Genomic DNA, 144,179 nt, shown 5'->3' with positions numbered 1-144,179 from the left:
GAATAATGAGGTTCTGGGTGTTCAGAGGTAAACGAAAATAAGAAATATCTCTGTCTTTATGAAACTTAATGTGGTGCAGATGTCTGTTTAGTTTTTGGCTCGTGTTCCCTAGCTTCTGAATCCTAGACCAGTAGTTTCACTTTCTTGATATAAACAGATTCCAAATCACCGCCTGGGGAGCTGGTTAACCTCCATCCTTTAGAGTTAAAGTAATTGGAGAAGCAGGACAGTTTCTGAAATAATAAGTTTGAATTGGGAATGATTATGGCTTCCCTGGTTACTCAGCAGTAAAGAATCCACCTGCAATGTAGGAGACTTGCTGAAGACAGGGGTTCAATCCCTGAGTTGGGAAGATCTGCTGGAGAAGGAAATGGCAACTCACTCCAGTATTCTTGCCTGGAAGTCCCCATGGACAGAGGAGCCTGGCAGGCTACAGTCCATGGGGTCACAAAGAGAGGGACGTGAATGACTGAATGACAACAGTGATTGAAGCAACTCTTGGTCCATCCTGGTTAACTTTAGCAATCTGCCTCCAGATTACCCTGGAATTCCCTTTACTGTAACTGCTGGGTCCAATGGCCTTTGGCAACGAAAGTGAGGTGCTGCTGTGGCTACCGGAAAATTGTGAAGAAATCCTGTTAAGACCATTTCAGTTAAGCACTGAACTCAAAGGACCATGATTTCAATGCCCAAAGAATACCTAAAAACAGGTGAACAAAGCATCCCCCGATCTTTTTTATTTAGCTCATTCACAAAGAGACCTCTGCTGAGACTTTTAGAAAAAGTGGGTGAGGACAGTAGTTGTACAGATAGTTTTGAGAAGAGTTGGTTTGATTTTTTTGCAATTAAAATTTTCATTTATCATGGAACTACTAAGGAAAACTCAGAAAAGTCAGCTCCTCAATTACCTGATGGAATCTTACTAACCCCAACCCACCACCTTTTCTGTTGCTGCTGCTTAAATGGTGACTTTCATTTATTTGCCTCTTCAGTGAAAGAAAAAAACAGCAAAAGCAATTTTGCTTTTTTAATTACTGAAAATGTAAACAGGAAACTTAATACTATTAATTTCTCAAAAAAAAGCACAATAAAAATTTCCTTTGTTCTTACCTAATTCAATGTTATCAACAGCTTTGAAGGATGAGAAAAATAAATGATAAAAAGGATACTTTTTCCATTATTTCCAAAAACTTCTCAGTAGATGTGCTAACTTCAACTAAATAAAATCAGAGTTCTAGCCAATTCTGTTGGATTGGCATCCTTACCACCCTATCCTTACTACTCACTGTATTTAGTCTTTCAGGGCTCTCTGGCCACCAATCCACTACACCAGCAAAACTGAAAACTGAAAATACTGGGAAGTTAATAGCCCTGGAAGCAGCCTTTAATGACTCAACAGTTCAGTTCAGTTCAGCTCAGTCACTCAGTCATGTCCGACTCTTTGCTATCCATGAACTATAGCACGTCAGGCCTCCCTGTCCATCACCAACTCCCAGAGTCCACCCAAACCCATGTCCATTGTGTCGGTGATGCCATCCAACCATCTCATCCTCTGTCGTCCCTTTCTCCTCCTGCCCTCAATCTTTCCCAGCATCAGGGTCTTTTCAAATGAGTCAGCCCTTCGCATCAGATGGCCAAAGTTTTGGAGTTTCAGCTTCAACATCAGTCCCTCCAATGAACACACAGGACTGATCTCCTTTAGGATGGACTTGTTGGATCTCCTTGTCATCCAAGGGACTCTCAAGAGTCTTCTCCAACACCACAATTCAAAAGCATCAATTCTTTGTAACTCAGCTTTTGTTATAGTCCAACACTCATATCCATCATGACTACTGGAAAAACCATAGCCTTGACTAGATGGACCTTTGTTGGCAAAGTAATGTCTCTGCTTTTTAATATGCTATCTAGGTTGGTCATAACTTTCCTTCCAAGGAGCAAGCATCTTTTAATTTCATGGCTGCAATCACCATCTGCAGTGATTTTGGAGCCCAAAAAAATAAAGTCTGACACTGTTTCCACTGTTTCCCCATCTATTTGCCATGAAGTGATGGGATCAGATGCCATGATCTTTGTTTTCTGAATGTTGAGCTTTAAGCCAACTTTTTCACTCTCCTCTTTCACTTTCATCAAGAGGCTCTTTAGTTCTGCTTCACTTTGTGCCATAAGGGTGGTGTCGTCTGCATATCTGAGGTTATAGATATTTCTCCTGGCAGTCTTGATTCCAGCTTGTGCTTCCTCCAGTCAAGCATTTCTCATGATGTACTCTGCATATAAGTTAAATAAGCAGGGTGACAATATACAGCCTTGATGTACTCCCTTCCTGATTTGGAACCAGTCTGTTGTTCCATGTCCAGTTCTAACTGTTGCTTCCTGACCTGCATACAGGTTTCTCAAGAGGCAGGTCAGGTGGTCTGGTAATGACTCACCAGAGTAGCATGTAAATAGCTCAGCTTCCTTGCCCCTCAGGTGGATAACTCCAAAACATGATTTCCAGTGAAGCTCTGGGCTTCCCAGGTGGCTCAGTGGTAAAGAATCTGCCTGCCAGTGCAGGAGACACAGGAGACTCAGGTTCAATCCCTGGGTTCAGAAGATCCCTTGGAGGAGGGCATGGCAAACCACACTTGCCTGGAAAATCCCATGGACAGAGGAGTCTGGTGGGCTGCAGTTCATGGGGTCACAAACAGTTGGACTGAAGTGATTTAGCACACACGCAGGCAGTGAAGCTCCAATTAACCCATAACTATAAATTATACTTCATTGATTGCCTTTTTTTTAATTCACTGTTGTCTCCACCTCACCCACTTTGTTCACTAGGATCACTTCCAAAATAAACTATTGAAACTTGAATTCACAACTGAGTGATAGCTTTTGGGACAACCAGTCCTAGACAGTAGCTTTGAATGCTATGCAAGGCTGGAAACTAACCATTGTGTTTAGTTTCTTCTTAATTTCTAAAGTGGGTAAAATTATGCCATTTCCTATCACCAAGAGAATTGAAGGACATGGAAAATTGCGATAACTTCTAGAAGAGTCAAATAAAATAATATTTTCAAAATTGATCTAGTTCAAATATAATAAAACATATGTACATAGATAGATTAACCAAATGTTAACACAAATTATAAAGTAAAAATATTAAGAGAATAATATAATGGCCTGTGCATGCTAAGTCACTTCAGTCGTGTCTGCCTCTGTGAGACCCCATGGACTAGAGCCTGCTATGCTCCTTTCTCCATGAGATTCTCCAGACAAGAACACTGGAATGGGTTGCCATTCCCTTCCCCAGGGGATCTTTCCAATGCAGGGATTGAACTCTGGCCTAGCAAAACATTTATATTTATTTTAGATTCTTAGTGATGTTCCATTAGAGAGCATTTGATGCTGCCACTCTCATCTTTTCTCTGCTGGCAGCACCCTGCTTATATTGCTTTCATGTTTACTCATTATGCTTGAAACATGAGACTTGTGTTAGAGCAAAATTGCTACAATTTCATTATATTGAACAACAAAATAGCAAGGATTTACCTGACATTACATTCAGTGTTATTGTTTATTGGTCAGAATGATTTACTTTGTACCATAGGTTGTCATTGTACAGAAGGCTGGGATCAAGACCATCCCCAAGAAAAAGAAATGCAAAAAAGCAAAACAGTTGCCTGAGGAGGCCTTACAAATAGCTGTGAGAAGAAGAGAAGGGAAAAGCAAAAGAGAAAAGGAAAGATATACCCATTTGAATGCAGAGTACCAAAGAATAGCAGGAGAGATAAGAAAGCCTTCCTCAGTGATCAATGCAAAGAAATAGAGAAAAACAATAGAATGGGGAAGACTAGGGATTTCTTCAAGAAAATTAGAGACACCAAGGGAACTTTTCATGTAAAGATGGGCCGAAAGGACAAAAAAAAACTAAAATGGTATGGGCCTAACAGAAGCAGAAGATATTAAGAAGTGGCAAGAATACACAGGAGAACTGTACAAAAAGATCTTCATGACCCAGATAATCATGATGGTATGATCACTCACTTAGAGCCAGACATCCTGGAATGTGAAGTCAAGTGGGCCTTAGGAAGCATCACTACGAACAAAGCTAGAGGAGGTGATGGAATTCCAGTTGAGCTATTTCAAATCCTGAAAGATGATCCTGTGAAAATGCTGCACTCAATATGCCAGCAAATTTGGAAAACTCAGCAATGACCACAGGACTGGAAAAGGTAAGTTTTCATTCCAATCCCAAAGAAAGGAAATGCCAAAGAATTCTTCAACTATTGCACATTTGCACTCATCTCATACGCTGGTAAAGTAGTGCTCAAAATTCTCTAAGCCAGGCTTCAGCGATACATGAACCATGAACTTCCAGAAACTCAAGCTGGATTTAGAAAAGGCAGAGGAACCAGAGATCAAATTGCCAACATCCGCTGGATCATCGAAAAAGCAAGAGAGTTCCAGAAAAACATCTATTTCTGCTTTATTGACTATGCCAAAGTCTTTTTCTGTGTGGATCATAATAAACTGTGGAAAATTCTTCAAGAGATGGGAATATCAGACCACCTGACCTGCCTCTTGAGAAACCTGTATGCAGGTCAGGAAGCAACAGTTAGAACTGGACATGGAACAACAGACTGGTTCCAAATCAGGAAGGGAGTATGTCAAGGCTGTATATTGTCACCCTGCTATTTAACTTATATGCAGAGTACATCATGAGAAACGCTTGACTGGAGGAAGCACAAGCTGGAATCAAGACTGCCGGGAGAAATATCAATAACCTCAAATATGCAGATGACACCACCCTTACGGCAGAAAGTGAAGAACTAAAGAGCCTCTTGATGAAAGTGAAAGAGGAGAGTGAAAAAGTTGGCTTAAAGCTCAACATTCAGAAAACTAAGATCATGGCATCCGGTCCTATCACTTCATGGGAAATAGATGGGGAAACAGTGGAAACAGTGTCAGACTTTATTTTTTTGGGCTCCAAAATCACTACAGATGGTGATTGCAGCCATAATTTAAAGGATGCTTACTTCTTGGATAGAAAGTCATGACCAACCTAGACAGCATATTAAAAAGCAGAGACATTACTTTGCCAACAAAGGTCCATCTAGTCAAGGCTATGGTTTTTCCAGTGGTCATGTTTGGATGTGAGAGTTGAATTATAAAGAAAGCTGAGTGACAAAGAATTAATGTTTTTGAACTGTGGTGTTGAAGAAGACTCTTGAGAGTCCCTTGGACTGCAAGGAGATCCAATCAGTCCATCCTAAAGATCAGTCCTGGGTGTTCATTGGAGGGACTGATGTTGAAGCTGAAACTCCAATACTTTGGCCACCTGATACGAAGGGCTGACTCATTTGAAAAGACCCTGATGCTGGGAAAGATTGAAGGCAGGAGGAGAAGTGGACGACAGAGGATGAGATGGCTGGATGGCATCACCAAATCGGTGGAAATGAGTTTGAGTAAATTCTAGGGATCGGTGATGGACAGGGAGGTCTGGCATGCTGTGGTCAATGGGGTCATGAAGAGTCGGACATGACTGAGTGACTGAATTGAACTGAACTGATAGGTTGTCATTATTTTATTCAAATAAATGTTTTTGTCATTACTATTTATTAAGCTTTAAAAAATATGTTTGTTCATATGCTCCCTCAAAGTTTCTTTTATTCCCACCATTTTGGTAGTTGGTAAGCCTCTTGATGAAAGTGAAAGAGGAGAGTGAAAAGGTTGGTTTGAAGTTCAACATTCAGAAAACAAAGATCATGGCATCTGGTCCCATCACTTCATGGGAAATAGATGGAAAAACAGTGGACACAGTGTCAGACTTTGTTTTTTTGGGCTCCAAAATCACTGCAGATGCTGATTGCAGCCATGAAATTAAAAGACGCTTACTCCTTGGAAGGAAAGTTATGACCAACCTTGATAGTATATTAAAAAGCAGAGACATTACTTTGCCAACCAAGGTCCGTCTAGTCAAGGCAATGGTTTTTCCCGTGGTCATGTATGGATGTGAGAGTTGGACTGTGAAGAAGGCTGATCGCCGAAGAATCAATGCTTTTGAACTGTGGTGTTGGAGAAGACTCTTGAGAGTCCCTTATACTGCAAGGAGATCCAACCAGTCCATTCTAAAGGAGATCAATCCTGGATGTTCATTGGAGGGACTGATGCTAAGGCTGAAACTGCAATACTTTGGCCACCTCATGCGACGAGTTGACTCACTGGAAAAGACTCTGATGCTGGGAAAGGTTGGGGGCGGGAGGAGAAGAGGACGACGGAGAATGAGATGGCTGGATGGCATCACCGACTCTGTGGACATGAGTTTGAGTGTACTCCGGGAGTTGGTGATGGACAGGGAGGCCTGGCGTGCTGTGATTCATGGGGTCGAGGAGAGTCGGACACGACTGAGCGACTGAACTGAACTGAATATACAAGTTTATCCATTCTCTCTACTTCTTTCTTTTCTTTTTTCCCCCTCTCCCCTCTTTCCTTTTTTCTTCCCTCCTTTCTTTCTTTGTAAATGTAAAATTTTTAGAAAGTTTTTGTTTATTTTATGAATCACATTTTGACTTAGAAATTTAAAATCTCTTTTGGAAATTGTTATACTTTTATTTTCAAAATGTAGAGCTAGTTCCACAGAGAATTTATACACTTGAATCTCTTAGTTTGGGATTTTTGTCTTAAGTCCTCATTTGGAGTTATTTGAAAAAATCCTTAGAGTTTAGATACTTGTTCCCAAGGCTGACTTCAGACTATCCGTCAACCAATGACTACACTTAGCAAGGCACTACACTTCTTAGGCTTTCAGTGGAAGGGGAGAGGAAATAGAATTGATGATGAGATTATCAGTCAGCTCAGGAAATAAAATTTGCACATATGAAGAAAAAAATATCCCTCTGAGTATATGATCCTGGGCATAAATTTACTAGCTTTTACTGTGTATCTAGTTTGTGCCATATTGTTGTTTTTCAGTCACCAAATCATGTCTGATTCTCTATTACCCCATGAACTGCAGCATGCCAGGCTTCCCTGTCCTTCACTATTTCTCTAAGTTTGCTCATCACAAACTCATGTCCATTGAGTTAGTGGTGCCATCCAGTCATCTTTTCCTCTGTCACCCACTTCTCCTCTTGCCCTCAATCTTTTTCAACTTCAGGGTCTTTTCCAGTCAATCAGCTATTTGAATCAGGTAGCCAAAGTATTGGAGCTTCAGCTTCAGTCCTTCCAGTGAATATTCAGGGTTGACATCCTTTAAGATTGACTGGTTTGATCTTATTAACTGTCCACAATAATTCCATGAAGTGGATGAACTCTCTCTTAATGAGAAAACCGAGGCTCAAAGAGGTTTAATAGCTTGTAGAATTTATCTAAGTAGCAACAGGATAATAAAGCCAGGTAGATGCTCAAATGAAAGATAACCTGGTTGTGTCTAGTCAGGATGTTTAGTTCCAATGTAGACATTTTAAGGTTTGGATTAGCCAGGGTATTGATTGTGTTAGAAGTTCTAATTATCTTGGATACACAGCACTTGAAGAGTTTGTTTTCACCTTTGCTGATTCTTGCTGTTGTTTGTTTCAAGACAGCTTTGTAAAATTACATCTATAGTTAACTGAGGTTTGAAAATATAACCATGTAACTTCTGCTAAGAACTGGGCTTCAAACAAATGGCTTCTTCGTCCTTAGGTCCAGGTTCTGTTAATTTTGAATCTACAGTGCATCCAAAGCTAACTGTACTGTCCAATTGGAGTGATGATTAGCATTAGGAGAGGGTCTGATTATTATCCATTTTCTCCCAGATAAAAAGACTGGCTTGACAAGTGAGTTGGCAGTAGACAATAAGAGGAGTATCTATTTTAATAATTGCTTTCAGAAGTCCAAATGCTTTTCTTCATAAACACTTTCCATATCCTGATGAGAAATGAACTTTTTCAAGGGTTATAAGAGTGAAAAAAGTCATACTGTGAGGAAATAAGGCACACGACTATGGGCTTGAAACATAAATCTATAGACTTCTGTTTCCATCAAATGGAGTAGGTAGCTAGATTGACTCCTAAAGATAATTTTCAAAGCTGTATTAAATATTGTTTTAAACCGCCTTTGAATCTGTCAATAAACTGCTAAAAGCATAAGGCAAACAAGCAAGAGAATTGGTAGAAGTTGGAACGCTTTGTGTGCTATGTACTTTTGTCTAATTTTCACTGTTCTATATCTTGTCTGCATATGTGCAATCCTCATAATAACTCAAAATAGGTAGTGTCATTTTTAAATTTAACAGATGAGGGAACCAAGGCACAGAGAAGTTAAGTGATCATATGCTTGTGGTTACATATCTAGGAGGCTCAAGGCTGGATAAAAATTTAGGTATTCTTATATGTCTACAGACTTACAGGCACATTAGAGTTGATGAAAGTAGTCTGGTGCAATAGTTAGGAGAAAGTTTGAAAACTCTGAATAAAGGTGGAGCAGACAATGGCAAGCCACTCCAGTACTCTTGCCTAAAAAATCCCATGGCTGGAGGAGCCTGGTAGGCTGCAGTCCGTGGGGTCGCTATGGGTCGGACACGACTGAGCGACTTCACTTTCACTTTTCACTTTCACACATTGGAGAAGGAAATGGCAACCCACTCCAGTGTTCTTGCCTGGAGAATCCCAGGGACGGGGGAGCCTGGGCTTCCACCTATGGGGTCACACAGAGTCGGACACGACTGAAGTGACTTAGCAGTAGCAGTAGCAGATTGAAAATTATTCCTTATTAAGACCTAGTTCAGTTCAGTTCAGTCGCTCAGTCGTGTCCGACTCTTTGCGACTCCATGAATCACAGCACGCCAGGCCTCCCTGTCCATCACCAACTCCTGGAGTTCACTCAAACTCATGTCCATCGAGTCGGTGATGTCATCCAGCCATCTCATTCTCTGTCGTCCCCGTCTCCTCCCGCCCCTAATCCCTCCCAGCATCAGAGTCTTTTCCAGTGAGTCAACTTGTCGCATGAGGTGGCCAAAGTATTGGAGTTTCAGCTTTAGCATCAGTCCTTCCAATGAACACCCAGAACCTAGTAAAGTCAGAGAAAATTTAGGTGCATCTGAAATGTGTCACCAATATCAATTTAAAACATGACAAAAATTTCATTTTTCCACAATGAGTTTTCAGCTTATTCAATTAATTAAAGCAAGAAGAAAAAGACCATCTATTACAAAATGTGGGAGAATAAATTTAAGTGAGAAGATGCTAATTCTTTCTGCCTAACAGAAATGCAAATTAAACTACAATGAGGTACTAAGAAACAATATATCAAACAACTCTGAGCATTAGTATATAAAAAAAGGCGAACACATACATTGCCCAAAGAGAAATGCAAATTCATATAACTACTCTGCAGATGATTAAGTAGGTTTCTAAATTACTTTCTACCAGCAACAAATCATCTGGATACATAGACAAGACATATTTGACAGAGAATGAGGGGTACTGGGCTTCATAGGTACTGTCTGAGATGTTAAGAAGTTGGCATCTATGAATGCTTACTTTCAAAGTACTTTTAAAAAGATTGTATTATCCTGAATCTAGAAGCTAGAATTTGCAACTGTGTGATAATGTACATGTTATAACTTTTGAGGTCCCCAAAACAAGGTGTATTATTGAGAAGATAAAATTCCTTGAATAGTCTATAGAATTAAAGAAAGAGATCTGGTGACTCTGGTCATACAGATCTAAAATTTATAGTAGAAGAAGGTACATTGACAAGACTATTTTTACTGTCTTTAAAGAACAGGTATATTAGGGCCACAGCATGCTAATGAAAGCTATCTCAATAGAAGGGAGAGATGGGGAAAAATAAAGCATACTCCTTTTCTCTCCTGGGCATCATTATAGAAAACCCCATGATTTGGATCTAAAAAGCTTTTATTTAAGGGAAGCTCAAGTAATCAGCAAATAGAAGGATATACTAGAGGGGAAGATTTGTGCTGGGCTTTAGGTATACTCTGTAGATGAAAAGTATACTGGATATCTGAAAGGGAAGCAAGTAATGGTAATGTTAAGCAACTGAAGTCTATTAAACAATTTTGGATAATTATTTTTGGCAGAAGATATTAAGAAGAGGTGGCAAGAATACACAGAAGAACTGTACAAAAAAGATATTCATGACCAAGATAATCACAATGGTGTGATCACTCACCTAGAGCCAGATATCTTGGAATGTGAAGTTAAGTGGGCCTTAGAAGAATCACTATGAACAAAGCTAGTGGAGGTGATAGAATTCCAGTTGAGCTATTTCAAATCCTGAAAGATGATGCTGTGAAAGCGCTGCACTCAATATGCCAGCAAATTTGGAAAACTCAGCAGTGGCCACAGGACTGGAAAAGATCAGTCTTCATTCCAATCCCAAAGAAAGGCAATGCCAAAGAATGCTCAAACTACCGCACAATTGCACTCATCTCACACGCTAGTAAAGTCATGCTCAGAATTCTCCAAGCCAGGCTTCAGTAATATGTGAACCGTGAACTTCCAGATGTTCAAGCAGGTTTTAGAAAAGGCAGAGGCACCAGAGATCAAATTGCCAACATCCGCTGGATCATGGAGAAAGCAAGAGAGTTCCAGAAAAACATCTATTTCTGCTTCATTGACTATGCCAAAGCCTTTGACTGTATGGATCATAATAACCTGTGGAAAATTCTGAAAGAGATGGGAATACCAGACTACCTGACCTGCCTCTTGAGAAAACAGTATGCAGGTTAGGAAGCAACAGTTAGAACTGGACATGGACCAACAGACTGGTTCCAAATAGAAAAAGGAGTACGTCAAGGTTGTATATTGTCACCTTGCTTATTTAACTTCTATGCAGAGTACATCATGAGGAACGCTGGGCTGGAAGAAGCACAAGCTGGAATCAAGATTGCTGGGAGAAATATCAATAACCTCAGATATGCAGATGACACCACCCTTATGGCAGGAAGTGAAGAGGAACTAAAAAAGCCTCTTGGTGAAAGAGGAGAGTGAAAAGGTTGGCTTGAAGCTCAACATTCAGAAAACAAAGATCATGGCATCTGGTCCCATCACTTCATGGGAAATAGATGGGGAAACAGTGACAGACTGTTTTTTTGGGCTCCAAAATCACTGCAGATGCTGACTGCAGCCATGAAATTAAAAGACGCTTACTCCTTGGAAGGAAAGTTATGACCAACCTAGATAGTATATTAAAAAGCAGAGATATTACTTTGCCAACAAAGGTTCGTCTAGTCAAAGCTATGGTTTTTCCAGTGGTCGTGTATGGATGTGAGAGTTGGACTGTGAAGAAAGCTGATCGCCGAAGAATTATGCTTTTGAACTGTGGTGCTGAAGAAGACTCTTGAGAGTCCCTTGGACTGCAAGGAGATCCAGCCAGTCCATTCTAAAGGAGATCAGTCCTGGGTGTTCATTGGAAGGACTGATGCTAAAGCTGAAGCTCCAATACTTTGGCCACCTCATGCGACGAGTTGACTCACTGGAAAAGAGTCTGATGCTGGGAGGGATTGGGGGCGGGAGGAGAAGGGGACGACAGAGAATGAGATGGCTGGATGGCATCACCGACTCGATGGACATGAGTTTGAATGAACTCCGGGAGTTGGTGATGGACAGGGAGGCCTGGCATGCTGTGATTCATGGGGTTGCAAAGAGTCGGACACGACTGAGAGACTGAACTTAACTCAATGGTCTAAGAACCTCTATTACAGAAAAGTTGACCAACACAATTACTTTGAAATCTCATCATATATACATTTTGAGTTGTCATAGTGAAAAAGAGTCCCAGGAAAAACTTGACTGACAGTGGGTTTACATACTTCTATTGGTCAACAAAGGTTGGCTGTTAAGTATTTATTTGCCAAACCTGTTACGAACTGTTAAGCTTGTTGTGAAGCCCTGGTTTCACAGTGAGATTATGAGATGGCAATACCAGGAACCAAAACCTTTTGAAAGGAAGAAGAAAACCACATTTTCCTCCTCAAAATGATTTTTAATGAATTTTAATAGATACCCTTGGGCTGATCTGAGTACTCCCAATAGGATTTAGTACCTAAGAAGATGATCTGTGTTGAAACTCACCCAGAAGAGCTAGTGTAACTCTGGCAATGGGTGATAGCAGAAGAAGCAGGTGCCTCTCTTTTCAGATGCATCACCAGAAACAAACACTTTCATTAGAGCAATCATTTTTTTAGGAGTTCAGGGGATCAGTGATGCAATCTGTGGTGTTCCTATCCAGGGAGGAATAGCTATGTTGCCTTTGCCAGCTTCATTCTATTGTGAAATCCAGTTGACTTTTTTTTCCAGTTATGAGTCCTCTGGGCCAGACTTTCTGGCACCTGAGGAATTTATTTGAGATAACCAATTTCCATCTCTCTTTGCTTTTCCTACAAAAACTGTACATATTTAAAATGAACAACTTTATGGTCTTTGGTATACATATATGTTTAAGAATCATCACCAGATTGTTCCATCATCAAAAACATTCACCTTAGTAATTAAAATATCCATCATCCTTAAAAGTTTCCTCATTCCCTTTTGTCATCTATCCCTCTAACCCTACCTCTCAAGTCCTGAGGAAAACACTACTCTGCTCAGAGACTCCTAAGAAGAGTGGCCCTACGGGTTAAAGTGAAGCTGCAAGATCTAGTTCAAAAATCATGCCATATCACTTGTGTCACATCCTATTTGTCAAGGAAGTCACTGATGTTAACTCAGATTCAGAGGAGGGTAATTAGATTCTGCCTCTCAATGGAAGAAGTAGCAAAAAAATTCTTAGCCATCTTTAAATTACTGCAACAGGACTGAAAACCACTACAATAGGCTAACCTATTGTAGTGTTACCAAAGTACATTGGTACTTTGGTAGAGTTACCAAAGTACAAAGTTTTGATGTGACATCAACTTTGAGTAAACACAATTAACTCTAAAATCCCAAATAGGATGCTCAGGACTGAAAACTTTGAGTCGAAAACTTTGAGTCACAAACTTTGTTAGATACTTGACATGTTGCTTTGGCCTCTCAATAAAAATAATTGCCTTTCACTGTCTTCTTAAAACTTCCAAGGAGAAAGTCTTCCAATTTTTATCTACTTCTTATGCAGGCTAGAAAAAGGAAAAACATAATCTTCAAGGTGCATGGGAAACATTCACAGACCCCATTTTAAAAAGGGATGTGATCATTGCAGATACTCTGCCTTATGTGTTTTCTGCCATCTTTCAGTCTCACAATTTCATATTGCAAACCTGTTCAGGATATTACCAAGAAAGAAGAACTGCACTTCAAAACATCCTGAAAAGATTTAGATCATTACAGAAAGTGTGGTCACAGATTGACTTTTCAGGAAGCAGATATTTATGAAAAAGTTCCTGATATCTATTGAACAACAAAGTGCATGTAGTTAACACTATTGTACTGTACACTTAAGCATGGTTAAGGGAGTAAAATTGATGTCATGTGCTGTTTATCACAATTTCAAGAAACAGAAGGCAAATTCCAAGATGATTTTGGAGTCTAAGACATACATTAAGGATCAAAACCTAAGAAAAAAGGGGGAAGGAGCAGAATTGGACAGAAGAAAATAGTTGAATTGTTCTGCAAGCCCTACATAGACTTAGCCCAGAGAACAAGCCCCAGAGCAAATAATGTCACCCCACCTGGAGCTGAGATGACTCACCTTTGTACTCTCACTGAGCCACTGAATGCAGGCTGACCCAGGAAGGCCATGACCTTGGTCAAAGCAGCTCCCTGATCCCAGATAGCAAAGTTCTTCCATGAAGTAGGGATCGGGCTATGGAACCCCATGTCTACGCCAACACTGGAGATAGGAAATTCAAACAACATAGGGAGAAAATAGTGTTTCTACTTTTGAGGATGTTGTCTGTGATTCCTGAAGGAAAAAAAAAATAGGATGCATAATTCAGTGAAAATTCCAGCACACTGTAAATAGAATTCAAGAGTATTTAGCACTAATTTTAGCTTGAAAAATATGTGCTCCTTAGTTTCACACACACACAGACACACACAAATTATCTTTTAGCATGACTGAAAGGTCAAAAATAGATCATAGGGGAATAAGTACCAGGCATGTCATTATTTATGTTTTGTAATTTCTATACTGTTGAGTTTGTTCATACGATTATCAGTTCTTTGGTTTTCTTCCAGGATTATTGCCTTTTTATGTTATTTTGTGCATTTATAAATACAGAGTCTCTAATCCAAAATATGCTAATAACATACAATTTGAAGCTTTAAAATGTTCCTAAATGGTGATACATTGATTTACTTCATGTTATTTTTCACTTTCACATAGAACAGCTTTTTTTCATATCTTCAACCAGAATACCTCACTTGCTTTCTGCAGGAACTTAGACAAATTATTTATTCCTTCTAAACCTCGGCTACCTCGTCTGTAAAGTGGCGATGTGATGGTATTTACTTCATAGGATTCTTGTGAGCATAAAATGATTTACTATATTAATATATAGATGTTTATGGCAGTGGCTGGGACATAAAAACAAGTCAACTTAGTGTAACACTGGTAATCATTCTTTCATTAGTAAAAATCGGCCATTGCCATATGGAACCACTTTGAAAAATATATTTGTTGAAAGGTAACAATTTAGTAGTTGAAATAAAATTTCTGACCCCAGGGTTCAGCCTCCAGGACTTTTCTAAATCCGTCACAAGGTGGCCCCAAATCCATATCCCTTCAGGGTTTTGTATTCATGGGAAACGAATCAAACAGTAAGAATTTACTACAGCAAAAATTTATGGTAATAATAATAATTGAAAGTGTAGGTGGTCTCCTTAATAATCAATTGCCCACTGGTTGGAAGAAGATAGAAAAGCAAGCCTTATATGTTTGAAATGGTCAAGAAGGCTGTTAAATGTGTCTATATATTTTTCTTCAAGGCTAATCTCAATGAAAGTGGTTAATGAATTATACTTAACATTGAAAACTTCAAATAGTGCATTGCCTAGCCTGCTTGGATGAGAAAATCTCTAATCTTTACTTTTTTCCTCTTTTATAAGTTGGTTAGTTAGCAATTACTTATTTTTTGGATTTTACCAAAAATAATTGCAAAGCAGTTTCAGAACTCTTTCCTCTTTATTTTCTTCTACCCGGAACACAGAGAAAAGCTATCAATTATAAATCATGTAAGATCCTGTCAGGAAACCCACAGATTAAAGGTTTTATAACATCATGACTAATTCATTATTTCTTCCTCTTATTTCCTTAAGGTCTTAAGATGGAGCCTCAAAGACTTCCTTCAAGACAGTGACAAATGCTTTCTAGGCTAGATAATGTAATTCTAGGAAAAATGCTTGGCAATTGATTGCAACTGGTAATTTGAATAAATCATAAAATAATTAATACAGTGACCATTTAAGAACTACCTTGGGCTTCCATGGTGGCTCAGACAGTAAAGCATCTGCCTGCAATGAGGGAGACCTAGGTTTGATCCCTGGAGAAGGAAATGGCAACCCACTCCAGTATTCTTGCCTGGAAAATTCCATGGATAGAGGAGCCTGGTAGGTTACAGTCCATGGGATCACAAAGAGTTGAACACAACTAAGCAACTTCACTGGTTCACTGGTTACTGTGGTATAGAGGTTAAAAATATCCATCACAATCAAAAGTTATAGATAAGAATCAGAAGTTTGGGATTCTAGTTTAATTCAATAGTGGCATAGCTTGAATAAGTCACTTCAAGATAATCAAACTTTCTTCGTGGAGGTTTTTATGAGATTTGAAGTAGGTCACATGTGCTTGTAAAGTGCTGAACATTTTGCCTGGAATATGAAAGAAAAAGTGAAAATGTTAGTCAGTCAGTCATGTCCAACTCTTTGTGACCCCATGAACTGTGGCCCACCCGGCTCCTCTGTCCATGGCATTCTCCAGGCAAGAATACTGGAATGGGTTGCCATTTCCTTCTCCAGGGGATCTTCCTGACCCAGGGATTGAAACCGGGTCCCGTGTACTGCAGGCAGATTCTTTACTGTCTGAGCCACTAGAGAAGTCCTGCCTGGAACATGGTAAGGACATAATAGTACTTCTGGTTACCATCACTGCTTTCACTCGTGATACCATGGGATAATGGAAAGAATTAATTTAATCTTCAATGGAAAGATCCAAACACATCTCCGATGGTATTTCTCAACTGATTCTGAATTCAGCTTCAAAAGCCAGCTCTAAATGGTACACCATCTTCTGTGTTGGCTGGTTTGGTTTTGCAGGGCGAGAAAGGGTCATCAGTGTAGACAGCCCAGCATTGCTAGGGAGTGTGCAGCCCGGAATTTAGCAAGGTGGTCTAAGTACACACTTTAGACAAAAATATAGAAAACTATATTTTCTTGAGTGAGCTTTAAGACTTTTCAGAATAATTGAGAAAGACTTGATGTGCGTGCTCTACTATGTATTTGATTTTTGTCTGAGGAAAATAAGCAGAAATAAGATGAAACTGTTGAACTTACTTATCTACAGAAGTTTTTTCCTTTATTCTGTAAGAAAGTAATTTAGACAGTCTAGTTGTAGTGTAGATAAATAACAATTAATAATTAAATGTGACTCACCGTATGCCCAGGATTTCCAGCTAAATATTTTATGTGAGTTGTTAAACTTTTATTCTTAATTGCTTTATGGCTAGTGCTTGCAGGCAGTCCTCAAGACAAAGACATTAAACAGCAACTGCAATACTAGATGGAGAACACATGTTTCATATTCTCTCTACACTTTAGAGAAAACTGTTCAGTTAAGACATGGTCACTTTCATCAAAAATGTACACCTAAAGCATTTCAAGATGAACTCAAATGCAATATTCATACATAATCTTTTGAAACTTACCAAAACTAAAGTGCACTTTCAAAGACCAATTTTAAAATTGGATCAAAGATTAGCATAAATGGTTATATATGTTGCACACATATACCAGGCATTCTGTTGCATATTTCATCTAACTGAAATGATAATTTTGTAAGTATTGAGGTAACCAAGAGCTTGATATACTAGATTAGTAGTTTCCAAAATGTTGACTATACGCTATTTTATTATGCAACAATTGATAAATAAAAATAGATATTTACAAAAGATGAAAAATATAAAGCATTATAGAAAACATAACAAAAACACTCACGAATACACACTGTGAGCAGCAAAGCTAGAACCTTGTCACTACTATTAAATCTATGTGCTTCTTCACTGATCTGTTCCTCTGTTTCCCATCAAAATCAATTATAATCCTAAAATTTTATTCATTCCTACCGCTAGAAGTGTAACTATTTTCTGAAACTAATCTAGGTATTAATTTATTTATAGATTCTTTTGGTTTGCGTAAAACTGCAGCAATGTTCAGGCAGTTATAAATTTATTGTAAACTTGGTAACCATAATTTTCAGATTTTGTACTTTCCACTTAGGATTCATCTGTTGGTTTTCTGGTTTCAATTTAGTTACACATACTTTCTGGACAATCACTTACTTTACAATGATTTGATCAGAAAACTCAATTTACCATTGTCCTTTAAAATAGCTTTCTTAAAGCTGTCCAAAATTTGAGGCTGAACAAGAATAGCAACAAATGCACATTTTCGTAATTTCTTTTACTTGTTTATTGTGTTTTCAAAGGGAATGTTGAGAATGTGGTAAACCAAAATAATTATTTTTTGTTGTTTATGTGCCAGAACCATCAGATTACACAAATAGCTCAGCTTTTACTTTGGTTACTCTCATAGTATACCTTCTATTTGCCAGGCATTGGCTACAGGCCTTATGCATAATACAGAGTTTAATATTTCTATCTGAATTGTTAATAATATTGATAAGATGGACCTTCCTTCCTTCCTCTGATCAAATATTTATTAAAAATCTACCAAGTGGTGAAAGATATACTGAAATGTAGAGATTCAAATATGAAAGGATATGCTTGAGGATGTAAGAGATTACACAATACTAAGAGGAAATGAATATTTATTTTTAAATTCATTTAATACACCATTTACAAAAACCAATGGAATCTGGAATATAATGGAGTCCTAAAGAAATGTACTCAGGCACTATGGGTGTGTGGAATTCTGGATTGTGACCCTTGGTGGTAGGCAGCTGCTGCTTTGAGCAAATGTCAGCGGAAGGGGAGGATGGTGGACACCTCCTCTGTCCCATGTCATCACCAGCAATACCCACACACTGAATTATAAGGGGGTATTTGCAGAGCACTTTAACGAAGACTTGAGAGCAACCAAAGGGAAAGTATGAGGTAAGCCTGAAATAACCTCTTAAACTAGACAATAAGGAGATGTTCAGAAACTGAGAGGGATATTTCACAAGAATCATTTCTTCATGTACTGTATGATAATTATAAAGGATCAATATTTTAGGATTTGAATCCTAATATTTTTATTATACTGGTAATTAAATATGGAGAGGGGGATGTGTTCAAACAGTCGTGTGTGTGTTTGAGTATGTAGTAATATAGAGAGGTTTTCCTTTTTACAGCTTTTTAAATTAACCTTTTTCTCTCCTTTTTTAGGCGGGGACCAGACTCTACTGGGAAAACTGGGATGAGCTGATGGGAGGAATTTTGTCATTTTTGTGCTAACCTAGACATATCATTGTGAGTTCATCAGGGAAAATTGCAAAGTCATGATTGTTAAGCAGTTTTTCTTTTTGGTTCCATCCCACCTTCATTCCTAAGCTTCTTTGCTTCTCCCTTGTTCTTGCATCTTGGCACCTATAGTTTTATCAATGCTCTCTGGCAAACCAGAGCCTGCTCTCCAGAGCCTCCTGTCTCTCCTTCCAAATAAAAATTATCTCCACTCCTCCACCATATCCACCCCTACTTCGGTGTTGCAGACAAAATAGTCATTGATCTGGTTATAATGTTTGATGATAAGATAAATGAATGGGCCATAGCTTTTATCAATGAACATTAAAGAGAATTTGCAAACTATAAGCCATCTCTATTTGAAAAATGTGCTCAATTATTGTCATGTCTGACTCTTGTGACCCCATGGACTGTAGCCCACCAGGCTCCTCTGTCCATGGGATTCTCCAGGCAAAAATACTGGAGTAGGTTGCCATTTCTTCCTCTAGGGGATCTCCCCACCCACTCCTCCCCCAGCCACCAGGGATGGAACCCATGTCTCCCCACCCTCCACACATACACTCCCATGCTGAAAGTAAAATGAAAGAAAGGAGCTTTTCCATCACATAGAATTCCTTGCTTCCACTCATCTCCCTTCCCCAACCTATATTTTCACACACAGAGTTTTAGTGTGGGAGAGGTTTGTGTGTATGTTCTAACAGATTACTCTTAAATGCCAAGCTCCACTTCCCAGAAGCGTCCTGTAGATTGATGCATTGTTTTATGCAAAGGAATGAAACCTTGCAATTAGAAGGGAATATGATATTGACTTGGCCTGGATGAGGTTTAGAAAATGATGTAAAGAACTAATATGTTATTCAGTATTTTAAATGATTTTTTTTCTCTCAGTTATAAATAATTTAATCACCCTGCATCAGAATTCTACTATTAAACAGAAGGATTAAACATCACTCTTACTTCTTTTGTAGTCAAAGCATATTTCCAACCACATCAAAATAAAACAACTCACAGAAATACTTTCGATTTTAAACACAGGACGGTGCAGTGGAGTTAGCTTAATTCTAACTTAAACTTCTAAAAGGTTCCTAGAACTAACTCAGTCACTCTTAGTCTGGCATACAGTTGGGTGGCTCCATTACAGATGGAAAAACTGCCCAGAGAGGGTAAGAGGTTACTCAGCATAGTAAGTAGAATCATAAAAAGGAACCAAGGGTCTCTGACTCACAGTCCAGTGTTTTCTAAAGGCAGACCACACTTAGGTCTTTAGATTCATTGCCAACAAACACGACTAACCATAGGGACTGAGATCAGGCCACTTGGGACAAGTTACAAGAGCTGTAACCTCTTGAGCAAGTGTAAAGCATATCCCAGAAATATGGTGACTCACTTTGTTTGGCTTCCCAGGTGGCTCAGTGGTAAGCAATCTGCCTACCAATGCAGAAGATGCAGGAGAATCCGCCTGCCAATGCAGGAGATACAGGAGACGTGGGTTTGATCCCTGGATCAAGAAGATTCCCTGGAGTAAGAAATGGCAACCCACTCCTGTGTTTTTGCCTGGGAAATCCCATGGACGGAGGGGACTGGTGGGCTATAGTCCATGGATCACAAAAGAGTCAGACACTATTGAGTAACTAAGCATGTACACACACAGATTTGTTCACTGCAACATACCACTAAGGGGAAGCGAGAGGCAGAGCATCAGCGGTTGCATTATCACCATCCTGCAACCAAACTAGGATGCACGATGTTGATGGTTGTGTCCAGAAAGAGAAAACAACATAAGACCAAAGGAATGCAAACCAAGGAATGTGGACAACTGGGTTATGGAAAGATAAATAGTTTTACAATCTATAGAACTCCCAGAGTGTTTCTTTTCTTTATGTGTTTTTTTTAAACTTTTTATTTAATATTGGAGGATAGTCAATTTGCAAAGTTGTGATAGTTTCAAGTGCAGAGAAGATCAGGTGAACTGTATGTGTATTCATTCTGCCCCAAACTCTCTTCCCATCCAGGTTGCCACATAACACTGGGCAGGGTTCCACGTGCTATACAGTAGGTCCTTGTTGGTTATCCATTGTAAGTATAACAGTGTGTACATGTGGATGAAAGAGATGTAATTTTGTAGACAAAATAATTGAAAAAACATTTTTTTCTCTCTCTTTTTAAAAGAATTGCCATAATTTTTGCTTTCCTAAGATCAGAATCTAAACCAGGCTTTGGGTCCTGGTAGTTCATCTGTGAAGAGATGCAGGACACCAGAGAAAAGAAACAGAGAAATGGAACAGGGAAGTGTGTAAAGTCAGTGTAAGCAAGCATTCCTCACTGAGTTGCTGCTGTGGACAACAGGGTCTCCATTTCCCTGGAGCTTCCAGGAAGCAGGCAATGTTGGGGAATTGAGAATATTCTCCTTTAAGGGTCTGGAGTCTGGAGTAAATAACCATCAGTTCTCCTCATCCAGCCAGTGGTTGAGGATGGCTCCCAGGGGCACAGGGGCATTAATCCTCCCTTCCTCCCCCCCTCCACCACCCGCCGGCTCCAGGCCAGCTTTTCCTGCACTCTAGTCAGGCACACTCCTACTACCTTAGTGAAAGCTGTGAGAGTGGAATGCAGAAAGATGTCTGCTCTTGATGTGGGAAGTTCTCAGTGCAAGGTGCTGCTGAGATTATTGTCTGGAGCTCTTCCCCACTGTAGTGACGGAAATCAGGAATACTGAGGGGCATGTGACATAGAAAACAATAGCGGTATACACCTCCCAGCTCTCAACCTAAGATGTTTTCTTTGGGCGCTAGCTGGAATGATAGGGTTGTAAACAAGATCAGGAGAATGAGACAGAGACTAACTTGATCTCAAAGAAGCATCTAGCGATTTGAACTAAATTATTTTTGAGTGGCTATTCTCTGTTATTTTGAGTTGCTATTCTCTGTTTTATCAGAACATTAGCAAATTTTCACTATGAATAAGTCAAAGCTCATTATCCTAATTCTCTCTGAACATTTGTTACTTTGAAAACTTCTACTGCCAATAGCCAGATCCAAAGCATTGACTATTAGAGTAGCTCTATAGGTCATCAGGGTGTCCCTGATAGCTCAGTTGGTAAAGAATCCACTTGCAATGCAGGAGATCCCAGTTCGATTCCTGGGTCAGGAAGATATGCTGGAGAAGCGACAGTATTCTTGGGTTTCCCTTGTGGCTCAGCTGGTAAAGAATTCACCTGCAATGTGGGAGACCTGGGTTCCATCCCTGGGTTGAGAAGATCCCCTGGAGAAGGGAAAGGCTACTTACTCCAGTATTCTAGCCTGGAGAAGTCCATGGACTCTATAGTCCATGGGGTTACAAAGCATTCTGAAACACTTTCACTTACTTACTGACTTTATAGGTCATGATGGTTGCCCAACAGAGAGAACTTTCAGGTGATTCTGCACATTTCATCATCAAATTAAAAATTGGGGCAACTCCTAGAGATGCATTCAAGGAGCATCTATAGGGACTTCAACTGTGGTATAATTTTTTATTTCCTAAAGCAGAACAACTATTTACCAGATTATTAGACACCATTCTTAACTTCTAAAATATAATACTTTTTAAGCTAGTCAATTGAAAAGAAAGAAAGGATTATACACTTCTTTGTGATTATTTACCTGTCAAGACTGTGAATGTCTTATTAGCTCTACAGCCACCTATAAATGGTAATCAGTTAAACAGTAGAATAGATTATACAGAGATTTCATACAAGTTCTTTTGTTCATTTACTTAACAGGAAAGAATAATTACATGATTGAGAAGCAATGACAAATATTCTTCCAAAAGAAGTTTTTGCAGAGTATATAACCTCTCTTTAAACTTCTGCCTGGCTGAGACCCTACACCATACTTTTCTTCCCAAAGTAGATGCACACATCTCTCCTTCCAGAGTAGGTCATCAACCTACCTTTGGCTTTCCCTTGGTATTTTCCTTTATCCTTCTCCTTATTTACTAATCAGTTCAATTAAGTTGCTCAGTCATGTCTGATACTTGTGACTCCATGGACTGCAGCACATCAGGCTTCCCTGTCCATCACTATTTGCTAATAGTGGAACCCTTTTTTTCTTTTTAACATATTTTCAAATTTATTTTATTTTTGGCTGTGCTGGGTCTTCAGTGGTGTGTAGGCTTTGCTCTAGCTGCAGTGAGCAGGGGTTACTCTGGTTGCAGTGCGTTGGCTCTTCAATGGGGTGGCTTCTCTTGTTTCAGAGCACTGGCTGTAGGTGCATGGGCTTCAGTAGTTGCAGTGCACGGACCCAATTGCTCTGCAGCATGTGGAATCCTCCCAGACCAGAGTTTGAACCTCTGTCCCCTGCATTGGCAGGTGGGTTCTTATCCACTGTACCACCAGGGCATTCTGAACTTGTATTTTTAGATTGCCAGGAGATGGATGCTTATACGCAATATGATATTGTCTTTGTTAATATACTCATAACCTTACCAGTCAACTTGACTTGCCTCCAGTTATGTCCTGTAAATCATAATCTTTTGCTTACATATTCAGCACTGTCTAATTTCTGAGCATTCACTAATCCACTAATCTCTGAGAACTCACTTTAGAAGGTGGAATTGATGCTCTAGAATTTGCAATACTACTGCTTACATAGCTTCTTTTGAAATTTTCAGGAGGGTGATGCATTAATTTTGAAGCATTCTAACATGACGTAGATATTTTATATCATAGATGTAATTAGATATAAATAAATATTATAGATATTTTATATCATCTCACTTACTGCATTCTCAACATTTCTATTATAGTGTTGGAATCAATATTTACCTAATATTTATTTCAAAGTTATGTGAGACTCTTGAAACAACTTTGCAGGAAGAAAGAGATAAAAACGTTAATAGGTCCTGTAAATAGCAATCAATATTGCTCTTAAAAAAAATTGCATACTTTATTTCCAAGGAGATGGCAACCATTAGTGCAGGTAGTTGCATCTTTAAATAAGTATCATCTTGTATTACTGGTGAGCAAAATTTTAAAGGAAATTATGGGCTTTTCAAACTCCTCCATGTCCCTATTGGAATATAAAAACACATTCCTGAACAACCGTAGGATTTCCATAAACCGATTAAAAGATTACTCAGAAGGTGAAATACTCTAGACCACAAACTACTTACATATGACTGCCTCAAAAATATGTAAATGTCAAAAGAAAAATATGTAAGTGTCCTATTTTAAAAGCACTCATATCATCAAGGAAATAAACTTTTTGTGCAAAAGTCATTTAATCCCTGACTCTTCTCAGCCCATCAGGCTCTGCCGTCCCTGAGATTCTCCAGGCAAGAACACTGGAGTGGGTTGCCATTTCCTTCTCCAATGTGTGAAAGTGAAAAGGGAAAGTGAAGTCGCTCAGTCATGTTGGACTCGTAGCGACCCCATGGACTGCAGCCTACCAGGCTCCTCCGTCCATGGGATTTTCTAGGCAAGAGTACTGGAGTGGCTTGCCATTGCCTTAGAATACTATAAACCAGGAAAAAACTGGGAATTCAAAGATCTAGCTTTTGTCATTGACGAGTTCATAACCTAGAGCAAGAAAGATACTTTATAATATAGATGTTAATAGAGTTGCAAGGGGCTTCAAAGTGCATTTCATGCTCACCGTCTAAAAACAGAGAAAAGTTAATATTATATAAATTAATATTGGATAAATTGATAATATTATCCGACTCTAAAGGTTGTTATGAGGACTAACTTCAGAGGACTGTAATAGGAAGAGTGTTCAAAATAATTCTTGGTACATGTTAAACATTAGCAATTATTTGCACTTGTTATCATTATGAAAATTCCACACTTCCTTGTGTTTAGTTCCTGTATGGTAGTAGCTACCATTCAATGGATGCCTACTACATATCATATATCTTATTCCAAATAATAATTGTTAATCCTTTTAATAACTCTCTGAAGTATCTGTTATAGATCCTGGTTTATAAATGGAAAATTCAACATTCTGAAATTAAATAATTTTCCCAATTTTAGCTGCAGTAAATCTAGATTGAAAATTCAGTCTATACTTTTCTACTAAACTACACAGTCCCATGGATAGAGATCACTAATGGAGAATTGGGATTAAACTGCTTAGTTCTCCAGCAGTTCTGTTCTCTGAGGGATTGGCTTTCTTTAAACATTATTTATTTACTGTATTTGCTTTTGGCCATGCTGGGTCTTCGTTGCTGCACACCAGCTTTCTCTAGTTGTATTGAGCAGGGGCAACACTCTATTGTGGAGCACTGGCTTCTCATTGCTGTGGTTTCTCTCGTTATGGAGCATAGGGAAGCTCTGGGTACATGGGCTTCAGTAATTGCAGCGTGCAGGCTCAGTAGTTGCAACTTGTGGGTTTCGTTACTCTGCAGCATGTGGGAACTTCCAGGGCTATGGATCAAAACCGTGTCCATTGCATTGGCAGATGGATTCTTAACTGCTGAACCACTGGGAAGTCTGGGATTGGCTCTTTCAATCCACCCTTTGTTCCTTTTTGAAGCAAAGACAGACACTTGAGATAGAGAACTATTGTAACTTACAGGGAATTGGAAAATATATACAAAGTAAATTCAGTACATTTTTCTAACACTTCCTCTCTTTTTACAGCTGGCCTGTAAAGAGATAGAGTCTATAATCCTCCATGAGTGGAGAAAAAGCATTTGAACATTACCTTTCCACATCCAACTGTTTGTAGAAAAATCTGTATTCCTAGGTGTATCATGTCATATTGCTAAGACATTATTAATAATCTCAATTCATCCCAAAGCACTGAGCAATCAGGAGAGAACTGGCTAAACATGATCCATGAGGAACAGGGCTGAATGAAGCGGGAAGAGGCATGCTTTGCTTGGGCAGGACTTGCACTGGTGACCTGACCAGGCTACTCTTTGTCTGTTTCCTTGCTATGTCCTTCTCAAAGTAAACTAAGTAGGCAAAATAAACTGTGATCAAACTGAGTTTTTAACAATACTCAACTGTCTTTTAGAATGGGCAGCTGTGTTTATTTTCAAGTTTTAAAACTTACATATGTGTGTGTGTGCATATGCACATTTTCCTTTTTTCAAGGTAATAAATGGTTAAAATTTATTAAAATGGTAACTGTGTGTCAGGATTGTCTGTCGCTTTACATTATTTAATCTTTTCAACAGCTCTATGAGTTAGGTATTATTATCCCATTTTCACAGATGAGTAAACTGAGACCCAAAATAACAAGGACTGGTAGTGTATATGAGATCATAAAGCTAGTAAAAATGACAAACTAGACAGCCAAATGCAGTCCTTGAGTTTTTATGTGTGATGTTAGACCACTTTCTATGTTCCTTAGAATATTTGAAAAATAATTAAGAAATAAATGTCACATAATTGCATTGCTAAGAAATAGTCTATATTTTGAAACTTTTGTGTTCATAGCAAATACTTTGCCAATGCAAAGTTTTCACATTTTTCACTTGATGTATCATAATGCACAATTTAAGATATTTTAAATTGTTTGAACATGATTACTTCATTTTCCACGAACAAAACCATTTATTTAACAACTTCCATGTTTTTAAGAATTTATGGTACCTTCATTTTTATCATAAAAATCTTACATTGATATCTTTGTGTTTAAAGTTTCTAATGCAGTTATGTAAGATTAATTTTTAGGATATATTCTTAGAAGTCTCATACCTATCCCAAAGACATGATTTGGTTTTAATGCTCAAGATTTTTTTAATAAAAAATAATTTAGAACTTCCCATGAGACTGCCTGTCTATTCTTTTTGTTAACCCCTTATTTGCACTTTTGCAATGGCTTTACCTCCCAAAGAATTTCAAACTTCTAATCATTCAGAGTTAGAAGACAAGTTCATTTCAAAACAAAGGCCACTGTTTACTTTAGCTGATATTAATTTAACAAGTTAGTGTTTGCAATTCTTGAAATGTATTTTCTCCCAAGTCATTTTACTCATTAAATGCAGGCTTTGTTTTCTTGAACACTTCTGGATCGAGTGCTGACTATGCTGTCACTTACCCCAGAAAGTCTGGCTTTCCAGTCTCTCCCAGGCTTTCACATTCTGTCTCACAATATTACTCAACCGTGACTTCTATCTCTTGGTTCAAGCTAAATCTACTGCTTTCTTAGGTTTTCTGGTGGCTGAAGGCTTGCTTTTGGTGGGGACAGAGGTCTGGACAAATAGTCTTTGCATTTGAGGATGCCTGCTTGTCCTCCCAAGTCCTCTGACTTCCCCTGGGGGCTGGGCTGTATGGTCAGACTTTTACTTGGAGTTGTTGTGTAACATATCATGTCTAGGCGGGTGGGAAAGGAAAAATCTTCCAACCCACAAAATGTCTCATAGGTATGACCAGAGCATAATTCAAAAGCCTGGAGATATGTAGAACTATGATTATTCTCAATACCATAATTCAGCACTTAACAAATTCACTGTGAAGAGACAAGCTCCACTCAAACCCTGGTCTCTGCATTGCAGGCAGATTCTTTACTATCTCAGCCACCAGGGAAGCCCTCTCAATTGCACTGCTGCAGCTGCTGCTGCTGCTAAGTCCTTCAGTCGTGTCCGACTCTGTGCGACCCCATAGATGGCAGCCCACCAGGCTCCCCCTTCCCTGGGATTCTCCAGGCAAGAACACTGGAGTGGGTTGCCATTTCCTTCTCCAATGCATGAAAGTGAAAGTGAAGTCGCTCATTTGTGTCCGACTCTTAGCGACCCCATGGACTGCAGCCTACCAGGCTCCTCCATCCATGGGATTTTCCAGGCAAGAGTACTGGAGTGGGGTGCCATTGCCTTCTCCTTCAATTGCACACTTAGTGCTAAATCCACATTGCCAACAAAAGATAGAATAACACAAGTTAACTGGCAAATTAGTCTAAACCTTTTAATGAAAGGACCGGGAAGAGCTCAAAAAGTTGCAAAGACAATGTCCATGGGAGCTTGCAGAAGATCATTAGAGACTAACTGTACTGTCCATGAAAGCTTCCTGTTTAGATATTGGTATCAGCCTTATAGAAATAGAGATCGGAAGGAGTAGAATCCTGTGAATCAAGCTCAGGACTAGGAGATAAGAATCAGGAAGTTCAGTTCAGTTCAGTTCAGTCGCTCAGTCATGTCCGACTCTTTGCAACCCCATGAATCACAGCACGCCAGGCCTCCCTGTCCATCACCAACTCCCAGAGTTCACTCAAACGCATGTCCATCGAGTCAGTGATGCCATCCAGCCATCTCATTCTCTGTCATCCCCTTCTCCTCCTGCCCCCAATCCCTCCCAGCATCAGAGTCTTTTCCAATGAGTCAGCTCTTCGCGTAAGGTGGCCAAAGTATTGGAGTTTCTCCCTGGGGTCTAATCTTAGCCTTGACAATTGTTATTTATATTTGAACAAATTATTTAACTTTTGTTTCTCAATAGCAAGCACTAACTATGAGAGAAATTACATTACAATAACAAGTACTAACTACAAGAAAAATGACAAAGCAATCCTTTCAGGTAAAATTCTTCATCTGAAGAAGATGTAGGAATAGAAGTTACTATTCAACTTTCAGTCCATATCATCTTTTAAATATGTGTATGTGTTTTAATGTCAATATTGACAAAGTTTTATGAAAAAATGGAAGTGGTTGCCACATTCCAGCATTTAATAGTTTAAATCATTCTAAACTGTTGGCCAACTGGTGGAGGCATTAGCAGAGATCAAAGCCTCATGAAGATACTGAGCATCACATGTATTTGATTATTCACCTCCCAAAAGAAGGAAAATACAGACTCATTTTGTTAAACATATGTTGACAGATTTTTGAAACCATAGAAAAAGGATTAGACAATCTTTTTCAAAACACTTTTAGACATTTATCTCTAATTCTTGGTGAAAATTCTTAGCCAAAAAAATATCCTAGCTGAGGCGTGGAAGGTCAGGGAACATAGTAGAGAGGTAATGGGATAATCTAGGGATGGACAGCCAAGAGCTTGGAAGACTTACGAATTCACTGAAACAAATATGGTTTGAGTGTCTCTGACCAAAATCTTGATCTTAGATAGGAAAAACCAGAAAACAAAATGGAATATGGTGTGGAATACATTTTCATTTAAAGCCAAACAGTTTAAGTAAAATATAAACTCCATTTTGTAGTGGGATATGTAGTGAAAAGTTCCTTGGAAACTACTACATTATACAACTTACTAAAGAAGCATGTTATTATTCTTTTGTTGTTGTTTTGTTTTGTTTTTTGGCCACATGGTGCAGCCATGGCCCACATGGTATCCTAGTTCCCCAATCAGGGTTTGAACCATGCCCCCTGAAGTGGAAATGCAGAGTCTTAACGAATAGACCTCCAGGAAAGTCTCAGAAGTCTGTTATTATTGATAAAGGGGATCCTTTCATTTCTAGCACGATTATTCTAATGTGAGAGAGAAAAATATACCTATATTAGTAGGTCTCCAAGGATCTAGTCAATCAGTACTTCGAAAACTATGCTGAAAAGGAAATCCACATCTTTTTGCTTGACAGAAAAATAAGATAGTAAAATGCTAACCAGGAGGCCCACATTTATATTCTCCATCATCAGTTTGCAATTTATAAGTGGGTTATTTTTTTTTTTAACTTGTTACTCAAAATAGCTTTAATTCTTTAAGATGCCCAGCATTCCAAAGCAACCAAATCCCAGTTTCCATCTCACCGCTACTGTCCTCAGAGCCCCTGGACAGGCAGCATCAGGGCCACCGTGGGGGACACAGCGAGGGGAGGCCAGAGGATGCTGGGCCACCCTGAGGTGTTCTGGCCCCTCCAGAGGCTCTGTCAGCTGGGATCCAGGTCCAGGGCTTGGCATCCAGGAGAGGCTGCAGGGACTTTCAGCCCAGGAAAGGCAGATCCAAGGCCCAAGGCAAAGCGCCCTAGGATCCAGGGGGAGCAGAGGCAAGGTTCCCAAGGCAACCAGCTCCCACACTCCTGGCTGGGAGAGGCGGGGGCGGTGAAGGCCGCCTCTGTCCCCCAGGGGACATGCTGGGAGAGAAACGGGCAGTTAGTCGTGTGACCTGTGACTGTTCGTCACAGAAACTGGGCACAACCAGGCCGTAACTGGGGCTGCCTCTAGGGAGGGAAGTGGTGTGGCGCGCTCACAGGAGTGGGATGAACACCATTGCCTGGCCCCTCGATGCCAGCTGTCTGTCCGCAGGCAGCTACTGTACCAGCCGGTAGGTGATGTACCTGCCCGCAGTATCGCTCGACCGGATGATCTTCACCACCTGTCCGCGCTTTATCCCAAAGTACCGCGCCACAGGGTCTCCTATCTGGATCCTGGGCAGCTGGTTCTCTCGGAGTTTACAGCAGGCCAGCAGCTCCGTTACCTCTTCCTTGGTCGTGATCACATGCTCCGGGACCAGCTCGTGCTCTGTGATGTTGATGAGCAGCTCCTGCTGCAGAAACTGCTCCAAGATGGACTTGGGTGCCATGTCAACTGCTTGGCAGAAGGCGTCATGCCCTGCTGCACCACAATGAGGGCACGCGTGATGTTCTCCTCCTGCATGTGCTGACAGTACACCTTGATGGTCTTGATGCCCACCTTGGGCTCCTCTGGGAAGAAGACGGACATCTGGGTGGTGGGGTGGTCTTTGTGGGCCATCGGCACCGTGGGGTCCAGGCGCCTCGGCCGCCCTTCACTGGGCTTGTCCTCAGATTGGGCCTTGAACTCCTCCAGAGTCTGGTCCAGCTCGTCCTGGGTCACCAGGTAGCCACGGTCGTGGCACAGCTGCATGATGGTCTTGCGAATCTTCCACAGCCGGTGTGTCTCCTCCTCGACGTCCATGATTGCTGCCGCTCTCACACACTGAGCCTGCGCCCGGCATGACCCCTGTAAGTGGGTTATATTCTAAAATTTTGAATCTAAGTTGGGTTGTTAGTATTTGACATGTTTTCCCTCTAGAAATAATGTGCTGAATGCTGGATTGCTTCACAGAATAGTCCCTTTTCTGATAGCGTCAACACACACACACACACATGCATATACACATAAATCCGTAACCTTTCTAATCTCAAATATGAGGCAGTGTGATATAGCACAGATTTTAGTGGTGGAACACGATAATACCCACCAGTAATCATTTGGGCCTAACTTAGTGGCCTTAAAAAATATGTTTAATTTCTGTCAATTCTATTTTACTTATTTTGAAAATGGAAATCATAACTTCCTCATAGAGTGGTTAGTTGTCAGCCTTGAGTAAGGCAAGGTAAGCAAAAGTTCTTTTTACATTGCAATATCCTCCAAAATGTTATTAATGTTCTCTAGTACTCTACGGTTTAGCTCCTCTTTGGATTAAATCACCCTTTGTAAACAAAGTTGATAACTAAGCGCTATTTATAATGTCTCCATAGAGAAAAGTACACTGTGTGCCTAGAAGAGGCCGTAGCAGGTTAAGAATTATGGTGTCCCCGGCTGTGGTGCTGCCAATTAGCCGTCTGGCCTGTAGAAATATTTTTTTCACTGAACCCTCTCCTTTTCCTGGCTCTAATGATCGCTGTTTCCCAGAAAGCAATGCATATCTATTCTCATCCCTTTGGTGGGCCCATGTCCTGTGTTTACCATATTATCCATTTTTTTTTTTTTTCATAACTGCCTTGGCTCTATTCTCTAGCTGTCCCATGCATCACAAATTTATTTCTTTTATTAGATTCTAAGCTGTTAGGAGGCAAGACCCATATTTTGCACCTGTACACTCAGAGTACCTAGCACAACTTTAGGAACAAAATTGGCACTTGACCAATGCTAGGTAGAGACCAGGAGGGCACTTTCTAGATAAAGTTAATACTATCATAGAGCGAGAAGGTGGAAATAGCCCTGTTGTCTCCAAGAAGTATTGGGTTGGCCAAAAATTTGTTTGGGTTTTTCTGTAAGATGGTATGGAAAAACCCAAATGAAAATTTTGGCCAACCCAATATTATACAGATTGAAGGAAAGGCAATAAATCCAAACCACATGGCAGAGTGGTAGTGACACATAAAAGATTTATGAGCCATGGACAAGCCTGAAGATATTTGAGAAGCAAATTACTTGATAAAAATGCTTAGTAAGAGTATTTACTCAAGCAACAGAGAAGTTCCTCAGATCCAGAAGTTTAGAAAGATAATTTTTTAATGGGAAAAGAAAAAGGAATTTATTAGGAAGTCATTTTCAGGGGAATCAATTTAGGTTCATTCTATACTGACTAAATCTAAGAAATTTTATCATTCAGGCTGCAAAGTAGATATCCAGCTCTGACTTGTCATCTGCACCACCTACAACAGATCGATAATTACCTCTCCTTTACGTATTTTGAGCTGTGTTGACTTAACTAAAAGCTTAAATTGTAAATATAATAGTTAATATTTTAAACACATGCTGCTTTGTGCCAAGACTACTTCACCTGCTTTGCATGGATTATGATATTTAATCATTGCACTAGTGTAATGATTTAGGCACCACTGAGGAAATTGTTGCAGGTTTGATCCCTGGGTCAGGAAGATCTCCTGGAGAAGGAAATGGCCACCCACTCCAATATTCTTGCCTGGAGAATCCCATGGACAGAGGAGCCTGGTGGGCTACAGTCCACGGGCTCACAAGGAGTCGGACACAACTGAAGTGACTTACCACGGCATGAGGAAACTGTAGCTGAGAAATTTTAAATAACTTTCCAAGGCTGAACAAGTGGTGAAGCCAGGGTTGAACTCAACGATCTGTATTTCCAAACCACCTTTCTCAACCACTATGACATAACACCATCCAAATATGAGGAACACTTCTTTACTTAGCTGTGCTAATTCTGTGTTTTGATGGGGAAAAAGTCTCACCTCCCTCTATGTTAATGCATATGTTGTCCTTTGCTCCAGATAAGTTACAATCATCCTTTGTATTGGGTTGGCCTGTAAGTTTGTTCAGATTTTTCCATAAGATGTAACTGAAAAACCCAAACGAACTTTTTGGCCAACCCAATACTTTCAACTCCCAACTGCCCTGTCTGTTGTTCTTTCCTTCTTGCCTCATTTTCCACACTTTATCCAGTTGAAAGCATTGCATAAGGGCTCATCTGCCCATTGGTGGTCTGTGGCTTATCCGGGTTACATGTTAGTGGGAGACAGAGAGCAAGTGGTCTGGCAAGTAAAGGAGTTGGTTTAGTTTCATTCTGCTCTTGTCCCTATCTAAAACCCTTAAGTCATGATCCAAAACAGGCCCTAATCTTCTGCCTGGCTTCTCACCAGGACTGTCTTTGAGGCTAGACATACCGAGGCTGAGGTCAGGGTGTGTGACTTTTCATCTTTCACAGCAGATGTAAGGAGGAGCTCAAAACTGATGGGGAGGCAACTTCTACTGTGTGCTCACTTTGTACCGGTCTAGCTACTCTATATGAGCCTGATGGGCTGCCGTCTATGGGGTCACACAGAGTCGGACACGACTGAAGTGACTTAGCAGCAGCAGCTACTCTATATAAACCGTTTCCTGTGACCTTTACAACAGCCTCTGGAAGTGGGAAGCACTCTAATTATCTCAGGGAAAGGAGGTGGTCCTAGTTCTAGAAAAATGTCCACATTCACACCACTTGTTTAAATATTTATTTATCAGCCGCACTGGGTCTTCATTGCAGCATACAGGCTTTCTCTACTTGTGGCTCATGGGAGCTTCTCTCTAGTTGCAGCAGGTGGGCTTCTTGTTATGTGTGCAGGCTTCCTTTGTTGCAGAGCATGATCTCTTTAGTTGTGGTGTATGTGGGTTTAGTTGTTTCCCGGCACGTGGGATCTTAATTCCCCAACCAGGGATCGAACCCAGATCCCTTGTGTTAGAAATCAGATTCTCAGCCACTGGACCACCAGGGAAGTCCCTCACACCACTTTAAATGGCAGAACAAGCATCAAGTTTACTTGATTCCAAAGCCTGTGCCCTTTTTTGCTGTCAGTTACATCCCCAGGGCTGGGAGTTATCCAAGGGTAAAGAGTTATAGGATTACAAGCTCTCTGCATGAGTACCTTTTGATAATAAGGTACTATCCTTTTGTGAGCAATTGCTAAATGCATGCATGCTCAGGCACTTCAGTCATGTCCAACTCTTTTGTGACCTCATGGACTGTGGCCTGCCAGGCTCCTCTGTCCATGGGATTATCCTGGCAAGAATATCAGAGTGGGTTGCCATTTCCTCCTCCAGCATCTTCCTGATCCAGGGATCGAATGCAGTCTCCTGGATTGGCAGGCAGATTCTTTACAACTGAGCCATCTGGGAAGCCTGCAATTGCTAAGTACCAGGCTGTTTGCTGAGAGCTTGGCATGTGTCTGCTTAACTTAATACCTCACAACCCTATGAAATAGGTACTGTCATCCTTATTAAGTATCAGGCACTCTTCTAAAATCTTGACAGGAGTTACTTCATTTAATCTTCATAACAATCTATAAAGTAGCCATCATTATCCTGTTTTACAGATGAGGAAAATAAGGCACTGAGTGGGTGAATCATTTGCTCAGTATCACACATGATCAAAGGGCAGGATGCACGGCGGAGACCATACACCATACTTCTGTGCTCACTGAGCTCAGCTGCCTCTTACCATTTGTGTTATCACCAGAGCCCTCTTCCTAAAATGTGGATCGTCATATCTTTCCTCCTCCTAAAGATCTGCAATAATTTCCCATTATTTCTGAAATAAATTTCAAAAATATTTGCTCAGCATTCAAGGCTCTTAACACTTTGACTTGCTATATTCTATTCTATTTCTCCTACTTTTGATTAGCTGCTCCATCTACTCTAGACTAATAACTGCCACGCCTAAACTAGCCAGCCATACTCAGAAGTTTGTGTGTTTTATTTTTTCAAAGACTGGAAGACTCTTCTTCAGGTTTCAGAATCCAAATCAATGTTCAAGCTTCTCACAATGCCTTCCTTGTTTCTTTTCACAGAGCAACCCTCACCTTCTTCTGCACTTACGTATACCTACAAAATATCATGTGTTTGACCCTGCTCTGCATTATATTGTAATGTTTGTTCCTCCCCAGTTCTTATGAGATCCTGTATCTCTTGAGGTCAAGGACTGTGTCTTATTCACATCCCAGTGTCTAGCATTTATATAGATTGTTGACATTCATGAACATTCTTGAATGAACAAGTGTATGAGCAAGTGAATGAAGGTCTGAATATGTTTTTAACTTTGAGAGAAAAACAGAAGTTCTAAGTGTCATTGAAGTAAAATTCAGAGTAAGTAAACAAAAATTACTTCTATATTGTGTGTGTGTTACTGATAAGACTGCAGCAATATTTTATCTTTTTGATAAAATTGGCACATCAGAAGTATTCACTTGTTCAACAACATTTTGATGCAAAGGAGTTTTTCCTTAGTTGGAGAGATGAATAAAGGAGGCCCTATGATGTTAGAGTCTTCTCTTGTGTTGTTGAAAGAGGGTGTTTGCTATGACCAGTGCATTCTCTTGGCAAAACTCTATTAGCCTTTGCCCTGCTTCATTCTGTGCTCCAAGGCCAAATTTGCCTGTTACTCCAGGTGTTTCCTGACTTCCTACTTTTGCATTCCAGTCCCCTATAATGAAAAGGACATCTTTTTTGGGTGTTAGTTCTAAAAGGTCTTGTAGGTCTTCATAGAACCGTTCAACTTCGGCTTCTTCAGCGTTACTGGTTGGGGTATCATAGGCTTGGATTACTGTAATATTGAATGGTTTGCCTTGGAAATGAACAGAGATCATTCTGTCATTTTTGAGATTGCATCCAAGTACTGCATTTCAGACTCTTTTGTTGACCATGATGGCTACTCCATTTCTTCTAAGGGATTCCTGCCCACAGTAGTAGATATAATGGTCATCTGAGTTAAATTCACCCATTCCAGTCCATTTTAGTTCACTGATTCCTAGAATGTCGACGTTCACTCTTGCCATCTCCTGTTTGACCACTTCCAATTTGCCTTGATTCATGGACCTAACATTCCAGGTTCCTATGCAATATTGCTCTTTACAGCAACGGACCTTGCTTCTGTCACCAGTCATATTCACAACTGGGTATTGTTTTTGCTTTGGCTCCATCCCTTCATTCTTTCTGGAGTTATTTCTCCACTGATCTCCAGTAGCATACTGGGCACCTACCGACCTGGGGAATTCCTCATTCAGTATCCTATCATTTTCCCTTTTCATACTGTTCATGGGGTTCTCAAGGCAAGAATACTGAAGTGGTTTGCCATTCCCTTCTCCAGTGGACCACTTTCTGTCAGACCTCTCCACCATGACCCGCCTGTCTTGGGTGGCTCCACGTGGCATGGCAGAGACATTACTTTGCCAACAAAGGTTCGTCTAGTCAAAGCTATGGTTTTTCCAGTGGTCATTTATGGATGTGAGAGTTGGACTGTGAAGAAAGCTGAGTGCCGAAGAATTGATGCTTTTGAACTGTGATGTTGGAGAAGACTCTTGAGAGTCCCTTGTACTGCAAGGAGATCCAACCAGTCCATTCTAAAGGTCAGTCCTGGGTGTTCACTGGAAGGACTGATGCTAAAGCTGAAACTGCAATACTTTGGCCACCTCATGAGACGAGTTGACTCACTGGAAAAGACCCTGATACTGGGAGGGATTGGGGGCAGGAGGAGAAGGGGATGACAGAGAATGAGATGGCTGGATGGCATCACCGACTCGATGGACATGAGTTTGGGTGAACTCTGGGAGTTGGTGATGGACAGGGAGGCCTGGCATGCTGTGATTCATGGGATCGCAAAGAGTCAGACACGACTTGAGCGACTGCACTTAAGATATTAGATGAAGACAGAGAGCACTGTTCTCAAACATTTTTGAACATAACTCAGTAAACTGATATTACATCTTGACTCCATGATTTGTTGTTGTTGTTGTTATAATACTACCTATCTGTATTACTGGGCTTCCCTGGTGACTCAGATGGTGAAGAATCTGCCTGTGATGCAGGAGACCTGGGTTTGATCCCTGGGTTGGAACGATTCCCTGGAGGAGGAAATGGCAGCCCACTCTGGTCTTCTTTCCTGGAGAATTCCCATCGACAGAGGAGCCTGGTGGGCTACAGTCCATACAGTCACAAAGAGTCTGACGTGACTGAGCAACTAAGCACAACACACAGCTGTAATAATGGTGCAAAATTTCTCCTTAGGGGCTAGGCAAATTCTCTTTCTGACCATGTTTTAAACCACAGTCCTTGCACTCTCAGAATTTACCCTGAAATTTCCTGGCTTCTTGCCTTTGCTTTTGTTCTGTACAAATGCCCATCTTCCTTCCCATGACTCCACCTATCACCTCGCATCCAAATTCTTAGCCACAGAGGTTCATCTACAATGTCCCAGTCTCCACAAACTCCTGAGGAAAAACAGTGTCCTCATTCTCTGCTACCAATGCATGGTGTTTATTTGTGTTTATAATAGCATTAATCATGTTTGCTGATTTTTGTCTCTCCTGAAAGAAAATGAAAGTCGCTCAATCGTCCCTGACTCTTTTTGACCCCATGGACTGTGGCCCGCCAGGCTCTTCTGCCCATGGAATTCTCCCAGTAAAATACTAGAATGGATAGCATTCCCTTCTCCAGGGGATCTTCTCGACCCAGATCAAACCTGGGTCTCCTTCATTGCGGGCGAAATTTTTTCCTGCCTGAGCCACCAGGGAAGTCATAGTTTGTGCCACCTAGTGGATTATAAATTGACTTCAGAAGAGGATTCTGGCATTTAGCCTCATGTTCCCACCACTTTCCCTAATCCACCCTAGTCTCCACTTGGTTCCTTTAGTATGCCAAGCTCTTTCCAATATTACAGCTTTTGGTTTCCTCTGCCTGTGTGGTAGACATAAATTGTAGAAACCACAATCCATTTTCCCTTTTACTCAGAACATGACTGTCTTGTGAGAGACGACATTTCCTAGTTGCCCTTTCATCTAGCTGTAGCCTTATAACAAGGCATCTCACATCAGTAGCATATGAGTGCAAGGGATTATCTCATTTAACTTTCTCAACAACATATAGACAAGGCAGTAATATTATCATTATGTGACTTCACAAGGAAGAGATAGGCTTAGAAAGTTTCAGTCACTCAGTCAATTAAAAACTTACACTTCTAAGGATGCTCTTGTATGCTCATATATCTCTTGTGAGTTTGGTTTGCAAGAATCGGGTTCACAAAATCCACACTGTTCCAGAATTTCTCTAATTGGGATCCAGGTCCTAGTGAATGACAATGATCATACTGAGGCAGGTTAGTTCAGTAATAGTCTATCTGAACATCCAGGTGACCTTTCCTTTAAGTGCAATGTTCAGGTCATTTGTTTAAAGTTCTTCCTATATATCCATCTCCCTTCCCTTCCCACTGGCTGGCAATGATAATGGGGAGCAACTCTGAACATCACAGTGAGAAGACAGAGTTGTCTTTCTAACCTGGATCCCCAGGTTAGTTTACAGAGCAGAGCCTGATGACCCATCCTGTACTAAAATGTGAAGGAGAAATGAGCTTCTGTCTTGTTTAGTCATTGAATTTAAGCCTATTTATTAACCATTATTCTGAACTGACACGCCTTGAAACATCTTTCAACCAGTAAATCCTACTGCTATTTCAGATCGCAGTTTAAATATAGCTTACGTCAAGAGGTCTTTCTGGGACTCTCTATCTAAATGGTTTCTCTTGTACATCCTATTGAAGACTCAGTTACTCTCTTAGAAAGTTCAGCACCGGCTAGAACTCCTCTTTATTTGTGTAATTATTCATCCCTCTCCCTTACTAGAAGTAAACTCCATGACACTGACATACTGTCCAGCACATCACTGGTTCTCAATGAAGATGTGCTATGTAAATACAGCTAATAGCCATAATTTGGGCAACAACAGCCACTTGTTGAATATTTACTATTTTTAGGAGTTGTACGAAGTGTTTTATATACATTATCTCATTTAATTCTCTCAATTAATATCATTAGCCAATGTTTCTTGGGAAAAAATAGGTTTAGAGAGACTTAGTAACTCATCAGTTCAGTTCAGTTCAGTTCAGTCACTCAGTCATGTCCGACTCTTTGCGACCCCATGAATCACAGCACGCCAGGCCTCCCTGTCCATCACCAACTCCCGGAGTTCACTCAAACTCATGTCCATCGAGTCGGTGATGCCATCCAGCCATCTCATTCTCTGTCGTCCCCTTCTCCTCCCGCCCCCAATCCCTCCCAGCATCAGATTCTTTTCCAGTGAGTCAACTCGTCGCATGAGATGGCCAAAGTATTGGAGTTTCAGCTTTAGCATCAGTCCTTCCAATGAACACCCAGGATTGATCTCCTTTAGAATGGACTGGTTGGATCTCCTTGCAGTCCAAGGGACTCTCAAGAGTCTTCTCCAGCACCACAGTTCAAAAGCATCAATTCTTCGGCGATCGGCTTTCTTCACAGTCCAACTCTCACATCCATACATGACCACGGGAAAAACCATAGCCTTGACTAGATGGACCTCGGTTGGCAAAGTAATGTCTCTGCTTTTTAATATACTATCTAGGTTGGTCATAACTTTCCTTCCAAGGAGTAAGTGTCTTTTAATTTCATGGCTGCAATCAGCATCTGCAGTGATTTTGGAGCCCAAAAAAATCAAGTCTGACACTTTTTCCACTGTTTATCCATCTATTTCCCATGAAGTGATGGGACCAGATGCCATGATCTTTGTTTTCTGAATGTTGAGCTTCAAGCCAACCTTTTCACTCTCCTCTTTCACTTTCATCAAGAGGCTTTTGAGTTCCTCTTCACTTTCTGCCATAAGGGTGGTGTCATCTGCATATCTGAGATTATTGATATTTCTCCCAGAAATCTTGATTCCAGCTTGTGCTTCTTCCAGCCCAGCGTTCCTCATGATGTACTCTGCATATAAGTTAAATAAGCAGGGTGACAATATACAACCTTGACGTACACCATTTCCTATTTGGAAACAGTCTGTTGTTCCATGTCCAGTTCTGACTGTTGCTTCCTGACCTGCATACAGGTTTCTCAAGAGGCAGGTCAGGTGGTCTGGTATTCCCATCTCTTTCAGAATGTTCCACAGTTTATTGTAATCCACACAGTCAAAGGCTTTGGCATAGTCAATGAAGCAGAAATAGATGTTTTTCTGGAACTCTTTTGCTTTCTCCATGATCCAGCGGATGTTGGCAATTTGATCTCTGGTGCCTCTGCCTTTTCTAAAACCTGCATGAACATCTGGGAGTTCACGGTTCACGTATTGCTGAAGTCTGGCTTGGAGAATTTTGAGCATGACTTCACTAGCATGTGAGATGAGTGCAATTGTGCGGTCCACAATTGTTTCTTATTATGTCCAATCAATGGGCAGGGTTGTGCCAAATGTTAAGCGTTTGGCTGACAAAGGTCTGTATAGTCAAAGCTATGGTTTTTCCAGTAGTCATGTATGGATGTGGGAGTTGGACCATAAACAAGGCTGAAGGTCAAAGAATTGATGCTTTCGAATTGTGGTGCTGGAGAAGACTCTTAAGAGTCCCTTGGACTGCAACGAGATCAAACCAGTCAATCTTAAAGGAAATCAACCCTGAATATTCATTGGAAGCACTGATGTTGAACCTGAAACTAATACTTTTGCCACCTGATGCAAAAAAACAACTCATTGGAAAAGACCCTGATGTTGGGAAAGATTGAGGGCAAGAGGAGCAGGGGGTGACAGAGGTTGAGATGGTTGGATAGCATCATAGATTCAATGGACATGAATTTGAGCAAACTCCAGGAGATAGTGAAGGACAGGGAAGCCTGGTGTACTGCAGTCGGTGGGGTTGCAAGCAGTCAGACATGACTGAGTGACTGAACAATAACAAAAAAGTAAAATAAAACTAACCTGAATTTTTTGTCAAGCTAGGCTTTTTCGAGAGGAAGGAAATGAAGACACTCTCACCCAGAGACTATTTCTGGCTGAATCGAGGCCTAACTGCCTCTCTGATGAGTACATTAGGGTTTGAAGTGACTTTTCTGCTTTGCTTCCAGTAGGTTTTCCATTGTGGTAAGAAATCACAGTGGTTCAGGTTGCACAGCCTCAGTCACGACTTGATATTTACACTTCCAATTCTCCCAATACCTTTTGTGTGCATCGTAGTGTCACCACATTAGAAAGGATCTCTTAAAAGATCATTATAATGTTGCAAATGAATACAATTATGGAATTATTATGCTGAACACCTGAAACAATATAATGTTATATGTCAGTTATTCAATTTAAAAAGATCAGCATGCAGTACAAATGATAAGTTCAAAAAATATCAAAGTCCTGAATCTGACCTGAGCACTATTGAAATTATTTGAGTATTTTGTTTTAGACTAAGCAATCATGGGTCCTTCCCACCCTGTCCTCAAGTGTGAAAATGTTCCAAAATGCTATTCCACATCTTGAGCTTCAGAGCTGATACTTTCTCTGCAAAGGCACTATTTCTAAAAGTAAAAATTGATTTGCTGATAAAACACATTGTAGTTGCTTAACCATAATAGAATTTTCAAAAATGCATCTAGTTAAAACACGGCTCTTTGCTGGGAATTCACAAATGTCCTGTCTGGTAATTATATGAATTGGAATGGTTTTAATGACAAAAACTCAAGAAAGATTCCATAGATTTTATTACTATCAAGATCCAATTTACCTCTTTCTAGAGTGTCCTTTTAAAAGGCACATGATGTTTGAGTTACATAGTGAATGACACAGGAATGGAAGAATTCCCACTGCAGTAGACCCAACTTGGTGAAACACTTCATCAAAAGAAATTGTTGCCTCTTCTCTTCTGAAGATTCTTTGCTAGTCATTGGCAACAGAAGTAACTCACAAATAATCTCTTTATTCTGTGAGTGACAAAGTCTTATTTCTTCTTTCTCTGTCATATTATCTCATCCTTCAAAGTTTCCAAAAAATTTAAAAAAAGTTTTTTTTTTCTTCAGTGAATTCAGTGTATACCTTAAGCAAGTGTGACCCCTGAGGCCACCAAAGTAAAGATTCTGAGTGATTCTACTTGGCTGGGATACTAGACTGATCTGCTTTCATTCCAGCTTCTTTCAGTATTTGAACCAGGTCTACAACTGAAGGCAGTGATTGATATAAGGAGGATCTTTGACATATATACCCCAAAGAAAAAGAACTTACCTCTGCAGATTCATAACAGCCTGACTCCTTCTCCACTGTAAGCCTGAACTTAGAAAGAAAGAGAAAACAAAAAACAAAAACAGGAATGGGCACAATTCCATTGTTGTCCTTGTTCTGTACTCAGTGAGTTGCTTCTCCAACTTTGCTTTGGAAATGTCTCACTTATAAATATCTGACAAATACATAATCTGCAATTGTGTAGGAAACACATTGGGCTTGGCATCATGTGCTAGTTTGATCATCTTGACTTGAAGAGCAGAGGCTTTGTAAAATAAGTTCTCTCTCTAGTCACTAAGTCCTGTCCAACACTTGTGACCCCATGGACTATAGCCTGCCAGGCTCCTCTGTCCATGGGATTCTCCAGGCAAGAATACTGGAGTGGGTTGCCATTTCCTTCTCCAGAGGATCTTCCCGACCCAGGAACCCAGCTCTCCTGCATTGCAGGCAGATTCTTTACCAACTGAGCTATGAGGGAAGCCCAAGTTACCTACATTTAATAATGGTATCACTGAAAATTGTAATGTCTATATAGCATGTTGTAAAGGATTAGATCTATCCAAAATACTGTCTTTCAAAGAACTCTAAAATAGTATTTTTTAAAATCATTATGAGTAGCATTGGCCTTAAGGTTAAAATCTGTATTCACTGAGCACCGAGTCTCACTTTTGCTTCTTGACTTCATTCTTGCTCTCTTTCTAATGGGTGATCATAACCTCTCTTTCTGTTAAGAGAGCATTATCAATTTCTTCCTTTAGGGCCAGTGCCTTTCTCTTGCAAGGGTGTAAGGTCAAGGTGTGGTACAAACTTGTTTGGCCATTGCCCTCTGCATTGCTCCAAACTCACTAGCTCAAAATTATCCTTTTGAGGAAGTTCATGTTGTATCGTACATCTCATCTTTAGAGATGGAAACTCTACAATTCACTCCAGGTTCAGAGACAGTGATCATACCCAAAGTAGATGTACCTCAGTATTATCTGCCTTAGGGAAAGAAGGGGAGAGAGTCTATCCTCCAGTGTTGCCCAACATCCACCAAGAGGGTTAACTGCCTTTCACTTCTAGATGCTCCTGTATCAAAGAAGTTCCAGTATACAAACTGAGAGAGCCAAGTGCTAACAGGTTATATCTGCGTAGAGCTGTCTGCTGCATAAATGTCTGGGTAGAGGGTGGGCCGGGGAAATTAGGCAGGACACAATTGACTAAAATAATTACAAATTGTTATAAGTAACATGAAAGTCTGTGGAATGTATGGGGATGGTTTCCTTTGATGCAAAAACCAAACACAAACATTGTGGCTGAATTTTCCTGGAAAAAGTTGCAATTTATTTGCTTGGTACAGAATCTATATAAGGAAATAAGATGAGAATAGAGCTGGGCAACATTATGCCAATCCAATGTCCTGGCTACCCTCAGATCTCAACTTCTTGATATTCCTGCATAGCTACATTTAGTCCTAGCTTGTTGGGCTCTGAGAATGTGACCAAGCAAAGTAGGTTGTGGTTTTATTGGTAGAGTTCCTTATGCTCCTAATGTGATGGCTCACAGTGAGTCAATATGTGGTCTTTGCTGTCAGTTCAATAGACTGCAGCTGCCTGCCCTTTAGTTGGTTTGGATCAGCGCCTGGTTTGCTTCTGTTGGCTAATGGCAAAGAGAGGACAGCCAAGTTCATCACAGGCCAGAGATAAAGCTTTAGATAGCGCTGATGATGGGAGGAGGCTAAGCGAAGCCAGAGAAGAGGGAGAAGAAAGGAGTGGGCCCCCCTCTGCAGCAGATAAGAAGTAGCGCACTCAGATGTGGGCTGGGGTTGTATTCATGACTACATCGACAGGGTGAAGAACGGAAGCCTACATAATGAACTGAATCTCCCAATGCCATCTTTTTTTTGAGTATTTATTTGTCTTATTTTTTTTTAATTTTAAACTTCTTTCCAGCTTTATTGAGACATAATTAACATATTGTTTTAGGTGTACAACATACTGTTGAGTATTTATTTTTATTTGTTGGGCTTCACCAGTTCTTAGTTGCTGCACATGAGATCTTTAGTTGCAGCACGTGGGGTCTAGTTTTCCTGACCAGGGATCAGACCCAAGCCCTGCATTGGGATCACTGAGTCTTAGCCACTGGACCAACAGGGAATCCCTCCCAATGACATCTTGAACAGGCAGCCTTTATCATCATTTCTGAATTCTGATACAGAGGCATGCCTGCTCATCAGAGCCAAGAGCATGTATGATAGTTCTTTTAGGGGACTTACAAATAGTACCTCATTAAAACTTCCTGAATTATGAGTCTTGATCCAACTAAGAAAATGGACGTTAGATAAGAGACCAAAATATCAACTTTACTAATAATAAAACTGGTATTAGAGATAATGGGTAGGTGAACTGGTCCCCAGAACTAGGCAGATGTACCTACCCAGTCACAAACTGGGCTGGTAAATCTCAGCCATCCCCCGTGGGGTGACGTTCACCCATGGCAGAGACAGGGCAGATCCTTTCCTGTAGGTGGCTCCCCTGAGAAAGGTGAGAGGGAGATGTTATGTCATATAAACCCTGTTAATTTATTATGAACGCACCTATTTAAATAAGTCAGTTTTCCTCTCGGAAGCAGAGAGGTCAGATTGGCTAGCTTTCCAATACCCCTTCTTCTCCACAGGTAGACACATGATGAGAGGGGTAACTGAGTTTACAGGTAAAATGCCTGCTTTTCCTGAGCTGTACAACCCACAGCTCAACTGGCAAACCTCCGGTGATCTGTTCTTTGTGGATAGGTTTAGTGCCAGATTCTTTATCTTTATACTATGACTCATCCTGTTGCTATAGATTTTGACTCCCCTGGGTCAGTATTGAGATTAATAAAGAACACATAACAAGGAAAGTAGTATTTACATAGAAAATAATTTTTAGAATATTATATAAACTTGGTTGATAAAATGGCCAAGGATTTTTTATTTGGAGTATAGTTGATTTGAAGAAAGTATTTTTATACCTATTTGCTTACTGAATTAAAAAAATGGAGCTTTAAAGATGTTAAGATCTGTGTGTGTGTGTGTGCGCACACTCAGTTGTGTCCAGCTCTTTGTGGTCCCATGGACTGTAGCCCACCAGACTCCTTTGTCTATGGGATTTTCCAGGCAAGAATATTCGCCTGGGTTGCCATGCCCTCCTCCAGGGGATCTTCCTGACCCAGGGATTGAACCTGTGTCTCTTGCATCTCCTGCATTGTCAGGTGTGTTCTTTATCACTAGCACCACCTGGTAAGCCACTTTAAGATCTATACTATACTCCAGTGATTCTAAGACACCTCTTTTACCATCCCTGAAATCACAATATGCTTACCACTAATGGGAAGCATAGATTATTATTTGACTGATTTTTCCCTTTCTAAATGATTTCTATATAATGATTTCTTGTTGTTTCATGGTATTTCAGATTCAGCAAGTAACAAATAAATGACAAACCTAGAATTTGTCCCCTGGGTTGTATGATTTCAAATTTTATTTTCTGGCAACAAGTTTTCTCCTGAAATATACAAACAAGTAAGATAACACATGTTTCATGTTCTTGCCCCACATAATTTCATGTATTGTCATGCAGTTTGGCACTCAGTCTTACTTGACCCCATCTGTATAGAATTATGCTCTTTGGGAGTCAAATTCCTTCTTTCTCTGTGAACTCAGGCTACTTAGTAAGTTCTGTGAAGTGGACTGATGAAACATGTTTGTTATCACAAGTTCAACTAATAGTGGTTGAATGTTCTAGCAGCTGGGTCTTGTTAGAAGATGAATAAATTTCAGCTGTCACATTACTTTATGTAAACTCTGCTTAAGTGGAATGTGAGGGAAAAGACTTGGGAACTTTTTTTATTGCTCAAGACTATTCCTCGTTGCAATTGAGAAATGTGGGAAATAACTGAAGTGATTGTATTATGGTTGCTTTTCTCAAGCAATTCTTTGCAATCAGTTTCAATTAAATAAATCTAAGTGTCTGCTTTGTGCAAAGCATGAACTAGTGGCTTCAGGAGATAAGATATGCCACCTGCCATTAAGAATGTGCATGAAATGCAAAGGGAACTGCTGGATGCACTTATGACTAAGAGATAAGGAGAGTAAGAGAAGGTCGGAGATCTGATATGTGGCTTTGAAGGAGGAAGAAATCACACGTGTATGAAACAATCAAGAAGAGCATTGCAGAAGCAATGGAAGAGCTTTGAAAACTTGGGTCAAATTTGCTCAAGTAGATATGGGAGTGGGAGAAGGCAATGGCAAGCCACTCCAGTACTCTTGCCTAGAAAATCCCATGGACGGAGGAGCCTTGTGGGCTGCAGTCCATGGGGTCGCTAAGGGTTGGACACGACCGAGCGACTTCACTTTCACACATTGGAGAAGGAAATGGCAACCCACTCCAGTGTTCTTGCCTGGAGAATCCCAGGAACGGGGGAGCCTGGTGGGCTTCCGACTATGGGGTCACACAGAGTCGGACACGACTGAAGTGACTTAGCAGTAGCAGCAGTAGCAGTAGCAGCAGACATGGGAGTGAGACTTCTGGTTTCCAAGAAGAGCAGGCTAGGTTATTTAGAGGACAAGCCCCAATGGCTCAGCAGGTAAAGAATCCAGCTGCCAATGCAGGAGACACAGGAGATGCTGGTTCAATCCCTGGGTTGGAAAAATAACCTGGAGAAGGAAATGGCAACCTGTTCCAGTATTTTTGCCTGAGAAATCCCATGGACAGAGGAGCCTGGCAGGCTACAGCTGAAAGGCTTGCAAAAAGTTGGATATAACTGACAGACTAAGCAAGCACACACCCACAGAAAAAGCAAATAAAAATAGTAGATAAAGCATTTGAAAAAAACCTTTTAAAAGTTGAATAGTCAAAAAAAGAAAAGAATTAATAGACCAAAATTTGAAGAGCATTAGGAACTCAAATAAATAAATAGAGTATGAAAGACCTCTTTGTCCCTAAGGAGATTTGTTAATTTCCCTATATCTGAACTTAATTTTATGTACCTACCAGTATAATAAAAGACTGCCTTTAGTAAGTTCATAACCTAGGAGACTGCATAGATAGGATAAAGAAGAACCAGATGTAAACTAGCCTTTGACCATATTTCATATTGGATGTTGAAGCCTAGGTGATATTAAACCTCAAACTTTAAGGTGGTCCTGGACAGGTAGCAACTTGGAGCACAAATCAATTTTCAGAAAGGCAATGAGCAGCATATGGGCATGCACCATCAAGTTCAGTACTTTATTTGCTGCTGGTAAGAATAAGACCACATCAATGCAAAAACTGAGAGCATGTAAGGGTGTGCATGTGAGTGTGTGTGTGCATGTCTGTGTGTGTCTGTTTGTGACACTGTAGACTGACCCTTTACTTGTAGCTATTACTTCTTTCTTTTTCCAAACTGGTGCCTTTAATGATGAGGAATCTGCCTGCATTTGTAATTTTCTCAAACTAAGATACTGTGTGAATATTTAAATAAAAATACCTAGTTTAACAGTTTATCGGCATCACACATCTTTCTTGACACAAATAGTTTCTCTAATAGTGGGGCTTCCCTGATAGCTCAGTTGGTAAAGAATCCACCTGCAATGCAGGAGACCCTGGTTTGATTTCTGGGTTGGGAAGATCCACTGGAGAAGAGATAGGCTACCCACTCCAGTATTCTTGGGTTTCCCTTGTGGCTTAGCTGGTAAAGAATCTGCCTGAAATGTGGAAGACCTGGGTTCGATCCCTGGGTTGGGAAGATTCCCTGGAGAAGGGAAAAGCTACCCACTCCACTATTCTGGCCTGGAGAACTCCAGGGACTGTGCAGTCCATGGGATCGAAAAGAGTCGGACAGGACTGAGCAACTTTCACTTTCATTCTAATAGTGGGCTTTCTTGGTGGCTCCTATTGAGGCATTTCAAAGAATTTTTGTGTTCAAAATATACTAATCGTGGATCAATATCTTTTGAGAATTTGAAATCAAAGCAATTTTTCTTAGCGTGCATGGCAGACATTTTCTCTCAATTATTTGGACTATTGCTGCTGCGACGAATTCAGTGCATTCATGGTGGGGAGCAGGATTATTAGTTATTTGAAATACAAGTATAAACATTTGTTTTCCTTTCAGTCTCCACTGTTGGATCATCTTCAGTTTTCTTTCTTTCTTTGGCTGCACTGCACATAGGATCTTAGTTCTCTGACCAGGGACTGAACCAAAGCCCACACCAGTGAAAGCGCTGTCTTGACCTCTGCACCGCAAGGGAATTCCCAATCTTCAATTTTTAGACCCCTAAAAGCTGTCATATACCCAGGTCCATCCTATGCGGCCTTTTTCTCAATTTTATCTACAATCATGACCTACGTCAACTGATCTCCTTCCATGACTTTAATTACCACTTACATGCACAATGTGCTTGTCCAAAAAGGAACTTGCATTACTCTGCGAGATGAACTTACTTATTCTTTATCCTTATTTCACAAATAGCACTACTATTCACTCAATCACTCGGACCAAAACTGTGTTGCCTGTTTGGATTCTTCACTTTTTTTTTTTTTAACTCTGCATCGAATCCATCAGCAAATCCTCTCTCTCTTCATAATATACCATTAATTCAACATGCTCACTTCCCCTCCTGTTACCTCCTGGGTCCAAGCCACCATTCACTGTCTTGGATGAACTGCTGAAACAGCCGCCAAGCTTGTCTTCTCGCCTGCCCTCTTGCTCCCCATCCTCACTGTTCTCTACACCGTAGCCGGGGTGATATTTTACAAAGAAACAAAACATTTCGCTCTCTTGTTCTTAGGCCTTCAGTGGCTTTTCACCTGTACCACATGGAAAGTCTAAAATATTCTCCATGGCTTCAAAGTCTTTTATTTTAGTTCCTGGCTACTGCTTCATTTACTCTATGATTTCAACTCTTTTTTTCAACTTGCCACTCAGGTTTCATTTCACGAATTTTGCTCTTTCACCTGCCAGAAATGTTCCTCCACCAGAAATTCACATGACCTTTTCCTTCAGCTTTCTGTTCCAATGTCGCCTCCTCAGAAAAGCCTTTCTGGAGCATGCTAGCAATTTCCTTGACTGTTTATTTCTCTTCCTTGCCCTATCTCATTTTTTTCTGATGTAAATATCAGAATAATTCTAATATAACCTACCTGATATTATGTGATGTATTTGTTTATTTGCTGTGGTCTTATCTCCCCCAATATGGTATAAGCTCCATGAAGACAGAGTTTGTATCTTATGCAATTATTCATGGTTGTGCTGTGCAGTACTGTGCTAAGTTGCTTCAGTTGTGTCCGACTCTTTGTCACCCAATAGACTGTAGCCTACTAGGCTCTTCAGTCTATGGGATTCTCCAGGCAAGAACACTGGAGTGGGTTGCCATGCCCTCCTTTAAGAGATTTTCCTGACCCAAGGATTGAAACCAAGATTCTTATGTCTCCTGCATTTGTAGGTGGGTTCCTTACCATTAACACCACCTGGGAAGCCCTATTCATGGTTACTATAACTGGAATTGGACCCTTTTGAGGGATTGGCATTATTGGGTTGACTAAAAATTTCATTCAGCTTTTTCTGTAAGATCTTATAAAAAGCTTGAATGAGCTTTTTGGCCAACCCAGTATATAATTAAACTATACTAACTGACCACTGCACCACCAAGGAAATCCCAGAAATGGCTTCTTTTGACATACAATTCTGATAAACAATGCAATAACTAGTATTTGACTAAAATGCTGGCAGTCTTTGTTGTGTATGCTTCCTGTTTCCACTGAGATTTGTGCATATTGAAACGGGAAGCATGCACAGCAAAGACTGCCAGTATTTTAGTCAAATACTAGTTATTGCATTGTTTATCGGAATTGTATGTCGGAAGAAGCCATTTCTGGGATTTCCTTGGTGGTGCAGTGATCAGTTAGTAGAGTTTAATTATATACTGAGTTGGCCAAAAAGCTCATTCAAGCTTTTTATTCAGTTCAGTTCAGTTCAGTTCAGTCACTCAGTCGTGTCCAACACTTCGCGACCCCATGAATCACAGCACGCCAGGCCTCCCTGTCCATCACCGACTCCCGGAGTTCACTCAAACCCACCTCCATCGAGTTGGTGATGTCAATCAACCATCTCATTCTCTGTCGTCCCCTTCTCCTCCTGCCCCCAATCCCTCCCAGCATCAGTCTTTTCCAGTGAGTCAATTCTTCGCATGAGGTGGCCAAAGTATTGGAGTTTCCGCTTTAGCACCAGTCCTTCCAGTGAACACCCAGGACCGATCTCCTTTAAAATGGACTGGTTGGATCTCCTTGCAGTCCAAGGGACTAGATCATACTCAATGAAGTAAGTAAGACACATAAGGAGAAATATCATATTACATCATTTATATGCAGAATGTAAAATATGATGCAAAGGAACCCATTTACAGAACAGAAACAGATTCACAAAGAAAACAAACTTATGGCTACCAAACAGGAAGTGGTAGGGATAAATTCAGAGTTTGGGATTAGTAGATACAAGCTATCAATACTATATATAACATGGGTATTATAAATTGATTATTGATTCTGCATCATTTAAAGCAGTGTTTCTCAATGTTGTTGCTATGATGGTGGTGATGGTTATTGCCCTCTCTCCTGCAGAGAGACTTTCTTAACATGATTTTCCTAATCAACTTCTACTCCTTCATGAAATTTTAAAACCAGAGATACATCTGTTCATCTACTGTGACTCTTTAGAAAGTCATGAGGCAATGTATTATCTAAGACCATTCTACTCTCCACACATCAATTTTCTGTCTTTTTAAGGGCACTATAACCCTCATTGAGATTGCATACCTTAATGCAACTCTAAATTATTGGCTCAGTGGTAAAGAATCTGCCAATGCAGGAGATGCGGGACACTCAGGAGATGTGTGTTCGATCCCTGGGTCAGGAAAATCCCCTGGAGAAGGAAATGTCAACCCACTCCAGGATTCTTGCCTGAAAAGTCCAATGGAGAGAGGTATCTGGCAGGCTACATGCAAGAGTGACTGAGCATACACATACACAAGTTATTATATTCAGTTCCCATTAGAAACATCTATACATTTTAAGCCATATAAAGGAGTGTTGACTTAAAAAAATGTTCACAACCTAAAAGTTAAGAGTTGTATTTTATTTGGTCGGAATTTTTAAGACTTCAAGTCTGGGAAGCAGCATCTCAAATAACACTGAGATAACTGCTCTGAGGAGGTATGCAAGGGGAGCTAGGATATATAGGAGTTTTGCAATAAAGAGCAGGTAGTCGGAACATCAAAAGATGATTATTAATGAAAGAAAACCAAACAACCCAAATTAAGGAATTTAGTACCTTCTTATGTATGAGAAGATTCAAATCTGAGCTCACTGATTTCATTCCTTTGATATGCACCTCAGCTATTTGGGGCCAGTATTTGGTGTTTTCACGCTCTGAGTTTCCTCAGGGCCCACCGTATGGAGTGACTGTAGGGAGTAGTTGCAGTCTGATGGCTGCTAGATGGCAGGTTTTCTTTTCCGTCCTGAGTTCCTTTAGGATTCACCAGCTCACCAGCAGTGAGCTACAGTTGCTGCAGACTGTGATATACTTTGCTTACTGATATAGCAAGAAATATGACTTCCTAGGTGTTGCAGTGGTAAAGAATCCACCTGCCAATGCAAGAGACACTTGGTTTGCTTCTGGGTTGGAAGGATCCCCTGGAAAGGAAATGGCAACCTACTCCAGTATAGTTGCCTGGAAAATTCCATGGACAGAGGAGCTCTACCACCTGGTACCAGGCTACTGTCCATGGGTTGGCAAAGAGTTGGCCACGACTGAGCATGCATACACATGGCAAGAAATATTCCTTCTCTCAGGAGAGAAGTTGACAATAGCATAGTCAGATGAGAGTGACACTGTATTATTTAAGCAAACAGGCTGGGAACACAACTTCTTGAAATAGTCCAGAGTCAGAACCCTATCTGCTCAGTAGAAAAGGATCCACCTTCCCCCTATTTGTCCACCTTCCTTCAGATTTCTTCCCATTGTCTTATCATAATGCCTGTGATTTGATTCTGTTGTTGTATTCATTCTGGGGGGCTCTGTTGTTGTATTCATTCTGGGGGGCTCAGCTCTTGTATGGTCTCGTCTCTGAAGCACTCTTCCCCAACCCCATCCCTGCCCTGCTCTCTGGGTCAGTTGCAGCCATTCTCATCAGGCTCTTGTTACCCTTCCCTATCTGTTTGAGTCTCCACTGTATGTCCAGCTCCTTGTAAAGTATCTTAGAAGCTTGTGTTGAACAGAAGAGAGAACAAGATAAGCAGACCAAGGGTTCTGGTGAGGGTTGGTAGCAATTGTAAATAGGCTGAAAGGTAGACTTAATTGAGAAGCTGGCATTTGAACAAAGACATAAAGAGTGAGGGAGTTTTCCATGGAGCTAGCTAAAGGCAATATACTCCAAGGAGAGGAAGAATCTTGTGCAAAGACTCTAAAGCAGGCATGTGTCTGGATTGTTCAAGGTCATCAACCAGTCAATGAGGATGGAGAGAGTAAGCAAGGGGCACTTAGCAGGAGATAAGATGGTCAACACCGAAATCAGATTGACTATATTCTTTGCAGCCAAAGATGGAGAAGCTCTATACAGTTAGCAAAAACAAGACCAGGAGCTGACTGTGGCTCAGATCATGAACTCTTTATTGCCAAATTCAGACTCATTATAATGTGGTTAAATATCTTTTCCAGTTAAAAACTATATGTATATAGCATTTTGTATATAAATATGCATACATGCATATATATATATATATATAGTATTTTTGTCTTAAATGTATGTATATAGGCATAGCGTTACAGTTGTGACTGGCTCTTTGTGACCCTGTGGACTGGAATCCACCAGGCTTTTCTGTCTATGGAATTCTCCAGGAAAGAATTCTGGAGCGGGTTACCATTTTCTTCTCCAGGGAATCTTCCCAACCCAGGGATCGAAGCCAGGTCTCGCACATTGTGGGCATATTCTTTACTGTCTGAGCCACCAGGGAATACAGATATATAAATATGTATAAATATGTAAAAGTAGATATTTATATTTATGAATATCTACATATATAGTTTTTACTACATATGTAGACAAAATACTACATATATAGTTTTTACTGAATATATATACATACAGAAAGATACACACAGACTCTACTAAGGGAACATTTAATGAATTAGCCATACTAAAATAATAGTTTCTCCATACGGAAAATTGAAATAAAATAGAAATACAAATGAAAATTACAAAATAAATATTTTGCAATTTATTTGCAGAAAAATGGTATTTTCTCAATGTATAAACATCTCTTTAAAAAATTTACAAGGCCTATAACCAACAGAATAAAAAATCCCAGATAGTAAAATACAAACAGCTGGGAGGAAAAGGAAAGAAAGAAATGTGAAGAACCCCAATACCACTCAGAATTAAAGAAATATAGACTCAATAAAATGGCAATTTTCACTTATCAATCTGGTAAAGGTCAAAAAGTTTGATATGAGCATGATTATCAGATTGTTGTGACATAGCATTTTCTTAGTTTAAGACGGAGTTTACTACTGCAAATTCTTTGGAAGTGTTTTGGCACTGCTTTTCAAAATGTAAAATGCACAGATCCTTTGACTCAGAAATTCCTGTCCTATGAATTTATCCTACAGATAAACTTGCATAACCCATATGCACACACGGTACATAAATGTTCACTATAATATGATTTGCTATATTAAAAAAATTCTGGAAACACTTGAATGTCCATCAGAATGGATTGGTAAAATAACAATGAAACAATGCTTCCAGTTTTGTCATCAAATATGATGATTCATGCAGAGAACATTTCTGAGAATATATACCCACCAAATTGCTAAAAATCAATACTTCTAGGGATGGAAACCAGGCAATACAGAAAAATTAATATCTTCCCTTTAAAAAAGACTAATTCCTTACCCTACTTGAATTTTTACCACGTACATGTTTCTTTCAGTAAATGTAACACATGTCCCTATTTGTTGATGTAAGTTTGGCCCATGGATTGGAAATAGCAACTTGAATAAGATGATACTGCAGTAGAAGTATGGTATAGGGTAGAGTTATCATGAGTTACCCAGTTACCGAGAGTTATCATGATTTGAATAACTCCAAGAGAACTGGGTCAGAACTGTGTCCATTTAGTGTGTTTTGAGATGAAAATTAAGGATGATAGATAACTTTCATAAAGAATCTGGTTAACGGTCTTTCCTGCCATTATTGACCTGCCTTACAGATGAGGAATCTATCCCATTCACTTTTCACTTTCACACATTGGAGAAGGAAATGGCAACGCACTCCAGTGTTCTTGCCTGGAGAATCCCAGGGACGGGGGAGCCTGGTGCGCTGCCATCTATAGGGTCACACAGAGTCGGACACGACTGAAGTGACTTAGCAGCAGCAGCAACAGGTTAAAACAATCTCTTTGCAGGGAATAAGAGTGACTGGAACAGGGACATCCTGGAGTCATGGAGACCAGTTTGGAGGGTACTTTTAGGGTTACTGGTGAAAATATGAGATATCCAGGACTAAGGCGGTCACAGAAGGAAGAGAAAAGAGGGCTACATGAAGGCTAGAAAGGGTGTAGAAATGGCAGCACCTAGAGCCTGGCTGGATGTGAGGCAGAGAGAGAAGATCAGTAAATGATGACCCTCAGTCCAGACTTGTGTGCATGTGTGCTCAGTCACTCAGTCGTGTCCAACTCTTTGTGACCCCATGTGCTGTAGCCCTCCAGGATCCTCTGACCATGGGATTCTCCAGGTAAGAATACTGGAGTGGGTTGCCATGCCCTCCTCCAGGGGATCTTCCTGACCAAGGAATAGAACTTGAGCCTCTTACATCTCCTGCATTGGCAGGTGGGTTCCTTACCACCAGCACCTCCTGGGAAGCCCCAGTCTTAGCTTAGGCAGCTGGATAAACCGTGGTATAATAAAACAGAAAACAGGAAGACAGCAGATTTGAGGATGATAATAAATGCACCTTCTTCTTGAGCTCCCTCATCTATGGGATTAGGCACTGCCATACGTAAATGTGTTTTTCAGGGTGCAGGCTGTTGGTGAGAGACAGAGCATGATTTGTTTCAGCAGTGGGAATGATTGAGTCTCAAGTGGAGAGAAAAAGCCGTGTGTGAATGATGAGTTCTGGAAGGAGATTTGGCTAAATTAAAATGATAGCATATTTTTGTTGGCGCTAAGAAGAAAATGAAGAAAGACAGGCATCGGTCCAGACCAAGATTATAGTATCTGATTAAAGGGGACTGGTAGAGTTGGCAAGGAGTAGAAGTCAGGATGTCTTGGATGGCCTGATGAGCGACCATGTCATGGGGAAGAAATGCACCTCACCCAGAAATATATAGAGGGTCTCTATCTGGAGGTTTTATGTCTCAGCATCCCACAGAATCTGGGTGTAACCAGGGTGGAGCCGGCCCTGCTAGCTTAAACGGAATCAGTGGTGGTAATTGGGGATAAAAATCAGGATTCCTGGCTGCATGCCTGGGCTCTGCCACTAGCTGGTTTTGTCATCCTTGGCAAGTCATTTAAGTTTGTGCTGATTTAAAAGCTTCCTCTGTGAAATGAGGTAAAATATGAAGCAACTGCAATTTTAACAGCTTATATAGACAAAGAGCACCCAGCCTTGAAGAGTTTGAGGAGGCCTCCTGGAGGAAGTTTTATGCTAACCAAGATCATTCTTCAGATTTTAGTTCCTTTAAATGTTAGGTCAGGGGAAGGGTAAGGAGGCATGGCCCAAACAGAGGAAACAGTATGAATAAAAGTTTTAAGCCAAAAAATGAAATATAATCTTCAGAAATACTTTGAGTAATTTGATACTACCTCTAGATTATAATAAAATAAGCAAAAGGCATTCACTTATTTCGTCCTTTTAATCACCCCCTAAAGTAGATACTAATGCTGACATTTTATGGAATGAGAAACTGAAATTTAGAATAGTTTCTTGCCTAAAATCTCATAACCTCATAAATGATAGAGATAGTGAGTCTGCTGCAAATCCTGTTTGAACTACTCTGACCACTTCTCTGTGCATGCATGCTCAGTCAATAAGTCGCGTCTGACTCTTTGAGACCCCATGGACTATAGCCCACAAGGCTTCTACAAGGCAAGGTAGTGTTTGAACCATGGAATTTCCCAGGCAAGAATACTAAAGTGGGTTGCCATTTCCTTCTCCAGTGGATCTTCTCAACCCAGGGATTAAACCCTCATCTCCTGCATGGGCAGGCAGGTTCTTTACCACTGAGCCACCAGGGAAGCCCACCACTTCTCCACATTAACATATTAAGATGGGTGGGATTGGGGCAAGCAGTAATGAAGGCATACTTTTCTCAGTCCAACAGGTTATAGTTTGAAAGACTCTTTGAATCTAAAGAAAAAAGCAATAGTGGAAAAGATGTAAAATGTGTGAGTCATGAGGTAGTGGGTGAATCACAAGCATAAGGAAGTGAAAAACTTCTATTAGAATTAGTCAAATAAATACGTGAATCACTAACCCTGTGTCCTTCTCGCTAGTTCACTATATCCTGTAGAAACCATCTTACCTTTAGGCATAATGAACACAAGCCAAATTTGGTGACCTTGATTCCTGACAACAAATGTAAAGAAAAAAGCCACAGTAAATTAATACTCTTCTACAACTAATTCATCCAGAGCAATTCCATTTTAGAAAACCATGTATTTCCAGCGACCTATCATAGATTTGAGCCTCCTAGAGTCCTCCTTCAAGACCACTTGGGACACAGTGGGTCATGCTTACTTATCCTAAGGTCTTTTCTGTGTGTTCTGGATCTTGCAGGTTCACTGCAATGTAGTTGGATGTGATTTTTGCTCTTCTATCTTGCTCAGAATCTACTGGGCTCCTTGATTATGGTGGCTTAGTCTATCCTAGAAAATTTCAGTTATTGTCCTTTCAAATATTACTTTTTATGCATTCTCCCACTTCTCATAGTCTGCAGTTCCTTTCAGAAATAAGTTACATATTCTCATACTATGATTAAAGTCTAACTTCCTTTTAGTATATTCTATATTTTTATCTCTCTGTTGTGTCCTAGATGAATAAAAAATAATTGTCCCTCTGGTTTAAGCTCATCTATTGTTTAAGTTGTCCAATGAGATTTTACTTTATATAATCATATTTTTATTCCTTGAATGTTTTTAACATTGCTGCTCCTTTCCCTATTATCTGTCTCTGTCTCCCCCCTCCACTCTTGAATCTGTTTAGTTTCCTAATATTATAATATTTTCGTAAGTTCCAAAGCCTTCTTTAATGTCTAATGATCTGAAACATGCTTATTCATTATGGTCTCTCGTTGATTTTAACAGTTTCAAGTTTAGAGATGTTCCATATTGTGGGTCTTGACTCCTGTTTAGTGTTGATGGTTCCTCCAGAGTTTTATAAATTTGGACTTAGACTCACCAGCTGCATGAGACTCTATCTCTGAGAGTCCTTTGGGGTCCATGTTGAAGACATATCTTAGTAGGACATTTTGAGTTTCATTGCCAGATATTGATCTGGGCCTCCTTCTATGCTACCTGGAAGTTTCCAGACCATACAAGGGCTATAATGAAACCCCAGACTTACCTGAGGGCAGACTATTGGTACAGAGTTTTAGGGGCCGAAAAAAAAAATTTTTTTCCACCCATTGTCCATGTTGAGGCAGACATGCTTCCTTATTACAAACTTATGTTTTTTAGTGGATTTATTTCCAGTGAAAGTTTTGATTTTATACAAAAATCTTTGTCACAACTCTCTTCCTTATAAGGATACAAAATCATGTCATCAGTCTTAATGAGAGATTAAAATGTTAGCATTCAAATCTTGATAGAGCAACCAGCTTTAAGCCTCACTCAGAACAATCCACAGTATATACCTAGGAAATTTCCTTTCCTAGTTTCTGTTTTCTTTTTTGAGAGGAAGATCTTTGGGTTTTTCTCTGGCCAACTGAGCTATTCATTTGGAAGGAGTCTTTCAAATCTTCAGGATTTCCGAGTAGTTTGTAGAATAAGAATTTTAGGCTTTGTAAAAACAAACAAATAAAAAACCAGAGCAAAACAGAAAACCTTTACTCTTCCCTTTTTTTTGAGAAGAGTGTTCTTTGCGTTGTAGAGAGACTCTACTGAGTCATGTGCCAGCTACTCTGGAAATGAACTGTGTCACCCTGGGGCAGCTCCTGGAAGCCTTGCCTCTGTGATGTGTTCTCACACTCCTGTCTACGGGTGGCTGGACAACGATTTGTTGTTGTGTAGTCACTCGGTAGTGCCTGACTCTTTTGCGACCCCGTGGACTGTAGCCCGCCAGGCTCCTCTGTACATAGGATTTCCCAGGCAAGAATACTGGAGTGGGTTGCCATTTCCTTCTCCAGGGGATCTTCCCAATCCCTGGATCAAACTGTGTCTCCTGCACTGCAGGCAGATTCTTCTACCACTGAGCCACCAGGGAAGCCTGGAGTGTGAGTGGTTGTACTCAAACTGTGAAGACTAGATTCCTTTCTCTTGAAATTTTGAATTTTGTATTCCAAACTACTGTTAGTCTTGCCCACATGGTCCTGAGATCTTTTAACAAGCTCAGTCTCAGAGCTAGTTGTTAGTATACAGCTTAATAATATGATTATTATTTTTGCCAAGATCTGCAGCCGTAAACAGTTTGGAGACCTCGTGTATAATTGTGCCTAAAACAATGTGAATAGGTACCATAAAACTAGCTTTATTTAATACTAACTGGGAAGTGATTTTACAATTTTAATAAGGATAGCACTGTGATTCTTCGTGCTTATTTTCAAAGCAACTTTAATTTTATTATTTCCTCTCAACTATTTTGCAAGTGATAGAGATACTTCGCCTTGTTTTTTCCAGGTTTTCGCATTTACAAGAGTATACAGAAGTTCAGACACTTGCTCAGAACGTGGTGCCCTGGCCCCTGTACTTTTGGCCTAGGGCATTTTCAAGATGTGTAAATCACCTCACTAAAAAGCAGGTTCCCCCTGAGGAAGTTTTTTTTTTTTTTTCCTGTCTGTGGCAGGGGACATCATGGAGAAGGTAGGATCTGTTAAGAGGTGTTGAGCTCAATGGGGAAATCTCTCACTTGCTTTATGAGTTCAGGATTATCCTTCCTACATACTGAAAATTGGATTACCTCTCCTCCCATTACTTCTCCAACAAGTAGCCAATCACTGGCCTGAAATTAATGTTTAAATCAACAGAATGAGTAGAGAAAGCAGTTCAACCTAGTCCTAAATTAGCATGCTGCTGCTGCTGCTAAGTCACTTCAGTCGTGTCCGACTCTGTGTGACCCCATAGACGGAAGCCCACCAGGCTCCCCCATCCCTGGGATTCTCCAGGCAAGAACACTGGAGTGGGTTGCCATTTTCTTCTCCAATGTGTGAAAGTGAAAGTGAAGGCGCTCAGTCGTGTCCGACCCTTAGCGACCCCACGGACTGCAGCCTACCAGGCTCCTCCATCCATGGGATTTTCTAGGCAAGAGTACTGGAGTGGCTTGCCATTAAATTGTTCTATTTTCAAAGAAAACTCTGGACGATGTCCAAATTCATGATGATACAAAGGACTCTTGAGATGCATAGAATGTTATGCTTTTTGTGTGGTCATCAGTTAAGGGTTCTACAATACAAGAAGAGTGACATGCAATTACACACATACACAGGATTATCCATTTGTAGTTTCTTGTGAGGGGAAAAAAAAACACCTCTAAAGATAAAAGTATTTAGTAAGTTAAAAATTATTAATGGTCACAATGAAACACTTTACATGTATTATCTACTTCTCCAATTATAAAGTAAGAGCAAATGAAAGCATGTCAATCCTCAATGTTAAGTAAATTATCCAAAATGACATCACTTATAGCTAGATGGTTTGGGAACATTATATCATATCTGTAGGATTTTAAAAAACTCCAATTCTTCCCACCACATTACACCTCTCAACAGCCAAGGTGACCCTCAGGTCACTACATTCAAATTTCTCTATTTTATTTTCATTTTTTAATTAAAAGTCCGCAAATTTAGTTTTTCCATTGTAAGTGGTTACCATTATAAATTTTTCCTTGATAAGTGGTCTTAGCTGCTGCTATGACTTCGACAAACCAAATCAAAACAAAAGAAAACAAAACCAAAATACCCTCAAAAGCTAGTCTGAGTTTTTCTTTTTTTCAGAAGTTAATCCAAATACACTCCCATTATCACCTGCCTGTATCTTCTCCAGCCACCAGTTTACAAACTCTATTTGGAGTTTAGTTTCTAGAAATGCTGTGCCTCAACTAATTTTTTTTTTTTCAAAGAGGGAGAAATTTTTTTCTTAAAATTTCTCATCAAATAGTTCTGTTGCTTCTGATTGATTTCTGTAAGAGAGCTTCTAGCAATTTTAATCACTTTTATATTCAGTGGAGATATTTATAAATAGGTCAACTTGGATATCATGTTAAATCTGTTTGAAACCATGGTTCTCAAACTTGGGTGGTTTAGTCGCGAAGTCATGTCCAACTCTTTGTGACCTCATGGACTGTAGCCTGCCAGGCTCCTCTGTCCATGCCATTTTCCAGGCAAGAATACTGGAATGGGTTGCCACTTCCTTCTCCAAGGGATCTTCCCGACCCAGGGATTGAAACTGGGTCTCCCGTATTGCAGTCAGATTCTTTACCAGCTGAGCTACCAGGGAAGCCCATAATCACCTGGGAAGCTCAAAATCACCTGGAGGGCTTGTTAGACATGGCCTCGGGCTCATCCCCAGAACTTCTGAAATGAGACTAAGAACTGGGATTTTCATAAAATTGCCAGGTGATGATAATTCTGCTGGTCTTGGAACCATATTTTTGGGTTTTCTGATATAGACTTATTTTAGTCTTATTGTAATTTTATTCTGAAATGTAGCAGAATCTGTATGCATTTCTAAATATATCTTTAATTAAAAGAAGTGGGAGAGAATATTAATATGAGAGTTATTGAAATTAATTATAGCTATGCAATCTTTTTGATAATATTCATCACCCATTCAGCCTCAGGATCCAAACAAATTAATTTTCCATCTTTCAATGTGACTCTGAAAAAAAAGAGTATTTTGGTTAAATTATAACTGCATATAATTTAATAAGACTTGAAATTTATTATTACAATTTCTGTAACATGAAATTCATATGCTTAAAATGAACACACAGATATTTTAAACTAGTTGTATTATTAGAATGTAACTATTAATCATATCAGTATCAGTTCAGTTCAGTCGTTCAGTCATGTCTGACTCTTTGCGACACCATGAATCACAGCATGCCAGGCCTCCCTGTCCATCACCAACTCCTGGAGTTCACTCAAACTCATGTCCATCGAGTCGGTGATGCCATCCAGCCATTTCATTCTCTGTCGTCCCTTCTCCTCCTGCCCCAAATCCTTCCCAGCATCAGAGTGTTTTCCAGTGAGTCAACTCTTCGCATGAGGTGGCCAAAGTATTGGAGTTTCAGCTTTAGCATCAGTCCTTCCAATGAACACCCAGGATTGATCTCCTTTAGAATGGACTGGGTGGAACTCCTTGCAGTCCAAGGGACTCTCAGGAGTCTTTTCAGTTCAAAAGCATCAATTCTTCGGCGATCAGCCTTCTTCGCAGTCCAACTCTCACATCCATACATGACCACGGGAAAAACCATAGCCTTGACTAGACGGACCTTGGTTGGCAAAGTAATGTCTCTGCTTTTTAATATACTATCTAGGTTGGTCATAACTTTCCTTCCAAGGAGTAAGCGTCTTTTAATTTCATGGCTGCAATCAGCATCCACAGTGATTTTGGAGCCCAAAAAAATAATTTAAAAAAAATCAACTAGAAGATAAATTTCCTAGAGTCTTTTGAGATATTAGCTGATAATCAGTGAACATTTACTAGATTTAAAATGCACAGGGTATAGTGTCAGACTCTGGAAAATCTGCCTACAGAGGGTATCTTCCAGGCTGCCAGTTATCAACCACTTACTATGTACTCTTTATCACTACACCTCTGCTAATTTGGTTAGATTTTAAGACTTCATTAAAACCTCATTTATTATCGGGAGACAGGAGGATACCATAAACTGCTGCTGCTGCTAAGTCACTTCAGTCGTGTCCGACTCTGTGTGACCCCATAGACGGAAGCCCACCAGGCTCCCCCTTCCTTGGGATTCTCCAGGCAAGAACACTGGAGTGGGTTGCCATTTCCTTCTCCAATGTGTGAAAGTGAAAAGTGAAAGTGAAGTCGCTCAGTCGTGTCTGACCCTTAGCGACCCCAGGGACTGCAGCCTACCAGGCTCCTCCATCCATGGGATTTTTTAGGCAAGAGTACTGGAGTGGCTTGCCATTGCCTTCTCCAACCATAAACTAGTTATTTAAATTTATTCTGTAGTTTCCAACTGCACTTAACAGAATAGCAAAGCTCCGTCCCTTTGAGGTTCATTACATGGGGACCAGTTAAACCAGTCAGTTCTAAAGGAAATCAACCCCGAATATTCATTGGAGGGACTGATGCTAAAGTTGAGGCTTCAATACTTTGGCCACCTGATGCAAAGAGCCGAGTCATTGGAAAAGACCCAGATGGTAGGAAATATTGAAAGCAAAAGGAGAAATGGGCAGCAGAGGATGAAGTGGTTAGATAGCATCACTGACTTGATGGACATGAATTTGAGCAAACTCTGGGAGACAGTGGAAGAAAACAGAGCATGGCCTGTTGTAACCCATGAGGTCACAGAGTTGGACATAACTTAGGGACTGAACAACAACAGCAACATGAAGACCAGATCATAATAATTATAATGATAATAACATGATAATAACATAATAATAACTCTTCAGTAAATTACCAATAAAAAGATAGCCACAAAACACTGCACACAATAGTGAAAACTTGAAAGTATTATATTACCAAGACCAGAGAAAGTGTTAGTCATTCAGTCTTGTCCAGCTCTTTGAGACTCCATGGATTGTAGCCAGTCAGGCTACTCAGTCCATGGAATTCTCCAGGCAAGAATACTGGAGTGGTTTGCCATACCCTTCTCCAGGACAAGGGTGCCTGCCATCACCACAGCCATCTCAACAAAACTAGAAAGATTCATAAGATCTCCAAAAGGGAAACTTCAGTTCAGTTCAGTCTCTCAGTCGTGTCCGACTCTCCACGACCCCATGAATCACAGCACGCCAGGCCTCCCTGTCCATCACCAACTCCCGGAGTTCACTCAAACTCATGTCCACAGAGTCGGTGATGCCATTCCATATGACAATGACAGACTTTATTTTCTTGGGCTCCAAAATCATAGTAGATGGTAACTGCAGCCATGAAATTAAAAGATGCTGGCTCCTTGGAAGAAAAGCTATGGCAAACCTAGACAGCATATTAAAGAGCAGAGACATTACTTTGCCAACAAAGATATGTATAGTTAAAGCTATGATTTTTCTAGTAGTCATGTATGGATGTGAGAGTTGGACCATAAAGAAGGCTGAACACTGAAGAATTGATGCTTTTGAGCTGTGGTGTTGGAGAAGACTCTTGAGAGTCCCTTGGACTGCAAGGAGATCAAACCAGTCAATTCTAAAGGAAATCAGTCCTGAATATTCATTGGCAGGATTGATGCTGAAGCTGAAACTCCAATACTTTGGCCACCTGATGCAAAGAGCCGACTCCTTAGAAAAGATCCTGATGATAGGAAAGATTGAAGTCAGGAGGAGAAGTGGACAAGGTGGTTGGATGGCATCACTGACAAAATACACATGAGTTTCAGCAAGCTCTGGGAGATGGTGATGGACAGGGAAGCCTAGTGTGCTGCAGTCCATAGAGTTGCAAAGAGTCAGACACAACTGAGCAACTGAACAACAGCAACAAGAGTAAAGTGTTAATGGTTGCAAAGTCAATACAATATTTTATGTCTAAATGCAAATAACAGCTAAACTGTGAAATTTTATAAAACTATCCTTTACAATAGGATCAAAAAGAAATAACATTGCAGATCAGTGGGAAAATAATGATAATTTTAAGTACTGCTGGACAGTTGATAAACCGTAAAAATAAAAATGGATAATTCCCTCACACCATATGCAAAAATCAATTCCAGGTGGATTAAAGTTTCTTTTTATTAATTAATTAATTAATTTATTTTTTGGAGGTTAATTACTTTACAATATTGTATTGGTTTTGCCATACATTGACATGAATTGCCCCGGGTGTACATGTGTTCCCCATCCTGAACCCCCCTCCCTCCTCCCTCCCCATCCCATCCCTCTGGGTCATCCCAGTGCACCAGCCCCAAGCACCCTGTATCATGGATCGAACCTGGACTGGAGATCCGTTTCACATATGATAATACACATTTCAATGCCATTCTCCCAAATCATCCCACCCTCACCTCTCCCACAGAGTCCAAAAGACTGTTCTATACACCTGTGTCTCTTTTGCTGTCTTGTATAGAGGATTATCGTTATCATCTCTCTAAATTCCATATATATGAGTTAGTATACTGTATTGGTGTTTTTCTTTCTGGCTTACTTCACTCTGTATAATAGGCTCCAGTTTCATCCACCTCATTAGAACTGATTCAAATGTATTCTTTTTAATGGCTGGATAATATTCCACTGTGTATATGTACCACAGCTTTCTTATCCATTCATCTGCAGATGGACATCTAGGTTGCTTCCATGTCCTGGCTATTATAAACAGTGCTGTGATGAACATTGGGGTACATGTGTCTCTTTCAATTCTGGTTTCCCCAGTGTGTATGCCCAGCAGTGGGATTGCTGGGTCATATGGCAGTTCTATTTCCAGTTTTTTAAAGAATCTCCATACTGTTCTCCATAGTGGCTGTACTAGTTTGCATTCCCACCAACAGTGTAAGAGGGTTCCCTTTTCTCTACACCCTCTCCAGCATTTATTGTTTGTAGACTTTTGAATAGCAGCCATTCTGACTGGTGTGAAATGGTACCTCACTGTGGTTTTGATTTGCATTTCTCTGATGATGAGGGATGTTGAGCATCTTTTTATGTGTTTGTTAGCCATCTGAATGTCTTCTTTGGAGAAATGTCTGTTTAGTTCTTTGGTCCATTTTTTGATTGGGTCATTTATTTTTCTGGAATTGAGGTGCAGGAGTTGCTTGTATATTTTTGAGATTAATTCTTTGTCAGTTGCTTCATTTGCTATTATTTTCTCCAATTCTGAAGGCTGTCTTTTCACCTTGCTTATAGTTTCCTTTGTTGTTCAGAAGCTTTTAATTTTAATTAGGTCCCATTTATTTATTTTTACTTTTATTTCCAATATTCTGGGAGGTGGGTCATAGAGAATCTTGCTGTGATTTATGTCAGAGAGTGTTTTGCCTATGTCTTCCACTAGGAGTTTTATAGTTTCTGGCCTTACATTTAGATCTTTAATCCATTTTGAGTTTATTTTTGTGTATGGTATTAGAAAGTGTTCTAGTTTCATTCTTTTACAAGTGGTTGACCAGTTTTCCCAGCACCACTTGTTAAAGAGATTGTCTTTTCTCCATTGTATATTTTTGCCTCCTTTGTTGAAGATAAAGTGTCTGTAGGTGCGTGGATTTATCTCTGGGCTTTCTATTTTGCTCCATTGATCTATATTTCTGTCTTTGTGCCAGTACCATACTTTTTTGATGACTGTGGCTTTGTAGTAGAGCCTGAAGTCAGGCAGGTTGATTCCTCCAGTTCCATTCTTCTTTCTCAAGATTGCTTTGCCTATTCAAGGTTTTTTGTATTTCCATACAAATTGTGAAATTATTGGATCTAGTTCTGTGAAAAGTACCATTGGTAGCTTGATAGGGATTGCATTGAATCTATAGATTGCTTTAGATAGTATACTCATTTTCACTATATTGATTCTTCCAATCCATGAACATGGTATATTTCTCCATCTATTTGTGTCCTCTTACATTTCTTTCACCAGTGTTTTATAGTTTTCTATATACAGGTCTTTTGTTTGTTTAGAAAGATACCTTCCTAAGTATTTTATTCTTTTCGTTGCAATGGTGAACGGAATTGTTTCCTTAATTTCTCTGTTTTCTCATTGTTAGTGTATAGGAATGCAAGGGATTTTGGTGTGTTGATTTTATATCCTGCAACTTTACTATATTCATTAATTAGCTCTAGTAATTTTCTGGTGTAGTCTTTAGGGTTGTCTATGTAGAGGATCATGTTATCTGCAAACAGTAGGAGTTTTACTTCTTTTCCAATCTGGGTTCCTTTTATGTCTTTTTCTGCTCTGATTGCTGTGGCCAAAATTTCCCAAACTATGTTGAATAGTAGTGGTGAGAGTGGGCACCCTTGTCTTATTCCTGACTTTAGGGGAAATGCTTTCAATTTTTAACCATTGAGAATAATGTTTCCTGTGGGTTTGGCATATATAGCTTTCATTATGTTGAGGTATGTTCCTTCTATTCCTGCTTTCTGGAGGGTTTTTATCATAAATGGATGTTGAATTTTGTCACAGGCTTTCTCTGCATCTATTGAGATAATCATATGGTTTTTATTTTTCAGTTTGTAATGTGGTGTATTACATTGATTGATTTGTGGATATTAAAGAATCCTTGCATCCCTGGGATAAAGACCACTTGGTCATGATGTATGATCTTTTTAATATGTTGTTGGATTCTGTCTGCTAGAATATTGTAAAGTTTTAAATACATAGGAAAAGACTGTAAAAAAATTTAGCAGACAATGCAGAAGAATATTTTTATGAACTCTGTGAAGGAAAGTTTTTTTGAACTAAAACATTAAAAGTGCTAACCAGAAAAGAGAACATTGCTAATCTCAAGCATATTAAAAATAAATTTATACTGATTGAAAGGACACCACAGAAAGAATAAAAACATGAACCACAAATTGGAAAATGAGCTTTTCTATCCATAATTCTGATGAGGGTTTAATATCCAGAATGTGTAAAGAACACCTGTGAGGCAATAAAGAAAAGGTTATTAATTAAGTTATTAAGAGAGTAGATCTGGAGAGATCTCATCACAAAGAAAAACCTATTTTTGATTTATCTATGAGATGATGGAGGCTAACTAAGCTTATTGTAGTAATCTTTTCACAATATATATAATTCAAGTCATCATGCAGTACACCTTAAATTTATAGTGATGTATGCTAATTATGTTTCAGTAAAACTTGGGAAACAGTCAAAAAACAAAAAAAGACTTCTCCCTCTACATCTTCACTACTTACATGATTTCTTTTCTGTTGCAGTGAGCACCTTCAGGGATTATCTGGACTTTTGCAATGAATTTGGGAGGAATAAAGTCAGATTGTGTGTGAATACACAGGCATCGCAGCTCTTGACTCTCACAGGGATCAGCTGTGTGAGAAAATAATAGTGAAACACTAAGAACAAAGACAGCCATGATGCTTAATTCTTTACTTATGAAATCTGAGATCAATGCAGTAAGATACTCAACTCACCAAATACTATCAGAAATCTTTAGGGAGACAATCACATAAATATAATCATTTGCTATTGTTATGGTCAATGAAACTATTGAATATCTCCTATATTTGAGAAATGGGTAAGTGTACTAGACCAATAATTTATTGCTTGAAGGCATATATGGTCAATAAAAATGCTTAGTGGTAAAAATCAACTTCATTGCCTTCTATAAAATAGTTTAAATACCAAAATTTTATGTGAATTCTATCAGTTGAAGGTGGCAATTTCCACCATTACAATAAATGCCCTAAACCTTTTTGCAGTGTGCTGCTGCTTCTTGTTGTTCAGTCTTTAGTCCTGACTGACTGTTTGTAATGCCATGGACTGTAGCTGGCCAGCCACCTCTGTCCGTGGGGTTTTCCCAGCAAGAATATTGGAGTGGGTAGCCATTCCCTTCTTCAGGGGATCTTCCTGACCCAGGAATTGAACCTGTGTCTCCTGCATTGGCAGGTGGATTCTTTATCACTGAGCCACCAGGGAAGCCCATGCTGCTGCTACCATCTTTAATAAGAAAAGCACAGACCCTTACGGTGTACCCGTTTGCCAATGCAGGAGACATGAGAGACATGCATTCGATCCCTGGGTCGGGAAAGTCCCCTGGAGAAGGAAATGGCAACCCACTCCCCCATTCTTGCCTGGAGAATCTTATGGACAGAGGAGGCTGGTGGGCTACAGTCCATAGTGTTGCAAAGAATCAGACACAACTGAAGCGATGACTCAGCATGCACACATGTGTGTATGGGTATTCATAACGTTCTCAATATTAATTAATTAATTAAACAGATTTAAAAAATTTAACTCAACAGGAACTTCTTTGATATTCCACAATCTAAGTGTATGTGCTGCTTAGGTTTTAATTTTATAGTTTCTACATTTTGCCCTAACACCAGATTCAATCTCATTTGATCTGGAAACATTTGGGCTTTGAATTTTTCCAAAGCCAAGAAGCAAAAGATGAAAGCGACAGCTCCTTACCAAAGATGCCCAGGACAAGGACACCCAACAGGAGGAGCATCTGTGAGTTCTCAGTAGCCATGTCTGTGCTTGATCTTGATCCTTGTCTGAATGGTAGTGTCAGTACTGCAGCCTCTTTTATGTGCTCTCTGTAACCATGGAAGTTTTTTGTTGTTCTTGCACTCTCTTTCCACGAAGAATAGAAGGAGCAGTTTATTCAAGTGGCATGTTTGTTACTTACAAGTCAATGAGGAAGCTGGGTTTGTTTTTCAAACTTTGCTTTAACTGAGGGGTTTCAGGCATGAGGAGATGAATTTATTGAATAGAAAAATGAACCTATTATTCCCTGGGAGGGAAACTGCATGATTGTGAAGGGTTCAGTGCCAGTTACAATTAGTAACTTACAAAATGGAATAATAAAAGATGTCTATATATCTTTTCAAAAGTCATGTTTGTACAGTGTAGAAAATGAAGAGGCTTTTCCTCCTCAAGTATTTACTTTTGGCTTTTGTGGCTATTTGCGTAAATCTATTCAAGGTTATAATAGACTCTTTCAAGCTCTAACTGTACTCATAATGTGTGCACACATGTGTGCTAAGTCGCCTCAGTCTTGTCCAACTCTGATCCTATGGACTATAGCCCACCAGGCTCCTCTGTCCATTGTATTCTTCAGGCAAGAATCCTGGAGTGGGTTGCCATTTCCTTCTCCAGGGGATCTTTTTGACCTAGGGATAGATCCCGTGTCGCTTATGTCTCCTGCATTGGCAGGTGGATTCTTAACCACTAGCGCCACCTGAGAAGCCCCATACTTAAAGTATGGGTAACCTCTAAAGATACTGAGGGCTCCCCTTGTGGCTCAAGTGGTAAAGAATCTACCTGCAGTGTGGGAGACCTGGGTTCAACCCCTGGTTGGGAAGATCCACTGGAGAAGGGAGCAGCTACCCACTCCAGTACTCTACCCTGGAGAATTCCATAGAGAGAGGAGCCTGGCAGGCTACAGTCCATGGGGTCGTAAAGAGTCAGACATGATGGAGTGACTTGAACTTTCACAAAGATACTGAATAAAGTTCAGATTACAGCAACCCTTGTCCTGTCAAGAACAGCAAATTATGATTTACTTACGGTTTAAAGGCAGCAGTTTCAAAAGGCTTGAAGCTGAATTAGCTCAGTGGATTATGAACTTCATTTTTTTTTCTTAAGCAGTTTTATAAATAACCTTCATTACCCTATCCAGCTTATTTATTTATTTATGCATATATATATGTATGCTGCTGCTGCTGCTTCTGCTGCTAAGTCACTTCAGTCGTGTCCGACTCTCTGCGACCCCATAGATGGCAGCCCACCAGGCTCCATCCCTGGGATTCTCCAGGCAAGAACACTGGAGTGGGTTGCCATTTCCTTCTCCAATGCATGAAAGTGAAAAGTGAAAGTGAAGTTGCTCAGTCGTATCCGACTCTTAGCAACCCCATGGACTGCAGCCTGCCAGGCTCCTCTGTTCATGGGATTTTCCTGGCAAGAGTGCTAGAGTGGGTTGCCATTGCCTTCTCTGATATATATGTATATATACATATATACATATCTATCTATCTATCTATCTATATATGTATTAACAAACCCAACACCAAAGCATTTGCTTCAGTTTCCTGGGGCTGCCATAAGAAAAGTACCACATACTATGTTGCTTAGACAATATAAATCTTTATCTCACCATTTTGGAGCCTAGAGGTCGAAAATCATGGTGTTGGATAAGTTGGTTCTTTCCTAGATCTGGGAGGGAAAAAGCCGTTTCAAGTGTCTTTCCTTGGCTTGGTGATGATCATCTTCTTCTTCACATGCTGTTCTCTTTGTGTGCACGTCCAACTCTAAGTTCTCCCTTTTTGTGAGGACACCAGTCACATTGGATAACCCACCCCAGTGACCTGACTTTAGTTTGATTATTTCTGTAAAAACTTTATCTCCAAGTGGGTATTGGGGGTTAGAATCTTAATCTATGAATTTGGAAGGTGGGAGTAGGGGATGCAATTCAACCTGTAGCAACACTGAAGTGAAGAATCAGTGATTACTGAGGGTTAATATCAGTTCAGTTCAGTTCAGTTCAGTCGCTCAGTCGTGTCCGACTCTTTGCGACCCCATGAACCACAGCACGCCAGGCCTCCCTGTCCATCACCAACTCCCGGAATTCACTCAAACTCATGTCCATCGAGTCGGTGATGCCATCCAGCCATCTCATTCTCTGTCGTCCCCGTCTCCTCCTATCCTCAATTGCTCCCAGCATCAGAGTCCTTTCCAGTGAGTCAACTCGTCACATGAGGTGGCCAAAGTATTGGAGTTTCAGCTTTAGCATAAGTCCTTCCAATGAACACCCAGGATTGATCTCCTTTAGAATGGACTGGTTGGATCTCCTTGCAGTCCAAGGGACTCTCAAGAGTCTTCTCCAGCACCACAGTTCAAAAGCATCAATTCTTTGGCGATCAGCTTTCTTCACAGTCCAACTCTCACATCCATACATGACCATGGGAAAAACCATAGCCTTAACTAGACGGACCTTGGTTGGCAAAGTAATGTCTCTGCTTTCAATATGCTATCTAGGCTGGTCATAACTTTCCTTCCAAGGAGTAAGCATCTTTTAATTTCATGGCTGCAATCAGCATCTGCAGTGATTTTGGAGCCCCAAAAAATAAAGTCTGACACTTTTTCCACTGTTTTTCCATCTATTTCCCATGAAGTGATGGGACCAGATGCCATGATCTTTGTTTTCTGAATGTTGAGCTTCAAGCCAACCTTTTCACTCTCCTCTTTCACTTTCATCAAGAGGCCTTTGAGTTCCTCTTCACTTTCTGCATAAGGGTGGTGTCATCTGCTTCTCTGAGGTTATTGATATTTATCCCAGCAATCTTGATGCCAGCTTGTGCTTCTTCCAGCCCAGCGTTCCTCATGATGTACTCTGCATATAAGTTAAATAAGCAAGGTGACAATATACAACTTTGACGTACTCCTTTTCCTATTTGGAACCTGTCTGTTGTTCCACGTCCAGTTCTAACTGTTGCTTCCTGACCTGCATACAGGTTTCTCAAGAGGCAGGTCAGGTGGTCTGGTATTCCCATCTCTTTCAGAATGTTCCACAGTTTATTGTGATCCCCACAGTCAAAGGCCTTGGCATAGTCAATGAAGCAGAAATAGATGTTTTTCTGGAACTCTCTTGCTTTCTCCATGATCCAGCGGATGTTGGCAATTTGATCTCTGGTGCCTCTGCCTTTTCTAAAACCTGCTTGGACATCAGGAAGTTCATGATTCACATATTGCTGAAGCCTAGCTTGGAGAACTTTGAGCATGACTTTACTAGCGTGTGAGATGAGTGCAATTGTGCGGTAGTTTGAGCATTCTTTGGCATTCCCTTTCTTTGGGATTGGAATGAAGACTGACCTTTTCCAGTACTGTGGCCATTGCTGAGTTTTCCAAATTTGCTGGCATATTGAGTGCAGCACTTTCACAGCATCATCTTTCAGGATTTGAAATAGCTCAATTGGAATTCCATCACCTCCACTAGCTTTGTTCGTCATGATGCTCTCTAAGGCCCACTTGACTTCACATTCCAAGATGTCTAGTTCCAGGTGAGTGATCGAGGGTTAATATAGCCTGAAGATAAATATAGTCTAATAAGAATGCTTGGTTTTTTTGGCTAATTCTCATTGAACAACCATTACCTGAAGGACTTTTGCTGGACACTAAGTACTTAAAGAGTAAAACTTGAGTTTTTGCTCTTGAGAAGTTCATGGACTATAAGGAGAGGCAGACATGTAAACAGATGAAAGATGGTGATCTGTGTTATTATATATAGGTACCCTGCAGGCAGTGGAGGAAGGACCTCTCCCTCAGAGCCAAAGGCTTTACAGTAGAGGCAACACTGGAGTTATTACAGATGAAAGGAAGCTCATATTAACATATATTTGTGAAGGGTTGCTGTGGTCTGAATGCTTGTGTCTTCCCAACAGTTCACATGCTGGAATCCTAACCCCTAATGTGATGGTGTTTGGAGGTGGAAGTTTTTGAGAGGTGATTAGGTTATAAGTGTGGGGCCCTCATGAATGAGATTAGTACCCTCATAAAAGTGACCCCAGAGGGTTCTGTCATCCCTTATGTCATGTGAGGATACAATCCAGAAGAGGTACTTCACCCAGCTATGCTGGCTTGGACTTCCTGACCTTGGACTTCCAACCTCAAGAACTGTGTGAAATAACTATCTTTTGTTTAGAAACCACCCAGTACATGATATTTTGTTACAGCTGCCCAAATGGACTATGACAACAGTCTTGGCATGTTGAGAAAGTTGAGAAAAAATGCTATTTCAATATTAAAATAAGTTACAATAACTTGACAAAATGATCAGACCTTGGCCTTTTTACAAACCAAGAAGTTAAAAATAAGTTAGAAACACTACTCAGACATAACCTTAATTTCTTTGAGTCTCATTTTTCTTCTACACTAAAATCAGAAAATACTGTTATAAGGTGTTTAGATATTATGATGATAATAGGAAAGGATACAAAATAAGACAACCAAGTGTTCAAAGACTCAAAGTAACTTAGTTTTTCAAGGCTTAAAAAATAGGCTCAGAAAAAAAAGAAGGCTCAAGACATCATGATAGTTATTAAGTGGTTGGCTAAAGAAAATAGAACTCTAGAAATTGGCCTTGAACTTCCATTGGTTCTCTTTGATCAATACTAAGTCACAAATGCATAGGGTGAAACTCCATAAGTTCAGGGAAAGGATATCCATAGCTGTTCAGGCTGAGCAGTTCTCAGACCTCTTATGGAGTGGGGAGACACTTGAGGTCTGACTTGTTAGAGAGCTTGCGAACACTCAGGGCATTCAGTAGAGACACAAAAGAGATGTGACTCGGCAGTACAATTAAATGAACTCCAAAGCAAAGAACTCTCTCTAGACCACCCTAACTAAGCTGAAAAACAAGTCTCAAAAAGATCTAGTTGATGCTCCAGTAACTTAGCTGCCCACCAGAACAGAGGCTAAGACTCCAAAAGAAGAAAACAAAATCTTGATGCTCCACAACATAATATATAATTTTTCCTGCATCCAATCAAAAATTACTACACATGCCAGGAAGTAGAAAATCATAACCCATACCAGGAGGAAAATTCAAGCAATAGAAATAGACTCAGGACAGAATTATAGAATTAATATATAAGGATATTAAAATACCTATTATAAATATGCTAAAAAGTTTAAAATAAAATGTGAACATGATGAAGAGAGAAGTAGAAAATATATATATGTAGTGCAACTTCTAGACATGTCCAACTATAAAATAGAATACATATCCACTAACTCCTGACCCTCAGTGACAGTCATCTCATGACAGACCATCCCACCTGTGAGGTGAGCAGACTCCTCTGCCATTCCCCCTTTCCATACTCCCAAGCAGAGAAAGAAGCAGGAGAGAGGAGCTTGAGTTGGGAAACCACCAGAAAAGTATAGATGTTGCCCATTGTGACTTCAGAATTCATCAGAAACAGCGGGGAGACAAGTGGGGCATCAACAGTAAAGAAAGGACAAGCTCTTCCCGTTGTTATTTGTATGAGAAGTCCCAGAAAGGAGAAATAGCATCATCTGTGATTCTGAATGGCCCCCATTGTGCTATCACAGGTCTGCCACCTCTGCCATCTCCCAGTGTTTCTCCAGTTACTTCTGGAAGTCCTGAGAGGACATCTATTGATACAATTCACAAAGGGTCACAAGAACAAAATGGGATACGCCATACTTTCTCCTCTCTAGCTCTAGTTCATTTAGTAACATTGCTCAGGAAATCTCAGTCACTGCTGCCATTGCTATTTCCGGCTAATGATCCCTCAACGTTGTGACATAACGCATAATATTCCTTTTCTACTTTCTTCATGCTGTGACCATGACCTCACATGCTTTGTGCTTCACTTCCAGCTGTGACACTTTCAGCAGGAACCGCCCGGGAAATTCGATGTCAAAACTACACGGCATATCCACTTGATCCAGCACTGAAGCTGACATGATGCCCATGGAGTTGGTCTTGAGGACCAATGGCAGATTCCTGGAGACACTGATCACGTTTAAATCCCTGTACAACTTCAGAAAGAGTGTTCTGTCATTACCTTTACTGGGTAGAAGGGAAATTAAGGTTAGGTCAGGAACTTACCCTACAACTGTCTATCAGTTCACAACTGATAGAGCTAGAATTTACTCTGAAGTAAATATGATTCTTTGAAATGGTTGTATTTAATCACCATATGAACAGCAACATCCTTTTGCTTTTCAGGGGCTGTGTTCTGTATTGACAAGTGATAAGTGGCCAGTATAGCAAGTTCCATGTTTGAGGGTAAGGACTGGTCTTAAGGGTGAGGGCTTAATTGAACTTTCTCTCAAGTGGGTCACACTTGTAAACATTTTCCCATGTCCTCTGGCTTGGGATTAGGGAGCAAATGCTAGCATTTAGGGAGCATCTAGACAATTGGCTTTAATTTATTCTGTAGTTCACAGTTTCTTTCTTCTCATCTCATAATCAGTACATTGGAATAATGAAGAGATGATCACTTTTTCAGCTTTTGTAAGTGTGAAACAAACCTCACAGAGGTTGTTTCTTGCTACCTGTGTGTGTGTGTGCTGTGCTCAGTCATGTGGGACTCTTTGCGATCCCATGGACTGTAGCCTGCCAGGCTCCTCTGTCCATGGACTTCTCCAGGCAAGGATACTGGAGTTGGTTGCCATTTCTTACTCCAGAGGATCTTCGACCCAGGGATTGAACCCACATCTCTTCTGTCTCTTGCATTGGCAGGTGAATTCTTTACCACTGAGCCACTGTGGAAGCTCTAGAGGCATGAAGATAGCTAAATGGAGATACACTGACATAAAAACCTGTTCTCTTGACTGACTGGAGATCCTACTCTAGTATAAGGAAAACATGCTGAAGGGTGGTAACTAACACATTCAAATCTTAAAACCATTTTACTGTATATGATAAACTGATGTAAAGGGTTGGGATAACCTTAAACTCTTTGGTGAGATTCTTTACCATCTGAGCCACAAGGAAACCCAAACTCAGAGATAGTTACTTATAAATGAAAGTTAGAAAACTGAACTCAAATGTCAGTTAGATCTTTTATAGATTAATCAGCCACTCACTTTTTGTGCTTCTATTGATGACACAAAGTATTTTGAGTCTTGAAAAAAATCCTCTTTATTATCATTTCACTGCCAGTTTCATTAAATTGTTAATAGTTGTTTGAAAAATCCCTTAGCCAAAGCAATGAAATGAGGGTTGTTGTTACCATAGCTACAAGAGAAACTTCCTTGGTGGTCCAGTGGCTAAGACTCCACACTCCAGGTGAAAGGGACCAGGGTTCCATCCCTGGTCAGGAAACTAGAGCCCACATGCCTCAATGAAGACAGAAGATCCCACGTGCTGAATCTAAGACCCAGGACAGCCAAATAAATAATTATTTTAAAAAATATAAAAAACAGATAAAATTTTTAAAAAAGATAGCTACAAGAATAAAAAAAAGAAATTTTTAAAAAGGTATACTTGAGTAGCAAGGTAACAAGAAGCTCCTTATAAAAAACAGCAATATATTATTATTGCTTTCATAATATTATAGTGACTCTCACACTAAGGGGAAGGGGCCAGTGCACAGTTTGGAAAAGCACATTCTTGGGTTGGTGAGAGCCAAGGGGAGTGACAGCTATCAGCAGATGAAATTAAGTATAACTTATCGTTTGATTTATCTGTGTAGCAAATGAATGTCCAAGAGGAGAAAAAGAAGCTAAGAAACGTTGATGTAAATCATCAGATTTATCCAGTAAAGGTAGAAATTTTTCCTCAGAAAAAAATGAAATAAACAGTGTTTAGTTTGAAATGTTTTATTTTCATGTTCTTTGTAAAAACATCAATAAATATTTAAACTTCTCTTTTCTCAGACATAGAAAAGCACTGCATAATTAACATGAAACAAGGCATTGTGCCTTACAAGAAAGACATAAAATGTCCAGAGGGTATTTAGAACATTGTTGCTCTTAAAGTTTCAACATGAGAATGCTGACCACATACTGTGAAATCATTTCAATAAATAACTAACATTCTTTTAAACATTTACAAACACATGCATTTACAAAAACATGCATCTCCCCACCCGAGAGTTCACTACCTGTTTCCAACCTCCAGCTTCTGCCACAAGGGCTGGCATAATGTGGGCTCCTCAGAAATATTAATTTAATGACTGGCAAACATTTGCAAACCTTCTACTTCAAACTCAGTAATAATCAGGACTAAATAAACTTTTTTTTTCATAAAATAAATAATACCAATAATGATAGGATGCGCAAGTAGATTTGATCACATCCTTAATCATGTCACATGTAAATATTAACAGAATCTTTGAAACCCAAGCAACACATAAATAAATAAATAAATAGGTAAATAAATAAGTGGAAGAAGCCTCCTAAGAGATGTTCAAACATGTTAAGCCTGATCCAGGTGGCCTTAGGAGCTGGTGATTCCTCTTTTCCCGCTTTGATTTCTGTAGGGGCAAGGCCTACTTCTGGAATAGCCATCATAGAACTTCTGTTTTCCACCTGGTCAGTTGGTGCTGGCCCTGCAAGAAGAAAAAGTCTTCCTTAGTAGCTGCTCCAGAAGACTGAAGCAGCACTCTTCTCCCTTCCCTCTCCCTGGGTTCCAGAAATTTCTGAGTCTAGTCTTCCCAGTCTGGCATCAAGTGGTTACTACCTACCACCTGCTATACTGTGTGGCAGATGCCTCTAGGCTCTCTGATACTCTTATTTAGGAATGGAGGTGGGGCTTGCAGTATTCACTGTATTATTGGCTGCTAAGTCACTTCAGTCGTGTCCGACTCTGTGCGACCCCATAGATGGTAGCCCACCAGGCTCCGCTGTCTCTGGGATTCTCCAGGCAAGAACACTGGAGTGGGCTGCCATTTCCTTTTCCATATTATTGGCTACAAATAGCCAATTCTATTTGATGCTGAAGCTGAAGCGCCAATACTTTGGCCACCTGATGGGAAGAGCTGACTCATTTGAAAATACCCTGATGCTGGGAAAGATTGAAGGCAAAAGAAGGGGACAACAGAGAATGAGATGGCTGGATGGCGTCACCGACTCTGTGGATATGACTTTAAGTGAACTCCGGGAGTTGGTGATGGACAGGGAGGCCTGGTGTGCTGCAGTCCATGGGGTCACAAAGAGTTGGACACCACTGAGTGACTGAACTGAACTGTTCAACACCAGTGAGAATTTTAATGAAAGCAGTTAAACCCACATTCATTTGAATGGGGAAAGTCAGGGGCCATGATGGAGAAAGCATTGGCAATATCCTTCTGGCATCAGAGCAGATTAATGACCTTAATGGCAAATTTAATTCTGAAATAGTGATTTTTCATTCCTTCAGCTAAATCCTAGGTTTCTCTGACATAACTTTCAGCAGGCAGAATGACTATAGTCACACGATGAATAAAAACCACAACTCACTTGTTTAGCATCTTATCGATGATTTTCTTAACCATGGGGGCGGTGGGGTTAAGACACACTTCCTGACCAGTCTTGAGAGTGGCTCTGCAGAGAGAAGGAAGAATATTCGTGAGGTGGGGGGTCAATTTGAAGGACGGGGTGGGGGCATCGGCACGGTGGGTGGTGATGACATGGACAGCAACAGAAGTAACACTTACACGACTTCGGTTTGGTCGCAGTGAGGGCCGGGGGGCGTCACTTTCACGCTCTGGATGTTCTTGAGGTGAATCCCCTGCAAGGTCTGCAGGCACTGGCAGCGTAGTTCGTTGACCACGGGCGCCCCTGCGGGAAGGACAGAGTGGGTTAGGGGCTGTCCTCACGGGCGCCCACCCAGCCCCGTCCCGCCCTGGGGATCCGGGTCTCACCTGCCGCGCGCCGGCCGGCGGCCACGAGGAGCAGGAGCAGCATCGCGGCGCGGAGGAGCCGGGGGGCGGCGGGGGTCGCGGCTCGGGCCATGGGGCTCAGCGGGGAGGGTCTGTGTCTGCGGCGGGAAGGCTGGCGGGCGCGCTGGCTGAGCGGGCTCTGTGGCTCCCCGAGCCGGGTGAACCCCTTTTATCCTGATCAGAAGGGAGTTGCTAGCCCCGGGGTCAGGGAAACTCCCGGTCCGGAAGGAAGGCGGCCCCGCCCGTCTCACGCGTAATCAGCGGATTCGGGGTGTCATCCCCGCGCCCAAATCCCCACGCGACGGTGAGTCGCCGCCACGCTGGGGCTCCAGCTCAGATAGGGGCTGTGAGTCTCAGGCCACCCTGGTCGCGGGGCAGGAAAGCTCTGGGAACACTGGGGAGAGATCCCCACAGTGTTGGGGAGATGGTCTTAGAGAGAGACTTAGTTTTCTTTAGTTATCAGACCGGGGGAATTAAAGAGAAGTAATCAAGTAGATTTTGTTTAGTTATCTATCCTCTGCCTCTATATATTTCTGCCTCTCTACATTCAATTTTGCTTATTTCATACATGAAAACTGGGATCAGTGTCAAAAGCTGATTGCTGGGTTAATTTCAGTGAAAGCTGAGGGCTGTGAAAGGACCTAGTGTTTTGTGTCCTGCTCAATATTCTCTTAGCAACGCTGGAACTTTCAAAATTCGAGGCAGATCTCCTTTTCCACCTAAGAAGGGTTTAGAGTTGCTTTGAGAATATGGGATTGGTGGTCACTCTGAAGCTGTGGGCGAGCTGGTCCGGGTCTCCTCTTCTGGTCTGTCTTTGGACAAAACAGCACATGGACACTAAAGAGTGCTTTCTGCAGCACAGCACCCTTACACAGATGTGTACTGATGAAATAAAGATGAAAACACACATAAAATCCTGTTCCATTCACCGATGGGGGACCGTCAGTGTTGGTTCTCCTTTTTCTTGAAATATTGATGTCTCTCTTTTCTGACCAGAAATTTCAGCTTTTTCACCTGATGCCTTTACTATTTTTTCATCAGATGTTTTAGAGCTCTTGCATTGACTCAGCATGAAGTCTAGAGCTTTAAGTGTAATTATCCAGGTTGGCTGAAGATGCTTTCAAACTAGAGTGTTGGAGAAGACTCTTGAGAGTCCCTTGCACAGCAAGGAGATCAAACCAGTCAATTCTAAGGGAAATCAATCCTGAATATTCACTGGAAGGACTGATGCTGAAGCTGAACCTCCAATATTTTGGTCACCTGATGTAGAAAGCCAACTCATTGGAAAAGACTGATGCTGGGAAAGATTTAGGGCAGGAGGAGAAGCAGCACTGAGGATGAGATGGTTGGTTGGTGTCAGAGATTCAATGGACATGAGTTTGAGCAAACTCCAGGAGATGGTCAAGGACAGGGAAGCCTGCAGTGCTGCAGTCCATGGGATTGCAAAGAGTTAGACACAACTTAGCAACTGAACAAAAGCTCCAGGTTGGATTCAGACCTCCTGGAGATGTGGAATATTATGGGAGCAGGAAAAGAAGAAAAAAGTAGCCTCTGGCCTAGGGACAGGCATCTAGGGACAGGGCTCTGGGCAGCCCAGTTCAGTGTGTGATAACTCACATCCCACAGCCAGCCAGCCTACAGCGATGCCACTTTCATTGCTCTTACCTACACACAAGGCTGTATATTGTACTTATTTAACTTATATGCAGAGTATATCAAGTGAAATGCCAGGCTGGATGAAGCACAAGCTGGAATCAAGATTGCCAGGAGAAATATCAATAACCTCCGATACGCAGATGACACCACCCTTATGGCAGAAAGCAAAGAGGAACTAAAGAGGCTCTTGATGAAAGTGAAAGAGGAGAGGGAAAGAGTTAGCTTAAAGCTCAACATTCAGAAAACTAAGATCATAACATTCGGGACTGTCACTTCATGGCAAATATATGGGGGAACAATGGGAACAATGACAAACTTTATTTTGGGGGGCTCCAAAATCACTGCAGATGGTGACTGGAGCCATGAAATTAAAAGACACTTACTCCTTGGAAGAAAAGCTATGACCAACCTAGACAGCATATTAAAAAGCAGAGACATTACTTTGTCAACAAACATTTGTATAGTCAAAGCTATGTTTTTTCCAGTAGTCATGTTTGGATGTGAGAGTTGGACTGTAAAGAAAGCTGAGCACAGAAGAATTGATGCTTTTGAACTGTGGTATTGGAGCAAACTCTGGGAGATGGTGATGGACAGGGAAACCATGCGTGCTGCAGTCCATGGGGTCACAAAGAATCGGACACGACTGAGCGACTGAACTGAACTGAACCTACACACTGTTAAAGGTTTCCTTGCTCACCTCACAGTGGTTATGAGAAGTGAGTTAACATGTGTGAGAGTTGACTGGGAATAAATGCCTTATAAATGTTTGTTAAACAGATAAAATAGAAATAGCTTTTTTCAGTATAACCTAAACACAAACTCTATCTGTTATGAATCTTATGATAAAGAAAAAAAAAAGTAATGGAAATGTTCACCTCTCAATTTTTCTTTTTATATTTAAAAATTTTCTGTATTAGTTTTTTTGAGAAGAATTCACAGTTACACTCTACTAGGAGATGCACTTACATGGGATTTGGGTGGTTTTGCTTGTTTGCTTTTTTTGTTACTTTTCAGACCTATCATTGATTTATTTTGTAGTCTTACTTTCAATCACCTCATCTGTTAGAAAGGAGTTTGAATTCAAGACTCTACCTTATTTATTAGAAGAGTCTTATTAAAATGAACAACTGTCTTTAAAAATATTCTAGTATTTTTCAGTATGATCCTGAAAGAAAAACCTGGGACATTAAAGGAGTATTAACATTTGTATTGAAAGTGAAAGTTGTTCAGTCTGTCCAACTCTTTATGACCCCATGGGCTGTACCCTTCCAGGCTCCTCTGCCTATGGAATTCTCCAGGCAAGAATACTGGAGTGGGTAGCCATGCCCTCCTCCAGGGGATCTTCCCAGCACAGGGACTGAACCCAGGTCTCCCGCATTTGGGGCAGATTCTTTACTGTATGAGTCATAATATTTGTATTAAGCAATAGAAATGAAAAACAACATAAAGACTGTAAAATATGGTGACAAGCTCAAGAATAATTGAGAATTTGTGTTATTTCTTCCCTTGTTATCAATTATTTTGGGGGATTTCATGGGAAACAGGCCAGGTATACAAAAGTTAGTCTTTAAAAGTTGTAAAATGTGTGGTTTTGTTTTCTAATTATAAGTAATGCAGGTTCAGTTTCTAAAGTTTATAAAAGCCAGAAAGGCATGAAGAGATTATTTTTCCTCTAATCTCTCTTAATTTTTGTCTACAGCACAAATTTAACAAGTCACTGAAAATTTGCTTTTTTTCTTCAACAAACATGATAGCTGACAAGTTATTAGAGTACACAGGGTTCTGGGTGAATACAAAAGAGGCTGTTTAATTTATTTAGTTGTCACGTACTATTGCCAAGTTACTAAGCCTCTGTACCCACCCCAAGAGGCAGCACAATGATTTGGTGCCAAATTCCAGGCTCTCTTCTAAGAGTTATACAAATATTGACTCATTCAATCTTTCAAACATCTCTGTGAACGTATTTGTTATTATCTTTGTGGTACTTTTTAAGGTTACAAATAAGGAAACAAGTGCAAAGAGATTAAGGAACTTCCCAAAGTTCACCAGATATTGAAACTTGGGACTCTAACCCAGAGGAAATGACTTTTAACCGTTGTATTATTATAACAATGCTCTGTGACATAAGATTTAAAATTTTCAGGGGATTTCCCTGGTGGTTCAGTGGTGAAAATGCCTCACTTCCAATGCAGGGGACATGGGTTCCATCCCTGATTGGGGAACTAAGATCCTGCATGCTGAGTGGTGTGGCCAAAAAAAAAGTTATTTAATTAATTAACTAAATAATTTTTTGGACTTCCTTGGTGATCGAGTGGTTAAGAATATGCCTGCCAATGCAGGGGGCATGGCTTCGACCTCTGCTTCTGGAGGATTCCACATGCTATGGGGTAACTAAGCCTGTACTCCACAACAAAAGAAGCCACCGAAATGAGAAGCCCACACACCGCAAACTAGAGAGCAGCCCCTGTTGCTGCAACTTGAGAAAGCCTGTGTGCAGCAAGAAAGAATCAGCGCAACCAAAAGAAAATAAAATTCCAGAGAGGAGTGATTTTTAAAAATCTGTTTATGATTCCACTAGCTGAACGTTTCAAATTTACTTATTCTAAAAGGAAAACACAGTATATGACAAGATACCTCCACAGTTTGGTTTCACTAACAGCATAACTGTCTCCTGTGGCATTGATCGAGCCTGAAATATTTTCTTAAAGTGTCCAATTCTGGTAAAAATACTAACTTTACCATAGAGAAATCTGGCAAACATTTTCTTATCTAAACAATTATGTTGAAGGTTCATAGCATCATTGTGATGCCAGGTGGATATCATGTACTCCCTGATATGATGTGATGAGAAAGGCACTTCACCTCTTTGGTGTTCCTTCCAAAGGTTCACATGGTTTTCAATCATAAGGAAAACAGTTTTCAAACCTAAATCGAGGATTCTTAAATAGCAGACTAGCATTCTCCATAAATTTCAAGATCGTGAACCTTGGGAAAGACTGAGAAACTGTCACAGGCCAGAAGAAAATATAGAGACATGACAACTAAATGCAGTGTGGTAACCTGAATTGACTCCTGGGACAAAAAGAGGACAATAGGTGAGAAAACTGTTAAAATGCAAATACATTAGTAGTAGTGTGCCAATGTTGGTTTCTTAGCTTTGACCAACGTACCACAAGGATGTAAAATGGTACAACAGGGGAAAATGAATGAAGGGTACCCCAAAGCTGTATTATCTTAGCAACTTTTATAATTCAAAATTACTTCAAAATAAAAAGGTTATTTTTCAAAAAAAAAGTATCTTTCTAAATCAAGTTAGAATACTACTACAATGAAATCAGTAGATAAGCATACTTTACCTGATAGCTTCCTAGAAAGGGGATTAAACTTTTTGCTGAGTTCATATTTGCTTAAAAGTGGAAATCCAGAATAACTGCTGTCCCATTTTTGACACTACATCATGTTTCATTGACTTAAAAAGTTTGTCTTCAGCATTAATCATGTTGTCCAAATCTCTTGTCTATTTCTTGTAACTGATGAAAAACAGCATTTGCTGTAATGGTCTCAGGACCCAACCCAGAACTGACGTAAATGAATGTGCTCAGGGAAAGTGGGACTCCTGTTTATTTATAGAAGCTGCCAAAAAAAAAAAAGAAAAAAGGGTAAAGTAAATGAAGCGTGTCAAGAGGTAGCCAGCATTTATAAATCATATAGAATTTGACTTCTGGGAATGATAATCAAAATCACTTGTTTTTGGAAATAAAGTAAAAAGATTTCTTTTGTGGTTGTTATTATTTTTTCTTTCATATGCCACTTGAATTCATGAGATCCTTATCAACCCAAATGCAGAAATATTTCTAAGCAAAGGAATGCTTAGTGTAGTACAATAAACAAATTCATTTTCTTGCTTGAACAAGTGCCTCTATAAGCCAATTAACTTTTGCAAAAGTTGAAGACCAGGTTTTTACGCACAGTCTTTAAACCCATGAAAGCCACAACTCTTAAATGAATGAAAGTAATTTTAAAATGGAAGCTTCAATGGTGAAATTCTACCAACCCTGTAATTGTTATGAACCTTTTGAAACTTACCATTAGTAAAATCCAGAATGCTGATATCTTGGAGGTCCACTGTTCTACCCCAGTCATTGCTGCAGCAACCGGCTGCAAGCAGGTATAAACTTACATCTCCTCACTTCTGCTCTACTTTCTGCACCAAGGTTTCTTTATCATTGCAATGAAAAAAATCTCTTGCCCAATAGGGAACAGTTGGCAGTCAATAAATATTTCCCCCTTTCTCATGTTTCAGGCAGACATTCTGCATGGCTTCTCAAAGGTTCCCCAACAGGATTGAACCCCAATTGCCCACACTCTCCTTTCCTATTTTACTTTTCCAAATTCTCCAGTTCCATACATAAGGAATATTTCCCCAAATTAATCTGCCTACATTGTAGGCTGATGACTCAGTTTCAGCTTTTTTGTGGGAATACCTTGGCTAAGATGCTGCTCCATCCTGAAAACTAACTGCCAGGAAGATAAGGGCAGTGTCACTTTACTTTACCCCTAACTTGCTGTAAGAACTTATTCCCTCTCAATTTCCGTCTCTGTGTATCCTACAACAATCTCATCTGATGTAGTGACTCTGGCTCTGGGGGGAGAAAAACAAAGATGTCTGAACATGGCATTAAATTTCTGGATCCATCTGTCTCTATAAGCCAATGACATTAGCATGTACCAGCATCAAGGTAGAGGGGAGGAGAATGTATCCTGTCTTCTCTTCCTGGTTCTTTGGTTGGCTTAATAATTAAGTTGACATAAGATAGATTAACAGGAGAAAAATAAATTTAAGTTCATACATAAAGTCCCATAAAAATATAAGACTCAAAGAAGTGACCAAAATAGGCAGTTTTTTGTTGTTGTTTAGTCATTAAGTCATATCTGTCTCTTTGGGGGCCCATGGACTGTGGTAGCCCGCTAGGTACCTCTCCATGAGATTTCCCAGGCAACAATACTGGAGTGAGTTGCCATTTCCTTTTCCCAAGGGATCTTCCCAATCCTGGGATTGAACCCAAGTCTCTTGTATCAGCAAGCAGATGCTTTAGCACTGAGCTACCAGAAAAGCTCAGTTTATAACTTTTAGGCAAAATAAAAATCCATTTGTGAAGAATTGACAAGACAAAGGGGTTTGGGCATGGGGCAGTATATTAGTGAAGAAGTAGAAGTTTATTCATCTTTCTTGGCCCTAAATTCTCTGCCTCTCATGTCAAGGATGTCCCTTTATTCTCCTGTACAGGAAGGGTATCTTTCACATGGGAAATTTATTTCCTGCTTTCACAAGGACAAAGGAGGGTCAGAGTGTTCTTTTAGCACCAGCTGTTTCTTAAGAAACTTTAATTTAAAATAATCAGTATGCCAGTTAATCTCCTAGTGTTGAAAATGCATCAGTTGAATCAAATATATGTCTCATTTTAGGAGGTGGTGATGGCAGCTGGGCTCCCAAAGTTAAGTCTATATTGTGTGAGAAATCAAGTAATTAGTAAGGCATCACTATGGAAACAAAAGAAAAAAACAACAATTATGACTGCAGCAAACTGTAAACCTGTCTCTGAGTTTTGACGATAGCCAGTTGAGAATATTTCTAGATGCCAGGCTCAAAGAATATTCAGATAGATTGGGGAAAGGCAGTGACAACATGACAGATTTCCCTGGTTTACAGTTTGAATGTCTGTTGTGATCTTACTAACTGGCATACAAAGCAACAGGCAAGAAGACTGTTTATTCGTGAGCTGTTGTGATTTCTATGAAGTTTATGTCAAGTTATCCAACTTTAGTTCTCATGGTTTTGTTTTTGTTTTCTCCCAGCTGTGCCATGAGGCTTTTAGGATCTTATTACCCCAACCAAAGATGGAACTTGGGCCTTGGCAGTGAAAGCCCTGAGTCCTAACCACTGGACCACCAGGGAACTTCCTTGCACGGCTTTGGAAAAAGGGCAATTTTATTTCTTAATGGTTTCAAGTCATAAGTTTGGGAGAAAAGCTGGAAATGCTAGTTTAGACAGCTGAAGCCAGGTATTGGAGGAAACTATAACTAAAAGAATTCAAGATCCAGTTAGTTCACAGGTAGAAAGCAAAATCTCAAAGGTAATTAACAGCACTAGAATCTAATATTCATAAAGGTGCGTCACTGAAACATAATCTTTCTCTCTGTAAACACTCCATTTTTTAATCAAAGACAACAACAATAAGACTAATTTGTTTGCAAATTTAGTCTCAATACATTTGACCTGATTATTACATAAGTTCAGCAAGAATAGTGATTGGTCATATAGGCTCTTTTATGTTCACTTTGCTGGAACTTTTCATAAGGAATCTCAGACTGGACCTTTAGAAATCCTTTTGAGGCTAGGAAGTCAAGCCAAAGAGGTGCTATCAAGTTTCAATGCCTATTGCTCTTTTATGTAGATCCCCCAAATATCCTGAGGTTCCTGCACCTGCCAGGGAGTGTCCTTCCTTCAGTTCAGTTCAGTCGCTCAGTCACGTCTGACCCCATGGACTGCAGTACACCAGGCCTCCCTGTCCTTCACCAGCTCCTGGAGCTTGCTCAAGCTCATGTCCATTGAGTTGGTGATGCCGTCCAACCATCTCATCCTCTGTCGTCCCCTTCTCCTCTTGCCTTCAATCTTTCCCAGCATCAGGGTCTTTTCAAATGAGTCACTTCTTCCCATCAGGTACTCCAAAGTATTGGAGTTTCTGCTTCAGCATCAGTCCTTCCAATGAATATTCAGGACTGATTTCCTTTAGGATTGACTGGTTGGATCTCCTTGCAGTCCAAGGGACTCTCAAGAGTCTTCTCCAATACCACAGTTCAAAAGCATAATTTCTTCAGCAGTCAACTTTCTTTATGGTCTAACTCTCACATCCATACATGACTACTGGAAAAAACATAGCTTTGACTAGACGGACCTTTGTCGGCAAAGTAATGTCTCTGCTTTTTAATATGCTGTCTAGGTTAGTCATAGCTTTTCTTCCAAGGAACAAGTGTCTTTTAATTTCATGGGTGCAGTCACCATCTGCAGTGATTTTGGAGCCTCCCAAAATAAAGTCTCTCACTGTTTCCATTGTTTCCCCATCTATTTGCCACGCAGTGATGGGACCAGATGCCATGATCTTAGTTATTTGAGGCTGAGTTTTAAGCCAACTTTTTCCCTCTCCTCTTTCACTTTCATCAAGAGGCTCTTTAGTTCTTTGCTTTCTGCCATAGAGGTGGTGTCATCTGTGTATCTGAGGTTATTGATATTTCTCCTGGCAATCCTGATTCTAGCTTGTGCTTCATCCAGCCCAGCATTTTGCATGATGTACTCTGCATATAAGTTAAATAAGCAGGGTGACAATATACTACTTGACATGCTCCTTTCCAAATTCCAATTTAGAACCAGTCTGTTGTTCCATGTCTTGTTCCAATTGTTGCTTCTTGACCTGCATACAGATTTTTCAGGAGGCAGATACCTTACTTACCTGGTAAAGCTGCTATGAACCCTTCAAGAAAATGGCAGACAGATTTTTCCAAGGAGATTTATTGGCTCTGTAAAGTCACTGGTGGCTCAGAGGTTAAAGCATCTGCCGCCAATGCGGGAGGCCCTGGTTCGATCCCTGGGTCGGGAAGATCCCCTGGAGAAGGAAACAGTAACCCACTCCAGTATTCTTGCCCGGAGAATCCCATGGACGGAGAAGCCTGTTAGGCTACAGTCCACGGGGTCGTAAAGAGTCGGACACGACTAAGCGACGGAACGGAAGGGAAGCTGTCTGGTCATATCTTAGTCTATGTATGTGTGTGTATGCTAAGTCGCTTCAGTCTTGTCTCTTTGCAATCCTATGGACTGTAGCCTACCGGACTCCTTTCTCCATTGGATTCTCCAGGCAAGAATACTGGAGTGAGTTGCTGTGCCCTCCTCCAGGGGATATTCCTGACCCAGGGATCAAACTCTTTGTCTCTTGCATCTCCTGCATTGGCAGGTGGGTTCTTAACCGCTAGCACAATCTGGGAATTCCCCTTAGTCTATGTATGTATATCTCTCCCAAATATGACATTCCAGTCAAAGCCAGAGACTAGAATCTTAGTGAACTTATGCTAATAACCACATTGCCATGAAAATAAGAATACTCCCTAAAAGTCGCTTAATTCTGGAGGACTCATATAGGAAAAAATTTTGTTTTATCTTTGTTCATAAAAGGATATTTTACTAAATTTTCATAAGTCATAGATAGTTTAAGAGGAAAGGTTTCCTTACATCTGGAAAACAGAGGTTAAAGAACCAGCAATAATTTTTAAGCCATAAAAATTATGATCATCCTTGTCATTCAGCCCCAAGTAATTAGTTCTCTTCAATTTTGATATTTTGTTAGCAGTTTTATAAAGCCATCAAGTGTTGTTTTTTTTTAATTAGAATTCTGTAATTTCTTACCCAGTTCAGTGGTATATTCTTAAATACATCAGAAACCTGTATTCTAGAGTACTTGTCAGGGTCCTTTCTATGAATTTCTTTGAAGCAGAAACACCTCTGCAAAAGAATCAGAGTGAAAGAGTAACGGTCTATAAATGAAAAAAGACTTAAAAATTACAGTGGTTAAAGATTAGATGAAAGTTTATTGCAATGCAATTGACAAGGAAATTTAGTTATTTCTGTGACACACAACATTTTAAGATAATAAGAATTACAGTAACATTAAATCCGAATGTATCAGATTTTTTGGAATTTCATGTAATTACTAGAACAGATATAACATATTAATAACATTCACCCATACAATATAAGCTAAGAAGTTTTCCATGTGGTTTAATGTACCAAATAAGTCTAATTAATGTAACATCTCTCTCTCTTATTTTCCTTCTCTATTTTTATATGAAGAGAAAACAAATCCTTTAAAATGTTCCAGGGGCCCTCTGGAAAATCCCAAGTTAGTTTGAGGTCAAAAATATTATTTAGAATTTGATTTGAGGAAGTGTGTCAAAAATATGAAAGATTTTGGACACTTGATTAAAAAGGAATCATAGATCATTATGAAACAGTACCTCCTTATCCATTTAACCAAAGTAACAATAAAAGATTTCAAAGGCAAATATAGAAAGCTACATTTTCTGAGAAAAACTTAGCTCTTTTACTGTTGAGAAGACTTGGTTTACTTAGGTAATCAAAGACCAAGGATAAAGATAACATGGAGCATAGGAAATTATTATGAAAAGACACAAGTTCTTTGTTTTCTAGGCAGATGAATTTAAAAGATAAAGGAAATTCTTTTATAATATCTTCTCAAGAACAGAGTAATAATCAAAGAAAACTTTGTCCTCTTAACAAATGAAAGAAAATTAAGTTCCAATTTTGCATAAATATGCTATGATATTAAAGTTTATGTTTAAAACTCTTATAATAAAGCCATTTAATCTTACCCAGTTTGATCACACATAAAATTCCTTTCCTAAGATTCCTTTTTTACAAACCTTCTATAACTTTGTACGTTCACTCCAGTTTCTCTCTTGTTCTCCTTCCCATTCTAAAATAATCAGCTTTAGGATAAAGTTACTTCATTTTCTTCACAAAATGCATCTTAAGTTTTCATAGATTTTCTTACCCAAAATACACATCTTATTTTTCCTGTATACTGAAGTGTTTCCTTTATTATATCTCTATTAGTAGTAGTTTTAACTATATATATTAATTAGAATTCTTAACATTTAGCTAACTTGATTTCTAGTTAAAACTAAGAAGTAAGCAATTGCAAACTGTTATGTCAGTATAGGTCCATATAGTCAAAGCTGTGGTTTTTCCAGTTGTCACATATGGATATGAGAGTTGGACCATTAGCAAAGCTGAGTGTCAAAGAATTTGATGCTTTTGAACTGTGATGTTACAGAAGATTCTTGAGAGTCCCTGGGATTGTAAAGAAATCTAACCAGTCAATCCTAAAGGAAATCAATTCTGAATATTCACTAGAGGGACTGATGCTGAGGCTGAAGCTCCAATACTTTGGTCACCTAGAGGCAAAGAGCCGACTCACTGGAAAAAACCCTGATGCTGGGAAAGATTGAAGGCAGGAGAAGAATGGGACGATGGAGGATGAGATGGTTGGATGGCATCACTGACTCAATGGAGGCGAGTTTGAACAAGCTCCGGGAGATGGTGAAGGACAGGGAAGCCTGGCATGCTGCAGTTCATACAAAGAGTTGGACATCACTGAGTGACTGAACAATAAAAGCAATACCAGCATTCTTTAGATTGGCAAATTTGGGAATATGTTTTACATATTTTAGTAGGATACATTTCCTCACAATATAACAATGTTTTAAAATGTAGCAGAAGATATGGTCATTAAAAACTAAATATCTTTAGTTTTTCTGTAATGAGAAGCCCAAAGTGGACAAATTTAGGTTTAATAATCAATGTTTCTATATTTTATCTTATTTGGAAATGGTCTAGATAGTCAATGAAATTTCATCTTTCAATTTAACATAGCAAAACTTTATTTTTTTAATTAATTTTCATTGGAGTACAGTTGCTTTACAATGTTGTGTGAGTTTCTTCTGTACAGCAAAGTGAATAAGCCATATGTATACATATATCCCCTCTTTTTTGAATTTCCTTCCCATTTAGGTCACCCAAAAGCACTGAACAGAGTACCCTGTGCTGTGTAGTAGGTTCTCATTAATTATCTATTTCATAAAATAAATGAAAGAGGAGAGTGAAAAGTTTGGCTTGAAGCTCAACATTCAGAAAACAAAGATCATGGCATCTGGTCCCATCACTTTATGGAAAAACAGTGAAAACAGTGTCAGACTTTATTTTTTGGGCTCCAAAATCACTGCAGATGCTGATTGCAGCCATGAAATTAAAAGACGCTTACTCCTTGGAAGGAAAGTTATGACCAACCTTGATAGTATATTAAAAAGCAGAGACATTACTTTGCCAACCAAGGTCCATCTAGTCAAGGCTATGGTTTTTCCCGTGGTCATGTATGGATGTGAGAGTTGGACTGTGAAGAAAGCTGATCGCCGAAGAATTGATGCATTTGAACTGTGGTGTTGGAGAAGACTCTTGAGAGTCCCTTATACTGCAAGGAGATCCAACCAGTCCATTCTAAAGGAGATCAATCCTGGGTGTTCATTGGAGGGACTGATGCTAAAGCTGAAACTGCAATACTTTGGCCACCTCATGCGATGAGTTGACTCCCTGGAAAAGACTCTGATGCTGGGAAGGGTTGGGGGTGGGAGGAGAAGGGGACGACAGAGACTGAGATGGCTGGATGGCATCACCGACTCTGTGGACATGAGTTTGAATGAACTCCGGGAGTTGGTGATGGACAGGGAGGCCTGGCGTGCTCTGATTCATGGGGTCTCAGAGAGTCAGACACGACTGAGGGACTGAACTGAACTGAACTGAACTGAATGTGACTATGTCAATCCCAATCTCCCAGTTCATCCCACCAGTCCTCCCCCCGACACCCAGTATCCATACATCCATTCTCTATGTCTCTATTTTGGCTTTGCAAATAAGTTCATCTTTATCATTTTTCCAGATTCCACATATATGCAATATTATATTATTGCTTTTCTCTTTCAGACTTATTTAATTCTGTATAACAGTCTCTAGGCCCCTCCATATCTCTGCAAATTGCACAATTTGATTTCTTTTTTTGGCTAAGTGATATTCCATTTTCTGTTTGTTTTTTCATCCTGTTAAATGTGTCTTAAGGCTAGTCCTTATGTTGCACTTCTTTACACTTTATATCCATTTATAATATGGTCTCTATAGGGTAAGACAATTGCTTAGGATGAGAGCACTCAAAAAATTATTTTTTCAAATATGGAAGCTTTTCCAATTCAAAAGATCCATTGTCTGGCCATTGATGAGTGGGATATAGTAATCTCAATAGTGACTCAGACCAATAACCCTTTTCATGGCTTAACCAAGGAAATAAGAGGCATCCCACAATACAGTGGGAAAAAAGTTGCAGCCCTCACAAGATCCAGAAAATTAATTCCCAGTTAGCCTAAGAAAGAGAAGGCCTTCCTTGTCACAGGTGGTAAGAACTATGTAGTGAAGGGACTTCCCTGGTGGTCCAATGGTTAAGAATCTGCCTTGCAATGCAGGGGACATAGATTCCATCCCCAGTCAGGGAACTAAGATCTTACATGCAAGGGGTCTAAGCCTTGCACAGCAACTAGAGAGAAACCTGCACGCTTCAACAAAAGACCCGGCATGCCACAGCTAAGACAAGTCACAGCCGAATAGATAAATATATATATATTTTTAAATTATGTAATGAAAACAGGGTCTCTGGTCGTTCATGGGAACATGAGGTGCCTTCAACTATAGATGCATTAATCTGTGATGGGGGCAGGTCCTACTGGAACAGGACTTTTCCAGTACTTGACAAAGCAATGAAGATTGAGACAACAAAGGCCACTTATGTACTGGGACCCCTTAAGACAAGCTCCTAATAGCTAGAATGGCCAACGAAGAGAATGCTGCTTGTGACTTCATGTCTTGCAATCCCAGTCTGGGATGCACACTGGTATATGTACCTTCTGGATGGTAGAGGTCTGAGACAACACTCTCCATGGTCACAAAGCCATGTTCTCTGGCAAGAAGAAGAACAAGATGAAAGGAAAACCTCATTGCTTTTTACATAGGGGACCCACAGCAAATTTGCCTAAATAGATGCTAGTCTGCTGAGCACTGTGAACTCATCACAGTTCTATTCTATTCTTGCATTTTTCTATTCACTGCATTTATTCTGTCTATTCATTTATCTCTTCAGCATTTGTCTTTCACTCATAAGTATATGCATGCTCAGTTATGTCTGACTTTTTCGTGACCCCATACACTGTAGCCTGAAGCTCCTCTGTCTGAAATTTTCTAAAAGAGAAAACTGGAGTGGGTTGCCATTTCCTCCTCCAGGGGATCTTCCCAACCCAGAGATCAAATCCATGCCTCTTGCATCTCCTGCATTGGCAAGCATGTTCTTTACCAACAGTGCCACCTAGGAACTAAATTAGATTCTAAATTAGTTTGCAAAGAGGAGAAAAAAAAAAAAGCAGACACTCCCACTACCAAAAACAGTACTTTCCCACTACCAAATTCAGTCTATGGGAGTATAACAAAGAGTTGCCTGGGGTCTGTGATAGTTAGCACTGTATAGAGCTTTATAGGAACTCAGAGGAGGGAGTATATGACTCCCCTTCTTTTTAAAAAATATTTATTTATTTATTTTGTTGTGCCAGGTCTTCATTGTAACCTGGAGTTTATCATCAAGGGAGGGCTGCATAGAGAGCAGGAGGACAAGCCTGGCCCAGACACCAGTCACTCAGGAGCCATTTCAAATGTCCTCTCAATCAGAAATCTCACAGTTCATCTTAGTGTTTACCTTGGCCCTGGATACAGATCACATTATGGAGACCACTGGCTCACGTGCTCCCATGCGGGATTCTGTGCTCTCCAACAAAACTATCATACTTTTTTCTCTTTCTATCCCCATCTCCAATGTGAGTTGGGTCCATTCTCATACTAAACATTCAGTAAATGTTTGCTGAAATAATGCATGAATAAAAGGTTTCAGGCCACTATCCCTGACAGCAGGACACCAGGAAACTGTCCTTAAATGATTGCTACAGCCTAGATTTTCCTATTTGTTTTTACCTGTTTTGTTCACTCAGCATTTGACCACTCAGCTGTTGAGTTTCACCACTCTGGACATTTGGCAAACCAGGATGGGCCAGAGTTTGTATTCCAGTGAAAGAGCTGGGGCAGCCAGAGAAATGAGTCTGAACCAAAAACTGTAGAAAGTCCTGAGCCCACGGTCTGCCATCAAGTCCAAAGAACACAAGTAAGACCCATTAATATGTTCAAAGTCAGAGGGCCTGAGCTGCTCAGATCTGGAACAAAATGGGAGCAATGTCAAGAATATAGCAAAAAGACTTCCCTGGCAGTCCAGTGGTTAAGATTGCATGTTCCAAAGGTGAGGGGCATGGGTTCTTCTGGTCAGGGAAGATCCTTCATGAAGCACAGTATGACCAAAAAAAAGAGCACAGCAAGGGAGGTCCTGATTAATTGCTACAAATAGAAGTGGAGTATGCTTGGCCTGTATGGGCCATTGGCCTGATGGTAAATGGGAGGATCCAGATACTTAAAGTTACAAGGTCTGGGTAGGAAGTGAGTGGATAATAGCTATTTATTCCATATACTTTGTTATTCAATTTGTTTACAAGATGGTGATAGGTGTAGTAGGAGATGTAAAGCTGGATAAAGTCCAACTTCTAACATAAAATTCTCTTTATAGCTTGTCTATTTTCTTCTGCACTGGTTCAGTTCAGTTCAATCGCTCAGTCGTGTCTGACTCTTTGCAACCCCATGGACTACAGCACTCCAGGCCTCCCTGTCCATCGCAAACTCCCGGAGTTTATTCAAACTCATGTCCTTTGAGTTGGTGATGCCATCCAACCATCTCATCTTCTGTCATCCCCTTCTCCTCCTGCCTTCAATCTTTCCCAGCATCAGGGTCTTTTCCAAGGAGTGAGTTCTTTGCATCAAGTGGCCCAAGTATTGGATTTTCAGCTTCAGCATTGGTCCTTCCAATGAATATTCAGGACTGATTTCCTTTAGGATTGATTGGTTGGATTTCCTTGCAGTCCAAGGGGCTCTCAAGAGTCTTCTCCAACACCACAGTTCAAAAGCATCAGTTCTTCGGTGCTCAGTTTTCTTTATAGTCCAACTCTCATATCCATACATGACTACTGAAAAAACCATAGCCTTGACTAGATGGACTTTTGTTGGCAAAGTAATGTCTCTGCTTTTTAATATGCTGTCTAGGTTGGTCACAGCTTTTTTTCCAAGGAGCAAATGTCTTTTAAATTCATGGTTACAGTCACCATCCACAGTGATTTTGGAGCCCAGAAAAATAAAGTCTGTCACTGTTTACACTGTCTCCCCATCTATTTGCCATGAAGTGATGGGACCAGATACCATGATCTTAGTTTTCTGAATGTTGAACTTTAAGCCAGCTTTTTCACTCTCCTCTTTCACTTTCATCAAGAGGCTCTTTAGTTCTTCTCTTTCTGCCATAAGGGTGGTGTCATCTGCATATCTGAGGTTATTGATATTTCTCCCAGCAATCTTGATCCCAGCTTGTACTTCATCCAGCCCAGCTTTTCTCATGATGTACTCTGCATATAAGTTAAATAAGCAGGGTGACAGTATACAGCCTTGAGTACTCCTTTCCTGATATGGAACCAGTCTGTTGTTCCATGTCCAGTTCTAACTGTTGCCTCCTGACCTGCATACAAATTTCTCAAGAGTCAGGTCAGGTGGTCTGGTATTCCCATCTCTAAGAATTTTCCAGAGTTTGTTGTAGTCCACACAGTCAAAGTTTGCAATGGTAGATCATTTATTTTTCTGTCAGTGGCATGATTATCTGATGTTATGATCAGTCTATAAATATTTAAAATCATTCAGTTAACACTGAAAACTATTCAATGTATTAACTTTTGGCAGGGATTTTTTTTGAGGTTTGTTGGTTTTTAAGAATGCTTTTGTAAATTTCTTTTTATCTCCATGTTCTTAAAATTGTTTCCTGGGCTTTCTGAAAGTAGTACTCACTAAATAAATGACAATAGGATTGTCAAAATTGGAAAAGAATAAGGAAATGAGAAAACTTTTCTTAGAATCACATAAGAAATTTATTTTGGAAATGAAATCATCGTTACGACATTAAGGTATTAATGGAAACAAAACTTAGGAAGTCAGAAGATGAATGTAAATAAATTGCAAAAGAAAATAGAATGCATAGCAAAAAAATTTCAACTAGGAAAATTATGACTCATCATAAAAACCTGACATTGAGAATAATGTCCATGGTGTTTTCCAGTGTTCATTATTTTCCAATTTTTTAGCCAGAAATATTTTTGCTTTTATTTTTCCTTTCCAGGCTTCTTCCATATAATCAGGTAATCTTGGAGACAGAGGATTCTGAATGATACTTATTTCAGAGGTGGCTCTGCTACTGTATGATCTAGCTAGTTCATTGATTGATATTTCTGAAGTGGTTGACTGTATTAAGGAAATATGAGACCCAACTAGGTATGGTGGAAATTATGGCAGATGTAGAGAAAGTATGGCTTTGCTGTGTTTTAAATATGTGTATATTACATATATGTATGTTACATATGTTTATGTTATGCATCAAATGTGAATATCGACCATCAATAGTGTCTAATTAGCACATATTATAGCACCTGTGTGTTATTGAACTATGTAGATGGACAGATGAGGGGAACTCGTAACAGATTCTCTAACAGCTATAAATGCGACTAACAAAAAAAAAATTATAAATCATTTACTGGGCAAATGCATGAGTGTGTTATGTCTGTGGATAGTTTGGTGAAATCTCCAAGGTTAACAAGGTCAGGAGTTGGGAAGAGAGTCTTTAACATTCAGCCAACTCTCTACTGGCAAGGTGCCTCAACCTGCACCCAGTTGCACCATTACTCAACAGTACTAACTGCATTATTTCCTCCGTGTAGTTACCAGCTGACAATCATTTATTTAGCACCAACACAGTCAGACATTTTTCTGGAAGTGGGAATGAAGAGAGGTTAGTACGCATGACCCTTACTCCTTAATCTAAAAAAGGAAAACGGATAAATAATCACAGTGCAGTCTGGTTGTAATTCTAATGGGAGTGTACGTAAATTGCTTTATTTCTTTTTGCCCAGCAGATCCTATCATCATCCCTAGAATTACCAGAAAAAGAAGACTCTTTGCCCAAACAGCTGATAAGTAAGAGCTGATTGTCCCCACACCCTCCTTTCAAGTTTACTACCTCACCACAACACAGGCTAGTAATACTATAATCTCTTTATTATGTCTGCCTCAGCAAAGAAATAAATATTTGACAAGGTTATATCCAAAGTTTATTCCTTTACCTTGCTTTCTTTACTAAATAGATGGTTAAGCCAAATTCTCAATCATCAGATGTCCTGTGGATTTTATAATCTTGTAGATATGCTGGTTGATAAACATTGTGGTTTTATTATTTAATTTTCTTTTAGTTGTTACCACAAAGGGAAAATACTTGTGCCTATCATATTAACAGGTTATCTGCGCTCAAATTTTGGGTTATGGTTCTGGGATGGGGAGGCAGTTACAGCTTGTTGATCACATTCTTAATGGGTTGCTTCTTAGTTCAAGGATTGTGGCCACCACTGTTTGCAAATGATATCTGCTCTGGGGATAAAACTCCAAAAAAGGGAAGAAAAGTAGCTTTTACTTATTAAGTTCCAATTTTGACTCAGGCCTGGGATGGTTTCAATCATAAGTGAGATTTGCTACTTTCCAGAGTCCTGTGGGGTGGATATTACTGCCCTTGCTTGGCAGATGAGAAAACTAAGGAGACTCATGGTCACATAGAGTCAAAAGATGTAACCCAGACTGTCTTAGAAGCTTGTTGGGTTAAAACCAGCAACCACAAGGATAAAGAAGAATCACACAGGATGAAGAAATAAGTATGAAACCACTAATTATATTCAATGAATGTCTTTGCTTCTTTCCCAACATGTTCTAGAAAGCAGGTACTTTTGGCCCTCAATTCAGTTTGCATTAGACCCCCAAACCAAGATGCATGTGGCTGAAGCAGAATGGGCAAGGAATATAAGTAGAAGCTGCAAAGGACATAGAATCTCCACAATACAGTGACAGTGAAAGTGTTGGTCACTTAGTTGTGTCCTACTGTTTGCACACCCATGGACTGCAACCCCATCCTCTGTCCATGGAATTCTTCGGGCAAGGATACTGGAGTGGGTTGCCATTCCTTTCTCTGGGGATCCTCCTGACCCAGGGATCAAACCCAGGTCTCCCGTGTTACAGGCAGGTTCTTTACCTATTGTCTGAGCCACAAGGGTTGCCCCGTTTATATATAAATGGCTGCCAGATCACATAGGTTTATTATTTCCCTAGTCATGTAAAAACTTATTTTATTACCCCAAATTGAAATAAGAGTACTTGCTAACAAATTTCAACATGATGAAGTAATTATTGTGTTCCTTTTATGATTGCATACAATAGTATTTTATTGAAAATTAGCAGTTTTCCTCATAACAATATCAAATAACTAATATTTTGAAAAAATAGAAAGAACATCTTTGAGTAGTGAAACTACATTAAAGAACTTTTTTCTCCTTATTTCCTCTGTATTTCTATGCTATCTACAGTGAGCATGCATTCACTGCCTTTTATAATGATAAAAAATATGAGTATAACTTTATAACCAACTAAGACCTCAAAACTCCATGTGCTCAAGAGGAAGTATTTTTTACCACAACGGCCTTAAAAGGAAAAAAACGAAAAAGAATATCCCAGAGCAAAATACCCTTTGGTGGTTTTGTTTGTTGATAGGGTCTATGACTGTAGTAAGCGCCTAGTTTGTGGACATTTTCTGCTGACTAATTCCTGTCAGAAAAAAAAGAAAGAAAGAAAAAAGTTCAAGTCCATTCAATCGTTATCACTCCATGAATGTTTGAACAGCAGGCAGCTACAGTAAATTGTTACCTGATTGAGACTTCCTGGCAGGAAAGCCCTCTCTCAGCGCCATTGCTGATAAAGGCGGCAGCTTGAAAGTATTCTCAGGCTGATTAGCCATGGTGATTCTGAAGGGAGGATTAACAAGGCCCCAGAACTGGAGGACTTTGTAAAATTTATTTTGGTCCTTTGGCCCTTTGAGTCATACTTAGGAATTACTGACTCCAACTATCTATGTTTTTTGAATCAGGCAGTAAAACAAAAACAGGCAAAAAAAAAGTATTTTACCATGAGCACCTCATTTCCAATGTATCGTCTCCCAAAGTTCATTTAGCTTGAGAAATGTTGCTCTTACAACTGTTTGTTTTATTTTAATAATTATCACCAAGAATCACTCTGTTAAATGCCTTACTCAGCGATACAGTCTGACTGGAATTGTGTATTTAGAGCAATATTGAGAGAAATAATAATAGTTGTTTATAATAGTTGCTAATTTTTAAGTATAGACTATATAAGAGGAGTTATGCCAAGTGTTCGCGTACATCATCTATTTAGTCCCCACAATAATCTATGAATTAGACATTCATCCCCATTTCATAGATGAGGAAACTGAGGCACAGAGGGGAAGTGAGTATAGCCCATCCACGCGGACCATGCTAAGGACTTTGGACCTTGATGACAATTTGGGCGAAGGTGCACAGGGTGGCCCCAAAGTGAAAAGCATCAAAGGAGTGAAACTAGTTGGAAGACCTCTCCCAGTGGACACTCTAGTTCTGCAGAATGATAAACATGCTGAGGACCTAATGGTCATGTGTCTTTTTATTTTGTCATCTTGTGACCGTTTCATTTTTCCTTTTTTCCCTTGGCAAATACCTACACCACCTCCAAGAGCTGGTTTTGGGGTCAGTTCCTCTCTGAAAAATGTGCTTGTGTGAGAGGCAGCCCACTGTGAAAGCAAGAGCACAGAGGGGGAAGTCTGACCTGCTCAGCCTTCAGCAAAGTGGTCTTGAGAGACTCAGTCTTTCTGAGACTGTTAGCACAACTCTACAATGGGAATAATATTACCTAGCATGCAAAGTGGATATGGAAATGTAGATGATACTCTGAAATACTTTATAAACCTCTGTAAATAGTATCTATTTGTGCTAAATTGCTTCAGTCGTGTCCGACTCTCTTGTGACCCTGTAGTCTGCCAGGATCCTCTGTCTGTAGGATTCTCCAGGCAAGAATACAGAGTGGGTTGCCATGTTCTCCTTGAGGGGATCTTCCCAACCCAGGGATTGAACCCAAGTCTCTTGCTTCTCCTGCATTGGCAGGTGGGTTCTTCACCCCTTGCACCACCTGGGAAACCCAGTGTCTGTTTAAGGAGTTTTTTTTTTTTTTTTTTATGCGTCGAACCTGGACTGGTCACTTATGATAATATACATGCTACAATTCCATTCTCTCCAATCATTCCACCTTCACCCTCTCCCACAGAGTCCCAAAGACTGTTCTAAATGCCTATGTCTCTTTTGCAGTCTCTTATACAGGGTTCAGGTTACCATTTTTCTAAATTCCATATATATGCGTTAATATACGGTATTGATGTTCTTCTTTCTGGCTTACTTCACTCTGTATAATTGGCTCCAATTTCATCCACCTCATTAAAACTGATTCAAATGCATTCTTTTTGATGGCTGAGAAATACTCCATTGTGTATATGTACCAAAGCTTTCTTATCCATTCATCTGCAGATGGACATCTAGGTTGCTTCCATGTCCTGGCTATTATAAACAGTGCTGCAATGAACATTGGAGTACATGTGTCTCTTTCAATTCTGGTTTCCTCGGTGTGTATGCCCAGGAGTGCGATCGCTGGATCATATGGCAGTTCTATTTCCAGTTTTCTGAGGAATCTCCACACTGTTCTCCATAGTGGCTGTACTAGTTTGCATTCCCACCAACAGTGTAAGAGGGTTCCCTTCTCTCCACACCCTCTCCAGCACTTATTGCATGTAGACTTTTGGATAGCAGCCATTCTGACTGGTGTGAAATGGTATCTCATTGTGGTTTTGATTTGCATCTCTCTGATGATGAGGGATGTTGAGCATTTTTTCATGTGTTTATTAGCCATCTTTATGTCTTCTTTGGAGAAATGTCTGTTTAGTTCTTTGGCCCATTTTTTGATTGGGTCACTTAGTTTTCTGGAATTAAGCTGCAGGAGCTGCTTGTATAATTTGGAGATTAGTCCTTTATCAGTTGCTTCATTTGCAATTATTGTCTCCCATTCTGAAGGTTGTCTTCTCACCTTGCTTAGAGTTTCCTTTGCTGTGCAGAAGCTTTTGATTTTAATTAGGTCCCATTTGTTTATTTTTGCTTTTATTTCCAATATTCTGGGAGGTGGGTCTTGGAGGATCCTGCTGTGATTTATGTCGGAGAGTGTTTTGCCTACGTTCTCCTCTAGGAGTTTTATAGTTTCTGGTCTTACATTTAGATCTTTAATCCATTTTGAGTTTATTTTGGTGTATGGTGTTAGGAAGTGTTCTAGTTTCATTCTTTTACAAGTGGCTGACAAGTTTTCCCAGCACCATTTGTAAAAGAGACTGTCTTTTCTCCATTTTATATTCTTGCCTCCTTTGTCGAAGATAAGGTGTCCATAGGAGCGTGGGTTTATCTCTGGGCTTTCTATTTTGTTCCATTGATCTATATTTCTGTCTTTATGCCAGTACCATACTGTCTTGATGACTGTGGCTTTGTAATAGAGCCTGAAGTCCGGCAGGTTAATTCCCCCAGTTCCATTCTTCTTCCTCAAGATTGCTTTGGCTATTCGAGGTTTTTTGTATTTCCATACAAATTGTGAGATTATTTGTTCTAGTTCTGTGAATGTTTAAGGAGTTTGATATCTCAAAGCCTCCTCACTTCCCCCACCTCAAGAAGACAGAATAGGGCATTCTCCATTTTCTCTTAGCAGTCTAAGCCTGAGTCTACACAAACACTGCCACCTTAGGTTGAAATGGCATTAGCTCATGGGTAAAGGTCTGTAGCTTTCTCCTGCTTCAACCAAAGCTGCTTTCTTGCCCATTATGGTAGGATCTCCATACCCTAACCTTATAGAGCAAAAAAATATTTCACAGGGTCCTTTTAAGAGGTGGGCAGGGTGTAACTAGAAGGCTCAGAGGTGACAATAAAAGCAGAAGTTCAAGTGATGTAGTTTGAAGACAGAGGTAGGGGCCAGGAGTTGTGGAATGCAGGTGTCTTCTTGAAGCTGAGAAAGTCGAGGAAATGGATTGTTGCTAGAACCTCCAGAAGGAATTCAGCTCTGAGGACACCTTCCGATTAGCCTGTAAGCCCCATTTTTGGCTTGTGACATCTAGAACTGTATGATAACAAATCTGTGTTGTTTAAACCACAGAATCTTTTTGGTACTTTGTTACAGAAGCAAGGTAACTAATGCACCCATCTTTCAACACCATCCTTTCTTCCCTTAGCATAGCAGTGTCTTCTCAAAGAATAAATGAAAATACAACCTGTATCTCTCTTAATTTCCACAGCTGTTTAACACACAACCTCAATATCTCCAATATAACTCATGGGCCAGTGACAAACTGTTAGTAGGCTTTCCTGAACCTAAGAATATTGAGGAAAACATCTATTAAAAACATTTTCCTGCTCAGAGCAAAACTCATGGTATCTAAATGGAGTGTAATAAGAACCAATTCTGTAAGCTTGCCAAATGTGGGATTTATTACTAGTATTAACATGAGCACAAGAACTGATTTTCTTTTTTTTTGGCCACATCCCATGACAAGTGGGATCTTAGTTCCCTGACCCAGGGTTGAACTGGTGCCTCCTGCACTGGAAGTGTGGAGTTTTAACCACTGGGCTCCCAGGGAAGACCCCAAGAACTGTTTTTAACATTTCATTTTTGTGAAATGTCAACATTATTAAAGGACCAATAATGAGTAAAATATTTTAATGTCATGCTCTGGAATATATTTCCATTAAGTAGTAGAGAATTCTAGTTTCATTTTTATCAATTTTCTATCCTAGGGTGCAGTATAAATTTTAAGGGGATAAAAGCAGAGTCCGCTATATTTAATTTTTTTTAGAAAAGCAGCCCAGAAAGTTTAAGTGCAATTAATATTTATTGGCAAAGTTAATTGTGACATTAATAGGTAAATAAGTAGTTATTAAGAAATATAATCACAGAAATATGCAAATTTCATCAGCCAACATATACTAAATAAAGCCAGTTTTTATTAAACCAAATCTTCTTTCAAAATACATTTTTGCTTAAAATTCTGGAGATTTTTCTTCATATGAAATTGTGATATGTCAACGTTATTTCCTTGCTCTATTGAGGCATACTATCAAAACTTCATTTTTTTATTTATGTATAGTTTCAAGGATAATAAAAACATCAGATGATTTGTTTTCCACAGGTAGATTTAAAATTTAAAAAAAAAAAGAAGAGGAAACATTTTCTATAGAGATTTAGGCAGCTAACTCTTCAAAAGCCTCTTGATTACTTTCTTATACAGAGGATTCTGCTGGTCCAGGCAAATTTTCCTCCCCGTCTTCAGCGTAGCTCTGCCAGAGAAAGAAGAGGGGTGCGTTTCAGTCCTCGGGGTTTGAATTTAGAATTAGGCTGTCGGGGAGGCGGCGGGGTTTAGAGGGACGGTGGGGAAGGGGAGAGCAGAGGGTGGGGACGAAAGAAGCAAGTTCCAGGACTCACATCAGTTGGGGACTGGGGCAGTGGAGCCCGGCCCCGATCACTTCCAGGCTGGAGATGTGCCTGGGGTGAATCCCCGAAGTGGTCTTCAGGCACACGCATTGCAGGTCCTCCTCTCCACCTTCAGGGTCCATTGGGAGCGGGACGAAGGTGGCAGGGAATGACGACTCTGTGAATAGTCAGAGGGACCTTGGGGATCTTCTCACTGCCTTGAACCTTCATTTCCTCATCCACATCCACAAACCACATCCCTCTGAAAGAGCATTACCGGCTAGGTGATCCAGCGCACCGGGCAGCACGTGGCACCGCGCCTTCACACGTAGCGAGCGCTCGGGAAATCCTAGCTGGGATCCGGAGATTACCGACTCCGTTCCCGGGACTTCCTGGACTCTCTGCTGCCCCGGACCTCTCCCCGCCCTGCTTCCGTCAGCGCTCACCTTGGGCGAGGGCGATGGCTGGCAGGAGCAGCAGCCCCAGGAGAAGCAGCCCCTGGCTGGACCGCGAGCGGGAGGCTTGGGGTGCGACTGCCGGGTTCATCGCGCTCAGGAGTGCCAGCCGGAGCCGAGAGCCAGCGCACGGGCAGCAGACTGGCGCTCCGCAGACTCGTGGTTCCCCATCCTCTCCAGACCCGTTTTATCCCTGCCGTCTGGCCGCTTCTTCGGAAGCTTGGGGTGGAGGGTGGGGAACCGCGGTGCGGAAAAGGACACTTGCAGAATTGGGCTCTGGACAGACAAGATTAGGCGAGAAAAAAAGCCAGAGATTAGCAGTCTTACTGGGAGCTGGTGGCAGGATCCAACCCCCACCCTGAATTCACATTACATTCGTACAGTTAGAAATAGTACTTCAACCTTATAAAAACGCCTTTATTATTCATTTATTTATTGGCAGTGCTAGATCTTCCCTTGCTATGTAGGGGCTTTCGCCAATTGCCAGCAGGGGCTACTCTTCTTGCAGTGCTGGGGGAGTCTCTCATTACAGTGGCTTCTCTTGTTGGAAAGCACCAGCCCTAGACACAGGGGGCTTGGGTAGTTGCCCTGCACCATGTGGAATCTTCCTGGATCATGGATGGAACCTGTGGCCCCTGCCTTGGCAAGTGGATTCGTAACCGCTGGACCACCAGGGAAGTCCCTAAAAGTGTCTGTTTTCTTTGTTATGTGCAATAGTAGAGGCTCTCTGCAGTCACTGTTTCGCAATTTCTGCAGCAGGAGTTTCTGTTTCCTTCTCCCAACTGCCTTCTCAAGAACTGCTCCTTCACTTCTGTTTCTTGTGGATGACCATTGAGTTGAACCTGGCAGCTGTGTGTCTTCAAGATGTGTGTTTTGTCATGGTGTTCTGCTGCTAAAAAGTTGAATTTGGTCTCTAGGTGAGGACTTGGTTCCAGAAGTTAGGTGAATATGGAAAGCTTCCCCAGACTCTTGAATGGGATCTCCCCAGCTTTATCAACCATCAACCAATACATCCTAGGAAGCAAAATCTGTTGTCCTCGTAAGTCCTCTTATTCTAAGAATTGTAACATGAATATCTGGATTCATTCTTTCTGTAAAAACTTTACTGCCCAGGTATTTCTTCATTTTGCTCACCCTGGAAGAGAGACCAAGGATAGTGTTCAGGTCTTCCAGACCCTGCTGCCACCAGGGACAGGGTGAGGTGGGCTGCACCATTGGCGGGAGCAGGGGTGCTCTCAGGAGGACACAGAGCATATGGGAGCTGACTATGGAAAAGATGCCACCAGAATCCTGCACGAAAAAGTTCAGGGGTCAATGTGGACTGATCTCTGCTGGCCTCAACCTGCAGCAGCTTGAAGTAGGGTTTCGGTTCCTGGCCAGAGATTAAGGTCGGGTGGTGGTGGGGAAAGCACCAAATATTAGCCACTAGACCAGTGGTCAGTGACAAGGCACTGGCTTTTCAGCTTTGCACAAAAAAATTCTCACAAAGAGGAAAAGTAGTGAAACAAGTGACGTGTTTCTTAGGAGGAAAAAAAAAAAGTAGAGTATGTGTGGATAGACACACGGGTGGACTTAGTGAGAGAGTCTCGCTCTCGTGGTAGTTTAAATCACTTTCATGGGGGCATTTCTTCCACGTTTCTTTTGGTCAATCATTTTTATTTTCCTGGTTCAGAGTCTGTATTTGGTATATCTCAGAATCCTCCCATGTGTATGCATGCATCACTTAACCAATTAGAAGATGTCTATGGGTAGTTAGCATCACTTAACATGGAATGGCACCTCCTCCCTTTTTGACTTTCAAGGAGCCTCTCTGTATATGACTGTGGCTCAGATCATGAACTCCTTATTGCTAAATTCAGACTTAAATTGAAGTAGGGAAAACCACTAGACCATTCAGGTATGACCTAAATCAAATCCCTTATGATTATACAGTGGAAGTGACAAATAGATTCAAGGGATTAGACACAATGCCTGAAGAACTATGGATGGAGGTTCCTAACATTGTCAAGGAGGCAGTGATCAAAATCATCTGCAAGAAAAAGAAATGCAAAAAGGCAAAATAGTTGTTTGAGAAGGGTTTACAAAAAGCTGAGAAAAGAAGAGAAGTGAAAGGCAAAGGAGAAAAGGAAAGATATATCCATCTGAATGCAGAGTTCCAAAGAATAGCAAGGAGAGATAAGAAAAACTTCCTAAATGAACGATGCAAAGAAATAGAGGAAAACAATAGAATGGGGAAGACTAGAGATCTCTTCATGAAAATTAGAGATACCAAGGGAACATTCCATGCAAAGATGGGCACAATAAAGGACAGAAACGATATGGACCTAACAAAAGCAGAAGATATTAAGAAGAGGTGGCAAGAATACATAGAAGAATTATATAAAATAAGATCTTAATGACCCAGATAGCCATGATGCTGTGACCACTCACCTAGAGCTAGACATCCTGGACTGCAAAGTCAAGTGGGCCTTAGGAAGCATCACTATGAACAAAGCTAGTGGAGGTGATGGAATTCCAGTTGAGCTATTTGAAATCCTCAAAGATGATGCCGTGAAAGTGCTGCACTCAATATGCCCGAAAATTTGGAAAACTCAACAGGGGTCACGGGACTGGAACAGGCCAGTTTTCTTTCCAATCCCAAAGAAAGGCAATGCCAAAGAATGTTCAAACTACTGCACAGTTGAGCTCATTTCACATGCTAGCAAAGTGATGCTCAAAATTCTCCAAGCGAGGTTTCAACATTAAGAGAACTGAGAACTCCCAGATGTACAAGCTGGATTTAGAAAAGGCAGAGGAACCAGAGATCAAGGTGCCAATATCCACTGGATCATAGAAAAAAGCAAGAGAGTTCCAGAAAAACATCTATTTCTGCTTCAGTGACTACACTAAAGACTCTGACTGTGTGGATCACAACAAACTGTGGAAAATTCTTCAAGAGATGGGAATATCAGACCACCTTACTTGCTTCCTGAGAAATCTGTATGCAGGTCAAGAAGCAACAGTTAGAACCAGACATAGAACAACTGACTGGTTCCAAATTGGGAAAGAAGTATGTCAAAACTTTATATTGTCACCTTGCTTATTTAACTTATATGCAGAGTATGTCATGCACAATGCCAGACTAGATGAAGTCCAAGCTTGAGTCAAGATTGGCGGGAGAAGTATCAATAACCTCAGATATGCAGATGACACCACCCTTATGGCAGAAAGTGAAGAGGAACTAAAGAGCCTCTTGATGAAAGTGAAAGAGGAGAGTGAAAAAGCTGGATTAAAACTCAGCATTCAAAAAATAAAAATCATGGCATCTGGTCCCATCACTTCATGGCAAATAGATGGGGAAAAAATAGAAACTGAAAGACTTTATTTTCTTGGGCTCCAAAATCACTGCAGATGGTGACTGCAGCCATGAAATTAAAAGACGTTTGTTCCTTGGAAGAAAAGCTATGACCAACTTAGATAGTATATTAAAAAGCAGAGACATTACTTTGCCAACAAAGGTTTGTCCAGTCAAAGCTATGGTTTTTCCCGTGGTCATGTATAGATGTGAGCGTTGGACCATAAAGAAAACTGAGCACCAAAGAATTGATACCTTTGAACTGTGGTGTTGGAGAAGACTCTTGAGAGTCTGTTTGACAGCAAGGAGATCAAACCAGTTAATCCTAAAGGAAAGCAGTCCTGAATATTCATTGGAAGGACCTATGCTGAAGCTGAAGCTCCAGTACTTTGGCCAGCTAATGCGAAGAACTGACTCATTGGAAAAGACCCTGATGCTGGGAAAGATTGAAGGCGAAGAAGGAGACCAGAGAGGATGATATGGTTGGATGTTATCACTGACTCAATGAACATGAGTTTAAGCAAGCTCCGGGAGTTGGTGATGCTGCAGTCCATGAGGTTGCAGAGTTGGACATGACTGAGCAACTGAACTGAACTGAGTTCAGGCAGGGCTCCTGACTTAGAGAATGAGAAATATGTGGCCTCTCATCTTCTATGTGGGCAGGGCCTAGCCTCCTCCCTTCAGTGTTCTTGCTATTTTTGTCTTGGGGTATCAGTCCACAGAAAACAAACTCCAACTCTTTGCTCCGGGGCCTTTCTATCTCCTGCCTCAAGACCATCTTCCCTTCCCTTAGAAAGAATGACTTTGGCTTTGATTAGGGAAAAATACACCCTCATCTCAAAGCCAGAGGCTCTCTGTCATACTGATTAATTGCGGTGAAGGGCCTTGGAAGCCCACTGAATGGACCAAGCTGACCTCTTAAGGCTCAGCAGGACCTGACCTCTGCAGGGATGTGCGGTTGAATTCCTAGACCTGGAATGTGCTTTCTCTTACTCTCTCACCACCTGTCCTTTCATCTAGCTAAGTTCTACTCATATTTCTGATGTCAGCTGAAATATTGCCTCCCCAGAGGGATCTTCCCTGACAGCTAAAGCAACTCATGTTCCCTTTTGTTGTCATGTAGCACCCACTGCTTCTCCTGTTTGTCACAGCTCATATAAACACATGCACATGACATGCATACATATTTAAATGTATTTAAAATGGTTTCTTTTCCTAAATGAAAAGTTCCATGAGCTGTGAGATAGTGTTGTCTATCACTATTCTAACTCCCTGCTAAAAGGAAAAGTGAAGTGTTGGTTGCTCAGTCATGTCAAACTCTTTGAGACCCCCTGGACTGTAGCCCACCAGGCTCCTCTGTCCATGGGATTCTCCAGGCAGGCATATTTGAGTGGGTTGCCTTTCCCTTCTCCAGCTCCCTGGTAGGGACTCAATATAAAGCTCTACATTAGTGAAGATGATGAATGTTGAAAATGATAATGATGAGGCTTTGACATGTTCAAGTGCTGTTTCTTTGTGCAGTAGGAGCATACCTCTATACGAACATGTGGTTGTAATTATTTGTCAGCCTGTCTGCATCTCCCACCAGACAATTATCTCTTCAAGGACAATTCTCCATGACTTATAGGTCTTTGAATACCCAGCATCTTCACAATGGCTAGTAGAGCATGTGGTATAAGTCATATGTATTTATGGAACTGAAACTTGAGATCCCATTTGGGTTAGCACATAGGGAATGGATATGGATGGGCAACATACTGGATTTGTACAATCTGACCCCCAAAATTCAATATTTGCAGTGTAAAGAAACTCAGGGAGTAGTGGCATTTAATTCATTCTTTCTCTGCATCTAAATAGAATAATTCAATATGTGCTCACAAAAGTAAAAGACATATGCATAATGAAGGAGGTATTAGCATAGTGTAAAAACTGTGTCGTGTCTCAGGAGGTGGCCCTCCTGGATTTCAGTAGGAGATCCTAGAGAAATGAATGAGATGCTGAGCTATTTTAAATTATTGGTGAAAAACTGATGACCGTGAGTGCTTTATTTATTACATGTTTATTTGTGTGTATTATTTGCTAACTATTACTTAATAAATGTGTTTATTTTGTACACAAAACATTTAAGCCATCAAATCTATAATGATGAAAGCATAATAAAAAGAAACCTAACAATGCATAGATTGTGAACTAAATGCTTCATACATGAGTGCTCCCTAAACTCCACGTTCAGGTTGGGGTAGATGAGCTGATGTCTTCTATAATCATCATAGGATGTTTAGTATGCTATTTATGTATCAAGTCTTATTTTCTGTGTCAATAACATTATGTGAAACATAATATAATCTCTTCATTAGAGAAAGAAAAATCAAGCAAAGTGTTAAGATGTTGTGATTAATAGCACAGTTTCAAATCGCCCCTCTGCCACCTACTTAGTTATTTGATTCTGAGGCAAATTTCCTAATTTCTTTGAACTTCGATTTCTTCTCTGCAGCACTACTGCTGCTGCTGCTAAGTCGCTTCAGTTGTGTCCGACTCTGTGCGACCCCATAGACGGCAGCCCACCAGGCTCCCCCGTCCCTGGGATCCTCCAGGCAAGAACACTGGAGTGGGTCACCATTTCCTTCCCTAATGCATGAAAGTGAAAAGTGAAAGTGAAGTCTCTCAGTCGTGTCAGACTCTTAGCGACCCCATGGACTGTAGCCCACCAGGCTCCTCCATCCATGGGATTTTCCAGGCAATAGTACCTGAGTGGGTTGCCTTTGCCTTCTCCCTGTAGCATTGGGGATGCTAATTATAATAATAATAAATACTAACATTGACCTATGGATTATTGTGTGACATGGATTATTTTCAGCACTTTGAATTTATTAGCTCTTAATTTTCACATCAACTCCATGAGATAAGCAATATTATTAGGCCATTTTAGAAATGAAGAAACAAGGCACAGAGAATTTATGCAACCTGACCAAAGTTTCACAGCTAGTAAGTGGCGGACTAAGTTACCCAGTTATTCTCTCTTTAGAGGATGTGCTCTTAACCACATCATAGCTATCTTGTAAGAATTATTTAATTCTTTACAATTATTTAATTATAATGCACGCAAAACAATTATTTTCTCTGGCATATTAATAGTGTTATAAATATAATAATATTAATAGTTATTAATAAAGTTTAGCTATTACTATAGTACATTAAAAATAGCACAAATCATCAACCAGTGAATTTTGTTATCCATTTTGTTAAATACCAACGTTTTTAAAAAATAAAAAGATAATTAAGGCTTTTCCCCCTAATAATTCTGTTAAAAGTAATAATATATGACAACAAAGCAATAATAAGTTTGATTTTATGTTAATATTTCTGTAAGAATAGTATGGGTATGTTTTAAGGGATTAGAATGAAAGAGATTCTGTTGATTATAAAATAATTAGTAGTCTGGTAAAGTTTAAATTCTCTCTTGTCCTTATTTGCAAGACTGATTCTCATACAGAAAATGTAACCATGTAGATATTAAGTAAGCAAAAATGTACAAACATGTTGGGGTAAAATATTCAACACCAAGGAGAATCTGTTGTTATTATTAAAAATACTGTATCATTGAAGATATATATGATATCATATACCATCACATATTGTTTGCTCTACTGGTATTAAGTGTGTCTACTATAAAGTAAATAACCACTGCTCACAAGACTCACATTCTACAATTTTATTATTGTTAGGATTTGAAGGCTAAAGTAAACATTGGAAAAATCTTTCAGATAATGTTTTGAAACAAGACATCCTAGGACTAACACAATGAAAAATCTATTAAATCCCTAAATGTATTAATAAACATTTATTGAGCAAGTGCTCCATGCTGGGCTGTGTGTGGTTTCTAATATCACTTACCATTATGGAATCATCATGGTCATGTCTAGTCTACCAGTACAGTGGAGCATGATAAGTTAAGACAAATGTATTTGGAAAGAAACTTTTAAAGAAAGAAATGCAAAACACATTACCACATTTAGCCAAGAGTTAGGGAATAAAACATATGTTGTATTTTGAAACAAGCCTTTCTTTTTTATTAATTTTCAGAATGTTTTTACACTATTTTAAAAGGTTACTTTCCATTTACAGTTATTGCAAAATATTGGTTATATTCCTCCTGTTATACAATACATCCTTGAGACTGTCTTACACCCTAGCCATGCTCACTTTTATCTTCTCCCTGTCATTTATTAACCAGCCATCTCAGAACAAATTGTGACTTTTTGAGACAGAATGGAAAACATATCCAAAGTTTAATATAGTATGACTAGGTATCCTGGATAAATAAGAACTCTAGAAAGCCAAGATTTCAACTTCTGTTCTTCTTGGGAGATAAAAAGGTTTGACAGAAAGTGAAAAAGATTAAGCAGCTGACCCACCATCTTCCAATATTTTCTGGACTATTTTCTTGATTCTGGGGGCTTCCGGATTCAGGCAGATTTTCTTCCCATTCTTCAGCTCGGCTCTGCAAGAGAGAGTAGAATTATCTTGAGCATCCTGGCACATCATCAGAAGGGATCCAGCAGTGGTGGTAGGGAGGGAGATGGAGAACTTCCTTAGGGAGGCAATACTAGAGAAGCAGAGACTTACATTACTTCGACTTTGGCACAGTGGGGTCCTGCCCTGTTGACCTCCAAACTTTGGATGTTACTGGGATGAATGCCAGAGGTGGTCTTCACACACAAGCAGCGAAGTTCAACGTGTAGCAATCTCTCCTTACCACTAACTAGGGCAGAAGGTACAATTCTATTAGTGGTCATGATTATCTCCTGCTGCTGCTGCTAAGTCACTTCAGTCATGTCCGACTCTGTGTGACCCCATAGACAGCAGCCCCCCAGGCTCCCCCATCCCTGGGATTCTCCAGGCAAGAACACTGGAGTGGGTTGCCATTTCCTTCTCCAATGAGTGAAAGTGAAAATTGAAAGTGAAGTCACTCAGTCGTGTCCAACTCTTAGCGACCCCACGGACTGCAGCCTACCAGGCTCCTCCATCCATGGGATTTTCCAGGCAATAGTACTGGAGTGGCCTTCTCCGTGATTATCTCCTAGATCTTATCTATTGATGAGTACTTCCCTCACAAGGCCATTGTGAATATGATCGACCTGTCAACCTTTACTAAAGCACCTAGCAGAAGTCCTGGCACAGGTCAAGTGCCCACAGAGTACAGCATCTCCATTTGTAATTATCCATATAGTGCCCTTCTCTAGTCCCAAAGGCACTAAGGCAGTCCCTCCCCCAGACACAGCTGCAGCAGAAGCAGCCTCAGGTTAGGAGAAGCAGAGAGTCTACTATTCACCTCTCCCTAAAGTTTCTCTTACGTTTTCCATTGGTGGAGGGAACCAGCATTGTCAGGAGCAGTGACATCAGCAGCAACACCTGTAGGACAGGAAGTGGGCTGGACACGGTAAATGAGGAGGTGGCGTCAGGTCTGAGGCTCATGGTGGAAAAGACTTGAGTTAGAGCTGTTCCCAGGAGGGTGAACTGCTGCTCAGGAGTCTACAGCTCAGTGGTTTTCACAGTTGCCTGATGTCTTTTATACACTGTGCCTCAAGGCCAGTAAGGAGAAAAAGGATAGGGATAGGGGAAGTGAGGGTGTGTGGTAACACAAGTGTAAGAGTAGTTAAGTTGTGCCCAACCCAGATAAATGCCAGGCAAGTCAAATTCCTGCTAAATTTCATTTGCTGCATCCCTGCACATGCTCACTCCCCCTTTCTCAATATCCATCTCCCTTACACATATTTAGGCAAGAACTAGACTGAAATATATTTTCTTTGAATAATTATGTAACATGCCCTGCCTTTCCTATAATGCAATTTAGAGGCCTGATAGACATTTTAGGTATATCTGAAAGCATAAATGTGTGGCCCTTGGAAAAGAGAATTATCTTCCCTTTCCAGTCGTCAAGGAAAACAGATGTTACTATCTTGGTTGCTGATAAGTGCTTGGATTCGTTTGAAGTATGTGGATAAAATAGGAGCCAATTATCATCAAAACTTAACTTTATATATTAGTTTATGGACTCCTTTCTGTCTTCCAAATGTACTGTCTTTTATAATTTCATCCAGAAACTAGAAGCAAACTCATCCTCCTTTGTATTATAAAATAAATTACTTTTTACTTTTTTCTATCTTCTGAGTTCACTTTAGAAAATAAGACCCAACAGTTTTATTTTTCCTTTTATTATTAATCTAACAATGTATGATACAATTCAATGCAAAAGATTTATAAACTGTAGATAAAACATTCAAGTTCCTCTTCATCATTGCTCCACCTTCTGGGTCTCCAATGGCAACCATTGGTAAAAATTTGGCATTAGTTTTCCATTCTATCTACATTTATATATACACATATACATATATAATACATAAAGATATACATATATATAGAGAGATAGACATAGACCCTTTTTTATACACTTGGAGTTATACAGCTTTTGTTCTATAAAACTATGTCTTCATCATCCTTTCATGTTACCTCAATGTCATTTTTCTCCATTCTTTTCAATGTCTGCATAATATTCTATAGATAGGCAATTGTCATCCAACCTCTGTCCTACTGGCAACCTTGTAGGCCTTTCCAGTTTTGCACTTATGGATTGCAGTAAGATCTTTATGAAAGTCTTAAACTCTAATTAAGTCTCTTTATCTCAAACCCCACGTCATAAGGACAAAGCCTGGCAGATGAACTGGGGCCGGGGTGCCACATATCACATACTGGCTGGTGTATGCTGTCTTCTGGATCTCTGACTCATCTTTGAGATGCTTCCACAATAGGACTGTACACTTTTGGTTTGGGGTTTTTTTTTAAAGGTTTCAAAAAATGACATTTCTTAAAAGTTCAGTTCAGTTCAGTCGTTCAGTTGTGCCTGACTCTTTTCGACCCCATAGATTGTAGCATGCAAGGCCTCCCTGTCCATCACCAACTCCCGGAGCTTACTCAAACTCATGTCCATTTGGTCGGTGATGCCATCCAACCATCTTATCCTCTGTTGTCCCCTCCTCCTCCTGCCTTCAATCTTTCCCAGCATCAGGGTCTTTTCCAATGAGTCAGTTCTTCCCATCAGGTAGCCAAAGTATTGGAGCTCCAGCTTCAACATCAGTCCTTTCAGTGAATATTCAGGACTGCTTTCCTTTAGGATGGACAGATAGGATCTCCTTGCAGTCCAAGGGACTCTCGAAAGTCTTCTCCAACATCACAGTTCAAAAGCACCAGTTATTTGGCTCTGAGCTTTCTTTATGGTCCAACTCTCACATCCATACGTGACTACTGGTAAAAACCATAGCTTTGACTAGATGGGCCTTTGTCGGCAAAGTAACGTCTCTGCTTTTAATGTTCTGTCCTAGGTTGGTCACAACTTTTCTTCCAAGAAGCAAGTGTCTTTTAATTTCATGGCTGCAGGCACTATTTGCAGTGATTTTGGAGCCCAAGAAAATAAAGTCTCTCATTGTTTCCGTTGCTTCCCCATCTATTTGCCATGAAGCGATGGGACCGGATGCCATGATTTTCATTTTTTGAATGCTGAGTTTTAAGCCAGCTTTTTTACTCTCCTCTTTCACTTTCATCAAGAGGCTCTTTAGCTGTTCTTCTCTTTCTGCCATAAGGGTGGTATAATCTGCATATTTGAGGTTATTGATATTTCTCCCACCAATCTTGACTCCAGCTTGGGCTTCATCCAGTCCAGCATTTCTCATGATGTACTCCGCATATAAGTTAAATAAGCAGGGTGACAATATACAGCCTTGACGTATTCCTTTCCCTATTTGGAACCAGTCTGTTGTTCCATGTCCAGTTCTAACTGTTGCTTCTTGACCTGCATATAGATTTCTCAGGAGGCAGGTCAGGTGATCTGGTATTCCCATCTCTTTAAGAATTTTCTACAGTTTGTTGTGAGCCACACAACCAAAAACTTTTGGTATAGTCAATGAAGCAGAAGTAAATGTTTTTCTGGAACTCTCTTGCTTTTTCGATGATCCAACAGATGTTGGCAATTTGATTTCTGGTTACTCTGCCTTTTCTAAATCCAGCTTGAACATCTGGAAGTTCACAGTTCTTGTACTGTTGAAGCCTGGCTTGGAGAATTTTGAGTATTACTTTGCTAGTGTGTGAGATGAGTGCAACTGTGTGGTAGTTTGAGCATTTTTTGGCATTGCCTTTTAGGATTTGAAAGAGCTCAAGTGGAATTCTGTCACCTCCACTAGCTTTGTTCATAGTGATGCTTCCTAAGGCCCGCTTGACTTCGCATTCCAGGATGTCTAGCTCTAGATGAATGATCACACCATTGTGGTTATCTGGGTCATGAAGATCTTTTTTGTATAGTTCTTCTGTGTATTCTTGCCACCTCTTCTTATTGTCTTCTGTTTCTGTTAGGTCCACACATTTCTTAAAAGTTAACATGTGCGTAATAGGAAAATGAAAAACACAAAAAACAAAAAACAGTCCCAAGAAACAAATCACAGGCAGTTTACTGTTTGATACTAAGCATCCTTTTTTATGTAAATAAGATCATGCGGTTATGTATCATGCTTTCTCACGCATCATGAATATTTACCATTTCACTGTCTCACAGCTATTTGAGTATTTTGATAACCAAGAATATACTATACCAACTCAATGCGGGAAAAAAAAATGTAATCCTGCGTTGGCAACAAATGTCTCATAAGAGGCAAAAATGGCAACAGCTCTCTAGATAAAGATATTCCTAGAGTTATGATTAAAATACTATATTCCTTTCAGTTCAGTTCAGTTCAGTCGCTCAGTCGTGTCCGACTCTCCGCGACCCCATGAATCACAGCACGCCAGGCCTCCCTGTCCATCACCAACTCCCGGAGTTCACTCAAACCCATGTCCATCGAGTCGGTGATGCCATCCAGCCATCTCACTCTCTGTTGTCCCCGTCTCCTCCCACCCCCAATCCTTCCCAGCATCAGAGTCTTTTCCAGTGAGTCAACTCTTCGCATGAGGTGGCCAAAGTATTGCAGTTTCAGCTTTAGCATCAGTCCCTCCTTGATTAAAAATGGGACATAGAGCAACAGAGTACAATGTATAATGCTTCTAAGAGGATTCATTATCCAAGCTAAACTATTAAAGTATTAGCGAGGAAGTATGTTTCCACTGAATTTCTTAACAAAATGTTCCTGTGATACAGCCTAGAGATGTACACGCATCAGTGGTTATCATCTAAATACAAGTATAACACACCCATATACATCGCTCCTTTTATACTTCCTTCTGCTTATCTGCTGCCAACCTAATGAACAAGTCCTGACGTACATTTCTCAGAGATGGTTTAACCATTCCATATCCAAGATGATTTATTTTTATCAATTATAGCAAAAATATTTGGACTTCCCTGGTGGCCCAGAGGTTAAGATTCTGCTCTCTAAACGTAGGGGCCAAGGGTTCAATCCCTGGTCAAGGAAGATCCTGTATGCCTCATGTCATGCCAAATATATATATATATATATATATATATAGGCTTCCCGGGTGGTGCTAGTGGTAAAGAATCTGCCTGCCAATGCAGGAGATGTAACAGACAGGGGTTCAATCCCTGGGTCAGGAAGATCCCCTGGAGGAGAGCATGGGAACCCACTCCAGTATTCTTGCCTGTAGATTCACCATGGGCCTGAGCCTGGCAGGCTACAGTCCATGGGGTCCAACAGAGTCCGACGTGACTAAGGCAACTTAACATGTATATATATTATATTTGAAGTGAAATATATATATATATATATATATATATATATGAAGTGAAAGTTGCTCAGTCATATCCGACTCTTTGTGATCCCATGAACTATACAGTCCATGAAATTCTCCAGGCCAGAGTACTCGGGTGGGAAGCCATTCCCTCCTTCAGGGGATCTTCCCAACCCAGGGGTCAAAACCAGGTCTCCTTCATTGCAGGCAATTCTTTATCAGCTGAGCTACCAGGAAGCCTATATATAGGTATATATAACCTACATTATATATATATAATTATACATTATATATATAAAACATATAAATATATATTTACATATATATTTTATTGTTTAGTCGTGAGTTGTGTCTGACTCTGCGACCCCATGAACTGCAGCCTGCTGGGTACTCTGTCCATGTTAATTCTCCAGTCAAGAAACAAAGATATTTACAAGTTGGTTAATTCATTAGTTCTACTTTTTATCATATACTGTCACCTCAGGACATCTAAAAATCTTAGATGTTGCAAAATAATGAACCTTGTCCACAGTAAACATAGGTACTTTACAAAAATGAACATATAAATCTATGGTTACAACCTAAAACTGTCTTCGAGACATGGAAACATTAGCCAGGAGCCCTTCCCTTCACCCTTTCTCTTACCCCTCCTCCAGCATTCTGGGGGACAGCGCTACATCTAGCTCCAAGAGGTGATTAACAGAGACACTCCCAGAAAACTTGGGCTTCCCTGGTAACTCAGCTGGTTAAGAATGTGACTGCAATACAGGAGACACTGCTTCAATTCCTGGGTCTGGAAGATCCCCTGGAGAAGGGAATGGCTACCAACTTCAGTATTCTGATCTGGAGAATTCCATGAACTGTATAGTCCATGGGGTTACAAAGAGCCGAACATGACTGAGTGACTTTCACTTTCACTCCCCAAAACACAGCCCTTCCTAAATATTAAGGAAAGGATATCAGTTAAGGGGTTATTTTACTACCTCTGCTTTTAATATACTTTGGGCATTCAGTTCAGTTCAGTTCAGTCGCTCAGTCGTGTTCAACTCTTTGCGACCCCATGAATCACAGCATGCCAGGCCTCCCTGTCCAGCACCAGTTCCCGGAGTTCACTCAAACTCATGTCCATCGAGTCGGTGATGCCATCCAGACATCTCATTCTCTGTTGTCCCCTTCTCCTCCCGCCCCCAATCCTTCCCAGCATCAGAGTCTTTTCCAGTGAGTCAACTCTTCGCATGAGGTGGCCAAAGTATTGGAGTTTCAGCTTTAGCATCAGTCCTTCCAATGAACACCTAGGACTGATCTCCTTTAGAATGGACTGGTTGGATCTCCTTGCAGTCCAAGGGACTCTCAAGAGTCTTCTCCAGCACCACATTTCACCACGTTAGGGCTTACTTATTTTTTTAATTCACAGGAGTATTAACTAAAACGTACAAGTAGAACAATGATTACATAATCTGAATGTGTGTGACTCGTGAGCACTGACTGACCTTTCTCTGTCCACTTTTGAATGCAGAGGCTTGTGGAAGATTTCTTTGAATGCCTCATGTATCCTTTAGTGTGTAGGATAATGCAATGTACAGCAGGTCATAGCTAAACAGTGTTAGTGAATAAATCAACTATTTTCATTAAAGGAAAGTTTCTCTTTCCTTTCTAATCATTCACAATTCTCAAACTAGACTTCACATGAACCCAAAGTGCAAGTGGTATAAAAATGTAATTTGGGAGGCTGGGAAGAAAGGATGGGCCCCCAGACACAGGTCATCTTCCTCTTACAGCTTTGTAGAAATCTTACACAATATTCAAGTTTCCTATTTTCCTTTCTGCTTATTTATTTATACCTTCAAAATTCTAGAAGAAACTCTTAAAATGTTAAGTGTATAAAATTACCTTTTATCATAAGAATGACTGTGTAAATAAATTTTTCTACCTTTTAAAAAAAATTTAAGCCATTTTTTCCTGTTCATCAGTTTCTGACTATGTCTGTTTAAGTTCTTAGTTCCTGCTTTACAATGTAGTCCTTATTTTTTTCCACCCTAATAGTTTTCTTCTTATAACTTGCAGTCTAGCAGTAGAACATATTAAATTAACATGATTCCCCCTACTTCCAACCCTAAAATTCATAGTCTAATAGGTAAACTCAAGGAAAGTCTTAAACTGAAAATTAGTATTCTTCTAAAAGGGACCACGTGAAGTGAATTACAGAGAGAATTTCAACAGGAAAGGGGAGCAGGGGAATAAACTTCCTTCTAGTTCTTCCTGAGTGATGACTGTATAACCTTTCCCCATTATTGTGATTAAAATGTTGCAATATTCACAAATACTGTGAATCAAAAATAAGACACAAAGCAACAGAGTACACAGAGTATAATGCTTCTAAGAGGATTTGTTATCCAATCTAAACTGGTAAAGAACTAGCAAGGAAGTAGTTTTCAATGAATTACTAAACAATGTGTTTCTATAGTGCAGTCAAGAGACACGCAGGCATTAATGTGTCTGAACTGACTCACAAATCAGATCTATCTGTATTCAAATGTAAGTTCAAAACCATTTCCAGAGTAATACATAAAAGGTTTTGGCATTATTCATAATCTCTTTCTTTTTCTGTCCTTCTCACCTCTTCCCTCCACAACACATGCTGTTTTCTCTCCTTATTAGCTTTAGTGCTTCCCTGGTGGCTCAGAGGGTAAAGAATCTGCCTGCAGTACGGGATACCTGGATTTGATCCCTAGGTCGGGAAGATCCCCTAGAGAAGGAAATGGCAGCCCACTCCAGTATTCTTGCCTGGAGAATCCCATGGACATAGGAGCCTGCTGGGCTATGGTGCATGGGGTCGCAAAGAGTCAGACACAACTGAACGACTTCATTTTCTTTTCTTCTTTCCCTCCTCTTACAGATACTAACCACATTTTCTTCCTGCTTCACTTCGATTACTCACAAGTTCCTAATCCTTTGGGGGAAACTTTATGGAATGTCTTCTGAGCTAACAATGCTACTTGAGTTAGTTGATACCAGGAAAGAGGTAGCATGTAGCAGAGGATCATCAACTCATTGTCTTAATCAACAAGTGTATTTTGTCACAAAAGACACATCGTCAGCAAGGTTTGTGAGGCAGGATGAACATATTTCTTGAGTCACTAAAATTTCACAAGCCTATTAGTCAGCATTTGAGGTAAAATGCTTTTTCCTAGTTTTCATTTATTCAATAAATATTAAGTATCTGCTATGTGCCAGGCAAAAAATGAGACCTCAAATATTTGTGCAAAGCAATGGGATGTAAATACTAATTTACTACTACTATACACTACTACTGCTACTATTGCTAACTCTTCTTATTGTCGTGTGCATAACTTTTTTGATTTCCATGAAGAGAAACATAATACTGACACTAATAAGTGGACTGTATAGAAATGGGTAAAAAAAAAAAATTTCAAATGAGTTATTTAAGCAAAAGAAATTAGCTTATACAAAGCTACAATTTAAAAGAATGCTAGAAAATTAGTGTCAGAGGTTCTTGTGTTTAAAAATAACTTGACAGCTTTTTATGAAACTTACTTTGTCACCCTGTTCTTCTTCTTTTTTTTTTTTTTTGTGGTAACTTACTTTATCTCTTTTTCTTTTAAGTCATTGTGTTATAAATAGCAGTGTCATTTAGGAAATTAGCAAGCTTTCTAAGACTCAAAACAGAACTTATATGTTAGCTATTTTAAAAGAAAATATCTAAAGACACTGGAGGAACATTAGCCTTTAAAATTAAGATGTATGCTATTTCTGCTTTATGTAGACTGTTTTAAACTGACATCTCCCAAGTATGAAAGGAATAAGCTATCACCTACAAATTAGTAATAAAACAATTGACATAGAAGATCCTAGAAATGATAAAATGGAGAGTCTGTTAAAGGACTTTAATCAATAAGTCGAAATACTAGCCAACAAAATATTTCCTGTAAGTGCTGAAATCTGTTTTCTGTATAACTTCAAGTGGACAAAAGTGATCCAGACCTCAAATGTTGTTGTTTTAGTCAACTAAGTTGTGTCCAACTCTTTTGCAACCGCATGGACTGTAGCTCAACAGGCTCCTCTGTCCATGGGATTTTCCAGGCAAGAATACTAAAGTTGGTTGCCATTTCCTTCTCCAGGGGATCTTCCTAGCCCAGGGATCAAACCCACGTCTCCTACACTGGCAGGTGGATTTTTTTTTTTTACCACTGAACCACCAGGGAAGCCTTGACTTCAAATACTCTGGCACTAATTTAATTGAGGCTATATCCTACTCAGGGGTGGTGAGACATGGAGTAGGAGTGGAGGGAGAGGGGAAGGTGAAGAAGTTGGGGGCGGAATATCTTCCTGGGTGCTATTACACAAGAACATTGCAAAGTTCTGCAGGCATGTGGATTTTTAATGATGTTGATTGCTGCCATTTGTTGAACATTAGATGCATGATGATCATTTTTCAATCCTCTTTTGCTGCATTACAAGCCATTCCCAAACTTAGTGGCTTACAAGTTGGTCATTTCTGATAATTCTGTGTGCTAATGAGAAGTCGAAGAGCTGACTCATTGGAAAAGAACCTGCTGCTGGGAAAGAATGTGGAAGAAAACGGGAAAGATAAAAGAAGAAGGGGGTGGCAGAGGATAAGATGGTTAGATAGTATCACTAACCCAAAGGCTTCCCAGGTGGTGCAGTTGGTAAAGACTCTGCCTGCTCAATGCAGGAGACACAGAGATGCGGGTTCAATCCCTAGGTTGGGAAGATCCCCTGGAGGAAGAAATGGCAACCCAATCCAGTATTTTTACCTGAAAAATCCAATGGACAGAGGAGCCTGGCAAGCTACAGTCCATAGGATTGTACAGCCTGACATGGGCATGCGTGCACACTGCACCAACTCAATGGACATGAACTTGAGCAAACTCTGGGAGATTAGTGGAGGACAGCAAAACCTGGAATGCTTCAGTCCCTGGGATCCAGAGTCTGACATGACTTAGTGACGACAATGAGAAGTACTTCTGCTGTCATCTTGCCTGAGTACACTTGAGTGGGGGTGGTCAGAGGGCAACTGGAAGGGCTGGAAAGTCCAAAACGGCCTCATTTACCTGGGAGGTGGTTCGTTCTGGCGACTGACTGAGATTTCTGCTTCAGCACCTGGGTCCTCCTGTTCCTCCTCCTTTAAGTAGTATCATGATATTTCTCAGGAATAAATGAAGGAGGAAGGAAGGAAGGGAGCCGGAGAGAGAAATGAGGGAAGAGAAGAGTAGGAAAGGGGGAGGAAGGAGAGACAAGGGAAATAAAAGACAAGAATGGGACCTCCCTCCAGCGGTTAGGAATCCACCTGCCAGTGCAGGGAACTCGAGTTCAGTTCCTGATGGGGCAGCTAAGATCCCACATGCCAAGGGATAACTAAGTCCACACACTGGAAGTACTGAGTCCATGTGCATTACAAGAGGAGCCAGTACACCTCAGAGGAGACCCAGCATAGCCAAAATACAAAGAAAAGGACAAGAGCCTTCCGCTCTCCTCCCCTTCCCACTCCCTCTCCTTTCTTCTCCTCCTCCTGCTCCTTCCTCATGAAGTACCTCCAGCACGCCTTTTCAGGATCCTCTGAATGGTGCACCATGGCTTCTTTCCACATCTGTGGTGGCCCCAGATAGCACGGAACAAACATCCCCTCTGGGTTCAGCTCACCACTTGAGGGCACTGTCTTGCCCAAAGCTATGCCCACTCACCACAGGTAGCCCACATCAAATGGCTGGCCAATGGGGGGATTCAGAGGTCTGTCTTCCTGCCACAATTCAGAATAACTCTACAAGGCCATCCCAGCTCCAGAGCTTCTCATAAGCTCTCCCTGAATCTTCTGTTACAGCAGCAGTTTTCCATCTACTCACTGCTGCTTCCTTACTTCCTAAGAGATGTTACTTCTTAGAGCAGTCCTAAATACATTTCCCGCAGGCAGATCTCCTCTCAGAGTTTGATTCTAGGCAATGCCACCTAAGATGCTATTTTTCTCTTAAAAAACATCTAGTCCCTTTTCATGCAATTTTCAAGAGAAGCTTTGTCAGAGAAAACTGAGTATCTTTGCTGCCAAAGGACCTTAACTAAGGTTGAGAGCTTCTCATCTTTGTAATCCTAGTATCATAAGGATCCCGTACAAAGTGTGGTATGAAACAAGATTATCAATAAATGTCAATACTGATGTTTCATTGATTTATCAATGATGCTGCTGCTAAGTCACTTCAGTCGTGTCCGACTCTGTGCAACCCCAAAGACGGAAGCCCACCAGACTCCCCTGTCCCTGGGATTCTCCAGGCAAGAACACTGGAGTGGGTTATCAATGATAAACTTGGATAAACCTTCAATATGGATGAATGTTTATAGAAGGGAAATACATCATACATTTTTTTTAATGTTGTCACATCATTGACAGAAAATATGTAGCATCGTTTTCAGAGGATTTCTGAGAAAGACTGGTAGAAAAAAAAGATTTCTTAGAAGCACTAAAAATTAATCATTCACACAGGTAGAAAGGATAGTAATAAATATGAAAAAAAATTTAAAAATTGAGCTTTCAGTTTTCTCATTTAAAGAGGAATTTGAATTAGGAGACTTGAGAAAGGAACTAACATTTATCAAGAAATTACTTTGTTCAAGGTTAGTCTTTATTGCCTGGGAGATAGATATTATTGTACTGATTTTACGATGAGAAGACTGAGGGATGCAGAAGTTAAATAAATTGCCAAAGTCACATAGCTAAAAATACAAACTAGACTTGAGATGCAATTGTTTTGACTTTGCTCTTCATCACAAACAACAAAGAAATATCATTGGTCTCTCTTACTGGGAGTGAATCAAATCAACTATTTTTCTCTTGGTCAAATCTGAGAAGTGGGTCAGAAATAATCATCATACGTTTATGTGGTAGTGGAAACACATCCATTTAAAAAATGGATTTTTCAGAGGGTGGGGGACGTTCTTCCAATTTCTCAATATTTAAGAAATTGGAATCTATAGGCTTTATGGAAGCAAAGTTTTGAAACTAAACTCTGTTTTTCTGTGTCTTTATTTCACTCTACATATTTGAAGTATGAGCAGTCCTTTTCAGGAATATATTATTAATTTTTCTGACTAAAAACCACCAAGTCCCATCAGTCAAAATCAGAATCACAGGCATGCTCCTAGCTTCCGTGACTTAGTCAGTGAGGCAAGCTGAAATCCCCAGATGCTTCTGCTGCCTGGTAAATTTCTCAGTTTGTAACATCCAGGAAAGAGTTAGAAGTTATGAACAACAGGAGAATTAACCACAACAACTCTTTTCCTTATGCAAGAATTAAAACTATGATAGCAAAACTAAACCACTAGTCATATTTTATCATAGATCTTGTCATATCTTCAGGAATTGAAGGATTATGTGACTGTGACACACCCAGAGGCAAACAAGAAAATCTGGCAGAATGAAGAGCATTGATTGTACACTGAAAATTGGATTGGGGGAGTAACATACAGTACATTTTAGCTGAGCATTTGTTCAATTCCCAGTGATTTCATACATGAGAGTGAATTTCAGAGGGAATACAGAGTGAACATAGTATCTAGAGACTTGGAGGAAAATAGAAGGTACATTCTTAGAGGACATAGATTAATGTCCCCTGGATCTGTTCCAGTATTCTTGCCTGGAGAATCCAATGGACAGAGGAACCTGGAGGGCTCCAGGCCACGGGCTCGCAAAGAGTCAAACACGACTTAACATGTGCACGTGTTGTTTTTGATTTTGCTAGTGTCTTTGATCTTGCCTGGAGAATCCCAGGGACGGGGGAGCCCAGTGGGCTGCCGTCTATGGGGTCGCACAGAGTCGGACACGACTGAAGCACTTTAGCAGCAGCAGTGTCTTTGATTGTCTTTGTGTTCGATTTTGCTGGTGGCAGGTCAAAAGTAGCAGCAGGGTTGATGAGTAGTAGCTGTCACTGAGGTTCTTGTGTAGATTATACTTTGGTAATATACTGTGATCAATTTCATTTGTAGAACGGCCAGTTACGGCAAGCCCATAACAAATACAACTTCAAGAATATTGCAGTGAGGTGTTAGTCTATGATCTACAAGCAAACTAAACTTTTAAATCTTGCTTCTGGGGAAAAAGAGATCTTGAATTATGACAAAGAAGTAATTAATAGTGTTTATTTCTTCACATAGCTTGTGTTTTATCCATTCAAAAGGCATTTAATACAATTTCATTGGCCATTATCAAGTACCTAATGAGTATTTTGGAGCTGATATAATAAATGAGGGATTGTTTAAAACACTGAAATTTATAATTCAAACTTTTATAGTAACTTGGTTTGAGTTTTTAGTGTTTCCTTAGGATTACGATACAAATCATGGGTTCAAAAAAAATGCTATTTGAGAGAGAAATAAAATACTACAGAAGTTTAATTTTTTTTTTAATTTAAGATATTTTGGGCTTTTTTATATTGCTGAAAAAAGTTGTCAGCAAACTCATCTCTTGACTCTACTCTAGGTGCTAACATATCTAGTATCTCTGCTTGTCTCTTACACACACTATCTCTATTATATAGATATATTAATATGTAATCATAAAACATCTGTTAATCTAATTGATATTTTATATATATGGAGAGAGATGAAAAGATATAGAATTACTTAGGTGAAATATGGGTATGTTAATAATAGTATACACTATTAAATGTACATACATGTTAATATAAGCATCAGTTCAGTTCAGTTCAGTTGCTCAGTCGTGTCCAACTCTTTGTGACACCATGAATCACAGCACGCAGGGCCTCCCTGTCTGTCACCAACTCCCAGAGTTCACCCAAACTCGTGTCCATCGAGTCGGTGATGCCATCCAGCCATCTCATTCTCTGTCGTCCCCTTCTCCTCCTGCCCACAATCCCTCCCAGCATCATGGTCTTTTCCAATGAGTCAACTCGTCGCATGAGGTGGCCAAAGTATTGGAGTTTCAGCTTCAGCATCAGTCCTTCCAGTGAACACCCAGAACTGATCTCCTTTAGGATTGACTGGTTGGATCTCCTTGCAGTCCAAGGGACTCTCAAGAGTCTCCTCCAGCACCACAGTTCAAAAGCATCAATTCTTCTGTGATCAGCTTTCTTCACAGTCCAACTCTCACATCCATACATGACCACTGGAAAAACCATAGCCTTGACTACACGGACCTTTGTTGGCAAAGTAATGTCTCTGCTTTTTAATATGCTGTCTAGGTTGGTCATAACTTTCCTTCCAAGGAGTAAGCGTCTTTTAATTTCATTGTTTCAAATACCATTTGCCGTGATTTTGGAGCCCCAAAAAATAAAGTCTGACACTGTTTCCACTGTTTTTCCATCTATTTCCCATGAAGTGATGGGACCAGATGCCATGATCTTAGTTTTCTGAATGTTGAGCTTTAAGCCAACTTTTTACTCTCCTCTTTCACTTTCATCAAGAGGCTTTTGAGTTCCTCTTCACTTTCTGCCATAAGGGTGGTGTCATCTGCATATCTGTGGTTATTGATATTTCTCCCAACAATCTTGATTCCAGCTTATGCTTCTTCCAGCCCAGCATTTCTCATGATGACTCTACATAGAAGTTAAATAATCAGGGTGACAATATACAGCCTTGATGTACTCCTTTTCCTATTTGGAACCAGTGTGTTGTTCCATGCCCAGTTCTAAACTGTTGCTTCCTGACCTGCATATAGGTTTCTCAAGCGGCAGGTCAGATCGTCTGGTATTCCCATCTCTTTCAGAATTTTCCACAGTTTATTGTGATCAACGTAGTCAAAGGCTTTGGCATAATTAACATATTAATATAAGCATATATAACATATTAATCCAATTGGAGTTTGTGTGTATGTATTTTAATTGGATTAGTTGCTCTCTTTTTGTTTTCTTACTTTTCCTCAGAATGAGCTATTTACGTTAAATTGCTATTTCAATACCAGCGAGATAGTGGGATTTGCTTAGGTCACTAACCTGTTTAAGCCTTACATGTTACTATGTGTTAGTCACTGTCTTAAGAACAGAAGCGAATATAATAAATATAGTCCTCCCCTTATGAAGTTTACCGTAAAGTTGGAATAGACACTAAATAAATGACCACATGTGTATAGTCTCCGTAGCCTCTACAGTCATGTTGGTGACAAAATGCTATGAAGGAAAAGAACAGTCATATGACAGGCTATAAAAGGGGCTTTAATCTCAGTGGGAGATAAGGGTCAGAGAGGCTGTAAGTGACAGGTAAACTGCCTTTGGAAGAAGGATGGGAGTTAGTCAGGTGAAAGTGAGGGTTCTGTGTTATAGGTTGAAGGGACTATTCGTACCAAAACTCTTGCTGGATTATTTGTAGACAAGAAAGGAAAAAGGGTAAAGGAATTACAATTTATTCAGCACTTACAATGAGCCAGGTGATTGATTTTAGGATACTATCTACAACCTGATAGTAGATAACTTATTTAAGTTAATCTGTATCAGGCATTGAAGATACAGAGATGAATGAAATGTGGCAGATGCTCTGGGAGAACTCTAGTAGGATAGGGTAAAAATCCTTTTAAGGAACTAAAAGCAATACAATATTGGCTCTTCCCGTGAATTCAAATACTTAGAAGACACTATGGGAACATCAAAATGGAAACCATAAATTCTTCTGGTAGTGCCAAGGAAAACTTCATGAAGGAAGTATTGTTTGAATAAAGCTTTGAAGGATGAATAAGCTTCCTTCTATAGACAGAAAAATATGAAGCCCTTTCCATCTAGAGGTCCTACCAAAGGCATAGACCTGGAAGGAACATGCCCAGTAGGGAAACTAAATTCTTGACTGCAATTATGCTACGGAAAAATGACTTTGAAGCAGTAATCAGGAGTCATAAGACATAACCTGATTTGCCATGCTTTGCAACTTGTATTTCTTGTTTAGGAAATAGGGAGTCAGTAAAGGATTTAAGGTAAGGAAGTCTTACATATTTGTGTTTTCTAAATAGCCCGAAGGTTGTTGGTGCTCTGAAGGAACTGGAAGGGAAGTGAGCTTGGAGATAGGTTGAACTAACACAAGTACATTGGGAAATGAGGGTCCTGTCTGCTAGTCAGAGAGGAGCATGGTTAATTTTTACAATTTGGTAATGTAGAACCGGGGGTTTCCCTAGTGGCTTAGCAGGTAAAGAATCCACCTGCAAGGTAGGAGACACAGGAGATACAGGTTTGATCCCTGGGTTGGGACAATCCCTGGAGGAGGGCATGGCAACCCACTCCAGTATTCTTGCCTGGAGAATCCCATGGACAGAGGAGCCTGGCAGGCTATAGTCCAAAGGGTCTCAAAAAGTCAGAAATGACTTAGCAAGTACATGTACAATGTAGAATTAAGGAGGAATGACATTTTTGTAACAGTACAATAAACTATGAACTTGAGTAAATTTTATAAATCTTTTATTTTTTTCCAAAGAACAAAAGCACTATAAACCATTGAGATACATTTAAAAAGTACAATTTTAACATAGTAATTGTGATGCATATGTAATTCTTTGTAACAAAATTGTCAAACACTTAAAAAGATACAGTATATGTGTCTGCAAATTTTAGCAAGGCTGTGCATTTTTAAAAAACTACATAATGAGTTTATACTCAAAGACCTTGAATACGCTTTCAGAACTTTCAAAGTATAGATCATTGTTAAGATTACCTTTACTCTTAAAAAACTAAAGGGATGTATTTCTATAAAAACTAGAAATAAGGCATTTACCTAGTTCCTAGCTTCTTTATTAATCCAAAATACATACTTAGTGGCTAGAAATATAACACTCCTAATAAAATAGCTAATAAATACCATATAAAATCAAAGGTTTAATGAGTAAGTCATGACATTATGCCATACTAGGAAGACATCAAATGTCTAAATTTATAGAAAAAGAATATATTAGTCCTTATAGAACTCATATATTTAGAAATTCTAAATAAGGAAATATATTCTACACAGATAACTGTATAACACTCAGATTTCTAATGCAGTATAACTTAAATATCTTCCAACGGTCAAGAGTAAGAAAATTCTCTAACATATTCCCCAAAAAACAATACTAAAGTAATTGCTATTTCATAAGAGGGTGAGGATAACAATTTATCTCCATATACAGCACTCCAATGAAATTTCATTCACTCTCACACAGCTTTTTCCATGGCAGTATAAGAACTACATTCTAGAAATAGCAGTAGTCACCTTGAAAGGATTAACAATCAGGGATTCCTTGATTCACAATTTAGTCAACTCTTAAAGATTTCAATAGCATAGCAGTTAAAATAACAGCAAATAAGGAGCAGGAAATACTATTCTAAACAGGACATAAACTGAGCAGAAAGCTGCAAGGACAAGCATAGATTCCCTCTTCCTTTCTCTCTTTCATAGTGGGGAATTCATACAGAAACCTAATTCATTGGGGAAAATAAGCCCTTGCTCCTTGTCTTCAGTGGGTCCAGAGGTCCACAGAAAATTCTGCTGAAGAACTGGGCAATTTTTCCAATTCATGGTCCTTTCTTTTAATTGTTCTTTCCACTGTTGAAAAAAGAATTATATCAGTTTAACCAAATGTCCACACACCTGTCTACCCCAACTTGTTTTCAAAACAGGGTTTAGGATCAATAAAAAGCAGAGGGTAGAGTCCTTAACAAACAAAATACATCTCAGCAATGAGTTCTGTGTAACCTCCTAGGCAATTCATGTTGAGATTCATGATAAAAGTTTTCCCAGGACTTTGTAGAACAACTTTCCTTTCTTCTCCAGAACATCCTTTTTATTTTAAAAATGGTCTGGAATGTGGTCGCCGAATCTCAGACAGAGAGTAAGGACTTTGAGAAATGCACATGCCAAGAGAGATTAAGAAACCAGAAAGAACAAAGTGACAGATACCTGTCCAATATTTTCTGGATGATCTTCTTGATCAAAGGAGCTTCTGGGTCCAGACAGACTTCCCTTCCGTTCTTCAAGGTGGCTCTGCAGACAGAAAATGAGGATGCGCCCATGAACTTAGGGGCTGAAGACTAAGGCGGGGGTGGGGTGTGGGGGGAAACCTTCCCTCTTGCAAAGGTCACTGTGGACAGCGCCGCGCACCAGGACTTACACCACTTCCACCTTGGAGCACTGCGGTCCCGCGGCGATCACCTGCAGATCACTGACCATTTTGGGATGAATTCCCGGGGTGGTGGTTAAACACACACAACGCAGCTCTCTGACAACGGCCGCGACAGGACCAGCTGGGGTAGGAGAGACAGTGTTAGAGGGCAGGTTGCTGGGAGAGCTCTTGGCCCGCCCGGCCGCCCGCCGGGGAACACTTCCCCACGCCCGGGACGCCGCTCCGCTCCACCCGCCGGGTGCGCTCGGCTGGCCTAGCGCTCTCACCGCTGGCGAGGGGCCCGGGCGGCGTCAGCAGCAGCAGCGCCAGCAGCGCGCACAGGGAGCCCGAAGCGCCGGAGGCGCGGGCGGCGCGGCCGGGTAGCAGTCTCATAGTGGCGAGGAGCGGATTTGCAGAGGGTTCCGAAGGAGGGAGAAGGCGCGGGATTCGACGCTCCAGAGCGCTTGTGACTGCCTCGGGTCTTCAGCATCCCTTTTATCTGCCCTGGCCCCTTCCCCCAGGCAGGAAACTCAACCTTTAGGATGCTTGGGAAATTCCCTGAACTAAGGGGGGCGGGGAGAGGGGGCCGGGTGGAGGGGGGCTGGAGGAGCGGGGTTTGAGGAGGGTGGCTGGGAGGAGCAGCCCGCGGTGGTTAGAGTAGATGCTGCTTTCGCTGGAAGAAGCAATCCTGCGGAGATTTTGTCCACCCGGGGCAGCCCTGCCTAGCGAAAGCCAGCTTCTCCTGGGTGACAGGTGTCTTTTCAGAGATGCCCCTCGTCTTCATCTAAACAGAAAGACTAGGCACAAAGTAAGCCGCTGGAAGGGTTCTTTGGGGGGGGGGGGGTTGTTTTTGTTTTGTTTTTCTTTCTTTTTAAAATTAATTTGGCTCTGCCCCGGGCAAGGAGGGTGGGGGGCGCGGACATGTGGTATCTCTGTTCCTTGACCAGGGATCCAACCGCAACCCTGCATTGGAAGCATGGAGTCTTAACCACTGAACCTACAGGGAAATTTAGCTGGGAGGTTAGATTTTAGAAAAATTTCTGAACTCTTTTCTAATTATTATTATAACTGTAATAATTATTACTATTCAGTTAATGTAAGCTGTGACTCAAACTACGCCAAACTGAAAAACTTTTCACTCCTGCTTGCCAGCAAACCATTCTAGCTTCCTCAGATTAGTTTATAATTCTCTAGAATTAGTTTATAATTCAGCCAGCAGTTAGAAGCCAAGATAGGATGATGAAAGTGTCTGTACTCCCACTTGAAGTCAGTGGAAAGAACTGCAAACGCAGTGGAAAGCTGCAAAAGCAAGTCCGCTTTCTGGGAATTCTATACATAGTTTTGCAAACATGCATGTCAAGGTGGTTTAACAAAAATCATCAAAAGATCACCCACCAAATTGCCCTGGGAAAAAATGCCTTGCTTTCAGCAATCCAATATACTATGGAATTGGAAGACTCTTATGTTCTTGGTTGGGGGTGGGATGAGTGCAGACTACAGCAATGCCCCAGAGCCCATCCTCTTGGTATGACACCAGACCTAACCAGATGTGTAGTTGACCCAGCTGGGAGAATCCCTGGCATCTGATAAGTTTAAGGGGCTCATCTGGAAGTTTGGTTCTAGGGATCTGAATCAGTTTGGCAGCGAGAAGGCACCCCACTCACTTCACTCATCCAACTGCATGGGATGGGAGGATGACTCACACACACAGGCTTCTGGAATCATCCAGCTTCATAATCAGTGGTGTGACCAAGCCTGTTTCCACAATCCTGCTCTAGTCCCAGTGAGCCTACAGCTTCTCCCCGAAGCTATGGGTGAAGTAGCTTTTCATCTCCTCTGTGGAAGCAGTTAGCTTTTTGCTTGTTTTCATTTTTGGCCGCACCATGTGGCATGTGGAATCTTAGTTCCCTGACCAGGGGTTGAACTCACATCGCCTGCATTGAAAGTGTGGTCTTAACCACTAAACTGCCAGGGAAGTCCAAAGAACTCTGAAGTTTTAACGGCTGGGTCTTTCACATGTCCAGTTTCATGGCAGGCATGGCAACAATATTGGAATGGCGTGTAGGCTTTCTTTCATGGAAATCTCATTAGATCCTATTCTGGATTGTTCTCAAGACTTGTGTCCTCACATTTGGCCAGCCAAGGCAATCAGTGAGCATGATGACAATCAGAAACTAGTCATGGAACAAAATTCTTTTCCTTGTCTCCCATGACCCTGGAAAATTTTCTTTACACCTCCACACATCTGCCTTGGTAGGCTATCACTTCCATTGGTGAACAGGGAGGAGGTGTCATAGACCCTTAGAACTTTTAGTCTAGAAGAAAACTTAGGAAATTCCCTAGTTAAGGAGGGCTGAGAGGTTTGACCTCATTTTGTGGGAAATTAAATGGAAGTTCTCTATCCTGCATAGCTTCCTGATCCCATCAGAATCATACCTGACTCAACTAATGCAATCCTTCATCCTTCTAGGGAGTGGTGATCTGGGAAAATAGCTTCAGACTTATTATATTGCCTTTTTAGACATCGTGTGTGTGTGTGTGTGTTAGTCACAGTTTTGTCCGATTCCACGCGACCCCGTGGACTGAAGCCTGCCAGGCTCCTCTGTCCATGGAAATCTCCAGGCAAGAATACTGGAGCGGGTTGTCATTCCCTTCTCCAGGGGATCTTCCCCACTCAGAGATTGAACCTGGTCTCCTGCACTGTAGGCAGTTTCTTTACCATCTGAGCTACCAGGCAAGCCCTTTTAGACATTAGACTGTATCTAAAGACAAAAGCTTCACTGATGTGGATCAGATAAAACTTCAAAAATGTAATTAAAAATCTTGGGCAATTAAATTCAACTTAACCACGGGAGTTGGGGGTGGGGGGAAACACAGACGGTATAAGGTTTTGTGGGAGGAAATTGTTTAATGACTCAAATAGGTTATTGAGTTTTTGTAAATGTGCTTATGTGTGTATGTGTGTTTCAGATCCAAATAAGCTGTTTTAGGTATAAAGGAACATATGAATTAGTTTTGACATCAAATGGTAAGATCATAGAAGGGTCATGAGATGTAATTTCCATTCCCTCTGAACACTCTTACAGATTGTACGCTTTACCTGGTTTGCACCCTGAATCAACTTACCTTGGGTTACTTACAGAATATAAGGCAAAAATAAATATTTCTATAGCTAAAAAGCAGGTAATAGAAAGTCCTCACTAGAAATTGGCTGTTGGGTTGCCAAGAAGCAGCAGGTAACTTAACCTAAGTTCTCACTGAAATCATTGAGGCGCATTGCCCATTCTGCCCATTCTGTCTAGGCATTCCCGATGTAGACCTTGTGCAAAGACAGATAGGAATGTGGCTGGTCTGAAGACTCCCTACAGTTGACAATGACGCCCAGTACCACAGCAGGTAGAGCTCTTCAAAAGTAATTTCTTCTTTATTGCAAGTCTAAAGGGAAGCCATTTTGGCCTGCCTGCAGGTAGTAGAGAGACACTGTGTTACTTTTGTCCCAGGGTATAACAAAACAATCCACAAAATGCCATCCTGATAGCCTGAAATGTTGACAGCTTGTCAAGAGCAACCTTTAGTCATAACACCACAGAGGAATGTGAGAGGAATTAAAGTGTTCTTGATAGTTGCAGCTCTCAAAACACATTCATGATCTTTCGAGCCTCATATTGCTTCTCAGAGGCAGGTAAGAAATATTTTCCTATCATTTTTCAACTTGGCATAGAAAGGCCAGAGAGTTAAGAAATAGAAAATTTATATTGGAAGTCAAGCACTAGAGAATCCACCTCACGAAAATTTTAAGAGTTTCCAGATTACGAAGCACTTTCTTCATAGTACTGGCAAACACCCTGTGGTTCTCCACATCTGGTTAACCTCTTTACTTTATTGCCCAATAATCATATTTTAAGCTGTTGAAATCCACAGTTTATCTACTCCTGAGGTCACAATGATGTCAAACATCCAAGAGGCTTTCAGGCTAGCCAGTCAAAAACTGCCGCCTGCTTTCTAAGTCCTTTTCTTTCTTCATGACCAGTTCAAAGTCTTAGCTTCTCACAGAAGGTTTATATGACAAAGCCAATGGAAATGTATCCCTTCCACTTTTGATCTTTGAACAATTAATGTACTTGTAAGCCTATCTCCTGAGACAGAGTTAATTATTAATTATTCCATAATTTTTCTCTTGTCTCTCCCAAGTTAACCATAAACTTTAAAATCAGCCCTGATGTTTTATATTTCTCCCATGATCTCCCATAAGTTCCAAGTACAGTAGAAAGCAGTCTATGAACATATGATGGCAAATATTGATAACTTTTAAATTTTGTAGTGTTAAGTTACAAGTAGATCTTAAAGTTAATGAGGAAAGAATAGGGTGGTTTACTGTCATTAATCATTTGAACTTATCTATTTGGAATTGACTTTTCTTGATGTTGGAAATTGTTTCTGCTTAGGGACTGTACAGATGATATTTCCAATCTTTGGACTCCAAACTATTCAAAAGAATGTTCAGAAACCAGCAGGATACTTCATATTAAAAGAAAAAATATACTCAATGAAAGAATTGACCAGAATACATATTTTATGTAACTTAGTGATTGTTAGAGATAAGTGATCAGGGAAGATTCTGACTAGGTTATACTGTGTTGAATGTTAACAGTGTGGGGATGTTATTCTAAACTGATCTCTTCCAACAAATCAGAGTGGCCTTTAATCATTTAGTATATGACTTAGGCCATTTAGTTTGTGACTGGCCGTTTCACATATTTTTCTAAGTTTCTATTTTTTTTAATGTCTGCTACTCTTTGTATTACCTTTAAGAAATGGTATATATTGCAGTAAGAAAAGATGTAGACTTATCATTATCAGTTTAAGCATATCAAAGATATCAGTTTATTAATCAGTAAGAGCTGAAGTGGAAAGTAGAGTTACTTGTTTGCATTCAAGTAACAAAAGAAAAGGAAAAGGCCAGTTACTTTGGGGTTAACTTGGCAACATCAATGCAGTTTGTCTCCTTCCACATTGGGCTTGACAGACCAATGAAAAAGGTGCATCATTTAGAGATTAACTTGGCTTCAAAGTTGCCCCAGGATTACTATATGTCAAGAATGTTTTCCCTACTTTTGTTCATTATATAATTTCCTGCTACCCGTTTACAATTACATCTGCTTGAGAAAGGAGTAAATTAGTACTGAATTTTGATTGAGTCTAGACTAAGCAAGGCTCCAAGTAATGGCAGGTGGGCTTTTCCTTGCCACCTCCTGAGCATATGGGGTAGCTAATTATTTTTGTTTAGCCTTGCAATCCTGGCCTACCAGAAATTTTTTTGACAAGAGATGACTACACAGAAAATAAAGAAAAGATAAGCATTAAAATTTTAAATGTTGTCAAAATCTTTGGGCTTCTCAGAAATGGGAAGTTTTCAGAAATTTGGTCTGGGCTCAGTAAGAAAAGAAAATCTTAGAGGGGATCAGCTAGTTTAAATAACTTCATTTTTTTGATACTACAGAGATCCTTTGTGGAAGTTAAACTTCTAAGATTGCACTTAATAATGGTCATTTACTATACTGTTTTTGACCACCATTATCTTCGTAACATTTTTAAGAATATCCACTTCTGCATGAACTTACAATATCTTTCATTCTCATTTAATATATATTAGAACATAATTGATTGCTGTTTTAATAAGAATAATTGTGATGTGCTTATATGTGTGTAATTTATGTACTTCCTAGAGAGTCAGAACTCTCTGTTGGCCTCCCTTGTCACTACTTGAACAAATAGTGAAAGACTCAACATTTGACAAGTAATACTTTGGCCACCTGATGTGAAGAACTGACTCATTTAAAAAGACTCTGATGTTGGGAAAGATTGAACGCAGGAGGAGAAGGGGATGACAGAGGATGAGATGGTTGGATGACATCACTGACTCAAAGGACATGAGTTTGAGTAAGCTCCAGGAGTTGATGATGGACAGGGAAGCCTGGCGTGCTGCAGTTCATGGGGTCACAAGGAGTTAGACACGACTGAGTGGCTGAACTGAACTGAACTGATAACAATGTTCATGAACTTAAAAATCAAACACACAAATACCACCACCACGGCCAAAGACAACAGTGCTATGATCTGAAGGTTTGTGTCTCCTCCAAAATTCATATATTGAAATCCTAATCCTGAATATGATGGTATTAGGAAGTCAGGCCTTTGGAAGTGAGGAGGGCTGATCTATCATGAATGGGATTAGTGTGCACATAAGAGAAGCTCCACACGGCTTCCTTACTCCTTTTCATCGTGTGATAACACGATGAAAAGGCACCATCTATGAACCAGAAAACAAGATCTCACCAGACACGAAATCTTTCAGGATCTGGATCTTGACCTTCCAATGTCCATAGCTGTAAGCAATAAATTTCTGTTGTTTATGAGCTACCTAGTCTATGCGACTTCGTTATAACAGGCCAAAGGGACTAAAACAAACAGTAGCAACACCAACAAAACAAAATTCAAAACAGAAAAATAGAAATGGATGTTTACCACAAAAATTTTCCATAAACCTTATTATGAATAACCACTTTTATACATTTTTGAAATATTATTTTCATAAAAATTAGGAATTAGGAAATTGAGCCCAGTGACATAAGAGGTGTTGCAGTGCCAAACCAAAAGTCACAAAATCCTAGAAATTCTGGCTAAAATGGTCTATGAGGAGCTTACTAATCTGTTGGGATTTTACAGCATGGCTTCCTCTGGAGAGTAAACTGACCAGACCATTAATAAAATGGTTTGCTTTGAATCATTTTGGTTTTAAAAAATTTTTCAGTTTTAGTAAATCAGACGGAAGTAATTTTCTTTGGAACAGAATGTTCCTTGGGAACAACTTTCATTTTTCCCTAGTTTAAATTTGAGAATTAGACTGGTGAATGCTATGACCAAGGATTATGTCATAGAAAAGAAAAAATAATGGTGGCTAAGATATTAGAAATAAACTAAAGCTGGTTTTGCTCACAATATGATTATGCACAAGTAATTTTTTTAATAATAAATGAAAGTTTTGAAAGTTTTATATGAAGTATATCCAATTAGCTGTCCGTGATGGTTTGAAAATAAAATCATAACTTAGATTGAGGTAGTACAGTTAGTGACGGGAAGAATTGACAATCTGGACTTCTTTAAAATGAAAACTTTCTGCAAAAGACACTACCAAGAGAATGAAAAGTCAGACCACGGACTAGGAGATAATATTTGTGAAAAACATATTTGAGGAAAGACAATTGTTAAAAATACCCAAAGAATTCTTGAAACTCAAAAATAAGAACACGGATAGCATAATTAAAATATAGGAAAAAAGATTTTAGAAAAACTTTACCAAAGAAGATATACAGATAGCAAATAATAAGAGATAGATACTAAATATTATTAAAAGATATTCTATATTATATATCAAAGAAATGCAGATTAAGACAACAAGAGTGAAATACCACTACACATCTATTAAAATGATCGAGATCCAGACACTGACACCACCAAATGCTGGCGAGGACGTTAAGTAATAGGAACACCCGCTCATTGGGCTTGGGAATGCAAAATGGCATAACCAGCTTGGAAGATGGTTAGGCAGGTTCTTACAAAACAAAACATATTTTCTACTTACAATCTCTCAATCAGTCTCCATTACCTAAAGAAGTCAGAAAATATGTCTACACAAAAACATGCACACAGGTATATACAGCAGCTTTATTTGTGATTCCCAAAACTTGGAACCAACCAAGATGTCCTTCAATAGGCAAACGGATAGATAAAGTATGATATATACAGACAATGGAATATTATTCAGTGCTTAAAGGAAATGGTCTATCAACCTACAAAAATAAGGAAACTTAAATGCCTATTACGTGAAAGAAGCTAATCTGAAAAACCATACATACTGTATATTCCAACTATAAGAAATTCACACTAGAGAAAAAGGCAAACCATCACTTCATGGCAAATTGTTGTTGTTCAGTTGCTCAGTCGTGTCTGACTCTGCGACCCCATGGACTGAAGCACACCAGGCTTCCTTGTCCTTCAGCATCTCCCAGAATTTGCTGACTCATGTCCATTAAGTTGGTGATGCCATCAAACCATCTCATCTTCTTTCACTACCTTCTCCTCCTTTCCTCAATATTTCTCAGCATAAGGGTCTTTTCCAATGAGTTGGTTCTTTGCATCAGGTGGCCAAAGTAGTGGAGCTTCAGCTTCAGCATCATCCCGGTTGATTTCCTTGAGAGTTGACTTGTTGGATCTCCTTGCTGTTCAAGAAACTCTCAAGAGTCTTCTCTAGCACCACACTTCAAAGGCATCAATTCTTCAGCACTTAGTCATTTTTATTGTCCAGATCTCACCTCTATATATGACTACTGGAAAAATCATAGCTTTGACTATATGGACCTTTGTTGGCAATGCTTTTTAATAATGTCTCTGCTTTTTAATATGCTGTCTAGGTTTGTCATAGCTGTTCTTCCAAGGAGCAAGCATCTTTTAATTTCATGGCTGCAGTCACCATCTGCAGTGATTTTGGAGCCGAAGAAAATAAAGTCTGTCATTATTTCCATTGTTTCCCCATTTATTTGCTGTGAAGTTGGGACTAGATGCCAGATCTTCATGTTTTGGATGTTGAGTTTTAAGCCAGCTTTTTCACTCTCCTTTTTCACCTTCATCAAGAGGCTCTTTAATTTCTCTTTGCCTTGTCATAAGGGTGGTGTCATCTGCATATCTGAGGTTATTGATATTTCTCCCGGAAATCTTGATTTCAGCTTGTGATTCACCCAGCCCAGCATTTTGCATGATGTACTCTGCATGTAAGTTAAATAAGCAGGGTGACAACACATAGTCTTGATGTATTCCTTTCCCAGTTTGGAACCAGTCTGTTGCTCCATGTCTGGTTCTGACTGTTGCTTCTTGATTTGCATACAGCTTCTCAGGAGGCAGGTAAGATGGTCTGGTATTCCCATCTTTAAGAATTTTCCACAGAATTTTCATGGTAAATTTATGGGGGAAGTGTAAATAGTGACAGATTTTATTTTCTTGGCCTCTGCTTTTAAATCACTGTGAATGGTGACTGCAGCCATGAAATTAAGACGTTTGCTCCTTGGAAGGAAAGGTATGACAAACCTAGACAGCATATTAAAAATCAAAGACATCACTTTGCCAACAAAGGTCCATAATAGTCAAAGTCATTGTTTTTCCAGTAGTCATGTATGGCTATGAGAGCTGGACCATAAAGAAGGCTGAGTGCTGAAGAACTGATGCTTTCAAATTGCGGTGCTGGAGAAGACTCTTGAGAGTCCCTTGTACTGCAAGGAGATCGAACCAGTCAAACCTAAAGAAAATTATCCATGAATGTTCATTGGAAAGACTGATGCTGAATCTGAAACTCCATTACTTTGGCCACCTGATGCGAAGAGCCAACACATTGGAAAAGACCCTGATGCTTGGAAAGATTGAGGGCAGGAAGAGCAGGGGGGACAGAAGATGAGATGGTCGGATGGCATCACCAACTCAATGGATGTGGGTTTGAACAAACTCTGGGAGATGGTAATGGACAGGGAAGCTTGGCATGCTGCAGCCATGGGGTTGCAAAGAGTCAGACATGACTTAGCAATTGAAAAACAACAATACTACATTCTTGAAAAGACAAAACTATGGAGACAGTAAAAAGATCAGTGGCTGGTAGAGGTTGAAGGGCTGGGTAGGAATAAATAGGTATAGCATAGAGGATTTTCAGGGCAGAGAAATACTCTGTATGATACTGTAGTGATGGATACTTGTCATTATGCATTAGTCCGTACCATAAAATGTGTGATACCAAGAGTGAATCTTATTGTAGACCAAGGATTCTGAGTGATAATGATATGCCAGTGTAGGTTCATCAATTGTAAAAAATACACCACTCTGGTGGGAGAATTTATTAATGAAGAAATCTATCCTTGTGTAGAGGCAGGAAATTTCTACACTTTCCTGTCAATTCTCTGTAAACCTGAAACCATTAAAAAATTAAGCTTTTTTTTTTAATTAGAAAAAATTTTTGAACAAAAAAAAGTGTTTTTTAACCATGATTGTTGCCCTATCTAGGTTCTACTTATATATCAATGCCACTAGCTTTCTGAGACATCTTACCTTATTACTTCTTTAAGTGAAAATACCAAGACCATCTTATTCACATGACTGTTGAGAAGAAGAAAGAGGATAGCTATGAACCTTTTATTTTTTATGTTTCAAACTGAGATAACATTTACATGTGAAATGCATAATCTTAAGTGTACAGTTCAATGAGTTTTGAAATATGTAGACAAGTAATCAAGATATAGAATATTTCATCACATCAGAAAATCTGTGCTCTTTTCCATTCAGTCTCTCTTCTCCAGAGGAAACCATTACTCTTATTTTTAGTTTGGTTGTACTTGAATTTCACATGAATAAAATCATTCAATATGTATTCTTTTGTGCCTTGTTTCTTTTGCTTGACTTAATGTTTGTGATATACATCTGTGTTATTGTCAATATTAGTAGCTTATTCCTTTTCATCCAGTTGAATATTCCTTAAATAATTCAAATGAGATTCAGGTGTACAAATATACCAAAATTTGTTCACCCATTCATCTGTGAATGGACAACTGGGTCATATTCAACAATTTGGCTTTATGAGTAAAGTATCCATAAACATTGTATAAATATTTTTGCGTGTTCTCAGAATAAAGATGGCCATAAATTACTGCTGTTTCTCTCATTTTAATATGGTACCTATTTTTCACACCCTTGAATCTGAACTGTTTCTGTGAATGCTTTGGATCAATATAATTTGGCGGAAGTGCTGCTGTGTAACTTGTGAGTGTTTATCTGCTGTGTCCACCATTGTCTTCTGGAAAGTTCCCTCTAGGAACTCAACCACTCTGCTGTGAGAGGTTCAAACTATGTGCAGAGACCACAGGGAAGAGAATCCAGGCACTCCAGCTGATGTCCCTGGGTGAATTCCCAGCTGAAACAAGCACCAGTTGACTTCCATGTAAATGATTATCTTGTGATTTCAGCACAATCAAGTTTCAAAAGACTGCAACTCCACCTATATGGAGCAAAGAACCACCTGAATGAGTTAAATCAGCTCAGATAATTCTGAGACAAAAAGCAGTTATTGTTTGAAGTCATTAGATTTTGAGATTTTTTTTTAAAACACAGGAACAGATAAATATCTAGGAGTGGAATTGCTAAGTCATAGGATATGTATATAGTCAGCTTCATAAAAAACTTCTAAATTGTTTTTATGTTCCCACCAGTAAAGTAACAGTGTTCTGGTTATTCCACATCCATATATATATTTTTTAATTTTAGCTTCTGGTGGAGACATTAATTAATTAATTTTTATTTTTTAGTAAAAAAAATATCTTGATGATGCCACAAGGATCTTATAAGATCCTAATTTCCCCACCTGTGCCCTTGAAAGGGAAAGCATGAAATCCCAACCACTGGACTGCTAGGGAATTTCCTGGGAGAGACATTTAGTGGAAAACCATTGTACTGTTAATTACTATTTCATGATTATTAGTGATGCCAAACACTTCTCCAGGTGCCTTGTTACTTGTAAGTTTTCATTTATGCAATATATTTTCAAATATTTTGGCTATTTTGTTTTAAATTAGTGTGTCTTTTTATTATTGATTTGTAGAAGTTAATTATATATTCTAGTACAAGTCCTTTGATTGATAGATCAATATAGTGTGACAATTTCACCCAGTCTACAGTTTAAGTTTTTATTTTCTTAAGAATGTCTTTGAGGGACTGAAGTTTTAAATTCTGATGAAATTCAATTTAACCACATTTTTCTTTATGTTTGCCTGCTCAGTCATGTCTGACTATTTGTGATCCCGTGGACTGTAGTCCACCAGGGTCCTCTGTCCGTGGATTTTCCAGACCAAAGTACTGGAGTGGGTTGCCATACCCTTCTCCAGGGGATTTTCCCCACCCAGGAATTGAACCTGTGTCTCCTGCATCTCAATTGCAGGTGGATTCTTTACCACTGTGCCACCATTTTCCTTCAATGATTAATAATTCTTTGTATGACCTCTCTCAGAAATCACTATCACTCCAAGGTTGAAATATATTCTCCTGTGTTTTCTTCCAGAAGCTTTACCCTTTTAGCATTTTTTGAGTATAATTGATTTATAATGTTGTGTTACCTTCTGCTGTACAAACTGAATCAATTATACATATGCATATATCCACTCTTTCTTAAGATTCTTTTCCAATATAGGTAATTACAGAGTATTGAGTAGAGTTCCCTATGCTATACAATAGGTCCTATTAATTGTCTATTTTATATATATTCATGTGTATATGTCAATCCCAATCTCCCAGTTTTCCCTTCCTCCTTTCCATCCTGGTAACCATAAGATTGTTTCCTACATCTGTTACTTGATTTCTGTTTTGTAAATCAGTTCATTGTACTATTTTTTAAAGATTCCACCTATCAGTTCTGTTTAGTCGTTCAGTCATGTCCAACTCTTGGCGACACGATGAACCACAGCACGCCAGGCCTCCCTGTCCATCACCAACTCCCGGAGTCTGCCTAAACCCATGTCCATTGAGTCGGTGATGCCATCCAACTATCTCATCCTCTGTTGTCCCCTTCTCCTCCTGCACTCAATCTTACCCAGCGTCAGGGTCTTTTTAAATGAGTCAACTCTTCGCATCAGGTGGCCAAAATATTGGAGTTTCAGCTTCAGCATCAGTCCTTCCAATGAACACCCAGAACTGGTCTCCTTTAGGATGGAGTGGTTGGATCTCCTCGCAGTCCAAGGGACTCTCAAGAGTCTTCTCCAACACCACAGTTCAAAAGCATCAATTCTTCGGCGCTCAGCTTTCTTTATAATCCAACTCTCACATCCATACATGACCACTGGAAAAACCATAGCCTTGACTAGACGGACCTTTGTTGACAAAGTAATGTCTCTGCTTTTTAATATGCTATCTAGGTTGGTCAGAACTTTCCTTCCAAGGAGTAAGTGTCTTTTAATTCCACCTATAAATGATATCATATTTGTCCTTTTCTGTCTGATTTACTTCACCCAGGATGACCATCTCATGGCCCATCCATGTTGCTGAAAATGGCATTTTCTCATTCTCTTTTTGTGAGGTTTTATGTTTATGTATATGGACCAAGTCAAATTAAATTTTTATGAATTGTTCAAAGTAGTGGTTGAAATTTATTTCTTCAGTTTTGTTCCCATGTAGATATCCAGTTATTCCAGCAGAAGTTTTTGAATTTCTTTTCCCATTGAATTTCCTAGGAACCTTTATCAAAATTCAATTAATGGCATGTATGTGTGTCTATGTTTGTATTTATTTGATTTCATGGACCTACTCCTCTTTCCTTATACCAATCAAAGTGTCCTCATTAATGTACCTTTGTAAGTCTTGAAATAAAAGAAGAACTCTGTTCTTCTTTACGTAATTGTATGGATAGTGATAATTCCTCTACTTACCTACATAAATATTATAAAGGATATGTCATTTTTGCAATGGCAAGCCACTCCAGTACTCTTGCCTAGAAAATCCCATGGACGGAGAAGCCTGGTAGGCTGCAGTCCATGGGGTCTCTACGAGTCAGACATGACTGAGCGACTTCACTTTCACTTTTCTCTTTCACACATTGGAGAAGGAAATTGCAACCCACTCCAGTGTTCTTGCCTGGAGAATCCCAGAGATGGTGGAGCCTGGTGGGCTGCCATCTATGGGGTCACACAGAGTCGGACACGACTGAAGTGACTTAGCAGCAGCAGCAGCAGCAGAATTCTTATTTGATATTTCATTGAATATATGTGTCAATTTTGGGATAATTTTTATGTCCACATTTAGTCTCCAAATCTGTGAACACGATATTAACATCTTTTCATTTTTTAGACTTTTTCTTCTATGTTTTATAATTTACAGTACAGAATTCTTATATAAATATATATTGCTAAATTTATTAAATATGTTATTGTCAATGATATTTAAATTTTAAATTTATAATTATTTGCTACTGGAATACAAAAATATAGATTTAAATACGTTGACTTTGTATCCTGAAATCTTACTGAATTCACTCATTAGTTCTGGTAAATTTTGTAGTTTTCTAATTCTCTTTCTCTTTTTTCTTTTCCTATTTCTGTATGTTAGATCTTTCATGTTTATCTCGTAACTGGAAATATGTGCCCTTTACCAACATCTCCCCACTCCTCCACCCACCCACTGAAACCACGATAGCCACCAGCTCTCTGTTTCTCTGAGTTTGGCTTTTTGTAGTTTCCATAGGATAAGTGATATTATACAGCATTTGTCTTTCTTTGGCTGACTTATTTCACTTAGCATAATGTGCTTGAGTCCTTCCATGTCACAAATGGCAGAATTTCCTTTCTTTCTTATGGCTGAATAATACTGCAGTGTCTGTGTTTATGTACATACATATCACATTATATATCACATTTTTTATCCATTCTTCTGTCAGTGAACACAAACTTAGGCTGTTCCTGTATCTTGGCTATTATGAATAATGCTGCAGTGAACAGGGATTACGCAGTTATTTCTTTG

General features: G+C 40.0%; 5 protein-coding genes, 1 long non-coding RNA gene and 1 pseudogene across 8 annotated transcripts; 1 reads left to right on the top strand and 6 right to left on the bottom strand.

Annotated features, from left to right (window-relative positions):
* Positions 1 to 29,753: 29,753 nt before the first annotated feature.
* On the bottom strand, positions 29,754 to 30,379 carry LOC129562058 (DNA-directed RNA polymerases I, II, and III subunit RPABC1 pseudogene; annotated as a pseudogene).
* Positions 30,380 to 55,625: 25,246 nt separating this feature from the next.
* Positions 55,626 to 68,213, bottom strand: LOC148777876 (C-X-C motif chemokine 15-like). 3 transcript variants are annotated; one of them, XR_016037381.1, is made up of 3 exons: positions 68,135 to 68,213; positions 66,901 to 67,030; positions 55,626 to 59,332 (listed from the first exon to the last, which is right to left on the bottom strand). XR_016037381.1 is itself a non-coding variant. In XM_088836094.1 (3 exons), exons 1-3 carry the CDS (start codon positions 68,193 to 68,195, stop codon positions 60,685 to 60,687), a joined length of 273 nt encoding a protein of 90 aa, XP_088692220.1. In that variant the 5' UTR covers positions 68,196 to 68,207; the 3' UTR covers positions 59,349 to 60,684. The 3 variants fall into 3 exon arrangements, 2 of the variants coding, with proteins under 2 accessions (XP_088692220.1, XP_088692219.1); XM_088836094.1 differs by lacking the exon at positions 55,626 to 59,332 and adding an exon at positions 59,349 to 60,766 and having other exon boundaries at positions 68,135 to 68,207; XM_088836093.1 differs by lacking the exon at positions 55,626 to 59,332 and adding an exon at positions 64,118 to 66,625 and having other exon boundaries at positions 68,135 to 68,207.
* A 7,786-nt stretch (positions 68,214 to 75,999) lies between these two features.
* LOC129562028 (growth-regulated protein homolog beta-like) lies at positions 76,000 to 78,209 on the bottom strand. The gene is made up of 4 exons (XM_055434973.2): positions 78,040 to 78,209; positions 77,833 to 77,956; positions 77,636 to 77,719; positions 76,000 to 76,746 (listed from the first exon to the last, which is right to left on the bottom strand). Exons 1-4 carry the CDS (start codon positions 78,128 to 78,130, stop codon positions 76,731 to 76,733), a joined length of 315 nt encoding a protein of 104 aa, XP_055290948.1. The 5' UTR covers positions 78,131 to 78,209; the 3' UTR covers positions 76,000 to 76,730.
* Positions 78,210 to 102,373: 24,164 nt separating this feature from the next.
* Positions 102,374 to 103,621, bottom strand: LOC129561849 (platelet factor 4). Its single transcript, XM_055434668.2, has 3 exons — positions 103,417 to 103,621; positions 102,983 to 103,148; positions 102,374 to 102,837 (listed from the first exon to the last, which is right to left on the bottom strand). The coding sequence occupies exons 1-3, from the start codon at positions 103,514 to 103,516 to the stop codon at positions 102,750 to 102,752; spliced, it is 354 nt and encodes a 117-aa protein (XP_055290643.2). The 5' UTR covers positions 103,517 to 103,621; the 3' UTR covers positions 102,374 to 102,749.
* Positions 103,622 to 110,801: 7,180 nt separating this feature from the next.
* On the bottom strand, positions 110,802 to 112,370 carry PPBP (pro-platelet basic protein). The gene is made up of 3 exons (XM_055434667.2): positions 112,114 to 112,370; positions 111,386 to 111,521; positions 110,802 to 111,260 (listed from the first exon to the last, which is right to left on the bottom strand). The coding sequence occupies exons 1-3, from the start codon at positions 112,232 to 112,234 to the stop codon at positions 111,158 to 111,160; spliced, it is 360 nt and encodes a 119-aa protein (XP_055290642.2). The 5' UTR covers positions 112,235 to 112,370; the 3' UTR covers positions 110,802 to 111,157.
* Positions 112,371 to 127,894: 15,524 nt separating this feature from the next.
* LOC129562043 (C-X-C motif chemokine 6) lies at positions 127,895 to 130,067 on the bottom strand. The gene is made up of 4 exons (XM_055434985.2): positions 129,875 to 130,067; positions 129,597 to 129,729; positions 129,386 to 129,469; positions 127,895 to 129,031 (listed from the first exon to the last, which is right to left on the bottom strand). The coding sequence occupies exons 1-4, from the start codon at positions 129,978 to 129,980 to the stop codon at positions 129,016 to 129,018; spliced, it is 339 nt and encodes a 112-aa protein (XP_055290960.1). The 5' UTR covers positions 129,981 to 130,067; the 3' UTR covers positions 127,895 to 129,015.
* An 81-nt stretch (positions 130,068 to 130,148) lies between these two features.
* LOC129562044 (uncharacterized) lies at positions 130,149 to 136,292 on the top strand. The gene is made up of 3 exons (XR_008687098.2): positions 130,149 to 130,395; positions 132,890 to 132,983; positions 135,314 to 136,292. It is a non-coding gene; the product is annotated as an uncharacterized LOC129562044 (long non-coding RNA).
* Positions 136,293 to 144,179: the final 7,887 nt, after the last annotated feature.

The sequence above is a fragment of the Moschus berezovskii genome, chromosome 5 (genome assembly GCF_049115385.1).
Source record: "Moschus berezovskii isolate FMDL1 chromosome 5, NW_MosBer_1.0, whole genome shotgun sequence".
NCBI classification, from domain to species: Eukaryota; Metazoa; Chordata; class Mammalia; order Artiodactyla; family Moschidae; genus Moschus; species Moschus berezovskii.
The sequence above is the reverse complement of the archived record's forward strand: the minus strand, read 5'-3'. Positions and strand labels throughout refer to the sequence as shown.

Coding starts and splice junctions, on each gene's coding strand:
- LOC148777876 (XM_088836093.1), bottom strand. CDS start 68,195: ATGGCTACTGAGAACTCACAGATGCTCCTCCTGTTGGGTGTCCTTGTC. Junction 67,031..68,134: donor CCTTGTCCTGGGCATCTTTG/GTAAGGAGCTGT, acceptor TTTCTCACACAG/CTGATCCCTGTGAGAGTCAA. Junction 66,626..66,900: donor TGCAACAGAAAAGAAATCAT/GTAAGTAGTGAA, acceptor ATTGCCTCACAG/GTGTTCTTTACACATTCTGG.
- LOC129562028 (XM_055434973.2), bottom strand. CDS start 78,130: ATGGCCCGAGCCGCGACCCCCGCCGCCCCCCGGCTCCTCCGCGCCGCG. Junction 77,957..78,039: donor CGCCGGCCGGCGCGCGGCAG/GTGAGACCCGGA, acceptor TCCTTCCCGCAG/GGGCGCCCGTGGTCAACGAA. Junction 77,720..77,832: donor TGCGACCAAACCGAAGTCGT/GTAAGTGTTACT, acceptor TTCTCTCTGCAG/AGCCACTCTCAAGACTGGTC.
- LOC129561849 (XM_055434668.2), bottom strand. CDS start 103,516: ATGAACCCGGCAGTCGCACCCCAAGCCTCCCGCTCGCGGTCCAGCCAG. Junction 103,149..103,416: donor AGCCATCGCCCTCGCCCAAG/GTGAGCGCTGAC, acceptor GACTATTCACAG/AGTCGTCATTCCCTGCCACC. Junction 102,838..102,982: donor TGCCCCAGTCCCCAACTGAT/GTGAGTCCTGGA, acceptor TTTCTCTGGCAG/AGCTACGCTGAAGACGGGGA.
- PPBP (XM_055434667.2), bottom strand. CDS start 112,234: ATGAGCCTCAGACCTGACGCCACCTCCTCATTTACCGTGTCCAGCCCA. Junction 111,522..112,113: donor TCCCTCCACCAATGGAAAAC/GTAAGAGAAACT, acceptor CTTCTGCCCTAG/TTAGTGGTAAGGAGAGATTG. Junction 111,261..111,385: donor TGTGCCAAAGTCGAAGTAAT/GTAAGTCTCTGC, acceptor TCTCTCTTGCAG/AGCCGAGCTGAAGAATGGGA.
- LOC129562043 (XM_055434985.2), bottom strand. CDS start 129,980: ATGAGACTGCTACCCGGCCGCGCCGCCCGCGCCTCCGGCGCTTCGGGC. Junction 129,730..129,874: donor GCCCGGGCCCCTCGCCAGCG/GTGAGAGCGCTA, acceptor CTCCTACCCCAG/CTGGTCCTGTCGCGGCCGTT. Junction 129,470..129,596: donor TGCTCCAAGGTGGAAGTGGT/GTAAGTCCTGGT, acceptor TTCTGTCTGCAG/AGCCACCTTGAAGAACGGAA.